Here is a 144,179-nt window from a genome sequence, read left to right as displayed (position 1 = left end):
TAATAGTGTGCAAAGAAAAAAATGAACCATAAATAGACTGTACTTATGGCAGTTCTTGCAACCTTAATAAAACACTTAAATAAAAAAAATAAGACGGCAAAATCTTAAAAATGTGAAGTAGTCCATAGCGACTCTTACTGCAGTCTTTTTTGTTTTTAATAATGTAAAAATCCCCCATTTAATAAGGTGAACAGGTGCTTTTTTCCACACTTTCCCCTACAGATGGTCATACACTTCGATGGACATCAGGAGTTGAACTGTGGTTAATCCTTTTTTATAGATAATTGTAACACAGCTGAAAAAATCTTTGTAGGTGGGTTGGGGGCAACAGAAAACTTGCCGCTATTTGACGACCCTAGATGTAAACGTTGTTATTAACATTGAGCACTTGGTGGCACAATAGCTACCATTCTGTGTAAGCCACATTAGCATTTTTGGTCATGCCATCCCATTAACCTCTAGTGTTTTTAACTGTTCAATGCGTAAGATGGAGAGCACAGCGCTGCAAGACGGTAAAGCAATCTGCTTCTGGAAGGAGCGGCGCCGGAACATGGCATGTGAGCAAACTGGCAAGCCAAGACAAACCTAGTCCTGAGCACCATGGAAACTGGAAGAGCGGATGCGCCTGCGATCCTTGGGTGGGTTAGAGGGGCCTAAATTAGAAGGTGAGTCGGGAGACTAGCAATGTCAGTCTAATGCCTGCTGCCAAGCACACAGATGGGCTGAAGAAAGCCATAGAATTGAGATGAAGTGAAACACCTCCCCTCCCTCCTGCCTTGCTACCAGTGCAGCCTTGCCAAGAGCCGGTGCTTCAGGATCAGCACTTCTTTTTTGCACTTAAAACAATCCTGCATTGCCAAGCAATCTGTTTTGGCTAGAGGGTGAAGGAGGTGGGGGATAAGATATTTTGGTTTAGAAATGCTTGAAAAAGGGACGGTTCAAATAAAATTTGGCCACGTTTCTGAGATCCACTCTCTTGTTCTCATTCTCGCTCCTGCCGTTTGGAGGTGAGCAAAACCTTTTTCGGGAGACTGAAAGGCTCACCGCTAGCTCGCTCTCGCGGTTTCTACACCTGCCACTCTCAAGGAAGACTTTATTTTTCATGCACAGTTGCACGCACGCACACAGAGGAATAAGCAGAAGAGAGCAGATTGCAGTCTCAGGCAGGAAGCTGAGTGTATGCAGCGTGGGCCGCTGGGAGCACTAGAGACCTGACACTGGCAGCTCACACTTCCTCAGCTCCCCTAGTACAGTGTCTGCGTGCATGTGTACGAGCGTGTGCATGCGTGCGTTTGCGAGCAAAAGCACCAGCAACACCTCCTCTCACTCAGCCGCCCTACTTCACACCACATGTTGAGTGAAGGAAAAGAGACATCGCTGACATCACACCAAAGCAGGTGGCAGCTCTCCGGCAAGAGGAAACCAAGATCAGGGAAGAAACAGCGCCGAACCAAGATGCTCCTCTTCATCTTTCAGCCCCCAATGAGCTGCATCACTCTGCATTGAATCTTTCTAGCATTGGAAAGCTTCTTTTAGTCTTTAAACGGCTTTAAAAGTCCCATATAACTCACTATTTTCACAGCAATAATAAAGCACTGCGTCATTTTCTGTTATGTCTGACACACAGTTCACTGCAACAATCAGCCAGAGTCTTAACTTCCAATCCATACCACGCTAACCCTATTAAGCCAAGAGCAACTCACTTGAATCTGCTGCTAGGGGAGTTGCATCTGAGTGCATGTTGGCTAGAACTGTATGCATCAGGGTGTAGAATAGGTGCTCACTATGTGCTACCATGTTTTCTATCAGTGTATAAAAGAATGGGCAAGTGCTTAACCTCTTAAACTCCTTGAGACTGCCAGTGGTTCCAAAACGCACTTGGTCATGTTCTTCATAACGATCATATTTCATAAGCTACATTCAGATCCTGGGCGTGGTATAAGGCTATAAGTCTTCTTTCCAGTCAAATAGATGATGATGTCATTTTAAACCCTTATAATAAAAGAAGCTGAACTCAGTTTGTTTTTCTACTGAAAGTCGACCCGTTTTTCCACAAATCTGGGCTATAAACTATAAACAGACGGCGTCTCTTCAGTGATCTGCTCTGTAAACATTACTTTAATAAAATAACACATAGAGCGTCTGAGATTTTTGGCTTTCAGCAGTAAATTGTAAGCATATAGTGACATGTGCAGATCATAAAACATGTTTTCTGTTAACTTGAATGGAACTTTTACAAATAAATAAATAAATAAAATAAATATTACATTTATTTCTTACAGTTACTGAATAATTTGCCTCAGAATTTGGTCACATAAACTCAGACGGACAAACCTAAACATACCCTGGAGAGTAAGAGGTTAATGGTTCAAAACAAATTTGTGACACAAATTTCTGGCATTATACATATTAATTTACATGCTTTACATAAAAAAAAAACAATGATAGCACTGGTATGCCATTTAATAATAGGAAAGAGCAAATTAAATAGCAGAAATAATCACGTTTTTGTGCCGGCCTTAAAGGATTTAGGCTCAAAATCTGAGCCAACGCAGGACTATTGTAATAAACTGGATGTTGGATACTGGCTGATCCAGCTTTTATTTTTTGTTTCTTGTTTTTTAGTGTGTTTTACCTACGCCACCATCGTAGAAGTGATGTAGGTAGATGCTATCCACAACCTGCAGAAGTGAGGTGCATTTTCAGAAGCTGACAAAAAATCTAAATGGCTGTAGCGTGTAAGTATTTTACAGCAGAAAATGAACTGTATTTTTCATTCAAGACCGGATGAAAATGAAACTATGGTGGGAACATTCTGCTTCTACATTAAGCCACCGTTAGCAGAAACCAAAAAGTTCATTAGTCGAATTAATAGTGTATTCCCAACTATTAAATGCTCATTTCACACAGGTAGTGTGAAGCAATTTCACTGCAGAATATAGAAATTGGTAGTGAAATCAGGAAGGCCAATTCAATTGGATCCTGAGCCAGTATTATACACACCATCAAATAAATACAAAACGGCCAAAAAACAAACATATCAGTCCAAAATTTGAGATTAGATTATGCACACACTAAAAATGAAGTCAATTAATCATAGTATTAATTGCCAACCTAATATATCCAAACTAATGTATGCGTTAGTAGTATCTATGAAAACAAAGACTGCATTGTTATTGGCCAAGTCTTTAGACCTCTCTATAAAAGATGTTTTTGAAACTGATTGTTGTGCATACAGTCTTCTTTTGCAAAAAAAGATAAATCATCCTTCATATATTTCAAATATGTCAAAGGCACTGGTGGACAGTAACTAAGTAAATGTAATTAGTTTCTGTACTTTAGTATTTTTTCGTGTATCTGTACTGAAGTTTTTCTGGGCGACTTTTTACTTTCACTCCACTACATTTCAAAGTCTAATATCTGACTTTTTCCTCCACTACATTTTGAGAAATCTGTCGTTCCTTTTGGTTTCTGTGTCTATAAAAATGTAACATGTCAAAATGAAAGAAGCTCAAAGCAAGAGCACCAATCAGGGCACAGCGGTCACTTTGTTTAGAGCTTGTTTTGACCTGTTGGTCATACCGACCCAGTGCAGCACACGGTTCAACATCAGCACAGCAGCGTAAAATTTTGGGAGAGTCTGTTCAACATAAATGATGAACTAACCTAACTTTGTGTAAATAGAGCACAATATAGAAATATGTCCATTTGTAAAAAGTGATTTCAGAGCCACTCAGTTCTCCCTGATGGAAACTGTTTACCTTCAGTGTTTTGTGCTTATGATCATTTTAATAGACGTCAGCGTCACTAATTAATGACGTTCTATTAAAAGACTGGTTTACCAAGAGAGACACTGGAGGATTTTCACCTAAAATGAGTTCATGAAGTGAGTCTTGTTATAAAATGATAACAGGACATCAGAGCCATAATTACTCTTTTCGTACTTTTACTTTATACTTAAGTACATTTGAAGGTAAATACTTTAGTACTTTTACTCAAAGTGGAGGTCTAAAGGGAGGAATTTCTACTTTTCCTGGAGTAATATTTTACTACTTTAACTCAAGTACATGGTTTGTGTACTTTGTCCACCACTGGTCAGAGGTCGATATAGAACGCAAATGAACCGCAAATGTGATTCGGTTACTAATTATCGGTGTCACTGCCTGATATAACTAGCAATGAAAAACCACAGTAATGGCTCTCGATTTCTAAGGATTAAACGAGGAAAATGATAAACTTAGCTCGACTGCAGGCTGTTCCCTTTCACGACAAGTGGACAAGATGGCAGTGGGAATGCAAAACTCCCCGTCTCGCAACTAAAAAGGAGCGCTAATAGAGTCAAATTGTGAAGCCGACCAGACGGATTAGAACGAGTAAACACACTCGATCGATGGCAAAACCGCTCTGGTAGCGCGGATCACTTTCATCACTCCGCTGAGAGGGAGCGGCGGCAGCCCTGGTACTGTTATTGTTTTTTTTGTTGCTGTCACTGAACGAACATCTCTGTTTCCACGCGGCTTCCTGACGCGTCGAGGCCTTGACAGTCGCGCTCTTCCGCTGCCGCAGCGACAAAACAGCCGATCACAACCTGCGGTGTTCAAACAAATACATTGTGAGGCGTCGTTACTTTGCCTTCGTACGTCTTTTCAGAATCCTTCCTCAGTTGGTGGGCCCTTAAAAGCGCTGCGTTATTTTGACACACGTCAAGATAGTGGGCTTTTTTACAAATACTGCCTCTCTTTTTTCCCACCAAGTCAGGGAGGAGTGGGGATCAAGGCGCAGAAGCAGACAGCTCGGGCTTTGAGGCGGCACGAGACTCAGACAGCATGAGCGGTTGCACTTGTCAGAGCCTCTGACACGAACAGGGCAGCTGAAAAAGCCTCTGAGCGCGGTGATCAAGGGATGCCAGCTCAAAGAAGGAGGAGAGCCCATCCTCTCCCCCTCAAGCGATGTGCATCAAACATAGAAATGCATACATTAGGAGCCATATTAGGAAAAACGGTCTAGTTAGTGGAAAAACACTCGTCGTTGGTGGATTTTTCAGTTAATGCCACTGTTGCGCGTTCGGTCACATGTGGCCCACAGAAAAATTTACTTATGCAAATAGTTGCTGGTGTTGCTGGTACAAACTCCCTGTGGCCAGTATTGACAACAAACTCGATGCCGTCCCGGATGCTCCTCTGTCAAACATGCCCATATATGATATGCAGCCTTATAGAGGAACTCAAATAGAGGGTCATACATTTTGGGCTCTGTCACGACGTTACTGACTTTGATGCACATGTACAACATTGTGCGAAGTTTTAGGCATCTATTTTTAAACAATTGAGCTCAGCAGTGAGTTTATCACAATATACATTAGAATAAAGTCATATTCATAATTCAAATAAACATAAAAACAATAAAGTAACAAGAATTTCTTTGGTCCATATTTTTCCTTGACACCTTCACAGCCGCCACAGAGACTTGTTAATATCATCAGTTACATCATGAGCACAATTTACTGAAGCACTGATTGATCAAACCAGGAGCTGCTTTTTAACTACATATAATACTGAACTTAACTAACTACATATAATACTGGACTTAACTAACTACATATAATACTGGACTTAACTAACTACATATAATACTGAACTTAACTAACTACATATAATACTGGACTTAACTAACTACATATAATACTGGACTTAACTAACTACATATAATATTGGACTTAACTAACTACATATAATACTGGACTTAACTAACTACATATAATACTGGACTTAACTAACTACATATAATACTGAACTTAACTAACTACATATAATACTGGGCTTAACTAACTACATATAATACTGGGCTTAACTAACTACATATAATACTGGGCTTAACTAACTACATATAATACTGAACTTAACTAACTACATATAATACTGGACTTAACTAACTACATATAATACTGGGCTTAACTAACTACATATAATACTGGGCTTAACTAACTACATATAATACTGGGCTTCCTTGAGGAGAGGTTTGAAAATGGTTAAACAAACACTAAACAAACACACTAACATCCAGAAAATTATGTACTATTATGTACATCATATATATATATATATATATATATATATACATTTAAAATGTATTTATTAATATTCTATCAATTTTGTTTATTCAAATATTAACACTTTTCTCAGCAAATAAACATAAACTACACAAAAAAATAGATTTTGAAAATGTGTCTTGGGAGCCTAAGACTTTCGCACAGTACTGTATACTACGCTACAAGTCTATCTGCCTAGAATTGATCATCTTTTTTGAGACCAATCTTATAATTAGTGATGCACAGACACAGGAATTTTTGGGCCAGTGTGGGTATCTGTATTTGTTATGACCATATCTGCTGATGCCAAAAGCAATGCCAATATATACACATTTAAAAAATGTACTATGGCTACCTAGATTAGCATTACAGAGAGAGAGAGAAAACATTTCGCTGGTGTCAGATCAAACCCAAAATAGTAACTTTACAGGAGAGAGAAAAAACTACTTTACTTTTTAATGTAAGTCAATGGAACCAGAATTTTATCCAAGTCATTTCAGGACCTTTCTTTTTCTTTTCTTATAATCAATTGAATACAGCAACAGAAAATCAGACTAAACAGCATAAACAGCCAGGTTTATGTGCTAAAGCCTTCAAGTAGTGCATAAAATAATGCGCTCAAACAGCATAAAAAAGTTCAAATGAAGCCCAGACACCTTGAAAAAAAGTTCTTCCAAGACTTTGATACATAAAGCCTCCGAGCACCTGTAGTCACCTTCCTCCGTTCGGAGAGAACAATGAGCTTTAATATGTGTGCCATAATTAAACCTCACCTACCATTAATCCTGGCTGTAAATTGGAGCAGGGCAAAGATTAGCCGAACCATTCGTCAACGGACTCTGTGTGGGGATGGCACTTTTAATAAAAACATTCCCTAGCAGTCTATTGAGTATTCCAAAGCAGACTTTCCTTTTCTTCCGCAGTGGAGAGGAACACCTGATTGGAATGGAACATTGTGTTCCTCTGTGTTAATGAGAGGCAGCTAACACCTCTTATAAACCTACACAAGGATCAGATTCCAATATGTCTGGGCAAGGATGAGACTCTTACTAATTGTAAAACTTTAGTAGGAAACCATCTGCTCAAGGTTTCCAGCTTGGGAGCAAGACAGCAAAATCCCTGGAATCTCCACAGCAAGGAGCCTAAAAGTACATCAAACTCTTCATTCGGCCTAACTTATCAGACCGGTTTATGTAATGATTTTATTTATTTATTTATTTCTGACTGAGACAAGTTTGTGTCCCATATGTCCTCTCGGTCGCGAGGTCTGTGTCGACCTAATGAGAGCAAACATCTGAGGGCCCCCTCATGGCCGGCTCTTCAGGCACAGAGGCCAGGCACTAATTAATCGCAAGTGTCCCTTGATTGCAGGGAGGCAGGAGTGTCATCGGCTGATAATTTGTATCAACAGAGGCGTGTCATCCAGCTCCCACATCGTTGGACTCACTGCTAACCAGCATGAAGTACGGCTCCTGAGAAACAGCGCAAGGGGCCGCTAATGATGGAGAGTTCTCATTAATGACCTGGGAGGGCCAGCTAGGAGCCTGGAATCACAGGCTCTCCGCTCACAGCAGGCATCTCAGCGGGGAGGCAATGGGGTGGCCTACCTCCTCTGTGCACTCCTCTATCGGGCCAGACTGGAAAGTAGCAATGGCATCTTCATTAACGGCAAGGAAGTGGCAAAGAAAGCATCCAGCTGAACCAGAGAACATAGTCGGCAATGCTGAGTAGGAGTGCAGGTGTACATATAGAGTTGTGTACAACAATCTGGACACAATTCCTGTATGTAGCACTTCAGTTCTGCTCATTAGACTGAAGGTTTTTCTATAATGAAAAGCTTATTTTAGAATCAACATGAATTGACCTATGAGCAACTCAGTGCAAAAAAACAGTGAAAAAGCTCTAAGTCCATAAATGTTTGTGCACACCTGGTCAAATTTTAGTGTTTTGTTGGTTTTATAAGTGAAAATAAGTTCAAACATCCTCTACAGTGAACACACCTTTGTATATTTTATGTCTTTTTGTTTCCTATATGTTGAACACAGCGAATACATAGAAATTGTGTCCAAAACTTGGCCAAAAATGCCATATTAAACTTTTTTCCCTGTAGAGGATGTGTTAAAATATTTTCTTTTAAAAAATCAATTAGAGATGTAATGTAATTTGACCTCAGTGGAAAACTTTCACATTTGACTATTATCTTAATAAATAGAGGTGATCTTAAAAATAAAAATGTAAAATTTGGGTTCTCTTAACACACCGAGGACTTCACCATGCTAAAATATCGTGTGTGTATGCTGCTGTGAGATAAACTGTAAAACGTGAAATAATAATTTCAAAGTCAGAGAATTTTGTGCCACATCATATGTCCTTACGTATTAACATTACACACACACACACTCAAAAAGAAGGTCCAGCTCAGACTCAGCTATCTAAGCCAGGGGTTGGCAACATGAGCCACATGTGACTCTTTTGCTGCCCTGTTGTGGCTCCACAGCAGAATCAGGTTTGTAGGTAATAATAAAATAATCCTGCTTTACAGTAAAATAAAGCTCTGCTGATCGTTCAACACAGTTTAACAATAAATGGTCTTAAACGCTGGAGTTAATGTAGAACTGAAGCCTGAAGGTTGAAGAACCCTGAAGGTTGGCGTACTGACTTCTGACTTCTGACCTCACCATAGCAACACAGACAACAATCTTCTCTTTCTACCAGTTAATGAAAAGGCAAAGACAGACATCAATCATTTGGAGCCAAATGGACAAATGGATTTATAATCACTCCGGCTGGATTCCTGATACATTTAATCTGCAACGAGAGACTGTTAAACACTGAATCATCAAAAGGCTGAAGTCTAGTTTACCAGCTTCTTGGTCCAATTTTTTCATTCCACCTTAAATGGTGCGGCAGTTACATTCTGGCTCTTCAGGCAGACATTTAAAGTGGAACAAGCTGGTGAGTAAGAAGCGACTTCAGTCTCATAAAAAATCAAATGTTGAGAGACATATAAAAAACTATATAAATTATAAAAAACTATTCCACTTTTGGAAAAGTTTCCTGCCAGAGATGCGGGAAAAGCAAGCTATAGCTGAGCTAAAGCTTAAAGCAGAGCAACATAAGTCTGTGTTTTTGTTTCTATTACATTTTTTGCCTACATTAGTACATCAGCACATACTGAGACCTACCGTTAAGATGGTAAAATGGACATAATATGTTGTGGCTCCAAAGGTCATTTGATTTTTGCTGAAAGGACAATATGGCTCTTCAAACATTTAGTGTTGACCCTGTCATCAGAAGATTCCTTCAAATGACTCTGAATGAAACTGAGCTATTGAGTGGAATTGAATAGAACTAAACCGGGGAGAAAAGAAGGCCTGACTTGATGTTTAGCTCTCAAATGCAAGGTCAACATTAACCTTTATGGCATTTGGCAGACACCCCTTTCCAGAGCAACTTACAATTTAATCATCTTACACAGGTAGGCGAAGGCAGTGTTGGGAGTCTTGCCCAAGGACTCTCATTGGCATACTGTAGGGTGCTGACCCAGGCAGGGATTGAACCTCAGTCTACAGCATAGAAGGCAGAAGTGTTACCCACTACACTAACTCAATCTCAATGTTAGATAACTCACCTCCATTATCAGCCTTCTTTAATAAGAACATGTGATGGACATTCTCCTCAGTCTGGCGTCATTTTAAAGCAGTTAAAAATAAGCGCGCTACCCGAAAACTCATCTCACGCTGACTGGACCTCACGTGATGTTCGCTGTCATGGTAACGTTTACACTAAGTGGTTCCCCACACATGTGCGTCATTTTGGATCTGATTACTTGTAGTGAGCATGTAAAGGAAGATTTTCATCAGATTGTTGAGTAGAGAGAGAATAAACACCTCAGTCTTAATCTGTAATCAGAATATTTTCATTAGGATTCTTCAATAGGATTGGCAAAAATCTTTGCATGTAAACACAGATAATGTCTCATCTAAAGAGATTATGTCACACTTCTGTCTTGTTAGTTGTCCTTTTCCCTGCCCTCTCTTGCACTTGTGGCGGTGAAAGCAAGGGCTGTGAGAAGCTCCTCAGAAGTGCAAGTGGTGCGTGGGCAGACAGCAGGAGAACGAGCGGCTGCTCCGTTCCACCCGCCTGCTGCAGCTGCTCCCCCGCCAGCAGCAGACCGCCACTCCACTACAGCCCCACCTACCTGCTAGGCAACTGCTGCCACCAGCCTTCGCCGGCTCAGTTCACCACCTGTTCCATCACGGAAAGGCAGAGAAGGGGAGCAAGAGAGATGACGAGAGAAACTGAGAGAAACAGATACCTCCCTCTCTCAATGCCACCTTTTCACCAGCTTTCCAACATTTCCTAGCCAAATTGATTGCTGGAAGAAGGTTAAGAGAAAGCATCAATATCATATGAACATGCAACTGATGCCTAAACTCTTAATAACTTGCCAAAAAAGGGATTTTGTGTGAAAGAAGAACCACTTCTGGTTTTGGTAAATGAATGTGAAGAACCTTTTTAAAGCTTACAGAATCTGTGCATTACGTAACAGTTCTTTCTTTAATAGTCCCACATTCTACATTTATATTGAATGTTATTTTGTCTCTGTGAGGTCCACTTAGGCTATAATGTTTGTCTGGTTTTACGTACCAAGAAGAGCCTTAATTCATTTTCACATGACCATTTTACAACCTTTCTTTTGCCTTGAAGAGAATTAAGCAGGCTTGTTACTGAGCCTTTAAGACTGGTATATGTAAATGAGCTCTGTCCCAATTGGCTTTACTATAAAAGAAAAAAAAAGTCTGTGCTGAAACACTCCTCATAACTTCAATGTGAACTGCTAGAAGCTGAGTACACCGGGGTGGCAACCCAAATGTTAATAAAAGCCATTTTGTCCTTAAAATTTATAGAATAAAAATCTAATCACCTTTGGAGCCACAGTATTTTATGTCCATTTTACCATCTTGGCTGTAAATGTGTGTCAGTAGTACTACCAGAGTAAAAATATAAGATTAATGAAAATGCAGGCTCACTTTGCTCTGCTATAAACTTTAGCTCAGCTGTAGGTGCTTTTCTCGCATCTCAAGCAGGAAACTTTTTCGTTAATCTGCAATGAAAAACTGTAAAACACAAAAAAGAGTCATGAGGCTGAATTCAGCTTCTCATTCGGCAACTGCTTCTTGTTCGAATTTTCTGGTTCCACCTTAAATGTCGCCGGAGGTGACAGAACTGCTGCACTATTTAAGTTGGAACGGTAAATATGAATAAAAAGTCCATTAATCTCCAAATTATTGATGAGCATCTTAAGTCTTTCTCTCTTTTGTTACATTAGAAACTAGCTCGGCGAGATTGTTGTCTGTGTTGCTTCGGTGACCAGCAGTCTCCAGAGTTTAAGACCATTTATTGTTAAACTGTGTTGAATGATCAGCAGAGCTTTATTTACTGTAAAGGAGGATTATTTTATTTTTATTTAAAAATCTAATTTGCATCTTAGTTTCCATACATGAACTTTGTGGAGTAGACATCTAATTCCTTTACTGCAGAAAAGCAGGAGAAATTTCGCTTTGCATGATTTGGGAGTTTTAAAAGGATCGTCACACTTTTCAAACATGGTTTAGGGAATCAAAAAGGGAACCTTCTGTAAAAAAAAAATTGGTGGTAGATGGTTCACATTTTTGCTCCATTCTGAGCCACAACACAGGAAAAATGTGGGCCTCCTGGGTGGCCTGACGCCCGGTTTGGTAAACACTTTTCTACGGCAAGGTCCAAAAGTGCCTTTACTTTTTTTTTTTTTTTAAAAATTACATTAAGTATGGCAAGGTTAAAAGAAAAAATGGGCTCTACCAAGCTAAAATACAGATGCAAAACCAGCCGGCGATCCCCCAACACCTTTTAAGAGCTGCACTCTTTGGAAGTAATAACAATGTGAGCTAATAATCTTATAATATTTTTAGTAGGCTACAACGGAATAAGAAATATCTCTGATGCTGATTAAGGTAATGGATTAGCCCCAGGGATAAGATGAGCGTCTCTTTGTCCGCCTTGAAGCCGCTTTGTAGCCAGAGTGGCTTAGAAGATGACACTAGAAAGGGAAGCCTTGCCACGTTCCTTTAAACCATGGCTGTACAATGCGACAATATTGCTGCACACGCTAAGAAAAATAACACTGTTGTCAGATTAAAACCTCATATCTCCAAAATGGTAGCTTTACAGGAGAAACAAAAAAACATACTTTACTTTTAACGTAAGTCAATGGACCCAGACGTCTTTACAAGTCTTTTTGGGTCGTTTCAGATTACGTCAAAAACTGAAAAACGACAAAAACGGAGATATGAGTTCCAACAACAGTGATATGAAAAAATATCACACGCACTGGTGTCCAGCTGCTCATGGAAGATTTCCCCACTGCCTAAGTCATCTGCTCATCATCATCGTTCCAGCTGTGACACAGTTTAAGTTCTTGCATTTCTGCAAGTTGCAGTCCATCATATGAACAATAGAGAACAAATCCAGATGTTTATAAACTAAAGGCCTCACGATGTACAAAGTGCCCAAAAGTTGTTTAGTGTAGGGCTGTAATGTCGAATGTAAAGCCAGTTAGAAGTCAAGATTTTACTGTTTGCCTCCCAAATAAAATCTCTGTACTCAGCACACTTTGCTTTGTACATTCCCCAAAATAAGCATCAAAACACAAACTTTTTATATGCTGCTTCTATTTTTATTGAGTGGGTGAATGCCAGTGTCTCAGGGAGCCTCCGTGTCTATGTTACCTTCTGGCTCTCTCCCTTTAGTTAGGCTGTCATATTCAGACCTGCCGGAGTCATTAGTCACACTCTGATAATTTTTTACATTTTCTGTTCTTCATAAATACAGTCTAAACTAATTCCTAAATCTTTCCTTCCTCCGAGTTACTGACTGTCCACCGGTCCGGCCCAATACTGATGGATGTCCCACCCTCAAGTCCCCCTGTCCCCCTGATTGACCAGACTGATGGAAGTTTCTGGAACGCAGCTTCTCCACTACAGATCACATCCAAATCTATATGAACTCTAATTGTTTCCACTGTTGATTATACACACCTGAATATATTAGAACTGCGTGGATGTAAAATTGACTTTTCAATGTTTAACTTATAAGTTGTCTGACCAGTGGTAGGATGGTCCCCCCTTTAGATGTGAGTCTTGGTCCTCCCGAGGTTTCTTCCTCCTCCAGCTCTGAGGGAGTTTTTCCTTGCCTCAGCGCTCACGGGGGTTCTGTATATTCTGTATATTATGTTCAGTGTTTTGTCTGATTCTCTGTGCTGTGATTCCCATTTTTGTAAAGCTGCTTTGTGACAACATCAGTTGTAAAAAGCGCTATATAAATAAATTTGATTTGATTTGATTTGATTTGATATTTTTCACAGTTGCAAATTGGTTTTACTGATGGAGATCTTATGTAGTTTTTAATATCTGTGCTAAACACTTGTGACTTTTATAGCACCAGAGCTACATGCTCAGAAAGTTTAAGTACAGCCCTGCCTTAATCACTGTATATACTTCATATGACACTAATTTTATTTCTATAATAAAAGGCTTGTTATTTGCCGCCGTGTCCTACCTGGTGTTTTTAGTACAGCGTACGTTTTGATTAATGTAATGTCTGCAGCTCATGAAGTGACTACAGTTAAATTCTCAGCTAAAAACTCCAGACTTGACACTTGCACCCCGGAGAATTGAGACTCGACTCAGACTTGCACCCCAGAGACCAAGACTCGAGTCTGACTTACAAGAATTGACTTGTGAACATCTCTGGAAAACTGTGCTTAAGCTCTAAATGCATTTATCTAAATATGAGCGTTTAAAAGGGCTGGATGAACATGATCATTCCAGCCCCACTCATCCTGCCCTCCACCATCAGCACCAGCTCCTCTTCTGCACACACTAGTGCAAAAAATGTGCACGCACACCCACACACACACCTCAAACATCCCCCCGCAGGAAGCACGTTAGGCTACAGCTGGGCGCTTTGGCAGCTCTTTGCCGGAGTGTCATTTGCATGGTTCAGAGAGGAGGAAATGAAAGGCGCAGAAGCCCGTGGGAGAAAAAAGGCAGGGCAGTTCCTGGTCGATTCGGCCTGCCTCGCCGTCGCCTTGCTGCTTTCCATGTGCTTTGACTATGGACACACGCCGCTCGCCGCAGCCCCTGCGCTACAGGAAGCCGCAGTTCGCAAGGCCAGCTCCCTGACCCTGCACTATTCAAATTCAAATGCAGCTGTTATCAGGAAGCCGGCACACTGAGAGAAGTGGACTGAGAGAGAGACAGAGAGAGAGTAGGTGGCTGCTCACTGTGTTGGATGGGAAAGAGAGACCTGTGGATGCATCTGGATATCTGCCTTTACCTAGATGTAAAGATGTGTGCCAATGTGACTAGTGACATATAAGCGCCACGACCCGACATCGTGGCTCCCAACCTTGATCTTGCAGCAACCACATACTATATATATCAGTGTTCTGTAGCATCACAGGGTCAGAGGTAACCTCGTAATAAGAATGCACTTCCAGGGACACTTTCAGGGACAAACCTAACCCCAAAACCTCTCTAGTGCATGTGCTTGGAACATTTAAGTAATTGTCCCCTAACCTCCAGCCCACGACTGCCCCAAACTTGATGGCATTTCTTATTATCCTGATAAATTACATCAAATTATGTCATAAAATGCTCTTCTGTGCTTATTCTGGATTTCATTCATACATCAAGAACACTGAACAACAGCACATTTCACGGCAAAGCCATTACAAAGAGAGCATAACATGGCATTGCTTGTTCTTCTACACACATTCCAACTAATCCTCTGAAAAAGTAAATATTGTTTTATATTTGTATCAAGAAAATTTCTTTAAGTGTCATGAAATTGCATTTCCCATACCGGCACCCCTTACTTGGTGGCCAACTTCTCATGGGGACTAAACAGATAAGAGTTCACCCAGATAATAATCTTTCTGTAATCTGGCCCCTGGTTCATATCTACTTGAACAAAGGGCTAACATTTTAGTCAATTATTAGGAATCACATGTATAGTCTGACAAAAATGGCTTAAGCAATTTATTCTCCACCTCAAACAGCAGAAGAATATGTACTTTTCAGGTTGGTCTAGACACTAAACAGTGACACTGTCCAGCTGGAAAGAGGTGAGGACTTCTTGGCCAGAAACATGTTATGTACTTTATTGGCCATTTTGCTGCCTAACTACATCCAATCTGGGAGCAGCACAGCGTCGCCAGCAGGACAGTGACGGGTTAAGTGCCTTGCACAAGGGCACAACCAGGTATACCTGATCAGTCATGGTATTTGAACCCACAACCTTCCCGTTTATGGCTCACTTCTCCCACCACTACCTACCGATCGCCCCTAAACATCTGTAAACCAATAAGGGCAGTGATCCTATGGCAGTACTGAGTTAAACTGAATTAATCGATAGACAAGACAAGAGGAAAGGAGGATATCACTGTTCCAGTTCAACAGCACATCTGTTTTGTGGCCCCAGAGGACCCAACGCTGATAGGCACAGGACGTCTCGCTCTTGTCCGCCATTTTCTGAAACGCTGTTCCTATGCATCCATAGCCTCACCACTCCTCGCAAGCTTTCTTCTTTCTCTCCCTTGCTCTCTTTCTCTCTTTTTCTTTCCCACTCTCTCTTCTCAGCTCCGCAAGCACAGCTCTGTTCTCCATCTGATTCTGTCAAGGACAAAGCACAGTTCCGAGAGGGTTCCCATAGTAACAGATTATGTGTTGCTACTTTAGGCGGGTTTCGTGCATTGTCTGCGCCGCAGGGCTGCACAAAAGACAGGCGCTGACCAATAACATGCAATGGCCCTTCCCTCCAGCCAATGACAGGGTTCTGGAATCCCTGTGGCGGTTCAGATGCTGTCCATCCACTCTTAGCTGGGAACTGGAGCGCCGTTCTGATTAACCCTTCTAAGTGGCAGTTACTACCAGCAATAACAAAAGCATGTTGCAATTTTATATGAATCATGCTCGTTCACAGCTCACAAAACAAGAACATATAACAATTTTCCGCTTTCAAATGAAGCTAAATTTGTGTGTGTAAGCAGAAGATATATTTTACTATCATTTAGATTTGATTTCAATCTTATTTTGCATAGCCCTGTTTAGCGTGAAGGAAAGAAATACATTTTTGTCATGGTTTGCATCCATCCACAATAAGGCTGTAAAGGCAAGTAAAATCTGATTTTCTCACCAAAATCAAATTTTTTTGTTTGGCTTTTTAAAATGTGATCTATATGTGACATCAGTCTGAACAGATCAACTCCTAAACTGACCTGCATGCTCTAAAGATCTATGCTTCATGGAGCTCATCCAAAGGTAAACAATCACAACCACCAACAAACGCCAGTTGCTCCCGGAGGATCAGCTTCAACCTCACCGGCATCACAGGAGCCACCATGAAGCTTCATTGACTAACAGCTGTGGTCATCACCCAGAATGTGTTCACCTCACCGTAAAAAGGGCGCAGTCACTTCTTTGGGTTGTGTCCTCAGATCCTTTAAACTTTGCTTTTCTTTGGCCTCCTACAGCCACACTCAGCCAGTTCTTTCAAAATCTCTTCAAACTCTGAGCAGTCGCGATAAGTGCCTTCTAATTTTTTGGTCTCAGCAGCGTGAAATTATGATGAATATTGAGTTGGATTGACGTAAAAAGTCTCATGTATTCCAATCTGGCTGTTCAGACGGAGTCACATTGCCGCGGATTGGATACATTTCGGATTTCAGGACCACATATTAAAGCGTCTCAAATCGGAATTGAAAATGTCTGATTCAGCGTGTTTATCTGTTCACAATTCGGCAGAAATCCACATGAAAAATATCCAATATCAGTATCGGACCACAATTCCCATCTCTGTGAGACACTTAGGTTTTCCACAGCAGGAGTTTGAACAGTAGCAGATGCCCCCCAAACAAGTGGTACAGGTTATGCAGTGATATCAAATGTTTCCCTATTATAGGAAAGGCGTACACATACAGACAGGCATGCACACACAATATAGCATTCCAGGCATTACTGACACACAGCACATCTTTCTTAGGAGGGCTGTGGCTGCCGTACCGGCATTTTCAACCTTTGGCCCTGGCTGGAAAATGTCGGAACTGACAGGGTTCTGCTGGCATGAGGAGTATCAGGCAGAAATATATGTGACACCTCCCTACATGCACACACAGAAGGACATCAGTGACCACGACCATTATCTCAACATCCTCTAATACATAACTATAATTCCTTCCATCGCCAACCGCACTTTATGCCTTATTTAAGACATTTATGCAAATAACTTAAAGAAAATGTACTTTACCAAGTTCATTAGGCTAAATCTATGACACAAGCACTGTCCAAAGAATTATAACTTTTCAGATGTGGTCAGTAGTTCAAGCAAAGCTGTTCTCAGTAAATATGCCGGTGACTGAACTTTTAACACTGTTACTCATGCTCCAAAAACCTGTGTTGGGTATTTCAGTGTGCTCAGCCGCTGAGTGCCAGGGTTTTCCTGACTGCCATGCTGGCAGTAAAACGGTATCAGGAATCTTTACACAGAAATATAATAATAATATAGCTAACAATTAGAAACACTAACATGCTCTTAGTAATAATACTTAGTAAATAAAGTAATATTTTAACTCCAGGGCATGACCCTGCACTGCTGGCGAGGGCGGGCAACAGCACCGAGCAGTGCTTCACTCACCACGTGACAACCAGCAGCAGAGTCACAATGCCTGCTCTGTGTTCCGGCACATCCGTTACAGCTCAAAATCAATCCAGCAGCAGCACAGCAATAAATCTAGATGTTGGGAAGAGTCTTCTGTCCTAATACATGCCAAATAGTGGTGTAATTACACTATTAAAATTCAAATCAGTGGTGCGATACGATACATTTTTTTACAATTACATTTTTATTAGCTTTCAACAGATATTTAACAAACATGAGTAGGTGCAGTCAGGCTCATGGTGTAGCGCCGTTGTCAGGAAAAAACTTGTATCTCTAAAATGGTAATTTTACAGGAGAAGGACAAATCATACTTTACTTTTAATGTAAGTCAGTGGAACCAGGCATTTTTCCAAGTACTTTCGGGCCATTTCTTTCAGTCTATTCATGATGAAATTTACACAAAATGTCAAGATGATCAGGTATTCTCAAATTATGACAAAAACTGAAAAACAACAAAAAATGGAGATACAAGGTTTTCTTCCGACAACAGTGGCATACAAGTACAAATAAAAACATTGTCACACCAGATAAGAAAATAAATATTATATAAATATAATTAGTATATAAGTATAAAAGTTTTGCAGGCCTTAATCTATTGGGCTAGGACTAAATCGTTAAGAGCTGATTTAATTGCATCCCATGCCGATATTGTAGCTGGTTTAGATTTGTTTATCATTGCAGTGGTCTGGTCAAGGGAGACAATATCCTAGTAGAATGGAGGAGTCGTGGGCTGGAGGTTAGGGAACTGGCCGGTTCGATCCCCAGCACCAACAGTACATGACTGAGGTGTACTTGAGCAAGACACCTAACTGCTCCCCGGGCACCATGGATAGGACTGCCCACTGCTCTGGGCAGGTGTGCTCACTGCCCCCTAGTGTGTGTGTGTGCTCACTGGCATGTATGTGGTGTTCACTTCACAGATGGGTTAAAATGCAGAGTTGAAATTTCCCCATTGTGGGACTAAGTGATACACCACATACACACTAGTGAATACACACACACTAGGGGGTCCAGAGGGGTGGGCATCCCTATCCATGGCGCCCGGGGAGCAATTGGGGTGTTAGGTTAGGTGTCTTGCTGAAGTCACCTCAGTCATGTGCTGTCAGCACTGGGGATTGAACCGGCAACCTTCTGGTCACAGAGCCAGTTCCCTAAACTCCAGCCTACGACAGCATATTTGGATCAAACCAATTATGTATGATAGGCATAAAATTTGCTGGACTGCTGGACATTATAATTAAATAATAATTATAATACCCCAATCTGTCATGCCTTCGACCGCATTATGACAAGGCATGTTATTCGCCCAGAAAGCGTGTTTGCATGCTCTGATATGTTGCTTTGGATGTGTAGTTGCAGACCACAGTGATCGTTACTGATTGATAAATTTGGATTTGTAATGTGATGCCGTGGAACCCGGTATCGTGAGATTTAATGTTATCATATCACTCATATTCCTGTCTCCACATCCACAAACTCCTGCACCATTACGTTAATGTGCAAATCTGTGATTTCACTGATGGAGTGTGTTTGCACTTGGATCAGGTTTGTGTGTAGCTTCGCTGATGAGTTGCTGCTGCCCTACAGTTTATTGTGCCCCACCAGGCTTTCTGTGCTAGAGACGCCACTGCTTGTACATAAAAACGCAAACATACTCTGGCACAGTGAACCAATTCCTCAATTTCTTGACTGTCACACATTTCATCCAGGAGTGCTGAAGGGCAGAGGGTTCAGCAGGCCACGGCGTACCGCATAAATCCATGTTGATAACCCCCCATCCTTCCACTTCAAGTGTGGAAGTGATTTTCCACAGGCAGGACCACATAGCAAAGATGGTTTGGAAGCTGTGCTGCCACAAAGGTAACTTGACCCGCATATGACTCTGTTGCTCTCAGAAAATCTGGTGGATGACCTCCGACCTTGTGATGCTGGACACCCTGTGTTCCCCAGGGCAAACATAGACAAGGACACACAGGCATGCAGATAGAGGAGGCCACTGGCAGCCTCAGCTGACTGCTGTACAGCTGCCTTTTCTGCTAATAGAGAGGCCAGCGTGCATCGCTCCAATTAACAAAGAGCACAATATCCAGAGGGCTCCTGTACTACACTCCTGTCATCTTCAATCAACTGACAGCAATGGCACATTGCAGCATCTCCAACCCATGAAAGAATATATATAACCATATAAAGCTCTACATGAGACTCAAACCGCAAACAAGTGCAAAAAATATGAGCTTTTATATTCCTTCTCCCAATTTAGTCATTGCTGATTCCCACCAGCTAGCTGGGTCTCCATCGCTAGCTCCAAAACTGCCCAGGTGAGGGCTAACCTGCATTTCCTCCAATGCAAATGAAGCTAGGTACCACATCGGTTTGAGCTGCCACTAACATCGTGCTATAGAACAATGGTGAATGGTCAACACTCCTGGAGATCTACCTCACTGCAGACTTTAGCTGCTACCATAACTGACCCCATCTGGCTGATCTACTGCCCTCAGAAGTCCTTTATAAATGAGATGTTAGCTATGGGTTGGCGGTGAAACCGGCAGGTAAATAGATCTCCAGGTAACATAGAAAGACCAGATTTGACTTTTGAATGTCCTTAAAATATACATATTCTTCATTTATTAAAAGTTTAAAACTTTAAAAGTCTGTAAATGGTTCAGTCACACTTTACCGCGGGGCGGCATTCATAAGGCTACATGACACCTACATAAGCCTTCTACATACAGAAGTATGGCCACATAAACATACATTCACAATTATAAAGCTTAATTCTAACAAGCATCAGGCTGCTTTAATAAATTTTAACATCATTTCATCTCAGAAAGTTACGACAGTTGAAGCTTGTTGGAATAAGTCCTTATGAATGGTTATATAACTCTATGTCAGTTGACATGAAAGTTTCATGAAGTGCCATGCAGCCTCATGAACACCACAGTAAAGTGTTACCAGCCATGGATGTCTGTGGATGACTTTGATCTCCCTACAACAAGATAAGAACTAATATTTAACTGAATTGTTGATGTAACCAACAGGGACGCACTGGTATAGGAATTGCACCGATATGGGAAATGTGGACTAATGCCGGCATCCAGTTTGTTCCATATACATATCTGCAATACCAATGCCAACAGACTGCTGTATGTAAAAGTTTGGGTGCCCCATATCAAATGACGTTTTGTTGATTTTCTAAGTGAACATATTGCTGTCGGAACAAAACCTCATATTTCTGAAATGGTAACTACAGGAGAAGGAACATATTTTACTTTTAATGTAAGTCAGTGGAACCAGACGTCTTTCCAAATCATTTTAGGACATTTCTTTTAGTCCATTCATCGTGAAATTTACATACAATGTGAAGGAAAACAGGTATTTTCAAATTATGTCAAAATGTCTACAAGGAACCAACATCTGCACATTTTGAAGCACAATTACTGTTTATTAACTGAATTTAACATATTGGGGAAAAAAACACATAAAATGTGGTGTGTGTTTTGGTAGTTACTGTATAAAAGTCACGTTACATTCTGTATGCTATATTTTATTTTTTCCAGTATTTTAAATTCAGCAAATGAATAGAAAATGTGCTCTCTGCAATTTGTAGAAAAATAGCATGTTTGGGTCTTCTCCTGTAAAGGATGTGATAACTCATTTTCCACTTATAAAACCAATAAAATATGTAATTTGACTGAGGGTGTTTCATTTTTTGATTACGGCTGTAAGCATTCTCTTCTTCTGTACTATAATGAATTCAACATCAATTATTTCTTTGAAACATCAAATTCAATCATCTGTCCAATGCTGATACCAACAGAAGATATTTAATACATCAAATCAAATCAAATCAAATTTATTTGTACAGCGCTTTTTACAACGGATGTTGTCACAAAGCAGCTTTACTGAATTTCGGAAAAGACAAAGTTTTAACAGGACTGTTACAATGTACAGAAACCAATCCAATGCTGATACCAACAGAAGATATTTAATACATCAACATACATCTCTAGTCCCCACGACTGGATTTAAGGAAACCCGTCCATGACATCAATGAACTACCAGTGAGAGCAATATCCAGGACTGTAAACTGGATTTAAGGTCCAGAGGTGAAATCCTCTGTCCTCAGCACACAGGAACCCCAAGATGCAAGCTTTAAAATATCATTTGTAAAGCAAGGTTAAGACTCTTAATCTCTCAATTACATTTCCAAGAGATCGGCAAATGTTTGCCGACTGTCAACATTAGAGGTACGACAGTATGAGGAGCCTTGCTGAGTAAACGCAAGAACAAAATGGAAAAGCTCAAATGGTTTGTTTGTTCCTCCACCTTTATGCAGCCTGTGATATTATCACCCTGTCTCCTGGCCATGGGCAGTGATAACCACCCAAGCTTCTCTGCTTTTATTTATGGTGTCAAACCACCAACTAAAAAATAAATTATTCTAAGGAGATTAGATATTAAGGGGGAAAGTGAAAGGAAAGTAAAAATAATAATAAAAAAAGAATTTCCAAAGCAGAAATTCAAAAACAATTATTAAAAAATGTAGAGAAAATGGGACTCCTAACAGCCGTGCACCAGGCCACCAACTCTGTCACCATCAGATCAACAGCACTCAAAGCTTTCAGCAGGCAATCAAGCTCCACTCTTGCTTCAGATCTGAAAAACAGGTGTTTCTGTCCATCCTTCCACTGTGCGACAACATCTCAGTGCTAAAGTTTGAAGGTATACAAAGATATTTTTGCAGATTTCTTTGAAAAAGCTGAAATCAAGTCTCCTGAAATAGAAAGCAAGCTGTGATAAAGGCAAAAAGTGGACACACTACATGCTGAAAAATTATTATACAGGGTGATTTAAAGAGATTGATCCAATTTCAAAGTGCCATATTTTTACAACCATGAGGTGTAGAGGAACCAATCACAATCCAATTGTAAGAGGGGGTCATAGAGTTTCTGACTGGCTCCCTTCAGTCTGAGAGGAGATGAGACCCCTGAGCAGAAAGCGTTCTGTGTTCTCCACTTCAATAAGAGTGAATCCATCAAAACTGTGCAGTGTGATTTTCATGGGTAGTGAAGCTCCAACAGCTCAGTGTTCATCGTTGGTTCCACAGCACTGGATGATCTGTGAAATTGCACTGAAAGAGCCGTGAGTGCAGCGACGCTCAATCCAGTATGGGACGAGTTTGACTGTGGTGTTGATGTCCGTACAGCTGGAGGAGGATCAGACTGAGACCTTGTACAATTACATAATAAACTTTATGCTCATTTAAACCATTTACAGTTCACTGCATTGATCTGTAACGATTTACAAGCGAAATAAATCATTCAAAATTTTAGAAATGGGATGAATCTTTTTGAATCACCCTGCATTATATTTAGTTTTCGAGGTGTTTGTCTCTTTTGCACAGATTTTGCACAGGATCTGTTCCTGATATTATATGTTTCCTTTATTTTTCTTTGGTCGGGACATTTTCGTATTTAAAAAATGTGCGAAAAATAAACACACGTGCTCACATGCTCAGATAAAGAACGGTAAAACACATTTCCTCTGCATGTCTCCATGCAGTGACAAGTCGTTTGCGGCTGCGTGTGCTGGGCTACACTTAGCCTCAGGGCCTGATAGCTATCAGTGTTTTTGCATGTCTATTTCTGTACATGGCTTATTCAAAGAGCAGTGGCCCGGGCCGAAAGCGCCTGTTCTCGCACTGCTCCAAAACCATCCATCACTTGTTGAGGCTGACACCAGACAAGAGAGCGAGTGAGAGACAGGGAGAGTGATACCCACTGCAAAGCCATATAGCATTAACAACAGGCCCAGTGACCTACACCTACACCACACTACCGCACAGTACACAGCATCTCCTGACTGACAAACTCTACAGGAAAACAGCAGTGCTCTGCACATCAATACTGAGCAGGGATGTTTCACTGCAAAGCTCTCATTCATTCTTCCTCTGTCTTTGCTCTCTCGTCCCCAGCAAATATGAAAATCACTAGTGATGTTTACCACCGCATTCATTCAAATGGCTGCACATTCGACAGCAGGAAGTACTTCCCTTGGCTCAGCCTGTTACCATGGTACTCATCATTCTCATTACGAATAATTACTCCAACCCGGTGATCTGGTCATGAATTATTCACTTTCATTAACAAAGCATCTTAGGCACAGCACAGCAAAGAGCCTGCATCGAATGCAGTGGTGGACAAAGTTCACAAATCCAGTATGTGACTGAAAGCTGAGCTGAAAGCTGTTTTTGCATCAAAATCGTAATTTGAAGAAGTGCAATTGTGCAAAAGCTGCATTTGTAATTAACGCCCACATTATCAACGTCATTGTCTTAAGTGGGGAAATTTAACCCAATAAAATGAAGCTTAAGAACATCCTGTAGATCAGTTAGACCAATCCGAATCAACACCCATGTGCTGTGACATCACAACCTCAATTCAACATTCAAGCCTTAAGCCCCAACAAATTCTGGTCCTCTTGGCCAAAATAACAGGCCTGTGGTGACTAGCATAAAACACTGTATGTGAATTTTGAACTTAAGCTTTCCTTTTTTGAAAAGTGGAAAGTAACATAAGGTAAACACTTAAAATGTTTTATGCATGCAGCCACTAGACCTTTAATGTGACGTCACACTGTACAGTCGCCGTCATTTTGAGGACTGAATCAGGGAGTGACTGTGCTGCGCAACGCCTTCTGTTTGCTGTGCTTTGTAAATGATTCACCTGTGAGACGTGACAGAAGCTGAGAGACAAGAGACACACAGACCTTTAAGTCAGTGTTTTCACTCCAGGTTTGGAGCCACTGCACTGTATAGTTCAGTGTTTCTCTGCTGTTCACACCTCGTTCAGCTCCAGAAGGGATTAATCAGCTGATAATCAGGAATTTTAACCAGGGAACCACAGTTATACAGTGCAGGGGTTTCAGGACTGGAGCTGAACTAACTGCACTAGCAAACTTACAGAACCACATCTGTCGAAACACGTCATTTTCCAACCCACAACATTCAGTCTGATATTTAATGTTCATGTTTCTCCATTCAAACGTTGTTTAAATCACCAGAAACAGAGAATAAAATTATCCCGGTGGTCTGCGGCTCCGTTAGGGGGATAACTGTTCATCTCTTGGCTGTTAACATCAGCTAATGCTCTCTAAAGGTCAGCATTGATCACATCTGTCTTAACTAGCTGATGTCGTTTCCCTTCTATGATCACAGAGTTTATCTTCTCTTTATGCAACACCATGGGATCCTTTAACCACCCTGATGCGAAGAGCTGGCAGGCTTCTGTGCTTTTAAATGTTCTGAGAGACTCTCCAGAACAGGGAGGGGAGCTGAGTATGAGATCAATATAAAACAGAAAAACACCAATTTAGCTTTCCAGTTTAAGTAGGGCCAGGAGTTCAGGAGGAAACTGTATAAGGATCACAGCCTATTTTACCGACTTTGTCAAGGAAACGTTTTTTCTCTTCCAAAGTCAGGAGAGCAATTTTAGACGTCTTTCATCTCTAGTTACGTTCATGTGGAGCATCAAAGCCAGAAATTTGGTCTCAAATATCGCTGCCACAACTGAAAAATCCTTTGACTGAGACCGTAGAAAATAACCGCAATTTAATTTGATCAGAAAATAACAGATCCTGAAAGTACAGATATTTTTACTCCACCAAGTACAAATGCTCTACTTATATACTTACTGGCATTAAAATATAAAAACACTTGCTTTTAAATGTGCTCAAGTATCAGAAGTAAACATTTAGCAAGGTACTCTAAGAATCCAACATTTCTCCTTGCCTCCTCAGTTAAACTTCACTCCTCACCCAAACTACTGCAGTATTGGGTGTCTGATTGAACAGCACAGCACAACATTACTATGTTCTATGATGTTCTTTCATTCAGAAACCATGCCATAGTTGCCCCGGCCTTGTTACAGTTGCTAAGCTACAGGTGGACGTTCAGCATTTAAGGGAGGAATTTAGTGGAAGTTGTGGTCCAACTGGTTTGATTTATTTGTGAAAGTGCTCACTGTGAAAGTCGCATATATTATAGAAAACTGAGTTTTTACTTCACAGCATTTTGCAGAATTTTATGCAGTGGAGTGAAAGGACAAGTCTCAAAAAATGAGTATGAACTACTGCACTTAGATACTTCAGTATTACCTTGTTACAGTTTCCAACAGATCGAACGTTCCACGTCAGATGTTCAGATGATCACATATGTTCCACATCGGATGTTCAGAAACTGCCCATGCTAAACAGCAAAACTACACATACAGTGGTATCTTATGCTCGGAAAAACCAAGGATGCCACTGTTCCCATAACTTCATCTGTGCACCAAAGCCATAACACTACACACATCAAACATGCAGGCGTTAGAATAACTTGTGAGAGAGTCAAGCGTAACCTGAGAGGACAGCGACCACACACCGCACACGCGGAACGTGGAAGATGCATGAAACATAACTTATATCGTATATATGGCAATCATAAAGAGCTCGTTACCTGTGGCTTCTTCTGTTAGCTGTCCTGGAGGTGAGCTAAACCAGGTAGATGCCTTCCTCACACAGCCTGTTTGTGTGTGAGAGAGAGAGAGAGAGAGAGAGAGAGAGAGAGAGAGGGGAAAGGGGGATGTTAAACAAATGAACATGCACACAAACACACAGATCTCACATGATCTCTGAGGCAAGTGGAACCCGAAGGCAAAATGCTTCTGTTTAGTTTCTCTGTGTTGTCAACATAGAAAAGAGGGGTGGGGGGGGGGGGGGGGGTGGGCAGAGACATAGCATAAAGGTCCTGAACAGAAACGTCAGCGTCTTCCATCCCTTGCTGTGTTCCTCAGTGCACACATCACCTCAACAAGCCCCCCAGTTCCATAGAGATCCACACAGGTCTGCCAGAACATCAATCAGCCTCTTTCTTTCTCTCTGTTATCTCTGTGTCAGGCTCTTTCCCACATCAGCTGCCCACCTGACATAGCACCCACCTCCCTCCAGCTGTGAGGGGCACTGGACAAGGAGGGGGTGCTTCTAAATGTCTGCTTTGTGGTACAGGCCCTAATTGAGCTCTGTACAGATTTCCACTGTATGCAGCCCTCGCCTCCCTTTCCATTGCTCTCTCTCTCTCTCTCTCTCTCTGGGTAATCTGATAACATCACTCACTCAAGGGAAGCAAGCAGAGCAAGAAGAGAGGCATAAACCAATCAACATTACCGGCCAGGCTCTCGCTGGCCCACTGGCCAGGGTAGGGGGCGGGATAAGGCGATGTTGTTCGCTGGGGGAAAATTAGCAGACAGGCAGTGGCTGCTGGTGAAAAAGCAGATGCTAAAGTAGGTCTCAACTGGCAGTGAGTGCTGCTACACAAAGCTGAAAGCGAAAGAAGAAAGAGTGGAGAACCGAGGGGGGGGGTGGTAGAACGAGAGACTACCTTCTTTTTCAAAGCAGGAAGGAGGGGAGGCCATGAGTGTTTCCTGTTGTGCAGCTGAGGCGAGTGAGGACGTCACAAGCAACGCTCACATTCTGGCAAGGTGTCAATAGAGACAGCGGCTCTCGACTCGACACGCTTTCTGCACTGCCTCGGGATAACAGCACTGACACAGCTTTCTCCAGCGACTCAGCCTGACTCTTTAGAGCGTTTACAGATTACAGTTAAAGTTTTCACAGACCTGGTCTAAAACGACCAAACAAAGAAAAAACAAGGAGTAAAAGCTTGACATTTTGCTCTTTTATGCCGACATAAGGTCAACAAGCACAAGCCCAAGTTTGCATTGCCATGTACAATTTCAGTGTAATCAGCCTCTTTTGTTTGACCTCTACCTTTTCTCGGTTCCACCCTGAATTCATACATGCGTCGACTTTTCTCTCCAAACAGCAAAAAGCTATTTGTGTAAGTTCAAACAAGAAGGAAGACACAAACCAAACCCAAACCCAGAGGCATCTACTTGGTGGCACTCCCATAATGAGCTGCCTCGCTTTACCAAACCGCTCATGCTCTGTATCCCTTTGTCGAGCTGCACGATTTAGCAAAGTTAACCACAACTGGTGCAGCACGGTGCACTTCTTGGTTATGTTTTGCCGCGGGGAGGACGTGGTGCAGAAATCAGCCATTGAAAACATGAGAAAAGCCTTGTGCAGCACATTGCAAGATCAACCAAGGCAAAGCAAGCCACAATGCAAACATTCAGTTTCCAGTTTATCAGGCGCACCTACACTGTAGCAACACTTATTGGCTGTTTTATTAGAAACACCACATATGGGCACTTTGCAGGTTTAGAGTTACAGACTGTAGCTCATCTGTTGGTGCACAGTGTTTGTGTATGCCTTGGAAAGGGCCCTAACACTGGCCAGGCTTTATTTTCATTGTGGAGCATGCTCAGCACAGCGGTGTCAATAACCATGCTACTGTCTGAAGAACACCTCGTAACTCCATTTTTGTAATTTTTCAGTTTTTGACATAATCTGAAAAAACCTGTTGACCTTTATATTGTTTGCAAATTTCAAGAATAATGCACCTAAGGAAATGGCTCAAAATGACTTGGAAAGATGTCTGGTTCCATTGACTTGCATGAAAACTAAAGTAGGTTTTTTCCTTCTTCTGTAAAGTTACCATTTTGGAGATACAAGGTTTTCTTGCAACAGCACCGATATGGTGGTATGGTAAAGTATGTGGTGTTTGTACAAGTGTAAAATATGTGCCTGTAACACTCTTGAGTAATAATACCTACTAATAAGTAGGTATTTATGGATCATGATGAGCACAAAACACAATCAGCTTCTAAGAACAAACTTCAGAGGTGTTTCTAATAAAACGGTTAGTGTGCTACTAGGCTATAGATAGTGCCTGCACCCAGCAGCACCCGCTGTGCCTGGAACAATCTTGATTGAAGGTTGAATAATTCACAGGATCTCTGGAGGCCCGGTCATTGTGCCATGCCCTATCAATTTTCTGCTAAAGGAGAACTAAGAGGATCCCCTCCAATCTAGACCACAGTGCGTAGCTCCCAAGGAGAGACCTTGCCCTCACTTTCAATAGAAGCACAGGCCGGCAGGTACTATTCGGGTGGTGGATCATTCTCAGCACTGCAGTAACACTGACGTGGTGGTCGTGTGTTAGTGTGTGTTGTGCTGATACGAGTGGATCAGACACAGCAGTGCTGCTGGAGTTTTTAAACACTGTGTCCACTCACTGTCCACTCTGTTAGACACTCCTACCTTGTCAGTCCACCTTGTAGATGTAAAGTCAGAGACGACAGCTCATCTGCTGCTGCAGAGTTTGTGCTGGTCATCCTCTAGTCCTTCATCAGTGGTCACAAGACGCTGGTCACAGGACACTGTTGGCTGGATATTTTTGGTTGGTGGACTGTTCTCAGTCTAGCAGTTACACTGAGGTGAGCAGCTGTGTCTGATCCACTCAGACCAGCACAACACACACTAACACACCACCACCACGTCAGTGTCTCTGTGAGGGTCCTGGGGGTCCTGACCACTGAAGAACAGGGTAAAAGGGGGCTAACAAAGTATCAGAGAAACAGATGGACTACAGTCTGTAACTGTAGAACTACAAAGTGCACCTATACAGTAAGTGGAGCTGATAAAATGGACAGTGAATGTAATGCATGTATGTAAAAGCTCAAACGTGAGGGCAGAACAGTTTGGATCGATGACATGGTGGTAAAAGAGTTTAAGGGCATCAATCATGATCACCTGTCATCTCTGTGGTCTTTTGATGGATGGAACCAAAATGATTAAAAAACAAAATGATGGTCATGTGTCAATGTCAGAGAAAACACAGCGGGTCACTATGTGGCTTTTAACAGCCAAACTAAACATGATGCCACCGAGAAGTTAACATTAATACAACACTTGGCTCCTGTCGGTTATTAATATTAACCCATCAATTTTTACTAAAAGAAAAAATGAGGTGATTTATTATTATTTCAAGCTCAGATTCTTGGTCTTTGCTCATTTTCTGTGAAGAACATATAAAATAATCCATTTTCAGTGCTTCACTCTGTTCACCCCCCCCCCATATATATATACATACATACATATATGTGTCCTCCCAACAAAAGCTGTTCCCAAATGCATCACTTACATTGTGTTATGACTGTCAAGAAGCTGTTACTGAGAAAAGGCACAAGACAATTTACACTAGAACACAAATTGGTTATCCGATATGGTTTCATAGACTGAATTTCGGGATGTTTACGAAAACATTGAGAAATATCTTGCCAGCATGTAAACTAAACTAAGAAAAAGTCTTTAATGTCAACAGATTTGTCTTTTTAGTTGGTCATAAGGCCTATAAGTCACACCACACCATTCTTTGCTGTTTTATCAAGGCCACTGCACACCGGATGCGCCGCATCATGCCATTTCCAAAAATTCCAAACCATTGTTTTTAATGAAGGTATGCATGTCTGCGGTTTATGACTCCGAGCCTTGTTCAGTTTCTCAGTGCGCCACTTAGCATTTTGCCACTACTACATTAAATTAAAGCCATATTGAGATCTACATGGCTTAAGATTACAGAGAGAAAAGCAGCCAATCTTTTAGATAAACACATAAATGCTAATGCTATTACCTCAGCTAACATTAATCTCCAGCTTTTCAGCTTGTATCCTTTAAACTGAAAAAAGCCTGCTTGTGAAGAGGTAGTTATACATATGTTGAACGCTTTATTGCGTTCTATTTACATCAGTAGTGTGTAAAACTGAACTTGAACCTAGCTTTTACCAGCTCTCCCTGCTGGCACTTCATGTTGGTGCTATGCTACGTGATGCTACATGACGTGGTGCGTTTGGTGTGGCTGGTCTTTGATCTTTTACCCGCCTCTAAAACGTTGTTTTGATTACATCATCAGGCACCAGAGGGTGGGCAAATAAATGACATGAACCAACAAAATATGATTGTTAGATTTATTATAATAAATAATATAATATTGTTTATTACATGCCCTGCGATGGACTGGCGACCTGTCCAGGCTGTATCCTGCCGTCCGCCCAATGACCACTGGGATAGGCTCTAGCACCCCTCCGCGACCCTGATGGAGATGCGTCTTAGAAAGTGTGTGTGTGTGTGTGTGTGTGTGTGTGTGTGTGTGTGTGTGTGTGTGTGTGTGTGTGTGTGTGTGTGCGTGTGTGTGTTTATAACAATAAAAATAACTATGCATAATAACATGCATTTCACTTCCCACCCCCACCCACCACCTATGATTGAGGGTAAAAGCTTAACATCAGAACTTCGGAACTGCATTACTTCTGATTCACATTGTCTGTGTTTACATGCAAAGATTTTTGCCAATCCGATTGAACATATTCCGATTACAGATTAAGACTGAGGTGTTTATTCTCACTCTACTCAACAATCTGATGAAAATCTTTGTTTACATCCTCACTACAAGTAATATGATACAAAATGACATGCATGCACGGAGAACCACTTAGTGTAGATGTTACCATGACAACAAACATCACTGAGTCCAGTCAAAGTGAGATGAGCAGCAGTGAGCAGTGATTGTGTTTTTAATTGCTTTAAAACAATGTCAGACTCACGAAAACGTCCTGCACATGTCCTTATTAAAGAAGGCAGAGAGGAAGATGTTGTGCTCTGAGACACATAAGCTGGACGTCCGTCCCACCGCCATCTTTTAAAAATCAGAACATAAACCTTCTCTGCAGACCAGTTTCTACAGTTTATTACACTGATATTATTCTTCTATTTAACAGATTATTTACATGATTACCCACCTCATTCAGTCAGATAGAAATTGTATTCCAAATGGCCTCAACTGGACTAGACTATTCCAATTGAAGTGTATACATGGATGCATTCTTTTCCAATTGAGCTATTAGTAAGATCATTAATGGAATATTAGGGTGCATGTAAACATGGTTACTGACTTTAGACTATAGTTTTTGATCTTTTACCTGCCTCTAAAACATTGTTTGATTACATCATTGTGCACCAGTGGGTGGGTAAAATGATTACATGAATCAACATAATATTGCAATATTTATTATCATAAAAAATACAATATTATTTATTACAATAAAAATCACAATGCATAATAACATGCATTTCACTTCCTACCCCACCCACCACCTACCACAGAGTTTAAAAGCTTAGCTAGCATAGGAAACATCTCTAAGACCACAGAACTTTGGAACTGCAATACTTCCGATTCACACTGACTTGAGCAAATCAGAAGGCAGAACTGACCGTGCAAAAGGGTAAATGCCACAAATGCTTGCTCACTACACAACAGAGGCTAAAGAGGAGCAAAAAAAGCCACGGTCTCAGTTTCAAAACACAACTCGTTCTGCTAGTTCAGAGGACAAGGAGTCAACCAGCAACGACAAACGCCCCTGAAGAGCCTCCCTAGAATGGGCCCCCTCACTGACGGCTAACACGTCATGGAACATTCCCGGAACGAGCCAACGTCCCACCCACCTTCTCCCTGGCGCACACACACATCCACACACACACACACTCACACACACGCACACACACAGACGCTTGTGTACATGGAGATGCACAGATCACAGCACCTTACAGTCAAAACCATAAAGCTCACCAAACCCAGCCGCGCGTAGCGAGCGCTCCGGAGCGGGCGACGGGGAAGGCGCAGGCGCGCGAGGGTTTGTCCGAGCAATTGCGCTCTCTGTCTGCATCGCCTGTGCAAATTCCTCAGGATATTACGCAACATTCCCTATCTGCATGCAAGCGGCTGGGTATTCCCCACATATCCCAATAATAAGCCCGAGCGCGCCCGAGCGCGCCCGAGCGCACCCGTCGCGGCGCTGCTGAAGCGGCACGATGACACCGTGTCAGCGGCTCTGGGGCGACACGGCGAGTCCGCTCTCTTACCGTTACGCGCTCCGTGTATCCGCGAGCGGCCACAACATCCAGGGAACGTCGGGCTTCTCTGCCGGCAGCGCTGGACGCTTCTCTTTCGCCTTCGACGAGCCCGTCGGACGGGACAGTTAGAATTACGCAGCGGCTGTGAGAGTCAGCCGAGTGATAAGAGTGGAAATGAAGCCGCTCGCGCTTTATTAGGATTATTATTATTGCTTCTGCGTCTCGCGCCTGGAACATGTGTTGTGGGGTGGGGTGGAGGAGAGGGAGAGAGAGAGAGACAGAGAGAGGGAGAGAGAGAGAGTTGTTGAGAGTAAATAGTCCAGTTCTGGTTTGCGGCTGGTTCCTGCTGGACGACGCAGAAGCAAGAGAGGAGAAGGAGCTCGCGACAGTGCAGCGAGAGAGGAGGGCGGGAGGGGAGGGAGGCGTGTGTGTGCGTGTGTGTGTGTGTGTGTGTGTGTTGGGGATGAGGACAGACGGGGTTATTCCTAGCACCGCTTCCCAGAATAGAAAAGCACGGAGAGAGAGAGAGAGAGAGAGAGAGAGAGAGAGAGTAAGGCGAGTGGATGAGAGTGTGTTTGGCCCGTGACGTCATCGGATCCCCCAGCGCGTGCCAGAGTGAGGCTGAACGGCGGAGGAGGAGAAGGAGGGTTGTTGGGGGCGGGGGGGGGGGGGGGGGGGGGGGGGGGTCGAGACAACTCGGTCTTCGGTCACATACAGCGGAGGCCGGTGGAAGGGAACTCCCTGGCCCAAGTTCACGCCAAGCCGGTCACGTGGGCAGCGAGCTCTGCTATGATTCCTAATTAACACTCTGCTATGGAGCTCCGCTGGTGACATAATGTATAAATAAAAATAATGCGTGGGCACGACTTAGTTAGGCATGGGAACGAGATAATTAAGTCGTGGCCATGAGTTAGTATGTTGTGGGAAGGAGATCCTAATGCGTGGCCGCGACTTAGTAAGGCAAGGCCGCGACCTTAATTATCTCATTCCCACGCCTTACCGAGGACTTTCTAGGATCTCGTTCCCACGCATTATGGTTATTTATGTACGGAGCCCCGCTGGTGACGTCCTGTATAAATAAAAATAATGCATGGGCACAACTTAGTAAGGCGTGGGAACAAGATAATTAAGTCGGGCCACGAGTTAGTACGTCATGGGAACGAGATTCTAATGCGTGGCCACGACTTAGTAAGGCAGGATCTCATTCCCATGCCTTAAGTCATGGCCACGACTTAATTATCTCATTCCCACGCCTTACTGACTTTCTAGCATCTTGTTCCCATGCATTACTAAGTCATGACTATGCATTAGGATCTCATTCCCATGTTTTAATAAGGCATGGCCATGGATTATTTTTATTTGTACAGTATGTCATCAACAGGGCTCTGTATTTATATGGGATGCCACCAGTAGGGCTCCACTCTCGTACCATACTTACGATATGTGTCCATTGTCCAAAAAAGTATCCAGATGCCCCTTTCAATCAGTAAATTCACCTCCTTAAAGGTGACTTACTGACACAGGTGTTCAGTCATGCTCACTCAGCCTGTATAATCTCCATAGAAAAGCAATATCAGTCAAACTGGACGCTCTGGAGTGACCTAAGGTTACCATGCCCAATGTCAAGTGTCAGTTAGCAGGGTATGAAGCCCCCCCAGCTTTGGGATTATTTGATACAGTATACTTCCGAAAGTATTCGCTCATCTGCCTTCACACACATATGAACTTGAGTGACATCCCATTCTTAATCCATAGGGTTTAATGGAAGATGATGTTAGGATCAGGAAGGGTTAGGAGTGTTTTTATGGGAATTTCTGACCGTTGTTCCAGAAGCGAATTTGTGAGGTCAGACACTGATGTTGGACGAGAAGGCCTGGCTCACAGTCTCATTCCCAAATTCATCCCAAAGGTGTTCTGTTGGGTTGAGGTCAGGACTCTGTGCAGGCCAGTCAAGTTCTTCCACACCAAACTCGCTCATCCATGTCTTTATGGACCTGCATTGTGCACTGGTACGCAGTCATGTTGGAAAAAGGAAGGGGCCGTCCCCAAACTGTTCCCACAAAGTTGGGAGCATGGAATTATCCAAAATCTCTTGGTGCTGAAGCATTAAGAGTTCCTTTCACTGAACTAAGGGGCCGAGCCCAACTCCTGAAAAACAACCTCACACCATAATCCCCCCTCCACCAAACTTTACACTTGGCACAATGCAGTCAGACAAGTACCGTTCTCCTGGCAGCCGCCAAACCCAGACTCATACATCGGATTTCCAGAGGGAGAAGCGTGATTGGTCACTCCAGAGAACTCGTTTCCACTGCTCTAGAGTCCAGTGGCTGTGCTTTACACCATTGCATTCCATGCTTTGCATTGTGCTTGGATGCAGCTGCTCAGCCATGGAAACCCATTCCATGAAGCTCTCTATGCTGTTCTTGAGCTGATCTGAAGGCCACATGAAGTTTAGAGGTCTGTAGTGACTGACTCTGCAGAAAGTTGCCAACCTCTGCACACTATGCGCCTCAGCATCCCCCCGCTCTTTCATTATACGTGGCTGACCACTTAGTGGCTGATTTGCTGTCGTTACCAATAGTTTCCACTTTGTTATAATTCCATTAACAGTTGACTGTGGAATATTTAGTAGTTTGGAAATTTCACTACTGGACTTGTTGCACAGGTGGTGTCCGATCACAGTACCATGCTGGAATTCACTGAGCTCCTGTGAGCGACCCATTCTTTCACTAATGTTTGTAGAAGCAGTCTGCAGGCCTAAGGGCTTGGTTTTATACACCTGTGGCCATGCAAGTGAATGGAACACCTGAATTCAGTGATTTGGTTAGGTGAGTGAATACTTTTGGAAATATACTGTATGTGTAAAAGTCAATGTAAAAACATGCACATGTATTTACAGACTTGTTGATCTTGTTTCGTTCCTTTAGGAACACTAGCTCATCCCACTGCCTCTGTTATAGTAGCTGATGGGCCCTCAGCTAACTAAAGGGGAGGAGGGAGAGCCTGACAATGAGGTGCCTGTGGGAGAGAAGGAACATGTTTAAATATAAGCTATTGAAAACATACTGGTAATATAAATGAATGGCCAAATGACATGTCAGTGTGTATTTTGTTGACGCTCTGTCCATTTTATCGAACTAATGTAATAAATCACCATCTTGGCTGTAAATCTGTCTCAGTATGTGCTAATGTGCTAATATAGGCAAAAAATATAATATAAATGAAAATGCAGACTTTTACTGTAAGCTTTAGCTCAGCCACTTTTTTAGCTACCCACTTTTTTCCACATCTCCGGCAGGAAACATTTCCATAAAGTAGAACAGTTCCTTGTAAAATGTCTCTCAGCGTTCGGCTTTTTACGAGGCTGAAGTCACTTCTCATTCTCCAGCTTCTTGTTCGAATTTTCCCGTTCCACCTTAAAGGGTGCCTGACAAGCCCGAATGTAACTGCTGCACCTTTTAGGGTGGAACAGGACAATTCGAACAAGAAGTTGGCGAATGAGAAGCGACTTCAGCCTCATGTTTTTTTTTTGTGTTTGTCAGTTTCTCATTGTAGATTAAATGTGTCAGGAAGCCAGGTGGAGTGATTATAAACACTAATGAGTCCATTCGTCTCCAAATTATTGATGTTCGTCTTAAATTGTTTCGGTACTTACTAGCTAGGCAAGATTTTGTCAGCATTGCTATGGTGATCAGCAGTCTGTGCTCTGCACTTCAGGGTTAAAGGGTGAATAAACCATCAGCAGAGCTTTATTTTACTGTAAAGGAGGATTCTTTTATTTCTACCTACAAATCTAATTCAGCTATGAAGCCGCGTCAGGGCAGTAAAAGACCTGAGAAAACTGTTTACTGGACTGATGTTTGTGGGCCAGAATGAGCCAACGAGTGTTCATATGTCTAGAAACTGCTTTTTATTCATTTTTCCATTTTTTACACAGTTTTCTTTTCCCTTTCCTCATGTGCACGCTACTAAATATGGACACTGAGTTGGAACTTATCTCAAAGTACTGAGCAGTCCTTACACAGCAAATCCAGGGTCTGGCAACTAGCACAGTATTCCACAGATGCCAAGAAGAAAAAACTTTATACAAGCTTAAGTATCACAGTTACATAAAATAAGTGTTCACTGCTACTGGCTATGCTAATGCGCCAAATCCAGTGTGTGTGTTTGGGGGATGTGGACAGAAGTTCGCAAGTAAGGCTATGAAGCCTTTAAATAACTTCATAGCCTCTATCTGTATGGCCGTCCAGTGTGTTTGGGATGAGCTCGAGTGATGTTTGTGATCCAGGATTAATTATCCACATCAGTAGCTCTTGTGGCTGAAAGCAATAAAATCCTCCCAGCAATGTTCCACCACCTGGTGTAAAGCCTTCCCTGAAGAGCAGAGGCTGTTAAAGCAGGGCACACTCCTTATTAATGCCATTGATTTCAGAGGAGTGGGCATCCACACACTTTTGGATATACATAATTATTTCCATTCGGTTACAAAAGTGTTAAGATCCAATTTTACACCTTAAATCAGTTTTTCCAGGTGAAAAGTTTTAAAACAGAACAGTAGAATAAAAGCCTGGAGGCGAGGCGGGGTGTGTGGAGTCAGTACAGCTTAGGACATATCATTTCAGTTGATTATGGTTCAGGTGTGTTCCCTGACTAAAGGTACTGAGATGGACCCTTGAGGGTCCAACCCCACTGACAAGAGAGGGACCGCCCCAGTGACCATTTAGTACCTTTATTTCTGAGAGTGTAACAATAGAAGAACCATTTAACTAAGCAGACCTTTTAAAAACAGTGGAATTTCCCTTTAAGGCACATTACTCAGTAGCCTATGATGAATTCACCAACTACTGCATAACCAATATGTAACTTATGCAGTCAGGAGGACGTCTGGAGCTGCTTATGGTTCCTTGCAGATTAAGAAGTTTCTTATCGCTTCAGTCCACTGAACAATGAAATAGGCTACTTATAGCAAAAGCTCAGCACAAATGGATTAAGTGCTGTTTTTAGTAACTGCTCGTAGGGGATTTATTCAAATAAACTTTGTATAACCAGACCTGATTCTGAAAAAGAAGCCAGCTTCAGGGAGGCCTTACGCATTGAGTGGGATACAGTCATGGCCAGAACTTCTCAATGAAGGCTTGTGTGTGTGTTTGCCCTGAGCTGTCTGCACCGCGTATTGTGTTAAGTGGATTATGACCCAGGCCAAACGTTCCCAATAAGAAGCCCTTGATCACATCAGCTGACCTGGGAGTCCCTCCTGCACTGGCTCTCTCTCGCTCTCGCTCTCGCTCGCTCTCTCTCTGTCTTACTCTTTACCTCACGCTAATCTTTGGCAAGGGCATTCCCAAAGAGAACCAGGCATGCGAGTGGCTAGAGCAATAATTGAGAGAGGTGCACCCACATAAATCAACCCCAGCACAAGAGACAGGTGCAGGGACAATTTCACAGCATACTGCTCCATCCCTGGAGTGCAGAACAACGTGGAAATCTCAGCTCTTGACCCAAAGGGCATGTTTCAACAGCATCCATCTTGCCGGTTATCTTCTTTCCCTGGCACGGCCTGCTGGATGAGGTCTGCCAGTACGAGTGGCAGCATGCATTTTCTCAAGGACACCTCAGGGTATTCCCATCGAGCCAAGCCACGCTCTCAATTAATCATCAGTGGAACAGACAAAAATACTGATGGTGACGATAGCTGCTATCACACCGCAGATTGTGTGGCTTTGTCGGTTTTACGAGTTGATGAGCGATCGCCACTGGAAGTATCCAGAGGTGTGAAGCCATATCACAGCACCTGTAATTGCAATTAGTCATATTTGGACTAACTGTTAGGCTGGCTTAGCTGCTTGAAATCTACATTAAATGAAATGAATCAGTGTCATAGCAGGCTACTGGGAGACCGTGGTGGTGTTTTTGGCTGGTTACTAGCCATTTTTAAGGTCCTAGCGTTTACAATTATATTACAATTGAAAATGATAGGGTTACAATTTATTTATATTTTTAAAAGAAAAAATGTTATTTTAACAATTCCACCTTCTTAATCCATCAATTTTGCAATATTGGTTTTTAAATCAATCACATAGAAGTCCAAGCACCACAGAAGAGCTCGTCCTCACAGTCACATGTGAACGCTGAGGCCACATATTGAGGTGAAAAACATTTTTCTGAAATTTTAACTGCAATGATCTAATTTAGTTAATTTGGATGATTCCAGGTTGTTTAGCTGTTCTTCTGTCACAGCTGCTGACTGTAAAGCTGCTCAGTGGTGACGACAGTTTAGGAATCTAGTCTCATCTTCAGAGTCTGACCAAATCAGCTGTTGGTCAAATGTGATCTTAAAAATGTCCGTTTTCTGTTTGTGGCAAAGTAAGAAGTAAAAACGTTTGAATGGCTTGAGCGTCTCCTACAGCTGTCAGAGTCGTTGCTTAGCAATGGCATCTCAGTGGAGTGATACGGGGTTTATGAAAAAAACTACACCATAACAGCACAGTTAGAGCACTTCTCAACCAATCAGCTTCTCAATCAGCTTACAAGGCCGGAACTAACTGCTGTTTAAAAGCCAAATATATACCAAATAACGCTAGGTAAATAGAAAAAAGACAATGTCAATGACCACCAGAAAAAAATGAGTTAAAATAGTCAATTTATTCAGAGAGATGTACCAACAAAATATGAGCGGCTCATTTGATGATCTACTTAAGTATCAAATGTGTTGTGTGTAACTTTGTTTTTAATTTGCTTTGTGTGGCTGTCATGTTGCATGGAAATTATATTGCATGGAGGCAAAGACCTGCTGCATGAAAGTTTCACCATGTAAAGCCAGTCTTACAAGTTGATACTAATCACTGACATATTGTTATACTGTTCGAACATAATTACCAATTATGTTATTCACTGCATTGTTAGTTAAATGGTTCGTTCGAGTCCAACGAAGCCTTGTGTCTGTCACGCTTGGCTCCACCCTCTCCTCCATGTGCTTTTTGTTTACTTTTGATCTTCCATGTGCATTTGTTTTGGTTCAGTCCTGCCCCCTTGTTTTCTTGATTCCACCCTTGATTCGTTTCACCTGTTTCCCACCACTCCCTCATCATCCCTGTGATGATGTAAACCCTGTGTTTGCCCCTAGTCTTTGTTGGTCATTGTTTGGGATGTTTGATGTGCTGTTTGGATTGTTTGAAGATTGAAGTTTGAGGTTCTGTGTTTTGTTACGTTATGTCTGTCCCTGGATTTGCCCTCAATAAAAGTCGCTTAACTCAACATGTGTGTCTGCCTTATTGCTCCACGTTACATAAAGACCTGCCGCCAATGGATGCGTGAGTAAGCGACATACTGGTCTGTGGCTGTTCCATTGGGACAAAACTCTGGCTGTTTCTATGCAGCCCAAGTTACCCACGTCCCAACGCCGCCAAGCCAGTGAGAGCAAATTCCCTGGTGCTGAGGGGACACGAGTATCTTGTCGGTCCTGTAGGAAGGCGAAGGATCATCCTGTCTTCAGTTTGGATGACGAGAGCTCAGGTAATTGCCTTGGGTCTGCCTGTCTTGAGCAGCGTTGCAGGGAGGAGTGACCTGCAGCACAAGACAAGGCTAGACAGAAGAAGCATACAGATAACTCTTACTGTGGTACTCGGTGCGTTCTCAAGCGTGTTTCATCCTCCGTCTGTTTGTGTTTCGTCTGTTCCTGTTTCTGGTGCCGTGTCTTCAGTTTCTGCTGTTTCTGTTGTTCCCTCTCCTGTCTCGGTGTCTGTGCCTTTGGCTTCCGCTCCCATTCCTGCTCCCGTTTCTGCATCTGTGCCCGTTGTTCCTGCAACTGTGCCCGTTGTTCCTACATCTGTGCCCGTGTTCTGTCCTCTGCTTCTCGTGTTCTGTTCTTGTTTAGTCCTGTCCTAGGTGTCTGTTTGGTTTTGTTCTGTTTTGTTTTTGGTTTTTTTGGCGCACTTCAGAGCCGCACACCTAGGTGGGGGGCTATGTCACGCTTGGCTCCTCCCACTCCTCCATGTGCTTTTTTTTTACTTTTGATCTTTCACGTGCATTTGTTTTGGTTCAATCCTGCCCCCTTGTTTTCTTGACTCCACCCCTGATTCGTTTCACCTGTTTCCCACCTGTCCCTCATCATCCCTGTGATTATTTAAGCCCTGTGTTTGCCTCTAGTTTTCGTTGGTCTAGTTTGAAGTTCTGTGTTTTGTTTTGTTATGTCTGTCCCTCCTGCTCTTTGTGTTGGATATATGAACCTGGACTGTCATGACCACAACCTTGGATTTGCCCTCAATAAAAGTCGCTTAACTCAGCACGTGCGTCTGCCTTATCACTCCATGTTACAGTACCTAAAAAATGGTAACTTTACAGGAGAAGAAAAAAACCTACTTTACTTTTAATGAAAAGCAATGAAACCAGACATTTTTACAAGTAATTTTGGTCCATTTATTTTGGTCCCTTCATCATGAAATTTACACACAATGCAAAGAGGAATGGGTATTTTCCAATTATTTCAAAAAATGATTTGATTGAGGCCATTCAGAATACAATTTCTATCCGATTGATCGAGGTGGGTAATCCTGTAAATAATCTGTTAAATAGAAGAATATCCATGTAAACACCTGTATCCAATTACATTCCCTATCGGTAAGTACATTCTGCATGTACGTTGTGTCATAGTGAGAGTTTATACCATTCAACACGGTGGAGCAGAAACTGGTCTGCAAAGGAGACCTCTGGTTTTTAAAAGATGGCGGTGGGATGGATGTTCAGATTATGTCCCAGAACACGACATTTTCCTCTCTGCCTTCTATAATGACATGAGAAGGAAGTGTTCCTGAGTTTGACGTAATTTTAAAGCATTTAAAAAGACAATCACTGCCCACTGCTGCTCATCTCACTCTGACTGGACTCACGTGATGCTCACTGTCAACCACTCAAAGTGGTACTTCCTGCACGCACATATTCTGGATCTGATAACATATAGTGGGCATGTAAACAGAGATTTTCGATCAGATTGTTGAGTAGAGTGAACATATAAACACTTTAGTCTTAATCTATTACTAGAATGTGTTCAATCGGATTGGCAAAAATCTTCGCATGTAAACACAGACAATGTAAACAAGTGACAAATTTGAGGCAAAAATGTAAAAGATTTTTTCATTACACATAACTAGACACAACAATAGCTTTTCATCACAAGAAATTTTAATAAAACATGATTTTGTGAAAAAACTTGTTGATTGTCTTTTTTAAAAGATATCACCTAGATGACATATGCATAAGCTGTATTCACTGTTCATGTACTAACATGTCATCATTCTGTGGAGATTTCGCAGTGTGTATTTAATGAGAGGTTGCAGGTTTATCTGGAATCAAAGTTTTTCCGCAGTAAGATCTCAAAGACAAGTCTAGACTTTCTGATAGGAACTGGTTTGCGCATCAAATAAAATCTGCACTGTTATTCTGAGACCAAATATCCCCAAAACATCAAAACTGAAAACTGTCATCTGGTCAACACAAGGCGCGAAATACACAGCCATACACACAAGGACACAAAGGTTTGCTCTTATACAAAGTCAAAATGTGGGGTTACACATATGGGTGTTATATACATTATATTTCCAAAAGTATTCGCTCATCTGCCTTCAGACACATATGAACTTGAGTGTCATCCTTGGTAAACCAGTGTCTCTCTTGGCAAACCAGTCTTTTAATAGAACGTCATTAATTAGTGACGCTGACGTCTATTAAAATGATCATAAGCACAAAACACTGAAGGTAAACAGTTTCCATCAGGGAGAACCGAGTGGCTCTGAAATCACTTTTTACACACAAGCAAAGTTTCAGTTTAAGATTTATTTACAACTTAGTTCCAAGTTTAAGTTTAATAAAAACTGGCTTTAAACTCAGGATCACAAATGAGTTTCCTTTACTATGTTGATCTGTAGGTCTCTGTTCATAAACATAAACCAGCCCAAACTAATTTACTATAAAATGAAATGGTGTTTGTATAAATTCAGAAAAAAGCCGCGTCAGTCACGACTGCATATGTGGACATATTTCTATATTGTGCTCTATTTACACAAAGTTAGGTTAGTTCATCATTTATGTTGAACAGACTCTCCCAAAATTTTATGCTGCTGCGCTGACGTTGAACCGTGTGCTGCACTGGGTCGGTATGACCAACAGGTCAAAACCAGCTCTAAACAAAGTGACCGCTGTGCCCTGATTGGTGCTCTTGCTTTGCACTTCTTTCATTTTGACATGTTACATTTTTATACACACAGAAACCAAAAGGAACGACAGATTTCTCAAAATGTAGTGGAGGAAAAAGTCAGATATTAGACTTTGAAATGTAGTGGAGTGAAAGTAAAAAGTCACCCAAAATGGAAAAACATCAGGTACTCCAGTTTTCCCCCACAGTCCAAAGACATGCAGTCAGGCCAATTGGATGTGCTAAATTGTCCCTAGGTGTGAGTGAATCTGTCTGTATGCCCTGCGATGGACTGGCGACCTGTCCAGGGTGTATCCTCCCTTCCACCCGATGAGGGAGAAGTGGCTTAGAAGATGGGTGTGGCGGAGGTCCTGTCCTCAGTCCAGGTCTTGGAGCAGCGAGACCCTCACTGACCCTGCTGGACAGAGGCGACAGTGGCAGAGCCTGATGGTGGAAGGGAGGAAGGAGGGAAACGTCAAAACTGAAAACAGCAGAATAAATGGGTACACATAGGTAAGTTGAGACATTTATAGACAGTGATTGGTCAGGAGTAATGAATGAATGGAGTCTTCCAGGCAGAACCTTTGCAAAAGCATTCATTTCTGATAATGAGCCACCACCCAATAATACCTGCTCTGCTTTGGTCCTATGAGGATCGTAAGCATCGATAAATAGGATAAAAGGAAACTAACAAATTATGCAGAGAAGCAGGCTATAAGTTAAGTTAAGTTAGGTTAAGTGATACTTTTTTGATCCCACAACCGGGGAAATTCCACCTCCGCATTTAACCCATCCGTGAAGTGAAACACCACATACACACACTAGTGAAGACACACGCACTAGTGGGCAGTGAGCACACTTGCCCGGAGCGGTGGGCAGCCCTATCCATGGCGCCCGGGGAGCAGTTGGGGGTTAGGTGTCTTGCTCAAGGACACCTCAGTCATGGACTATAATCTGTAACTGTATAACTAAATATATTATACTATCTTACAAGTTTAAGGCTTAGGGTTTGGGATGGACGCCTTCCAATAGAAAACACCCTATACATGTTGATGTTGTGTATATCCAGCTTATTACTAGCTCAATTAATGCCTTGGTTGTTTTGCTGTTGTTTTACTGTGGTACCGCAGCTTGAACTAATTCAGCAGGAATGGTCCACATATTAAGTAGACATAAGTATACATACAACAAGGAAATATATCTAGTAAAGTGGCCAGACGTAACAAGGATCTGAACCTCAGGCACCACAAAGGGATGCCCTTTCAGCCAAAAAAAAGTTTTTTCTTAAAAAAAAAGGCACCTGAAGCTTGTAAGTCATGTTTTTCTCATACATTGAGGACATTTTTGTCCAGAAAATGTATGAAAACAAACAAACACACACACACACACACAAGGCCCTAGGCTGTATCGGTGTTTCCAGTAGAGACAACATAATACAACGTCGACGGCGGACAGCCTGCCAGCACAGCGCTTACTCACTGAGAGCCGCTCCTTTTCTCCACACCCAGTTTTTCTACTTTTTTTTCACTCACTGTAATCCTCCACTATTGTGTGGCCGTCAGATCCCTCTGATTAACCTCGCACTCAGTGCTGCGTCATTCTCAGGAATCCCTGCCTTTCTCCTCAGCTCTCGCTTCTCTGCCAGGAAATTACATAAGAACATGTTGCACCTGACAAAGGTCGGTTTTGTCTTAGCGATAAGGCGAGTCAGTGAATCCTCGCTGAAAAATATCCTTTCATCAGCGGCGCCTTGGCTGTAAAACACACTGCTTTACAGCACTGTGAAGCAAAGCTGACTAAAAAGGACAATGAAAAAGCACGCCTCGAGTCTCAGACTATACGTTATTGCTCTGATAGAGCAATAAAAGTGAACACCGCTTGAACTATGTTATCTGATTGTAAAGGCCTGGGTGTTTCACCTTAATTCACCACATGCCTTACCTACCATGCACTTGGTAAAACTTTTCTTGGGCCAGTGGAAGAATAATAGAAGGACTGTTTGTTGCATATAGGTGAACCTGCACTGGTTCCAAGTCTTTCTCCTTGGTTTGAATGTAAAATAGCCTAAATCAATGACACCTGGTGGCTGGACAGTGACACTACAACTTTACTCTTCAGTGGTGATTCCTAGATTGGTTTGGATAATATATTATAAAGCCTTCGAATGTTGAAGTACAATTGTGTCTTTTAGTTCATTTACTTAATACACACCGATCAGGCGTAACATTCTGACCACCTCCTTGTTTCTACACTCATTGTCCATTTTATCAGCTCCACTTACTGCATAGGTGAACTTTGTAGTTCTACAGTTACAGACTGTAGTCCATCTGTTTCTCTGATACTTTGTTACCCCCTTTTACTCTGTTCTTCGTTGGTCAGGACCCCCATGGACCCTCACAGAGCAGGTACTATTTGGGTGGTGGATCATTCTCAGCACTGCAGTAACACTGACTTGGTGGTGTTGTGTTAGTGTGTATTGTGCTGGTATGAGTGGGTCAGAAACAGCAGTGCTGCTGGAGTTTTTAAACAGTGTGTCCACTCACTGTCCACTCTATTAGACACTCCTACCTTGTCAGTCCACCTTGTAGATGTAAAGTCAGAGACGATAGCTCATCTGTTTCTGCACAGTTTGTGTTGGTCATCCTGTGTCCAGTCACTCTCCACTCTATTAGACACTCCTACCTTCTACAGTCTGTAACTGTAGAACTACAAAGTCCACCTATATAGTGAGTGGAGCTGATAAAATGGACAAGGAGGTGGTCATAATGTTATGCCTGATCAGTGTATATACATATATAACTATGTTGAGGTGGGTAGAAACTGTGTCCACATTTATTACAAGTCATTTCAGTGTGCCACATGATTCCCTTTTAGCTTGGATCGCTAATAGTTTTAGATGTAGGCCTTGCGCAGCGAGTTTTGCCCTGGCGGCCTTGAACAGGACACCTATTGTGTTTTCCATGACCTTTGCACACAGAGGCCACCATGCCCAGGCAGAGTTTTCCACATTTCCACAAGATAAAAGGCTGCCGGTTGCCAGCCCACAACGTCCTGTGGGAGCACAGGGAGCCGTTTGAAGTCGAAGACTGACAGAGAGCTGTAAAACATCGACGCCTGGTAGAGCAGAGGTTTTTCCACCAAGAACTTGGCACACATGCTCTGAGCCCTCCATATTTTCCTTGTTTTTTCTCGGAGGCCTCACAGGTCAATGCATTCTCCTAATTAAAGCAGTTTGTTTTCCGCTTTTTCCTCCACAGTCAAACGTGGCGGTGGACTGGTCTCCCGCATAAAAGGTGCATTTCCAGGGACAAACAGCACCTGCTCACAAAAACATTGTCTCATGCGGTGGTCATAAATTCTCCATGCAAATCATCCAAATCACTCACACAAAAAACAGACATGTTCTATTTTTACATATTTACTCAGCGGTTCAAACTCTTGACAAGGAATATAAAAAAAATCAAGACGTCTCATCCCTCTGCTCCATCTTTCTCATTTGAAGTCTATCCACAATGCAAGCTGTGCTTAGATTTCCATATTCATGTGTAATCTTTCACATTCTTTTTATTGAGTGAAGGTTGGAGAAGGCGAGTGCTTAACTGTTGCTTTGACGTCGATGTTGCATTTTAAAAGAGCAGCACCCACAGCTCCAGATGTACGCCGAACTGGGGTCACACCGTTTTCCACCCGCTAACAAAATAAAGAAGTTTTCACCCTAGGGGTCTCAGATTTATGGACTTACTGACATCCAAATATCTACCTAACCTACTGAGATCTGGCCAAAACAAACCATTCTCTACAGCCTTCCCCTCGTAGAAATAACTGACATGGCCTGGTTACAACCCAACATGTACCTCATTCTCATTCTCTTTGAAAAATAAAACAGCTCTGGCACAAAAGAACATAATTTTCTTTTATTCATCCTTTGCATTTTAATGTTTGTTTAAAAACATCATTCTTCACTAATGTTGCATGTCTTGAGCAATATAAATGACACTTATTAACGCCTTATAATATAAGGGTCTGTATGGGCCTACAACTTATTACTCATGACATAACTATGATACAGTACATTTATAGAGTGACTAAATTATATGCCTCATGATTAAATTAAATCTTTTACACTCTTCTTGTACTACTACAATAATCCCCAGAATTAAACAAAGTGATTCTGAATGGTTAAATGTGAAAGTCTTTGTTCCAGAAACTTGTCAAGTATCAATTGCCCACAGTGGTGATAGAAACCAGACATCTGAAGTGCAAATAAATAACAAATAAAATGGCTATATTTGCATTGTACACATTGCAACTACTGATTCCCATCACCACCACTACAAAGATATCAGAGTAAGTTTTTTCTATTACTCTGAATGACTTTCTTTACATTTCAATGATTGAATTATTCAGAAATTTTGAAAAATCATGAATTTATTAACTGCATGAAATTGTCCAAAATCTCTTGGTGCTGAAGCATTAAGAGTTCCTTTCACTGGAACTAAGGGGCCGAGCCCAACTTCTGAAAAACAACCCCACACCATAATCCCCCCTCCACCAAACTTTACACTTGGCACAATGCAGTCAGACAAGTTCCGTTCTCCTGGCAGCCGCCAAACCCAGACTCATCCATCGGATTGCCAGATGGAGAAGCGTGATTGGTCACTCCAGAGAACACGTCTCCACTGCTCTAGAGCCTAGTGGCGGTGCTTTACACCACTGCGATTGACTCTACAGAAAGCTGGTGACCTCTGCACACTATGCGCCTCAGCATCCGTTGACCCTGCTGTCATTTTACGTGGCCGACCACTTCGTGGCTGAGTTGTTGTCGTTCCCAATCGCTTCCCCTTTTTCAGAATACCACTGACAGTTGACTGTGGAATATTTAGTAGTGAGGAAATTTCACGACTGGACTTGTTGCACAGGTGATGTCCGATCACGGTACCACGCTGGAATTCACTGAGCTCCTGAGAGAGACCCATTCTTTCACTAATGTTTGTAGAAGCAGTCTGCAGCCCTAAGGGCTTGGTTTTATACACCTGTGGCCATGGAACTGACTGGAACACATGCATTCATTGATTTGGATTGGTGAGTGAATACATCAAATTTACAGTGTACACATTTTTCTGCCTGTAATTCTCCCCCATTATGTTCAGCCAAGACATGCTTGGTGTCTAAAGTTTGCTTCTTTCGTGTTTCACTAGGATGGCCAGGCTGGCCCACCCTAGCATGAAGAATAGCCACCCTTCTGGCCAGTTATGGAGCCATCATCATCAGTCAGCCATCATCAATAAAGCAGTCACCAGAGAGAAGCTGTCCAGCCTGCCCTACAGAAATGCTATGCTTTCATCAGAACAGTTACCAATGAGTTATGATATGAGTCCACTTGCAACTTCACCTTGGTGCATCCTGTTCGTTTCAGTACAGAGCTCTGCCACATTGTGCAATGCAAGATGGACTGCAGGTGAGTAAACTGAATCAGTAATTTGGCCTTTAGTTTTAAGTTTTTAGGCCTCTCTCTATTCAAAGAGATAGAAAGCTAGTCTTATATATCTGGAAATAACTGCCTGGCGGTGTTGCCAAGATGAGTGAACAGAACTTCCTAGAAGGACATTGATACTGTGCTGTTTGACTAGCGTTTTATTAGGGATATATTAATAACTTTGCCGGTATCGGGTTTCAGGCCGACACAATGCTCACACTCATACTCCTAAAAAGGCATCAGTACCAACATCCGATACCTGCTGATACCATGTAAAGTAAGCCAAATGTACTCTAATGAACAAATAAATGAAGCTGGCAGTGAACAAGGGTTTGCTCACACAGAGATGTGTTACTGCCACCATGGTGATCAGACAGAAAACCATCACGGTCATTCTGCCTCGTCAAATTCACTGCAATTTAAGCTCATTTTTTAAAACCAATGCCTTGATCGGGTGGCCACTGCTCGCCAGCCTTCTGGACCAGTTTGACTTCCATGGAGGTTCTCGCTGTACAACGCTGTTCAAACCTCACCTGCATGAACTCTCCTGATGCTGCTGCATAAACCCAAACTATCTAACTACACTGCCCAAAAAATAAAGAGAACACTTAAACAACACAATATAACTCCAAGCAAATCAAACTTCTGTGAAATCAAACTGTCCACTTAGGAAGCAACACTGATTGACAATCAATTTCACAGCTGTTGTGCAAATGGAATAGACAACAGGTGGAAATTATTGACAATTAGCAAGACACACTCAATAAAGGAGTGGCTCTGCAGGTGGGGACCACAGACTACTTCTCAGTACCTTTCTGTTTTCTGGCTGATGGTTTGGTCGCTTTTGAATGTTGGTGGTGCTTTCACACTCGTGGTAGCATGAGACGGACTCTACAACCCACACAAGTGGCTCAGGTAGTGCAGCTCATCCAGGATGGCACATCAATGCGAGCTGTGGCAAGAAGGTTTGCTGTGTCTGTCAGCGTAGTGTCCAGAGGCTGGAGGCGCTACCAAGAGACAGGCCAGTACACCAGGAGACGTGGAGGAGGCCGTAGGAGGGCAACAACCCAGCAGCAGGACCGCTACCTCCGCCTTTGTGAAAGGAGGAGCAGGAGGTGCACTGCCAGTGCCCTGCAAAATGACCTCCAGCAGGCCACAAATGTGCATTTGTCTGCACAAACGGTTAGAAACCGACTCCATGAGGATGGTATGAGGGCCCGACATCCACAGATGGGGATGTGCTCACAGCCCAACACCGTGCAGGACGCTTGGCATTTGCCAGAGAACACCAGGATTGGCAAATTCGCCACTGGCGCCCTGTGCTCTTCACAGATGAAAGCAGGTTCACACTGAGCACATGAGACAGACGTGACAGAGTCTGGAGACGCCGTGGAGAGCGATCTGCTGCCTGCAACATCCTTCAGCATGACCGGTTTGGCAGTGGGTCAGTAATGGTGTGGGGTGGCATTTCTTTGGAGGGCCGCACAGCCCTCCATGTGCTTGCCAGAGGTAGCCTGACTGCCATTAGGTACCGAGATGAGATCCTCAGGCCCCTTGTGAGACCATATGCTGGTGTGGTTGGCCCTGGGTTCCTCCTAATGCAGGACAATGCTAGACCTCATGTGGCTGGAGTGTGTCAGCAGTTCCTGCAAGATGAAGGTATTGAAGCTATGGACTGGCCCACCCGTTCCCCAGACCTGAATCCGATTGAGCACATCTGGGACATCATGTCTCGCTCCATCCACCAACGCCACGTTGCACCACAGACTGTCCAGGAGTTGGCGGATGCTTTAGTCCAGTTAGTTAGAGATACCTCAGGAGACCATCCACCACCTCATCAGGAGCATGCCCAGGCATTGTAGGGAGGTCATACAGGCACGTGGAGGCCACACACAATACTGAGCCTCATTTTGACTTGTTTTAAGGACATTACATCAAAGTTGGATCAGCCTGTCATGTGTTTTTCCACTTTAATTTTGTGTGTGACTCCAAATCCAGGCCTCCATTGGTTAATAAATTTGATTTCCATTGATGTTTTTTGTGTGAATTTGTTGTCAGCATATTCAACTTTGTACAGAACAAAGTATTCAATGAGAATATTTCATTCATTCAGATCTAGGATGTGTTATTTGAGTGTTCCCTTTATTTTTTTGAGCAGTATATAAGCATTGCTTCACCTGTTTTTCCCCGTTTCTGTATTTCAACAGTTTATAACACTCTTTGCTATACAGTGTGGTCCAGAGGAGGATGGGTTCCCTTTTTGAGTCTTGGTTCCTCTCAAGCTTTCTTGCTCTTAGGGAGTTTTCCTTTACCACTGTCACCATTAAATTATCACTCATGGGGGCTCAGACCTGGATTTTTCTGTAAAGCTGCTTTGTGACAACACCTGTTGTAAAATACGGTTTTATATAAATAAATATAAGTTCATATAAATAAACTTTAACTTGACTGAAACACAATCACAACCACTTACTAATATGGGTGGAGACATGTAGGGCAGCTAAACGGAGGTGAAAAAGTCCCCATTTGCTTCCAAAGTTCATATGTACTGACTTTACTCTGTTTGAGTAGAATTGTGAGGTATAAACGTTGATTTTTTCTTAAGCTCTCTTTGTATAATAAGCTGTAGAGAGGCTTTTTTGTCCTACAGTGTGCATCACCGCCTGGTTTTAGCTTCAGTGCACAGTATTATCAGCGCTGATAAATTTCTCAGTGTGTTTGTTAAATACTCGGTGCACAATGTGTTTCTTTGAATGAAACAGTTTTGTTTGAAGCTGTTCATACACTGCTTGTAGAAGCTGTTTTTTCACACAGCATGGACTGAGCGTTTCGTACAGTGTGAGTATGTAAACCATAGACTTTGTCTGTACACAACGGTCTACTCAAATGTGCAGTGTGAGTCACCAAAAAACAAGATTTCTAAAGTCACACAATGGATGCCTGGCTTTAGAGGACATTCAGCCACAGCTCAACCAGCCATACAAAAACTCTAACAAGACATAAAACTCCTCAAGTGAGCTCCTTGGCTGCAGTAGCCTCAGATGTGATTCCTGCTGTCACTGTGCCAGAGACTATTGTTGAAAGAAACAGATGTGGATCAAAACTATGAAATGTACTTTACTTACAGCTGTACAAAAGTGCCTTTCTGAGTGCCTCACTCATCTCTGCTGTAATGCTATAACACAGCTAGCTAATGCACTTCATTTAAAATCAGAAAAATTTACACTAACAACTACTTAATTGCAAGCACGTAATTCAATATGGTATCTGGCTCTGTATTTGTGAGTACTAAAAATATGTACTCGTACTCAGTCTGAAAAAAATGGTATTTATGCACTAATTGTGCTGATGCTGTTTTATTCATGTCAAAGTGATGCACAGCTTCGACTGTATGGAGAAAAAAAAACATCACTTTTTAAGTAATTTTAATGAAGGAGCGCTGGCTTATTTGTTTCCTAGCAATGTGCAGTAAAATCTCTAGGTGTAACCTGGCCACCTCATTCATAAAGTTCTTACCACACCCCTGGCTATGAGGCTATTTGTAGCTAACCATTAACAGAAGCATGTTTTTATATACATCAGTTAGCACTGTGCAAACTGCATGCCTACATCATTACACACTTTGTATTGTACAGCATTGTATGGTAATCTCAAATAGTCTTGCTTATGTGGTTCCTGACACTGTATTATTACTGTGGCATCCAAGATGGCCACTCCGCTGTAAGGAGCTTGGGGGTGTGGCCACACAAAGTGACTCATGGAAGGCATCACACTTCCAGCACAAAAAGAGACATTTGTTGTTGTTCTTTGTCCGAGGAGGGTTTCTAGTGTGACAAAGGGTTAATAGTGTCTACCCTCCTCGTATGTCATGTCCTCCCATGTTAGATGTTGGAGTAGTGCTGGGGTGGGCTATAAAGACTCATTGTTAAAGAGTCTGTTCAATAAAGAGCATTTGTCTGTATGTGTAATGCATTCCAAATACGCTAACGCTAAAGTGGGTTGTGTCGGCTGAGTTGGAAGACTGAACAGTACATCAACAAAATTGAAGGTTGATGGTGAAGAAGACTTTGCTGCTGGACCTGTCCCCAGCCAACTGGATCCAGCCAGTTGAGAGCAAGGCAGTTGTCTGGGGTGGATGGTGGGGAAAAAGGCAGCAGAGGCCACCTGGAGCCTGGTGAGAAACAGCTTGCATCCGCTTACCACTTTCTACGGTGAAAGTGTCTGGGAGCCATACTTCACATAGGTGCATGACAGCTGAACGGTGGTGTGGCTAGCCAGGCAGTTGCTCCCTGAAGGTGGAGGCAAAAGGGAGAGTGGATACGTGTGCAGAGCTGAGAGCAATGGTCTGAGTGCAGCATAGACAGGAAATAGCTATGCCCCCATTTACATTGGCTTGTTGTTGCCACTGATACTTACAGCTAAGTGTGCTAGTTCTGGCTCATGCCTATATACAATGCATGCTTCCTCAGCTTAGACTTCCTCGCAGCAGCCAGGGCTGTTCCCTACCTCGGGAATGAAACACTTGGCTCAAAGACAGGACAAGTAAAGCTGGTTGCGGCAGTTGGCAGCAGAGCCGGAGCAGAGAGTCAAGCCTCCCTGGAAGGCTCAGGAGAATCTGAACATACAGCGTTAGAGCTTGTTGGTGAATCTTCTGGGTCATGGTGCATTGTCAGGTCGAAGGCACCAAGGCTTTTTGTGGGTAAAGCCACCAATGCTGGAGGAGTTGAACACACAGCACCAGTGCCATTGGATGGATCCCTTGGGCAGTGCACATGAGCATCACCCTTGCCAGTGTCAATGACACACTGGATGACGGAGTGGACACGTAGAACACAGAAGGGGGCTAAAAGGAAGACCGCTGCTGCTGTCAATGTCTGCAGCTGTTCCGTACTTGATGCTTTAAGCTGTAAAGAGTTCCACCAAGCCCAGGGCGAAGACACAGGGCTCAGCCTATCTGCTCCGGTACACATACAGAGAGGATGCCCACAGTGCTGGTGTTTAGCCACTAGGGGCAGAGAAGAACAGCGGGCTACGCTGAGGAGCTGCTGTGCCAAAGACATAGCCCTGAGAGAGGACTGTGGGTGCCTGCTACTGAGGAGCGTGTATCCCGTGGCACTTGTGCTGGCCAGGATGGTGGACAAGCCAGGACTTTAGGATGCCCCAAAGACTTTGTTCAGGGTGGGATGTCCGACCCCAGAGGGGGTGTTGTTTGGCATGAGGAGCTTAGAGGGTGTGACCATGTAAAATGCCTCTCAGGAGGCACAACACACCAGGCACAAAAAGAGACATTTGTCATTGTGTATTATGTTGTTATTAGTGTTTGTGTCATGTTCTGCCACCTTAGCGCCTCCCTGTGTTTCATGTTGGAGTAACGCTGGGCTTTGTAATAACTCGCTATTGAAGTGCATGTTCAGTAAAGAGCATTTGCCTGTACACTCAGAGTTTTATCTTCTTCTACAACAAAGCTACAATATTGTTTTTAGCTAGGCAGATTCCTTTGTAATGCATACAACTATGTTCTACAGTGTCAAAATCCACATAAGCAACTTGACATGGTTTAAGGGAAGTGTGCGATAATTTAGGCTTGCAGTTTGCATGACGCAAATTGATGCGGAAACAGCTTCTTTTACTTGGCTACAATACCTTCTGTAGCTCTAGTGCTGGGGTCAGCAACCAAAATGTTAAGAAGAGCCATTTGGTCTTTTAAGCAAAAACGAAACCATCTTGGGAGCCACATTTTATGCCTATTATACCATCTTGGCTGTAAATATGTCTCATTATGCGCTAACATACTAGTATAGGCTAAAAAATATGATATAAATGAAAATGCAGACTGATTTAAGCTTTACAGTCGCTTTTCTCACAATTCCAGGAGACATTTCAGCAAAACTAGAACAGTTTCATGTAAAATGTCTCTCAACTTTCGACTTTTTACGAGGCTGAAGTTGCTTCTTATTCTCCAGCATCTTGTTCATATTTTCCAGTTCCACCTTAAATGGTGCCTGAAACACTAGACTTCAGCTTCGTGACTTTTTAGTGTTTGATAGTTTCTCATTGCAGATTAATCGTATCAGGAAACCAGCTGGAGTGATTATGAATGCTAATAAGTCAATTCATCTCTGAATTATAGGCGTTCGTCTTAAGTCTTTCTCTTTGCTATTTTGTTAGCTGGTAGCTTGGTAAGATTGTTGTTGCTATGGTGCAGTCTGCATGCCAGTCTTCAGGGTTAAAGGCTGGAGAATTAGTTGATATAGCCTATTAAGACCATTTGATGTTAAACAGTGTTGAATGATCAGCGGAGCTTTATTTTACTGTAAAGGAGGATTATTTTATTTTTACCTACTAATCTAATTCAGCTGTGGAGCCACAACAGGACAGTAAAAGAGCCACGTGCACCTCTGGAGCCGTGTGTTGCCAACCCCTGTAATAGTGCAAAAATAAACTACACCAATGGTTGTTTTTTTTTACATTTGGGGACTTTATAACTTACTATAACTTATAGTAGAACCTAATAGAAACATTTATGTGTAAAGAGACAAATAATATTATTTTTTTATACCCTCACCTATAATACTGTGCAAAAGAAAGAAACTTTGAGTCAAAACGTCCATTAAGTAAGTGAATAGTTTTTCAGGAGATCAGATTTAAGATTATGCACTTACATGAGGAAGGAGAAAGCAAAAAGAAAATAAGTGGAGGAAAAAAACAGGAGTTTTTTAAAACTAGAGTTTAAAGAACTATTAAAAGATAAAGGGAAAATGGGGCTTCTGACAACTACGCAAGACCTGGTAGGCGATCATCAGACAAACGGTACTTAGTTTTCACCTTCAGGAGCGAATCGAGCTCCACACTTGATTCAAATCTGAAAAAATAAACACATCAAATCAAATCAAATCAAATCAAATCAAATCATGTTTATTGTCACATCACATGTACCACATGTACACAGGTGGAAAGTGAGTAAAAAACGTATGTGCACAGCCCCCTTATAGAATTTACAAAAAAACAAATACAAAAAAATATATAAATATCTAAGAAGAAAAATATTCTCACTCACCAGCCACTTTGTTAGCTATACCTGTTCAAATGCTTGTTATCACAAATAGCTAATCAGCCAATCACATGGCTGCAACTCAATGCATTTAGGCATGTAGAGGTGATCAAGACAACTTGCTGAAGTGCAGACCGAGCATCAGAATGGGGAGGAAAGGTGATTTCAGTGACTTTGAACGTGGCGTGGTTGTTGGTGCCAGACGGGCTGGTCTGAGTATTTCAGAATCTGCTGATCTACTGGGATTTTCACACACAACCATCTCTAGGTAGGGGTCCAACCTTTTACTAGCAACTGTACCTAATAAATTGGCAGGTGAGTGTATATACACACATGCACAGACTCTGAATACACACATATACGCAATATACACTAGTATTGCACTATTCTAATGTACAGTAAATAAAACTATGAAATGTGCTGTTGTTCACATTCCGTATGTGCAGTTAGTCTGAGAGAGATAACAAATGAGATGCAGGTTCTCAGGGATAGAACACTGATATAGAATATTCCAGATTGCACAGAATATGGATAGAAGATGAACAAGAAATCTGTCTATATGTGTAAACACAGAATATGTGTATGTCTTTCTGCTCATATTTCCACTGTGAGAACACAACTGTACACTGTGAAAATGAGAAGTCTGCTCAACTTTTTAAATTGCAAAGTAACTGATTACATGGCTTTTCTTGAGTTGACTCGAATTAAGGACACCAGAGTTCTCCAATCTCTCAGTTAGATGAAACTGAATTTGTGTGTTTTTTACTCAGTTTCCCCACTGGCTGGCGCTCCTTCTATTACACAGTCCCATCTGGCATATTTTGCTCTTGGGCTTCTGGATATGGACAGCTGTGGCACTGCTGCTAAGATTCAAACTCACAACCTCCTGATGCTGGGATGAATTATTAGACCACCAATGAATTATTATTGCACCACAAAAGTTAACACAAAAAAGTTTTTTAAACATTCATAAACACAAAATTTTAGTTTTTTCATGTGTTCCTGAGTTTTGTAGCAGACTAAGCCATCATCCCAACAGGAGGTTGTTAGTTTGAGTCCCAGCTATGCCACAGCCACCCATAAGTGCGTACCCAAGAGGAAACCTGTCTAGCAGGACTGTGGGATGGAGAGAGTCCTGGGTAGTGGGGAACCTGAGTATAAAAGACAAGCTTACTTAATTTATATAACGTGCAGAATTAAACAATTAATAGAACTTTTGACTCAAACAAGAATTTTTGGGTTGTGTGAACTCTGGTGTCCGCAAGTTGAGTCAACTCAAGAAAAGCCATGAAATCAGTTACTATATCATTTTGAGCTGAGCTGATTTCCCATTTTTAACTGTGTATAAGTCCAAAAGAATGTGTAGCTGTCGTGAAGTTGTTGCTGAGAAAAGAAAATAGGCAAAAAAGAACATTTACAAATTACAGAAACGTCGGGTTTGTTAATTATATAAATTAAGTAAGCTTGTATTTTATACTCAGGTTCCCCACTAGCCAGGACTCTCTCCATCCCACAATCCTGCTAGACAGGTTTCTCAGAACAACAGGCTGATCACTCCTCACCTCCGTATACAGCTCAATAAAGGCATAAGGTGGACATACTAAATACTAAAAAATGTGAAATTAGATTTACTTGTTGAGGGTTCTCTGTAAATATATGTTTTCTGGGTTTTTTCCTGACATTGAAAAATTAAAAGCATGTACTTTCTGACTTTGGCACAGTACTGTACATGGCCTTATAATGCTCATGAGTGCAGATGCTGGCAGGGCAGATGTTTGTGATTTCTTTTTATGTACTGATGACTCTCTTGTCACCATCTCTCCATCAGTGAAAGCTCACCTCTCCTGAGCTAGTGCTTCACACCTTTCCATTAAAAGCCAGAGCAATGGAAACACATCTTAGTCAATTTTACCTCGATCCAGCTGCAGGTGCTTGTCGGAGAGCAGACACACTAAAGACCATGCACAGCAGAACCTGCAGGAGCCGGATTTCAACAAGGATTTTCAAGAGTGTTTGGTTTCAGGGAAAGATCGTTTATCTTTTCATAAAATGATGATGACAGCAGCCACCTCAATAAACTGAACTCCACGCATGGTAATCAGGTCTGCAGGCGTAATTACGACATCACCACTCACATCACTAACAAATTAACGGATGTGAATAAGAACAGGAATTGGACTCGCATTCCTTGATATAGCAGATTCAGATGCGGTTACCTGGACAGCTTTACGGCAACGTAATCATAATCAAAGGTTTCATAACAACGAAGGAACAGCACGTACACTATACTGCCAAAAGTATTCGCTCGTTTTCCTTCACATGCACATGAACTTGAGTGACATCCCATTCTTAATCCAGAGGGTTTAATATGATGTTGGCCCACCCTTTGCAGCTATAACAGCTTCAATTCTTCTGGGAAGGCTTTCCACAAGGGTTAGGAGTGTGTTTATGGGAATTTTGACCGTTCTTCCAGAAGCGCATTTGTGAGGTCAGACACTGATGTTGGACGAGAAGGCCTGGCTCACAGTCTCCGCTCTAATTTATCCCAAAGGTGTTCTATTGGGTTGAGGGCAGGACTCTGTGCAGGCCAGTCAAGTTCTTCCACACCAAACTCGCTCATCCATGTCTTTATGGACCTTGCTTTGAGCACTGGTAGGCAGTCATATTGGAACAGGAAGGGACCGTCCCCAAAATGCTCCACAAAGTTGGGAATAGGAAATTGTCCAAAATCTCTTGGTGCTGAAGCATTAAGAGTTCCTTTCACTGGAACTAAGGGGCCGAGCCCAACTCCTGAAAAACAACCCCACACCATAATCCACCAAACTTTACACTTGGCACAATGCAGTCAGACAAGTACCATTCTCCTGGCAACCACCAAACCCAGTCTCGTCCATCAGATTGCCAGACGGAGAAGTATGATCGGTCACTCCAGAGAACATGTCTCCACTGCTCTAGAGTCCAGTGGTGGTGCGTTACACGCTTTGCATTGCGCTTGGTGATGTAAGGCTTGGATGCAGCTGCTTGCGCCTGGAAACCCATTCCATGAAGCTCTCTGCATGCTCTTGAGCTGATCTGAAGGCCACATGAAGTTTGGAGGTCTGTAGTGATTGACTCTGCAGAAAGTCGGTGACCTCTGCGCACTATGCGCCTCTGCATCCGCTGACCCCGCTCTGTCATTTTACTTCGTGGCTGAGTTATTGTCGTTCCCAGTCGCTTCCACTTTGTTATAATACCACTGACAGTAGACTGTGGAATATTTAGTAGTGAGAAAATTTCATGACTGGAATTCACTGAGCTCCTGAGTGTGACTCATTCTTTCACTAATGTTTGTAGAAGCAGTCTGCAGGCCTAGGAGCTTGGTTTTATACACCTGTGACCATGGAAGTGATTGGAACACCTGAATGCAATGATTTGGAAGGGTGAGTGAATACTTTTGGCAGTATAGTGTATTTATGAAATCAGTATAGAATGCAAAGATTTGAACATGTCTTCTCAAATGACAAGTTCTGTTGATTAAAAAAAAATAAAGTTTAGCATTTATTCTGCACTTTTCAATTTATTTGCAGAGTTTAATATATTGGAAAAAATTAGAACTTTTACGTGAGACAGATTTTATGTTTTGTTTTTCAAATATGTTAAATTCAGCAAATAAACATCAATTGTGCATCAAAATGTGTAGAAGTGCAATGCGCTGTCTCTCTTTCTCACTCACAACCAGCTCCAGGACCCCAACCAGTCTGGGTTCAAAGCGTCACAGTCAACAGAAACTGCCCTTATGGCAGTGACTGAGAAGCTCCAGGCAGCAAGATCTGCCAAAATGGCAACTGTCCTGATTCTTCTTGACCTCTCAGGAGCTTTTAACACGGTCAACCATACGATCCTGCTGGATGTCCTCACCAACCTTAGAATCAAGAGCTCTGCATGCAAGTGGGTTGAATCCTATCTGGAGGGTTGCTTTTATCAGGTAACATGGAGAAGGTCCACATCCTCTCCATGCAGGCTCCCCACTGATGTCCAACAAGGCTCGGTGCTGGGTCCTCTTCTCTTTTCACTTTACACTAGCTCTCTTGGTGATGTAACATCCTCTCATGGCTTCTCTTACCACTGCTATGCTGACGACACTCAACTATTGCTTTCTTTCCCAACTTCTGACACCCCGGCTTCCAGTCCCATCTCACCACCTCAAAGGTCATTCTTAGCAAGACTGAGCTGCTACTCATCCCTGTAACTACAGGTCATCATCATGATCTTGCCTTCTTATTCAAGAACTCTCTAATCGTTCTGTCTGAAAAGGGATGAGGTCTTGGTGTGATTCTGTATGGCCAGTTATCATTTGCAGCTCAGATTGTCAACCTAACTCGGTCATGCAGGTTTCTCTTGTTCAACGTCCAGAAGATTCCTCACTCAAGAGGCCACCCAGGTACTAGTTCAGTCTCTTGTCATCTCAAGGCTTGACTAACTCATCCAGAAGTAGCTCGACTCGTCTTCAATTTTCCTAAGTTCAGTCACTGCTGCGCTCCCTTCACTGGCTTCCTGTAGCTGCACGCACCAGATTTAAAATCCTGATGCCTACAAAGCCAAAAATGGAACTCGGCTTGACCCGCCATCCTTCAAGATGCGTGGAAGACAAGCATCAAGATGTTTTTCTGTCCTGGCACCCAGGTGGTGGAACGAACTTCCGAGCGGTCCTCAAATGCAGACTGTAGACCATCTCTTTAACCTATTTGTAACTAGCAAAGATACTTTCTCTGAATAGACAACAAAGCACTTTTTGTCAACCTCAAAAAGAGTGTCTGCTAAATGCTATAAATATAAATGTAGAAGTGTTTTCTTTGGAGAGGGTGCATTAACTTATGTCCAATTAGAACATCAACCACACGGGTAATTACACAGTTACTTCCCTGATACAGACAACATACACAGGTCTGCACTCGATGAGCGGATCTTGGAATACTTTAATCTAAATCCAATGGCAGATTTCTGGATAGTGGGTCTGGCACGTATACATGAGTGGTGAGTGAGTGGGATGTTTACAACATTTGCTCTAAAAGGTATTTTGCTCTTTATTTATTATTATTTATGTTGGAGAAGAAGGCGTTTCCATCTAGTTCCTTCTGCGCATTCTAGAAACACAGACTTACAGATAATTTGCTAGTTTATCAAATATCAAAGTTAATAATACTAACTATTAACCCTTTTTAATTGTGTTTGTGAATTAGTCTCACGTTCACAGACGCGGTTCAGTCCGCAGCTGTACTGAGATATAAGTTTATAACTGCTCTTGGCTCTTAGATCTGTGACCTACACAGTCACTCTTGAGAATAACCAAAAACAACCTACAATCAAATATACACTATATTATATACAATATAAATAATTGAATTCCAGTGTTCTAATCACTTCCATGGCCACAGGTGTATAAATCCAAGCCCCTAGGCCTGCAGACTGCTTCTATAAACATTAGTGAAAGAATGGGTCGCTCTCAGGAGCTCAGTGAATTCTAGCTTGGTACCGTGATCGGACGCCACCTGTGCAACAAGTTCAGTCATGAAATTTTCTCACTACTAAATATTCCACAGTCAACTGTCAGTGGGATTAAAAAGTGGAAGCGATTGGGAACGACAGCAACTCAGCCACGAAGTAAAATGACAGAGTCATTGACAGGGTCAGCGGATGCTGATGTGCATAGTGCACAGAGGTCACCAACTTTATGCAGAGTCAATCACTACAGACCTCCAAACTTCATGTGGCCTTCAGATCAGCTCAAGAACAGTGTAGAGAGCTTCATGGTTTCCATGGCCGAGCAGCTGCATCCAAGGTCACATCACCAAGCGCAATGCAAAGCGTGAAATGCAGTGGTGTAAAGCACCGCCACTGGACTCTAGACCAGTGGAGACATGTTCTCTGGAGTGACCAATCACGCTTCTCCATCTGGCAATCCAATGGACAAGACTGGGTCAGGGCGGTTGCCAGGAGAACAGAACTTGTCTGACTGCATTGTGCCAAGTGTAAAGTTTGGTGGGGGTGGGTTATGGTGTGGGGTTGTTTTTCAGGAGTTGAGCTCGGCCCCTTCGTTCCAGTGAAAGGAACTCTTAATGCTTCAGCACCAAGAGATTTTGGACAATTTCATGCTCCCAACTTCGTGGGAACAGTTTGGGGACGACCCCTTCCTTTTTCAACATGACTGCGCACCAGTGCACAAAGCAGGTCCATAAAGACATGGATGAGCGAGTTTGGCGAGGAAGAACTTGACTGGCCTGCACAGAGTCCTGACCTCAACACGATAGAACACCTTAGGGATGAATTAGAGTGGAGACTGCGAGCCAGACCTTCTCATCCATCATCAGTGTCAGACCTCACAAATGCGCTTCTGGAAGAACGGTCAAAAATTCCCATAGTTGAAAAGGGTGGGCCGGCATCATATTAAACCCTATGGATTAAGAATGGGATGTCACTCAAGTTCATGTGCGTGTGAAGGCAGACGAGCGAATACCTTTGGAAATATAGTGTATTTCAGAAACAGCCTTTGGTAAAGTTTCCTGAACATAAAAGATCCGAATAGGGAAGCTTTTTGAAGGAGTGTCTAAAAAGTGCTAAACTAGAACTGTGAAAGTGTACATTTTTACACACTGAAGATTGTAGTGGCTGTGGTGGTTATTTAGGGTTACTGTCAATTTACTAAACAGATGATGCTACTGTGCTGAATGTGATCTGTGGCACATGTAAGTCCTCATATAGACCACTGAGTACCTCTCTCGTTGGGCACGAATAGGAAACTTAGCAGGTATTGCATTCGGGATAGCAGAGCCATCGTATGTCATAACTGTCACTGCGCTGTACACGTTTTTATGTTTCCTCACAGTCGCTGGTCGGCTTGCACTCACCTCAGTAAAAAATGCTGGCTCCCGAAACCAATTAGCTCTTTCTTTTGGTTTATGTGAGAGATAAGCAGAGCACAGAACAGAGGTTGTCAAATGGGTTTGTAGTTTAGCAGCTAGCTGGCATCTATTGGTTTGGGCCTATTTTAATGGTGCAAACTCATATCCAGCAGAAAAAAATGTGGGACAACTCTACACATTTAAAATTTTCCTTTACCATTTATTATATTTGTACAGTTTTTCTGATTGTTTTCCATTGTTTGACTGCTCGCATCTATCCTGTACCACAATGAAAATAGTTGACATCACAAGTCCACTTTGTGCTTCATTGAAAATTTTGATGATTAACCCCAGGTTTTCCACTTGAATGCACCAACAGATGTGGGTATTATGCGATTATGATCAGATTATTGAGTGCATATAAACACACTCATCGACTGCTTGATAGCTTCTGTTCAGCTAATGTTACCTCACTTAAAAAGGAATTACATGCTGGTCTAAGCTGGTTATGCTGGTTGATCAGCGTACCAAAAAACAACATAGCGCTGCTGTTGGAAGAATCTGCATTTTTGCCGTTTTTCAGTTTTTGACATAATTTGACAGTGCTTGTTGTCCTTTCCATTGTGTGTAATTTTCATGATGAATGGACCAAAAGAAACGGCCCAAAATGACTTGGAAAAAAATCATGGTTCCATTGACTTACAATGAAAATAAAGTCTTTTCCTTCTCCTGTAAAGTTACCATTTTGGAGATAAGATGTTTTCTTCTGATAACAGCGATATGCTGGTTTTGCTTGTTACCAACAGTTAGCTGTGTTGATGTCTGCTCATGCCAACATTTTATTTGTGACAATTGATGACATCTTAGTTTCCACCAATATTTAGGCATTTGTACATAGCCTAGGTGTTTCGCTGTGAGCTTGCTATGAAGTTTAGTCCTTACATAAGCAAATCACATGGAAATGCATCCAGCAAGCAAGACAGATATTCCTGAGAATTCCTCATGACAAGGATTCCATAAACACCCGTCATCAGTAAGCACATAAGAGGGAAGCATGGTGTGTCACTGTTGTGTCCACTGCCCTGTACTAATATGTCATCTGCTTTGTCTGTGTTTTGTTTTCACCATGGGCCAGTTATGTAATCCAGTCAAAATCTGGTTGCAGTTGCCCTGAATGAAGAAATATTTCCTCATTATCTTTCTAGATAACAGTGGGGAACTGTCCGTGAGGGGACATATAATTGTGACAAAGGTAAATGGCAGGCATGCTAGCAACCAGATGTGCATACTTGCTCCTTCTTCATCAGATTGATTGAACAGACTTTGATGTTTTCCAAACAGACCCAAACCCCAGCACCCATTCCAGGGGCCTGCAAACAAATGGACGCCTTAAAGAGGCACATCAAGGCTATTTTTAGGCTGCGGCTGTGACGTGCCAGTGTGCACAACTTGCATGCTGTGGCTTGTGAGGGCACATTATCTCAACCTGAGGGGAGGGATTTGAATGCCGCTCCATCTGAGGATGCCAGTGGGGCCAAAGGATTAGCAAGGCCTTTCCCACAGTATTCAGCACATTATCCTGAGAGACAGTCATCTAACCTCGCATCTTTCCACGCAAATGTAAAGTGGTAAAAGTCAATACCAGTGTAACATTATCTCAAGATACAGATTTTGGGCAACATACATGGAACACTCCAATAAAGCCAACAGCTTAAACATTTATGCCACATACTGTCCTAGATTCCCATTGTCCCCATGAATGTGTGTTTCGTCTCCTCTGCTGTAGCCATGTGCTTTTGTTTTTTGCTCTGTGTCTCCTCCCTAAACTTGTCCCCTTGTTATCTGCTCCACCTGCCTGTAGCCCCTCATTAGTATTGAGTGTTCCTTGTCTCCCCTCAGTGCGTTTATACGCCTCTGTTTGTTCAGTCTCTTTGTCTTGCATTGTGGACGTTGCTCTGTCGCTTGTTTTTGTTGATTTCATTTGACTTTGTGTCATTATGGACTTGTCTGTTCTAGCACCCTCTGCTACTCAGTTTCTGGACTCTGTTAAATCTGATTTTAATAAAAGCAACTTGCACTTGCATCCTGCCTCCTCACCTCCATCGTTACAGAATGGAAGACCAAACAGGGATGCAGCGAGTTTGCAAGGACTTATCGAGGAGAATGAGGTCAGATTTCAGGAGGCTTACCATCTGCTTCATTGGCTTCAGCTGTTGTTCCCTGGTAAGGAGAAAAAGGCTACCTTGCTCTCGACCCAAACTGGAGCTGAGGACATTGCCTCTAAGTTCACTGACCTAGTTTTGTTTTTTGTGTTTTTTGTCCCTGTAACCATATGTACATATACACACACACACATATATATATATCTGTACCAGTCTTTGGCAGTGTTCCTGTTTCTGTGCCTGGTCTTAATGTACCCATTCCTGTCAATGTCTCTATCCCTACTCCAGCATTTCTGTCTGTCCTTGTCCCTATGTCTATGTTAATTCTGTCTCCTGTTCTGCCATTTGCCCAGCCTCCTATGCAGTCTTTTGTCTTGCCCACTGACTAGTCCCCTGTCTGTTCCTCTGTCCAGCCTCCTATCCTGTAGCCCATATCACCAGTCCAGTCTCCTGTTGTCCCTCCACTTGTCTCCTATCTGGTCTTGTGTTTTGTCTCGTACACCCCTTTGTTCCATCTCCTGTCCAGCCAGTAGTCCCATCTCATGTCCTGCCTCCTATTGTCTCCTTAGAGTTGTCTCATCTGTCTCATATTTTGTCCCATCTCCTGTCCAGTCCCATTTTCATTCTACTGTCCAGTCTCGTGTCCTGTCTTTTGATTCCTACCCGGCATCCACTTTGGATGGCCATTGGGATGCTTTGGGAGCTGCATCTTAGGAGGGGGGTTCTGTCATGGTATGGCATTGTCCCCTTGAGTTTGTTTCTGCTCCTCTGTTGTAGCAATATGCATTTTGTTTTCTTGTGCCATGTGCTTTTGTTCTGTGTCTCCCTAAACCTGCCTCTTTGTTATCTGCTCCACCTGCCTGTAGGTCCACCCCCTCATTAGTCCCAGGTGTTTCTTGTTTCCCCTCAGTGTTTTTACACCCCTGTGTTTGTTCAGTCTCTATGTCTTGCATTGTCGTCGCCTCCACCGTTACACTTACAGTGTGTATATATGCTACATTAATGATAACTTTTAATCAATTATGTTAGAATGTAGCCTTTTTGTGTGTCATGACATCATATCGTTATCATCCAGATAATGGAAAATATCATAATATACATCTACGTTTGTACTGCCTACCCTTTCTTGCATACCTGTTGAATAATACAGCTTCTAAGTACATGTACTTTACAGGCATGGTCAAACATAAAGGGCATTAATAGAACGTTTACCACTCTTTGCTGCAATAACAGCCTCTGCTCTTCTGTGAAGGACTAAATGTTGGAACATTGCTGTGAGGATCTAGTTGCATGCGGCCACAAGGGCATTAGTGAGGGTAAAGTACTGATGTTGAATTGCTAGTTCTCAATCGCAAACAGATCTTGTTTCAGAGGTATTGGATGAAGATCCATCCCTTCAGAGAATGCAGTTCCACTGCCCAACACAGCACAATTTTGGGGGGGCTTGATAGCCCTCTAACCAATGCTTTACCCTTGTGTGGTGTTGGGGTCTGTGGGACCCATTTTTAATGTTTACAAAAATAAAAATGATGCGATTTAAGTCAGTGTGAGACACTGTTGTATATATGAAGTCTGACTCTCTTACCTTGATCAACTGTAATGTGTGTGTGTGTGTGTGTGTGTGTGTGTATGTATGAGAGAGAGAGAGTGAGAGAGAGAGGCAGACAGGCAGACAAAGACACAGAGAGAGAGAGAGAGAGAGAGAGAGAGAGAGAGAGAGAGAGAGAGAGAGAGAGAGAGAGAGAGAGAAAAATTCCTGATCTAAGTATTTTCATCATTCTACATTGTGGCCAGTAGTTGAAAAAAAGTAGCACTGTAAGGTGTGTGGACCTAAGATGGACAGAACAACAGCATACATGCAAGAAACACATATGCAACACACACCCAGTAGAACTCTGACCCTCCTGAGTTCTGTAGGTTGGTGTAAGTAGACTGTGTGGTCAGTGGGGCTGGTGTCCTGTCTCAATTAATGTAGATACTGTATCTGCTGAATGGTACTGATGTTTTTCAGACCAATATAAATGTTTATTTTCTTCGCATTGCTTCATTTAGATTTCCTCAAAATAAACATGTTTTTCCACCCATATGGTAATACTGATTTTATCACAAAAAATGAACAGCACTATTGTTTATAGATACACTATATTGGCAAAAGTATTGGATGGTCTACCTTCACATGAATATGAACTTGAGTGAGATCCCATTCTTAATCCGTAGGGTGTAAAATGATGTCGGCCCATCCTTTGCAGCTACAACAGCTTTCCACAAGGGTTAAGAGAGTGTTTATGGAATTTTTGACTGCTCTTCCAAAAGCACATTTGTGAGGTCAGACACCGATGTTGGATGAGAAGGCCTGGCTCGCAGTCTCCACTCTAATTCATCTGAAAAGTGTTCTATCAGGTTGAGGTCAGGACTCTGTGCAGGCCAGTCAAGTTCTTCCATACCAAACTCACTCATCCATGTCTTTATGGACCTCTTGCTTTGTGCACTGGTGCGCAGTCATGTTGGAACAGAAAGGGGCCATCCCCAAACTGTTCCCACGAAGTTGGGGGCATGAAATTGTCCAAAATCTCTTGGTGCTGAAGCTTTGTGCTCCTTTCACTGGAACTAAGGGGCTGAGCCCAACTCCTGAAAAACAACCCCACACCATAATCCCCCCTCCACCAAACTTTACACTTGGCACAATGCAGTCAGACAAGTACCATTCCACTTTACTTTGTGGCTGAGTTGCTGTTGTTCCCAATCGCTTCCACTTTGTTATAATATTGTGGAATATTTAGTAGTGAGGACATTTCATGACTGGACTTGCACAGGTTGTGTCCGATCACTGTACGACGCTGGAATTCACTGAGCTCCTGAGAGAGACCCATTCTTTCCTTAATGTTTGTAGAAGCAGTCTGCAGGACTAGGGGCTTGGTTTTATACACCTGTGGCCATGTGATTGGAACACCTTATGGTTTTATACACCTGTGGCCAAGTGATTGGAACACCTGAATTCAATGATTTGATGGGTGAATGAATACTTTTGGCAATATAGTGTATAAACAAATGTACTATTGAAAGTTTAGAAACCACAATTTTGAAAGAATTCCTCCTCTTCAAGGGGCTACTGGTGATAACTGTGACTTCTCTGGATGAAAGAACAGGAAGCCCATTCTTGCATTATCGGTGTCAGTTTGAGGACCGAATCAAGAGCTGCACAGCTAATTCTGCAAAGCTATTCTAAATAAAATATGATATATAGATAAATGCTTTAAATAATCAGTCATTTTACATTTTATAAGATAATGAAGAAATTTAAGGACATGAAAAACTTTTAAAAAATATTTTAAAACAAGTTCTGCTCCAACAGCTTTGTTTTCTGTAATTTTCATTGTGCTGTTTTTTTGTTTTTTTGTCTTTTTGCATTGTTTGTGCGAAGAGAACACTTCAGTTGAGTCCTCAAAATCACCCTGATTTCTAGACTGTATACAAAGGATCCTTCTGTCGCTGAACTCTGAACTAACTGCACCAGCAAACTTACAGAATCACGTCTGTCGAAACATGAGGCCGTTTTCTGCCCCACCACATTCAGTCTGAGATTTAACGTTCATGTTTTTCCATTCAAACATCATTTAAATTGGAAGAAACAGAGAGTAAAGCTATGTCGGCTGTCTGCAGCTCCGTTAGGGGGACGACTGCTCATCTCTCGGCTGTTAGCATCAGCTAAAGTTTTCTAAAGGCCAGCATTGTTCACATCTGTGCTAATTAGCTGATCACAGAGTTTATCTCCTCTTTATGCAGCACCATGGGATCCTTTACCCACCCTGACGTGAAGAGCTAGTGGGCTTCCATGCTTTTAAATGCTTTGAGAGACTCTCCAGAGCAAGGATGTCAGGAAAACATAAATTTGGTAGCTTTTCTGCCAGTTCAAGTGGGACCAGGAGTTCAGGGGATACTCTCAGGTTATTTTATTGACCTTGTTGAGGTAACCATTTTTCTCTTCCAAAGAGAATCAAGTAATTTTAGTCATCTTTCACCTCTAGTTATGTTCGTGCAAAGTCATAAATTCGATCCCAAATTTCGGATCGCAAGCCAAAGAGAATCATGTGTCTTTGGCTGAAACAAGCACAGCGCCCAGGTCACAGTGGAGTCATATTGGCATCCATCACTGACTTAGCGAAGTGAAGGTCAGAACCCTGTAATCCCCATTTCTCCAGCCTCTTAATCGCATGGATAGGCAACTGTGGGTCTGACAGTGGGAAGGTATTTTCCAGAGCATAAATCTCTCTGTCAGTCTTATCATGGCACAACACTGATTATAATGAGCGGCGAAGCACCTGACATCTTCAAAAATTTGGTGAACTCAAAAAGGCAATTATACACTCACCGGCTAGTAAAATGTTGGACCCCCTTTTGCCTTCAGAACTGCCTTAATTCTTGGTGGCATATTTTCAACAAGCTGTTGGAAACATTCCTCAGAGATTTTGGTTGGTTATTTGAGTTACTGTTGCCTTTCTGTCATCTCGAACCAGTCTGCCCATTCTCCTCTAACCTCTCACATCAACAAGGCATTTTTGTCCATACAGCTGCCGCTCACTGGATATTTTCTCTTTTTCAGACCATTCTCTGTAAACTCTAGAGATGGCTGTGCGTGAAAATCCCAGGAGATCAGCAGATTCTGAAATACTCAGACCAGCCCGTCTGGCACCAACAACCACGCCACGTTCAAAGTCACTTAAATCACCTTTCTTCCCCCATTCTGATGCTCGGTCTGCACTTCAGCAAGTTGTCTTGACCACCTCTACATGCCTAAATGCATTGAGTTGTGGCCATGTGATTGGCTGATTAGCTATTTGTGTTAACAAGCAATTGAACTGTACCTGTATTGTATTACAGGTGTACCTAATAAAGTGGTTGGTGAGTGTAGATCACATTAATGCTGTGCTAGAAAATGACGAGGAAAAAAGCTGGAGAATGTCTCTGATCAGTTATGTTAGGCTATGTTTTGTGCAGCTCTGCCACCTCACAGTGTTGTAGTACTACTGAAAGCACAGTGTGTCTTTGATGCCTATGTGTCATTGTCACTCCTACCGAAGCTCTTTGATTTGTCAATTTATTTGTTAAAGGAACAATAAACGACATGGAAGAAGTTTGATCATGTCAGTAAACTCTTGCTGTATTGTGCAATTTTAGGAAATGCATGCAGGAGCTGTTTCATTGTGGAGGTCATTAAAGTGCCCCTTTCAATATTTACAGCTTTCCACCTGAAACGTTGTAGAACAGTCCAAACTGGAGGCGCTAAAAAGGAAAGTGACAAAAGACAGGTTTTAGAACGTGGAGGTGTTTGATGTAGACAGTTTCTAAACCTAACCTTAACCTTAATAAACAAAAAGGAATGATTTCGGAGAATGTTTTTATAAAGTATTAATCTAAATTGTATTTCTTAATTTTTTGCAATAAAACCTGCATTATTTAACAAAAGCCTTCAAGCAAACCAGCCAAATGTCTTTACTGTGCGTGCACACACACACACACACACACACACACACACACACACACACACACACACACAGACCTCCAAACTTCATGTGGCCTTCAGATCAGCTCAAGAACAGCGTAGAGAGCTTCATGGAATGGGTTTCCATGGCGAGCAGCTGCATCCAAGCCTCACATCATCAAGCGCAATGCAAAGCATGGAATGCAGTGGTGTAAAGCGCCACCACTGGACTCTAGAGCAGTGGAGATGGGTTCTCTGTAGTGACAAATCACGACTGGCCTGCACAGAGTCCTGACCTCAACCTGATAGAACACCTTTGGGGTGAATTAGAGCGGAGACTGTGAGCCAGGCCTACTCGTCCAACATATGTGTCTGACCTCACAAATGTGCTTCTGGAAGAACGTTCAAAAATTCCCATAAACACACTCCTAAACCTTGTGGAAAGCCTTCTTAGAAGAGTTGAAGGTGTTATTGCTGCAAAGGGTGGGCCGACATCATATTAAACTCTATGGATTAAGAATGGGATCTCACTCAAGTTCATATGCGTGTGAAGGCAGACGAGTGAATACCTTTATAGTATATATTAGGGCTGGATGATAAAATAATAAAAATAATTATTGTGATATAACTTTTCCTCGATAGAGCGCTAAGAAAGGTTCAATAAATGTTCAATATAATACACCGTTCTCACACTTCCATGCTCAGGGAAAGCCCTGGTGGCGTTTTCTTCTGCAAGGAAAGTGACACTACTCTGCTGTCAAAAGGAGAGGGCGGACAGAGTTTTTCGACATGATTAGAGAGGGAGGGGGCGAAGAGTAAAAAAGGGTCATCAAATATACTTTAGCAATGTCTGAAACATGGAGTTATACATTCCCTGTTTGAGTGGAGTGACCGGCAATCTGTTCTCCTGTGGGTCTGACTGACGAGATAAGTGGCATAGCTGTGCTGACCTACAGTGAAATCATCTCTTTTCGTACGTCATAACAAGCATGAGCAGCGTTAAATCATAATCACAATCCTCACAACCACAGCGCCATCAAAAAGTCACATTTAAGTGCATTCCCAGGCAACAAAAGTGAAAGAAAGAAGTGGATTCATCATGCGAGTTACAGCCCTGATTTAAACGAAAGTAAACTAAGGAAGCTGTGAGGCATTGGAAAGTGGGAGAGTGCTGTCTTTCCAGGTGAGCTGTTTTTAGCAGCTGGCCAACTTGAAGCAGCGCTCCATCACAGTAACACACTCCCACAGCAATGGATAGTATTGAATGGATAATACTGTAAATCAGACAAGACACAAAAGCACCGCTTTCAGTTTAAACATAGCTAAAAGGACAACTTTTGTCTGGTGTTACATATATTTCGGTTCCGCCCTCAAACACTATGATAGTATAGAGAAACCCAGTCGTCTGCTAGCTGGTGTCTGAATACTGTGATATGCTCTGACATGAATGTGGTAGAATTGATGCCAGTAAGGCGGTGTGATCCATCACTGACCTACCGAGCCAGATAAAGTTTGCTGTTCGCATTAAGTTGACGTTGTTGAGAAACTAAACAGTTTAGCTGTTGTTGGCCACTTATTTAGCATTTGTAATGGGACAGCCGAGCCTCATCACCAGACAGATAAAAATAACCAGACAGATAAAAATAACTGACTATTACAAAAACTGCATATATATATATATATATATATATATAGATAGATAGATAGATACACAGACATAAACGGATGGAAGCTGCCTACCTAAATCATTAAAAACACATAATAAAAGTAATAGATTAGTCATTACTTTCAAGGAAAATTATTAGTGTTTTTTTCGTTTGCTTGATTTTTAGTCCTGTTTTTAGTTCCAGTTGTCAGGCTCGGACAGAATTCACACTTAGGTCAAAAGGATTTAAGGGAGTATCTGTAAAAGTCAGCCAGACCAAGATCAAAAACAATGCACCAAAACAAAAAAACACGATGAGAGTCTAAAAAAAAATCCAAAAAAATGGAAACAGAATCAAACCAGAAATCCCAAAAATACTGAGAGATAGGAAATGAATGCACATTGGACTGAATTTTAATTTCAACGTGAAAAGTGTAATGTATGGGATTTTTAATGACACATTTTCCAAAAAATGTTTCTGTTTTTTGAAAATGTCTTTGAATTGAAATAATATTCCTCAATAAAGTTTGTTATAAAAAGCAAAAAGGCAGAAGAAAACAAAGCAGGATTCATACATTAAATGGCAAACAGACAAAATAAAAGGCTCAGTAAGGCTAAGTAACAGAGAAAAAAACACTTTGATCAAAATATTGTCTCACAGATACCTCAACTTGACTCATTTCACCCCAGTGTCTGCTGAATAAGATTAACAAAAGAATATAGGAGTTTATGATCTAATCATTTTCCTAAGAATTTCTCTATACAGATGTCTCAAACCAAAGCATTGCTCCTCACTAGCCTACTGAAAACAAACAGAATACAATTTCTAGCTGCTTGTGGATGACTTATCCCTGTATAACACCCCCAACACACACAATAACAACAACGACCACAACAACAACAACAATAATAACAATAATAATAATAATAAATATGCCTGTTTTGTTCATCATAAGTGGACTGGTGACCTGTCCAGGGTGTTTCCTGCCTTTCACCCAATGACTACTGGAACAGACTCCGGCATGGTGTCATCACCCTAGCATGCCTCTGATTGGAGGAAGAAGACTTTAAACCACCCTGCACCTTCCCTAAACCTCCTCTTTCCTCCAAACACTCATAAAAGACTGTAATCCTTCAATAATCCCATATTTAAATCTGCTTTTTAATCCTCCCGCGATAAAGAAAAGCTAGGCTTTTGTTTGGGTTCCCTTTTTCCAAAGCCTATTGAATGAAGGTTTCTCGCGAGATTCCAGCAGGGCACGTTCGTAGCGCAGGCAACGCCAACTGCGCCGTTACTATAGCAACATCCTCCCGCACGTCTCTTACGGTGCTAACGTTACCTTTAGCATCTCCTCCTCCTCCTCCTCCTCCCCCTCCTCCTCCTGCTCGCAGCCTCGGCGGGTCCGCAGCATTTTTCCCGGGACGGAAACGCGGCGGTGGGGGAAGATGGCGCTCATCCCTTCCCAAATCCTCCGAGTAGCGATCCTCCTGTCCTACTTCTCCATCATCTGCAATTACAAAGCCATAGACATGCCCGCGCACCAAACATACGGCGGGAGCTGGAAGTTTCTAACGTTCATAGATTTGGTAAGTGCAACCCAAACAAACGGTGCTGGCTGTTTATGTGAGGAGCTTCTCGTAGGCTGGGTGAGGAGACGGGCCGCACTGCAGCAGCTGCAGCAGCCGGACACCGTTTAGCCTTCCAGACAGTTTAACGCACGTTTACACGACCTCATCTGCCTGAATTAGACCGACCTTTTCCCTGTGAAGCGCATCTGTGGCTCGCTGGGCTCACTGTGTGGTGACGCCACAGCGCATCATCACCCTCAGCTCACACATCCAACGGCCCAGACATTAACACGGGGTCTATTTGGACGGATAACGGGGCTTATATCGTTCCTACATCAGCGTCTTTCTCATGTTTACTCAGATGTAGGTCACGTCAGGTCCCAGTGTTCCGGAAGCGCGCATGCGCGTAACCGCATGACTGGCGAGACCGATGTTTTGTCCGTCTACGAGCTAAATGACTCATGTTTTCCACATAAACGGCTCGTTTTTCTTCCCTTTTACAACGATTTTTTAATAGGAATAGCGCTGGATACGCACCAGCAATAAAGCTGTTGTGTTTCTGTGTATTCCAACAGCTCGATCAGGCATAACATTATGAGCACCTCCTTCTTTCTACGCTCATTGTCCATTTTTATCAGCTCCACTTACTGTATAGGTGAACTTTTACCCTGTTCTTCAGTGGTCAGGACACCCAGGGACCCTCACAGAGCAGGTGCTACTTGGGTGGCGGATCATTCTCAGCACTGCAGTGACGCTGATGTGGTGGTGGTGTGTTAGTATGTGTTGCGGTGGTCTGAGTGGATCAGACAGAGTTTTTAAACACCTCAGTGTCACTGCTGGACTGAGAACAGTCCACCAACCAAGATATTCAGCCAACAGTGTCCTGTGGGCAGCGTCCTGTGACCTCTGATGCAGGACTAGAAGATGACCAACACAAACTGTGCAGCAGCAGATGAGCTGTCGTCTCTGACTTTACATCTACAAGGTGGACCAACAAGGTAGGAGTGTCTAATAGAGTGGACAGTGAGTGGACACAGTGTTTAAAAACTCCAGCAGCATTGCTGTGTCTGATCCACTCGTGCCAGCGCAACACATCACTACCATGTCAGTGTCACTGCAGTGTTGAGAATGACCCACCACCCAAATAGGACCTTCTCTGTGAGGGTCCATGGGGGTCCTGACCACTGAAGAACAGGATAAAAGGGGGTAACAAAGTATCAGAGAAACAGATGGACTACAGTCTGTAACTGTAGAACTACAAAGTTCACCTATAGAGTAAGTGGAGCTGATTAAATCGACAATGAGCGTAGAAACAAGGAGGTGGTCATAACGTTATGCCTGGTCGGTGTAAGTACATATGCACATTTCAGTCCAGATGTTTGTGTGGAGAAATAGTTGACATTAGGGGCACTTCAGAGTCTGTTTACAAGCACTTAATAATCCGATAACTACAGAAAATCAGTTTTTGTCAGTAATCCGATCAACATGTTTACATGCAGTTGAGGAATCAGATCATGGGGAAACTCCAGGTCTACGTGAGTCAGACAGTAATCAGATTTGTACTTTGTAACCAGCCAATGAACTCACAGAAGAAGTCTTGACGTAAACATAATGTAAAACCCAAACTTAATGGCACTTTAAACATCATGTCTTTTTACCTGAAAATATGAACAGGCCTCATCTAGAAACTGAAGAATATTGAAATCTTTTTTTTCGTGTTTGGTTTCAACATCACTCCGAAAGTGTTTTGCAGTGTCTCACGACATCCGGCGTCTGATCTCGTGGACGCGCAGACTGAGAAATCAGAAAGAAATCAGAGTAAGAGTTTACAAGAGTTTACATGAACTGAGAAATCTGATTACTGAGCTGAAATCCAGCCGCTATATCAGATTCTTAATTAGATTTCTAGATAAGAGTGTGGTGTTTACATGACCATTTGAATAATTGGATTTAGTGCATGTACACACACTCACTGTCTCCCCCTTAAGACAAATCATTCAGATCAAAAGAGTAAATATAATAGGTTTATTTCTATAGTGTCGTTGGTGACAGTGACAGAAAAACGTCTTAAAATCATTAGGAAGATACACAGAGAGGAACTAAGGCTCAAATGTAAAGCTGCTCTGGAATTTACTGGATATTGGATTTTTGTGTTTGTGTTAAGTGTTCGTGTTTTAAGGGGAAATTAATAGAGGCACCCAAACCCAGATAAATCTGTAAGATAAATAGTGGTGGACAGTAACTAAGTAAATGTAATTAGTTTCTGTACTTTAGTATTTTTTCGTGTATCTGTACTGAAGTTTTTCTGGGCGACTTTTTACTTTCACTCCACTACATTTCAAAGTCTAATATCTGACTTTTTCCTCCACTACATTTTGAGAAATCTGTCGTTCCTTTTGGTTTCTGTGTGTATAAAAACGTAACATGTCAAAACAAAAGAAGCACAAAGCAAGAGCACCAATCAGGGCACAGCAGTCACTTTGTTTAGAGCTTGTTTTGACCTGTTGGTCATACTGACCCAGTGCAGCACACGGTTCAACGTCAGAGCAGCAGCGTAAAATTTTGGGAGAGTCTGTTCAACATAAATGATGAACTAACCTAACTTTGTGTAAATAGAGCACAATATAGAAATATGTCCACATATGCAGTCGTGACTGACGCGGCTTTTTTCTGAATTTCTACAAACACCATTTCATTTTATAGTAAATTAGTTTGGGCTGGTTTATGTTTATGAACAGAGACCTACAGATCAATATAGTAAAGGAGCTCATTTGTGATCCTGAGTTTAAAGCCAGTTTTTAAACTTAAACTTGGAACTAAGTTGTAAATAAATCTTAAACTGAAACTTTGCTTGTGTGTAAAAAGTGATTTCAGAGCCACTCGGTTCTCCCTGATGGAAACTGTTTACCTTCAGTGTTTTGTGCTTATGATCATTTTAATAGGCGTCAGCGTCACTAATTAATGACGTTCTATTAAAAGACTGGTTTACCAAGAGAGACACTGGAGGATTTTCACCTAAAATCAGTTCATGAAGTGAGTCTTGTTATAAAAATGATAACAGGACATCAGAGCCATAATTACTCTTTTAGTACTTTTACTTTATACTTAAGTACATTTGAAGGTAAATACTTTAGTACTTTTACTCAAGTGGAGGTCTAAAGGGAGGAACTTCTACTTTTACTGGAGGAATATTTTACCTTGGGTGTCTCTACTTTAACTCAACTACATGGTTTGTGTAAATCGTCCAGCACTGAAGATAAGCCAGTGACTGTTGTCATTAGTAGAAAGATTTGATGGATTACAGTTTGGCAAAATGGCAAAAATATATAACGGTACTTCAAGACATTTTCTCGATAAACAGTGCACATCACGGTGTTAAGTTTTCTGAGGTTTAACGTTGGAACTGAAAAAACAACCAGCGCTGCCACATTTAAAAACACCACCCAAAGCTATAAACACAACATTTATACAGCATTTATTTATTCAGAATATTACATACTGCCCTGCACTACATCCAGGCCTAATTATACTCTGTTCGTAATCAAACGTGGAGTCGATCAGTGGCTGTGTGGAGATTTTTGCCAATCTGATTTAATTCATTCCAATTATAGATTAAGACTGAGGTGTTTATTCTCACTCTACTCAGCAATCTAATGGAAAATCTCTACTCATATGCTCACTGCAAGTAATCAGATCCAAAATGATGCACATCCGTAGAGAATCGCTTAGCCATGACAGCCAGCATCACACGAGTCCAGTCAGAGTGAGATGAGTTTTCAGTTGGCACGCTTGTGTTTTTAATTGCTTTAAAACGATAGCAGAAAAACGTCCATCACACGTCCTTATTAAAGAAAGCCGAGAGGAAGGCGTTGTGTTTTGAGACACATAAGCTGGACGTCCGTCCCTCCGCCGTCTTTTAAAGATCAGAGCATAAACTTCGTCTCCTCTGCAGACCAGTTTCTGCTCCACTGTGTTGAATGGTATAAACTCTCACTATGACACAACGCACATGCAGAACGTACTTGTTCTGATTGGGGATGTAATCACATGCAGATATACATTGGGTCCAGTCAGGCACGTCAACGGCGCCGCCGTTTTAGGGAGGTCAGCATCGCTGCTGGACTGCGTTCAGTACCATTTCAGAGCTGCAGTTTAAAGATACTGTCCAAAATTCCACTGTTTCAGGAATATTGCTCTCAGAAAATGGGATAGGATTATATAACTGAGGGAACGCAGTGATCTACGCTCATGTCTGTGTGATGCGTATTGTTTGTGTGGTGTTTATGTGTAGATATGATCATGTGGTTGGTGAAGCTCAGAGAACCTGTTGATGTGATTGTTTTTCCTCTGGTTTTATATTAAGCTTAATTCATTTAATGGTCTATTCAGGGGGTCTTAACTTTATGTAGTGTTTATTTATTTACAATGATGGTTAAAGCTTTGTAGCTCGATAAGTTATAGCATTCCTTGATCTGTGTAAATATTCATAATAGATCAACACTAAGCACCTTACACGAAGGTAAAGTTGAAGTCAGCTTCTTATTTGCCAGAAACTTGTTCAAATTTTCACATTCCACCTTAAATGGTGCACTAGCCAGCTTCTTGTTTGAATTTTCCTGTTCCATCTTAAATGGTGCAGGTCCAGGCACCAGAAAGAAGCTGGCGAACAGGAAGCCACTATTGGCTTCGTCTTTCTTCCTGTGTTTTGGTGGTTTGTTTTATTTTTTTGTCTATTAAGATCAGAAGTGATTCACTCATTGCTGGATTGGCTGATGTGTGTGTTTGTGTTTCTCGTGCTAAACTTGGTTTTTAACATCAGGTGGAGACTGAATACTCTCCTGCTGGTCTGGGCGGCTAATTAGCACAGTTATTAAAGAAAATGGGTTCAGTAATAAAGTAAGTTGTGGCTGATTTAATCCTGAGACTCTTTGTCTCTCAATACAAGTGAATCTGTTCACAAGCAGATCTTGACCCTCCAACCTCTGGAGGACGTGCCGACGTATCACCTCAGATAGAGAACAACAGACAATGTGGTATCTAGGTATGGATATCTATGGAATCGGATACAGGCGTTTACATGGATACTATTCACGGATATAAAATGGATTATTTACAGGATTATCCACCTCGTTCAGTTGGATAGAAATTGTATTCCAAATGGCCTCAATCAGACTAGACCATTCGGATTGAGGTGTTTACATGGACACTTTACATTCCAATTGACCTACCAAATCAAATCAAATCACATTTATTGTCACATCACATTTACACAGGTGGAAAGTGAGTGAAAATCTTAGGTGTGTAGCCCCCTTATAGAATTTAAATACAAAAAAAGTTCCCCAGGAGTCGTGTCACTGGTGTTACCACATAACAAAAAATCTCTTATTTTGAAGTAAAAGTCACACTGATGATGTCACTCGACTTCCTTTTACCTGGTTTCTGAGGATCTTTATGAAGAAAAGCACATGGTGAGTCCACTGTGTCTTTCAGTTCTCAGAGATTTTCTCATTCAGCTCATGATCTCATATGAAGCTTTGAGCTGACGTCACTGGTGTGACCGACTTTATTCTGAGGTCATTGTGAAAAAGTAGAACACAAATGGATTAAATTCTATATTTTAGTGGATGTTACATGATTGACAGCATGTGGTTTGATGCTCTGTAGCAGTTATTTTGTAAAATGCATTGTTCATTAAAACTGTTTCTTGTGTTTCCTTTATTATGTGTAACACCAATGACAATCTGTAACACCAGTGACTCCTATGGAGAGACAGAAAAGTGGACGTTTCTGTAGAATGACCCATCTACAAGAGGTTAGATGTGAGAACATAGCTGGTAAGTTCAGTAGAAGTTCAGAGGCAGGTTAAGAGTTCATGCAGGGATTGGCAGACATGAAGCTGAACACAAATCATTTCAAATTCTAGAGGAGTCTGATGATAGACTATCACTCACAATCCAACAACATAATTATGCTAATTACAACACTTGCTTGAGCCTTGAGCTGCATAACATGATGATATCTGTCTGCAGAGCCACAGTTTCACCCCAGTAGGTTCGAGCCAGTGGCATTCAGCGCATGCGCCAACACTTGTTTTGGTTTTTTCTCAGTGACTTTTAGGCTAATCAACATATCAGTTGTTTTCTGTGAGTTTCCAACACATTTGTGCTGAATTTGCATTGGGCTATCATTGTATTTTAAGCTTAAGCCAAAAACAAACACAGAGATTCACAGGCTTACACCGATCAAGCATAACATTATGACCACCTCCTTGTTTCTACGCTCATTGTCCATTTTATCAGCTCCACTTACTCTATAGGTCACTTTGTAGTTCTACAATTATAGACTGTAGTCCATCTGTTTCTCTGATACTTTGTTAGCCCCCTTTTACCCTGTTCTTCAGTGGTCAGGACCCCCATGGACCCTCACAGATCAGACACAGCAGTGCTGCTGGAGTTTATAAATACTGTGTCCACTCACTGTCCATTCTATTAGACACTCCTACCTTGTCGGTCCACCTTGTAGATTTAAAGTCAGAGTACGTGGTACGTGGCCAGTGATTGTGGGAAGCTATAGAAATGTTGCTGTGATGGTGACATTACTGCAATAAGAGTTTGATGTGTGGTGCATTTGTGTTGGCGAAGTTTTGTTGTACATGAACTGGTAGGCTTGGACGCCTGCAAGCGTTCAGCATCCATTTGTTCGAATTTTCCATCCCTCCTCCATTGAAAGATATAGAACATCTGGTTTGGTGTAATGTAAACATGACATAAAAATTGTTTACCATTGTTCTCTGGGGGAGACTTACATTTTATATTTGAAATATGCTTGAAATAATTGGGTCACCTTCTCGTAAGGGAAGGAGAAACACAGTAAGTGTGATTTATTAAACCCGTATATTTGCATAATGTTTTGATAATTCACCATGACACCAGTAAGGGACCTCTGACAAGCGTCTTTGTTTGCTCTGTGTTCTGTGGATCCTGCCCACTTTGTAGTGGCTTTTGCATAAACTTCTATTATTAGAACAGACAATAAAAGGCATGTTAGCACAGATTGTCTTCGCTTGGCATGTGATAAAGTCGCTTCTATGACAAACAGACACTGTCCCAGGGGAAGCGAGGCGCATCCATCCGCAGCATCTAGGGATGCACAGTTCCTCAGTACGAATGTCATATTCATCCAGGCTCTTACTTACTCTGGACTCGGCTCACTTGCTTCACTATGATTTCAGCTGTTTGTGTTTTCATCGGGCCTCATTCATTATTCACTGTGAAGTTCAGATCTGGTTTTCCATGATCACAATCGGACACTTGAGGAGTAAAGCATTGAGCTGAGCCATAAAGTGACCGCTCGCGTGTGCCCAGATCTTTCAACAAAGAGATTAAGACTGCCATTGTTTCATTCGCTGTGCAAGACCTCTCAGTGATCTATTATGGCATAAAGAAAAGATGAGGTTGCGTAGCTTACTTCACAGCATACAGCGTCTTTGGAAATTGGCGCAGTTATTCTGTTGCAGATTCCCGAAACTTACGAGCATGAGTGACATTTGAGACTTACATTGGGGGGCAAGCCATTTCAGACAACTATAGACATGTGTTTACATCAGTAAAATATAATAACCTACACTATATTACCAAAAGTATTCACTCACCCATCCAAATCATTGAATTCAGGTGTTCCAATCACTTCCATGGCAACGGGTGTATAAAACCAAGCCCCTAGGCCTGAAGACCGCTTCTACAAACATTAAAGAAAGAATGGGTCACTCTCAGGAGCTCAGTGTATTCCAGCGTCGGTGCACAAGTCCAGTCGCGAAATTTCCTCATTACTAAATAGTCCTCAGTTAACTGAACTGTCAGTCGTATCATAACAAAGTGGAAGCGATTAGGAACGACAGCAACTCAGCCACAAAGAGGTCGGGCACGTAAAAAATGACAGTGCGGGGTCAGCGGACGCTGAGGGGCATAGTGCGCAGAGGTCACCAACTTTCTGCAGTCAACTGCTACCTCCAAACTTCAAGAACAGCATAGAGAGCTTCATAGAATGGGTTTCCATGGCAACTGCATCCAAGCCTTACATCTCTAAGCGCAATGCAAAGCATTGAATGCAGTGTTGGAAAGTGCCACCACTGGACTCTGGAATGACCAATCACACTTCTCTGTCTGGAAATCCAATGGACGAGTCTGGGTTTGGCGGTTGCCAGGAGAACGGTACTTGTCTGACTGCATTGTGCCAAATGTAAAGTTTGGTGGAGGGGGGATTATGGTGTGGGGTTGTTTTTCAGGAGTTGGGCTCGACCCCTTAGTTCCAGTGAAAGGAACTCTTAATGCTTCAGCACCAAGAGATTTTGGACAATTTCATGCTCCCAACTTTGTGGGAACAGTTTGGGGACGGCCCCTACCTGTTCCAACATGACTGCGCACCAGTGCACAAAACAAGGTCCATAAAGACATGGATGAGTGAGTTTGTTGTGGAAGAACTTGACTGGCCTGCACAGAGTCCTGACCTCAACCTGATAGAACACCTTTAGGATGAATTAGAGCGGAGACTGTGAGCCAGGTCTTCTTGTCCAACATCAGTGTCTGACCTCACAAATGTGCTTCTGGAAGAATGGTCAAAAATTCCCATAAACACACTCCTAATCCTTGTGGAAAGCCTTCCCAGAAGAGTTGCAGCTGTTATAGCTACAAAGGGTGGGCCGACATCATATTAAAGCCTATGGATTAAGAATGGGATGTCACTCAAGTTCATATGAGTTCAATGAGCCAGATGAGCGAATACTTTTGGCAATATAGTGTATAACAAAGTATGTAGCCTATTTTTCGGTTCAGGTGCTTCATCGTAAGCATGTTACAACAGAATATTTGGGGCCTCTTTCGAGTGAATCTCCCTGTACTCTTACTTGAGTATAGGTTTAGGCTGCTCTACACAGCCCTGAGATGAACTCATGGAAAATCTCTTTGTTGCTCTACAAACAGCAGCTTTTAGTGGCTCAATGGTTTTGTTTTATTAGGTTACAAATGCTTAATGCAAGCCATTTCACAGAAGCTCGTGTCTCAGTCCACAAAATAATTGTTGCTGTTGCTAAAGACTAAATAGTCACTGTTCAGCTGGTAAACTGTTTCATGCTTGTTACAGAGAAGCTGCTGCTTAAACCACTGAGTTGTTGGAAAAGTGGAAAAACTGAAGGGGAATCCATTTTAAGCTTAAACTAAAGTCAAAAGAGCAAAAGAAAGGTGTGAAGAATCTACTGGGTTTTTTTCAGTCGTGCAAATGAGCAATACTCTGTCTGTGTGCGTGTGTGCGTGCGTGTGTGTGTGCATGTGTAGGTGTGTAGTAGCACTGTGACAGGACACTCCTCACTTCAGCCCTCCAAAGGCAATTTGCCAACTGGGAAGATAATGAGGAATAAAAAATTAAACAGTGAATTAATGGGAATAAAAGACACACTTTTTTGTGTATTGCGTTTCTTCGGCTGAGAGAAAAGAACGTGAATAATGTACTCCCCTCCTAAATTAATGCTGAGGTAATCGCTCGGTGCTGATACCACCGGTGGCAGGCGGAAGCTTATAGAGAATGGCTTATTCTCACTCGGAAAGCCGCAAGTACCACAGACCCTGGATAATTTTTTTTACCATATTTAAATATATGGGTGTTTGATCTTCATTTAAACAGGGCCGGACGTAATATAACTAAAAATATAACAAATAAAACTGAAAAAAAATCATTTTTGAGGAAAAAGTTAGGACACTTCCACATTTATTACTTAAAATGACTACTGTTAGGCCCAGTCCCGTTTCACCCCTCACCCTACCACTGAGCCCTTAGCCCTCTGTTTTGTGTGTTCGCGTCTAGGGGTAGGGTGTCCCGATTCTTGTTGAAATAGAGGGGAGATGGAGCACAGGAGACCAAAGAATCTCATAAATGTGAGAATTTTCTCAGTTAAAAAATGACGATAATCACTGTTTTATCTTAGTTTAATATTATTTCAGTGTATTTTGGTCATTTTTCTTCATAACAAGTATAAAAGTCGCTAATAGTATGCTAATGTCTCAGTAGCTAGCTAACTTTCCCATTCCACCTTAAATAGTCCAGCAGTTCTGACGCCTGATGCGCCAGAATGTAACTGCTGTACCATTTAAGGTAGAACGGGAAAATTCAAACAAGAATCTGGAGAATGTCTGACTTCAGCTTCATATCACTGAAGAATTAGGGGTGGGGGATAATAAATAATTGCCCCCCTCTTTGAAGGTGTATGATTCCCTAAATGTAACTAAAGCCCAGCAGTGAGGAGCTGAACTGAAACGTAGGCCAAGATTTCAACCACTACCCCTTGTAACTCAGTTCCGAGGGGTTAGGGTGACACTCGAAAACAAGGGGTAGGGGTAAAAAGAAGAAATGGGAATGGGCCTTCGAATCAAGTGCACCACATCAGCTGTCAATGAATACAACATCATTAGAGAGGATTTCGGAGGATTCTGTCTTATTTAACCCTCAGACATTTAGTTTGGTTTGCTCTTGATTGTTGAAGTAAGCGGTATCCCATGCTGAGTTCCAAGGAGCTTTCTGAGGCCTTAACCCTTGAGTGGTGTTAATATGTGTCAGTCAGTCAGTCACTCAGTGGTCTGGTGGACCCACCACATTATTGTTTATTTAAATCAATACAGCCGTAACAATTAATGTAAAAATACCAGATGTTTAAAATATCACAAGTGTCCAGTGTAGGGTTCTCCTTTAGCAGCTGTAGCCAGTCAGCAGCCTGTCCATGTTGTCCACCCTCATACACTCACACACACACACACACACACACACACACACACCGATTGGGCATAACATTATGACCACTCTCTTGTTTCTCTTGCTTTTCAAGCTTGCAAAAAAGGAGAAAACAAGGCACAGCTCTCCAGTTCACAAACATAGCAATTCACATATGATAGAAGTACAATCAGAACAGCGAGCATAGAGCACCCTTTTGAAGTCACAGCTAACAAGAATGATATGGGTTTATATCACTGAGAGTTACAGATAAAATCCACTGTAGCTAATGGACTGTATACAAACTGTACTATAGAAATCATCATCATCATCATCATCATCAATAACCACTTAGTCCAGAGAGAGTTGCAGTAGCATTTGGGAGAGCAGAGAGTCCCAGACAACTCTGTCATCCACAACTTCCTCCAGCTCATTCCAGGGGACCCCAAGTTGCTCCCAGGCCAACTTGGAGATGTAATCCCTCCAGCAGGTCTGGGATGACCCCGGGGTCTTGTCAATGTAGGCCGTGCGCCTCACTCCTCACCCTCACTGACAGGGTGTAGCTGCCACACTGTGAAAAGGCTCACTTCCTCTGCTTGTATTCACAATCTCATTCTTTCGATCATTATGCACAGCTCGTGACCACAGGTGAGGGTCGGGATGTAGACTGACCAGTAAACAGAGAGCTTCGCCTTATTGCTCAGCTCCCTCTTCACCATACAGTCCGGTACAGTGTCCGCATTACTCCTGCCGCCTGTTCCAGCCTGCAGAACATCGCTCTTCCCATCACTCGTGAACAAGACCCCAAGATACTTAAACCCCTCCACCTGGGCTGGTCCTGTCACCCTACCTGGAGTGGACATGCCATCATTTTCTGGGCTCTAAGTGTCAGACATGTTTCCCCCACTGCCTGTATGTCTTGCTAACATGCACTGAAATGCTGCTGTTTCAGTTGTTAATGTCATCCAGGCTTATGACTTGGACACATTTATACTGTCTATGTCTTCAGATTATTCTAGCAGCTGTGGTAATGTCTGCTATGATGAGAGAGACGTTGTTACCTGAGACATTTGGTAATTCAGTCCTGTCCCCCAACAGTCTAGGCAATAGTGAGATAATACAACCAGCCTATTTACCTACCATTCCTAGAATTTCTTTCACAAGAGGGCAACTCCAAAGTGCACATACATGTGTGTCCTTCTGCCAGCAGCCTTTCCAGCATTTATCACTCCTACTCAGACCCATTCTACACATCTTAAGAGGGGTGAGGTACCACGTATGTAACATCTTGTACAGAGTAAATTTCCTCTTTGCTTCCCTTTCATGTCATCTGGCATTTGAGTCAACTCTGTTCTACTTCTTGTCATCCCTGAGTTTGTTTACTTTCCCTTAATAATCCAATAACTCCAGGTCTCCATGAGTCAGACAGTAATCAGATTTCTGCTAATAAACTCACCAGCCAATAAACTCACAGAAGAAGACGTGATGTAAATGTAACGTAAAACTCGAACTTCATGCCGCAGCTTTTTTTAAAATATCTCGCCGCTTGACCTGAAAATATGAACAGGCATCATCTAGAAGATGAAGAACATTCAAATCGTTTATTTCGTGGTTGGTTTCAACGTCGCTCCAACAGTGTTTTGCTGCATCTCGCGACATCCGGCATCTGATCTTGCGTATGCACAGACTGAGAAATCTGAAAGAAATCAGAGTAAGAGTTCACATGAACTGAGAAATTTGATTACCGAGCTAAAACCCAGCCTCTATATCAGATTTCTAGATTGGAGTATGGTGTTTACATGACCATTTGAATAACCGGATAACTGCAGAAATCTGATTATGATCAGATTATTGAGTGCATGTAATGTCACTCAATGTCACAATGAAGGTCCCTCTGCCATACAAATCTTTTTAAGATTTAGGATTGTTGATAGGGTTATTAAATGCTCCATTAAAGATCCTATAAAATACCACTGCTTTATGGCATTTGTATGATAATTTATAATATTTACAAAACTCATTATTCGTATTAAAATTTACAACTTTTCTTTGTAGGGGCTTTTATTTGAAGATATTTCCAAAAATTTTCTCTGCTCTTCAAATGGTACTTTTTAACAATTTCTTCAAAGGACGTAAAATCCCTCACAAGTTTCCTCTTTTTTGAGCTGTTAAACGAATCTTGTTTTGCAGAAATTACTGAAGGTAAATTATATGTACATATTATATATTATACACATGATGTATTCTTTAAAGATTACATATCTTAAGTATACTCAGTACATCTTAAGGCCAGAATGGAAAGTACTGAATCCCCTAATTTTAGTTAACTATTTTGGGATAATAAAAGACACGATGAGAGAATGCTTTCAGAAAATGAGTGCGTTATCCCGAGTATGTCCAGAATTAGCATTTGTTTGTTTATTAAAGGTTGTTTCTCTTATGCATGAGAACAAATACATCTCTGTGATCTCTGTATAAAACAATCTATTAACCCATTTCCAAAAAAGTTGGGATGCTGTACAGAATGTAAATAAAAATAGAATGCAACAATATACAAAGTGTGAATTGCATGCTAGCAACACGGTCCAAAATGTTTGGACCAAGGGCCTGTTTACCACTGTGTTTCATCATTTCTTATTTCAGCAGCACTCTGTAAGCATTTGGGAACTGACACTGCTGTAGTTTTGAAAGTGAAATGTTTTCCTGGTCTGGTTTAATACAGGATTTCAGCTACTCATCAGTTCAGGGTCTCCTTTGTCCTATTTTTCATTTAATGCAAAACTCTTTTAATACGGAGCAATGCTGCTGTAATACATGCAGAATGTGGTTTGGCATTGTCTTGCTGAAATAATCAAGGTTCTCAATGAAAAAGACGTCGTCTGGACGGCAGCACATGTTGCCAAAACATGTATATATCATTCAGCATTAATACAGCCTTCACAGATTAGCATGTCACCCATGCCATGTGTCCTAATGCTCCCCTAAACCATCATGAAAACTGGCTTTTGACCTGTGCACTGATAACAAGCTGAGTGGTCTTCAGCCCAGAAGACACAGTGTCCATGATTTCCAAGAAGAATTTAAAATTTTGATTCGTAAGACAACAGAACTCTTTTCCACTCCTCTCAGTCCATTTTAAATGAGCTCAGGCCCAGAGAAGGTGGCAGTGTTTCTGGACCCCTTTTTATATTTGGTTTCTTCTTTGGGTTTTAGAGTTTTAACAGCATTTTTGGATGCAGTGATGAACTGTGTTCACAGACAGTGGTTTTCAGAAGTGTTTCTGAGCCCATGCAGTGATTTCCACTACAGAATCATGCCTGTTTTTAATGCAGTGCTGCCTGAGGGCCCAAAGATCACGACCAGCAAATACTGTTTTTTTGTGTCGTCCCTTACATACAGAGATTTCTGCAGATTCTTGGAATCTTTTAATGTCATTATGTACCGTAGACGATGAAAAGCAGAAGTTCTTTGCTATTTTACATTGAGAAACATTATTCCTGAATTGTTGCACTGTGTGATGGTGCAGTCTTTCACAGAGTGGTGAACCCTCGTCATCTTTACTTCTGAAAGACTCCGCCTCTCTGAGATGCTCTTTTATACCCAATCATGTTACTGACATGCTGCCAATCAACCACCAGGTGTTTTTTTTTTTTTAGCATTGCACAACTTTTGCAGCCTCCTGTTGCCCCGTCCCAACTTTTTTGGAACCTGTTGTTGGCATCAAATTCAAAATGGGCAAATATTTTTCAATAAATTCCATTTCAATGTTTGATATGTTGTCTTTGTACTGTTTTCAATTAAATATAGGGTTTAAATGATTTCCACAGCAGACAACCCAGAGAAGAGTCATATAAACACCACATTGACTAGATTACTGGCTTGTTAAAATCACTGTACTTAATGAATACTGAGCTGATTTGAGTAAAATTAATTAAGGCTACACTGCATAACCTAACTATTGTTCCTTGTTTCCAGGTCATACAAGCAGTGTTCTTTGGTGTGTGTGTCCTGACGGACCTCTCTAGCCTTTTGACGAAGGGCACGGCCAGCATGGAGCAGGAAAGACAGCTCCGGAAGCTGATCAGCTTGCGAGACTGGATGATGGCTGTGCTGGCCTTTCCTGTGGGAGTTGTAAGTATCATGCATCCATTCATTCAACTCTGACTTACTTATTTTTCTAAAATCATGCATTGTGTTTTATGAAAAAATGAGGGCCTTATTCACCAACTGCTCTTGAAGAGTAACTAGACCCTTTTCATTAACAGCTTAAATGCACTCCTAACAATGTCATTTAAAATAAGAGTATGAAGGGCATGTCATATTTTGGATGAGATAAGGTTCTATTACTTGGTAGTAACATTAGTCACGTAGCTCTAGTGCAAAATTAATGAGGCAAAATTTGGCATACAACAATTTTTTTGTTGATGACAATGTAATTTTATGGTTTTTGCATATTAAAGTTCACACTATGATACTTAGCAGTCTTATCCCATACTCGGGGCTAAAATCTCATTTATTTATCTACCTCAGACTCAATAATTAAACCTTTGGAAATGTGTACAACAGTACATGTCATAGTTTTATATATATATATATATATATATATATATATATATACACATAAATATATATATATATATATATATATATATATATATAGAGAGAGAGAGAGAGAGAGAGAGAAAGCGAGAGACCTGTGTACATGTGAAGTGGCAATAAACGTGATTTGATTTGATTTGACTTTGCCATGATGGGTAAATTAGAAGTGACAGTTACTTGGGTCTTAGTCTCACCTAAGCAGTCTTTAGCACCCTTATATTGGGAAAAGGAGTGCTTAGAGTGGATTGCTTGCCTCCAGTCTACACCACATGGGGAATATATTGGAGGCAAATGAGTAACTTATCCATGATGCTGTCCAACAAGTTGAAAATAAAGGAAATGCTCATCACCAATGATGTACTGTGAAGAGAAGCTGTCAGCTCGCTTGATTTTCTAGAGCCAAATTGCAGTTAATCAGGATATTATGCATTTATTGAAGATGGTACATTAGTAGTAATTCATCCCTGCATGATAAAATAAAGGAGAAGAAAAACTTAAAACTTGAATTATGTGGCAAATTGGAGAGCTTTCAGATGCAGTGAGGACTGCAAGGGAGTTTACTTGAAGTGAATACCAGAACACAAGACTTCAGGTGGACCAAAGATTCATTTTCTGGCTGGACTTGGGTTTGACAAAAAGCTTTTACTCATGACAAATGTAGTGAACTCTCAGTCCAAATGGCCTCAAAATGGACTCAGTCCAGTGGTCTCAAAAAATGCAACCAGTTGCATTGATAATGTTTTGGACCACTAACATTTAGATACAGTACCTAATGAATATAGAGAAAGTTATGTTGACGGTTATGACTGCTGTATGATACCACCACACATGCTATCATTACTGGTATCAAGTTCCTTTGTTAACAAAGAAGAGTCCACTGTAATACTACAGTAAAGGCAGTACACTGACAAAGAATTGCCCTTTCATTCCCATTTATACCACCGACATTGGGATGCAAGAAACCACACAGATCTGCCGAGGCAACTATTCAGATCTTATTTTAGGCCATTGTTCAATATCTAAAAAAAAGAAGACTCTGTAAAGCACGCAGTGGACATTTTCAACCTGACCACACAGTTGTCTTTGATTCATGTCCTCCCAGATCTCTTTAAATTGTTATTCCAGCCGCTCAGTGAAGGCATAATTGCACTGAAGGGGGGATAATTGAAAAGGAAAAGTGTTTTTGGTCACATGTGAATAGATACCCTGTGTGCCCTGGGGTCTATTTTTAGATCACCCAAAGCTTGAGTTGTGTAACACATATGTAAAATGGGGGTTTTTTGGGGGTGGGGCTGTAGATGGAAAAGTCCCACGCTGATCATGAAATCAGACCTTTGCTGCATTCTTTCAGCTGGTACCGCTATATCTGGAGCTCGGCCTCAACACTGATTTGCATACGGCGAGTAGGGACACCAACATGCATTGTCTTTAATGTACAGAGCCATTTGCTTTGCAAATGCCCTGTCGTCTATCTGCACTGGACGGCATGACGCAGCACCAGAGCAGCTGTCATGAAGAAGTGTGTTTGTGCTCTGGGCGAGAGGCGGAAGCTCAGCGTGTTTTTCTTGCTTTTATGCGCACAGTGTCCGTAAAATCCATCAGATAATTGTACGGAAAATATTTGAATGGAAACTGCAGATGTCCTGCTTTGCTGTGCCTGAGCGGAGATGTTTTAGTGTTGTGTAGCTCTATGGAGATTGGGGAGATCTAAGATGATGGGTGATAGAGAGTATAAGAGTCTTTTTTTGGAACATGCTGACTTAGGGTTGGACTAGTGGTGTGGAATAAATCCACTGACCACAGTAGGAGACATTTATTTCAATTATTTCATACCCAACATTGGTATCTAACTGATACCACAGAAAAATGATGGATGTTGTAGGAACAAAGAGTAAATTCTGATTGAATATCTGATTATGTGAAGTGTTTCTATAGCCTGATTTCGATTCTGGTTCCTGTTAAATGTTATATTCATAGAAAGACATGAAATGGGCCAAATTAGAGAAAATTCTCATCTTTTTGTCTTAAGATTTTTTCATAAATTTGTATTACAAAAGCAAAACTGATCTTAAATTAAGAATCTTGCCTTATCTTACAGCATCTTCACTCATCTCAAGTTAAGAAAACTTTGAAGTAAATAATCAACTGTCATATCTGTTACCTAGCAACCAACCATACGCACACAACTGAAACTTAAACACGTAATCAAGATAGTTAGCCAGACAGCTAAAGCTAGCTGCCATTACTGGTGTAAAGAAACTGGAAAACTGAGAGTGAAGAATATGGTGTGAGTGCTGTTTATCAGAGTCGCCACTCCACAGTTTCAGTCTCCATTTCCCAAAAGCTTCAGCCAAGCCCGCTAACGTTATTCCTCCTAATAAACAGACACATGTTCAGCTCTTTGTCTCATTACTCACCACCATCGCTGTAATATTTCATCATCAACATTAACACACAAAGGGAATAAGAGGGATGGTGGAGATTGAGACTGGGGCTATTAAATGCTAAAACAACTCACCAGTCAAAGCTCAGTTTTCAGCGTAGATGTAATGTCATTATGCTGGTTATAGTGAACTGAGCTGCCGGGCACTGCACAAAACAATAGAAGCAGACAATTAAAACAGAAGTGAAGTCGCTCAGGGTTTATCTTAAAGTTAAGAAAATATTTAGGAAATTTTGGCAACTTAGGATATTTCTGTAAAACCGTTTTCTCATTTGGAAATAAGATAAGATTACAGACTTAAGACTCCTAAATTCAGTCCTAATTGAAGTTCCCATGACAACAAAGCAGATCTCAGACTTAAGAACTTTCTGTAATATGGCCCCTGATCATCACACCTAAATGAGCTTTTTGGACATCCTGTTCCAGAACCATGAGTGTTAATGTGGAGTCGTCCCCTCCCCTTTTTGTGGCTATTACAGCCCCTACTCTTCTAAGGCTTTCTACATTTGCGTGTTTTTTGGAATGTGTGCCCTGATATTACAATTAATCCCAATGGTATTCAGTGGGGTACAGGTCAGAACTCTGTGCAGGACACTGAAGTTCCTCCACACCAAACTTGTCTTTATGGGGCTCACAGTGACGCAGTCATGCAGGAACAGGAAAGTGCCTTCTCCAAACTGTTGCCGCAAAACTGGAAGTATATGATTTTCTAAAATAGCAGTAGCATTGATATTAGCCTTCACTGGAACTACGGGCTAAGCCAAGTACTAAAAAACAGCCAGAGCCCATTATCCCTCCTCCACCAAACTTTACTGTGGGTGCTTTACATTGTGAGCCTGAGGCTCAGCTTATCTCTGTACAAAGGTATTATTAGCCCTGTTGCCAATGTGGGGACACAAGCCGTATGTTAATAGGTTTATGGGTAATTGTAGTCTTGGTACCTTCTGTTACTATGGCACCATTTACACTCTTCCACACTTTTGCAGAATGTGGCAGGTATTTTAAATGGTCAGGAGTGTTCGGTTCTGGTCCTGAAGGGCCAGCATCCAGCACAGTTTGGTGATTTTCCTCCTCAAGTCTGTGAAGCAGTGCTATAGAAGAACCAGTTTTGCTTTCCTAAAGAACCTTTCAGTAAATGGTTGTTTAAAAGGTTCTTATTTGAATGCTTTTTAGGAATCCAAAATTGGTTCTTTTATGAAATGGCTTCAAAGAACCTCTTTTGGCAAAAAGGTTATTTGGAGCAGTGTCATAAAATATAGTAGTATTCTCACGTTTCGCATGACGTCACAGAATAACAGCCTCCACTCTTCTGACAAGGCTCTCCACATGGATTTGGAGTGTCTTTTGGAATGTGTGCCCCTTCAGTCAAAAGAGTATTTGTGAGGTCGTGCACTGATATTCCAATTAATGCCAAAGGTGTTCAATGGTTTACAGGTCAGAACTCTGTGCAGGTCACTGAAGTTCCTCCACACCAAACTTGTCAAACCATGTGTTAACAGGAAAGGGCCTTCTCCCAACTGTTGCCACAAAGTTGGAAGTACATAATTTTCTAAAAATTCTTTAAACTTTGCTTCCAGACATTCTCCTACGGCCGTGGACATTTCTTTCACAAAATCACTTCAAACTCAGAGGTGTTTTATATAAGTCTCTTCTAATTTTTGTACAGATAAATCACCACAAATGTTTATTAGGTCTCAGCAGTGCAAAATTATGATGAATGTCGAGGTGGATTGGCATAGAAAAGCATGAATTCTTATTGAATGAATTCTCATTTACATGAAGATACACTATATTTCCAAAAGTATTCACTCACCCATCCAAATCATTGAATTCAGGTGTTCCAGTCACTTCCATGGCCACAGGTGTATAAAACCAAGCCCCTAGGCCTGCAGACTGCTTCTACAAACATTAGTGAAAGAATGGGTCGCTCTCAGGAGCTCAGTGAATTCCAGTGTGGTACCGTGATCGGACGCCACCTGTGCAAGTCCAGTCCTGAAATTTCCTCACTACTAAATATTCCACAGTAAACTGTCAGTGGTATTATAACAAAGTGGAAGTGATTGGGAACGACAGCAGCTCAGCCACGAAGTGGTCGGACACGTAAAATGACAGAGCGGGGTCAGAAGATGCTGAGGTGCATAGTGTGCAGAGGTCACCAACTTTCTGCAGAGTCAATCGCTACAGACCTCCAAACTTCATGTGGCCTTCAGATCAGCTCAAGAACAGCATAGAGAGCTTCATGGAATGGGTTTCCATGGCCAAGCAGCTGCATCCAAGCCTTACATCACCAAGCGCAATGCAAAGTATGGAATGCAGTGGTGTAAAGCGCCGCCACTGGACTCTAGAGCAGTGGAGACGTGTTCTCTGGAGTGACCAATCATGCTTCTCTATCTGGAAATCTGATGGATGAGTCTGTGTTTGGTGGTTGCCAGGAGAACGGTACTTGTCTGACTGCATTGTGCCAAGTGTAAAGTTTGGTGGAGGGGGGATTATGGTGTGGGGTTGTTTTTCAGTAGTTGGGCTTGGCCCCTTAGTTCCAGTGAAAGGAACTCTTAATGCTTCAGCACCAAGACATTTTGGACAATTTCATGCTTTGGGGATGGCCCCTTTCTGTTCCGACATGACTGCGCACCAATGCACAAAGCAAGTTCCATAAAGACATGGATGAGAGAGTTTGGTGTGGAAGAACTTGACTGGCCTGCACAGAGTCCTGACCTCAACCTGATAGAACACCTTTGGGATGAATTAGCCTGGAGACTTCTTGTCCAACATCAGTGTCTGACCTCACAAATGCGCTTCTGGAAGAACGGTCAAAAATTCCCATAAACACACTCCTAACCCTTGTGGAAAGCCTTCCCAGAAGAGCTGAGGCTGTTATAGCTGCAAAGGGTGGGCCACCATCATATTAAAGCCTATGGATTAAGAATGGGATGTTACTCAAGTTCATATGCGTGTGAAGGCAGACGAGCCAAGACTTTTGGAAATACAGTGTATGCGGAACATATTTACAGTACAAACCTTGTCAGTAAACAAGGTAAACTTGGGCAGAAAACAAATGTAATAAAATAAGGTAAAACATTCAGTTATTCATGATATTGATTTGTAGCACTATCAAAACAACTTGTGTTCTTGCTTTCAATGAAAAACCCACTTTTTCAAATATCAGTTGTTTATCTGCAGCTGAATTTTTAACTGAATGCAGTATTTATTTAATATCCGGTAATCAGTTAATCATTAACATCACTAGTATCATGATGTTTTATGTGTAAATACCCATTAAAGTTTTAATTTTATAACTAATACATTATTTCTTAGACAAGGGCATAACTATTCAAATATATGGATATAAACTTTTTACAGAATTTGCATAGATTCAGCTATCTAAAAAGACATCTGCAGTCTAAAATACAGGCAGTCTGATTTTACATGTGATGTTGAATGTTTTTGAAACATTGATGAGGCTTTCAGATTTAGTTTTCTATAAGTTTGTAAGTACTTGATACAGTAAATAAATACAAGCTGTGATTTTGTATAAGTTATGTTGTTGGTTAAAAGCTTAGTACTTGTTTTAAAGCTTAGTACTTTCTTAAAACAACCATAAAAATAAATGCATATTGATGATTTGATGCTCAAGGTTTTGGTATTGGTATCGCATCATGCCATCTGTAGTATCAATTATTAGCACATTGATAATACTTTTGGGGAAAGTCCCAGGACAGCCAGAGTGATGCTTTGGTTAAGACACAGCCGGCGTAGGATTCCACACTTATTCTTTGGGTCATAACAAAAATCCCCCACCACACGGGTACATTACCTGCGACAACTTATGTGTCACTTAGCACTGCCCCTCAGCCTGAGGGTCAGCTTACCTCTGTACAATAGGTATTATTAGCCCTGTTGCCAATGTGGGGACACAAGCCATATGTCAATAGTAGCCTTGGTAGCTTCTGTTACTCTGTGGCACCATTCAGGTATATGACTTTTGGTACACTCTTCCACACTTTTGCAGAATGTATCAAATATTTTTAATGGTCAGGAGTGTCCAGTTCTGGTCCTGAAGGGCCAGTGTCCAGCACAGTTTTGTGATTTTTCTCCTCAAACACATCAAGTCTGTGAAGGATTCCTAGTAGCAATACTATAGATGAACCAGTTTTGCTTTCCTAATGAATCTTGCAGTAAATAGTTGTTTAAAAAGTTCATGATCGAAAGTTATTTATTCCAAAACTGGTTCTTTTATGAAATGGCTTCAAAGAACCTCTTTTGGCAAACAAGTTATTTGGAGCAATGTCATAAAATATAGTAGTATTCTCACGTTTCATGTGATGTCATACTGTATATGTGCCGTCATTGCGTAGTGTTTGCTGTGCTTTGTGAATGATTCACCTATGAGATGCGACAGAAGTTGAGAAACGAGAGACACTCAGACCTTTAATTCAGTGTTTTCACTCCAGGTTCGGAGCCACTGCAGTGTATAGTTCAGTGTTTCTCTGCTGTTCACGCCTCATTCAGTTCAAGAAGGGATTGATTAGCTAATAATATCAGGTATTTTAACCAGGCAACCACAGTTATGCAGGGCAGGGGTTTCAGGACTGGAGCTGAACTCTGAACTTACTGCACCAGCAAACTTACAGAACCACATCTGTCGAAACACGACGTTGTTTTCCATCCCACAACATTCAGTCTGATATTTAATGCTCATGTTCCTTCATTCAAACGTCATTTAAATCTTCACAAACAGAGAGTAAAATTATACCAGTGGTCCGCAGCTCCATTAGGGGGATGACTGTTCATCTCTCGGCTGTTAACATCAGCCAAATTTCTCTAAAGGCCAGCATTGTTCACATCTGTGTTAATAGCTGATGTCGTTTCCCTCCTATGATCACAGAGTTGATCTCCTCTTTATGCAGCACCATGGGATCCTTTACCCCTCCTGACGTGACAAGCTGGTGGGCTTCTGTGCTTTCAAATGCTGTGAGAGACTCTCCAGATTGGGGGGGGGGGGGGGGGGGGGGGTTACCCAATATTCTCCCCAGTTTAGTCATCTCCAATTCCACCCACTAGTTAGAACTCCATTGACATCCACAATTATAATGACTATATATTTTATGCAGCTGTCATCATATTTTATATTGAATTATGTTTTTTCATCCTAGGATTGTTTTCATTATAGTCATATAAATAAAAAAAGCCTAAACAAAAAGTTTGGTAATATTATCAAGTTTATAATTTTTTGCCATCTTTGTAATGTGTGGGAGTGATGATGAGGCGGTTGCACGTGCTGAGAGAAGCCAGATTTATTAGGGGCAAATCCAATATCAGGGTCTAGACAGTCCAGGGTCAAGGAGCCAACACGGAGAGATTGGGGTACAGACATGACAAAAGGAACACAGGATAAACATAACAAGAGAGAACAGGAAATATCACAGAGGCCAGAATACAATACAAAAATACACTACAAAGATGAAACAGCGCAATCCAAACAATACAAAGACCAGCAAACTCACAAGGGAAAACACAGGTCTTAAATGCAGGGAAACAACAAGGGTTAACAAGATACAGGTGGACAACACAGGTGAGAACAATCATGGGCGGAGTGGGAGGGGCCAATCGTGGCAATCTTCACTTGTACTAGCCATTAACAACGTACATTCTATGACATGTATGGGACCACATCAAGACTTTATTAAAACTAATTATATAAAAATATGTTTATAATAGTAATGTAGTGTTTTTTTGTGTAGTTCAGCAGTTAGGCTACTACCTTCCCTTTGCAAACAATACATGACCTGGGATCAGTCCATGACCATGATTGGGAAACTCCAGCTTAAACAATGATAGCATGCCAGGCATTGCTGTAAAGCAGGTAAGCGCATAAAAGTATAGATTAATTCATGTTTTGCCACAAATCTGAAACATGATATTTTATGTCTTACATTGCATGCATTATGCAAAATGATAAATGTTTGAAGTTTTTATTTTTGGAAATGGATCTAATTAATACAGCGGCCGCAGAGCATGTTCTGTAGCAGGTTTTGAAAGCGGTCATGGAGGTCATTTCACCCAGAAGCTGCAGATGGCTTTGGCTTGGTTGGGTAAGCAACGAGGCCTCATTGCCCTCACTGTGGTTTTATGCAAAGGGGGCCTGATGACATGAATAACGTGTTGAGAGTGAGGGTGCGGTATGAGCAAATAAACCACCTGTCTGGCGGTGAGTTCATTTGACTGACCCACTCTGCAGCTCCAGAGGCCGCCTGGCTGGCCATCCGTTCTCGAGGTGCTCGAGGAAACCACTCACTCCACATCAATGGCCCCCATTCACCTCTCCCATCCCTCCAATGCGGCCCTGTTTATTTGCCCACCATGGTCATCACCAAACCCTTACTGGAAACAGGGATCTTGCAGGATCGTCTTGAACAACCAATCCAAACATGATTCTGTCACATCCATAAACGAGGCCCATTAATGCAAAAGAAGGGGTTTTGAGTAGTTCAGGAGCGGTTAAGACTGTGCGGATCAAAGGGATTACAGAGGGGAAAGCTGGAATTCCTTACTCGCGAAGCTGCTTCTCGGCAAGAGACGGGGACTTCAAACGCCCCCTCTGCCTTCTCCGAGGCCTGTGTGCTCGACAGTAATGTGCTTGTTTTTGCGGTGCGTTTGATCTCACCGTAAGCTCACCACTGTCCTTCTTACAGAAGGCATCCATAGCTCCAAGAAAGTGCCGGATAAGAGCGGCATGGCGAGAGTTGGCTCTCAGGGATTAATTATGGTATGCTGATATGAAAACACAAGCTGCAGAAATGTCGATCCGCTTTGCTCATGACTGGCTTTCAGGCTCGTCATAGTTTTGCATGGAGCACGTTTTTTTGTTGGGATGGAGCCGGGGGGAAGGGGTGGGTGGTATTAAGACAGGTAAGTGCTTGACATTTTGCAGGTCAGTGCATGAAAGGAAGAAAACCTTGTATCTCCTTTTTTGTCATTTTTCTGTTTTTGGCATAATTTGAAAGTGTCTGTTACCCTTTACATTGATTGTGAGTTTCATGATGATTGGACCAAAGGAAACGGCACAAAACGACTTGGAAAGACGTCTGGTTCCATTGACTTACATTAAAATGAAAGTTTCTTTTTTCTTTTCCTGTAAAGTTACCATCTGGTGAAATCCAAAACAAAGATACATCCCTTCTGAACAACACACCTCTAGTCTGTGCTCTTTAAATGTCTAGATTAAGTTTTTAGCTATGTTCACATTGCAAGTAATTGCTCAAATCCAATCTCTCTGACATGACGGTTCAGACTCGTTTAAGTAAGAGACTCTAATATATCATTAATGTGATGAAGTGGCCTCCTGAAATTACCCTCATGAGTTAATCCTACTCAGTAGCATCACATGACTGAATCACTGCATCATCAGCACAAACTAACGAGCAGAACGAGCTTCGCTGAGAAGATCATTAACTCTGATCAGCTCTCAGCTTCATTATTAGAGACAGACAGAGTAGAAAAAGGTGAGATGAGCTGCTTTTCCACTGTTTACAGGCTTTAATGTCTGTTCGGCGCTGCTGCCATGGTAACGCTGAATGATGTTTCCAGTTTCTTCCCAACCTAAATACACGTATGCTCATTTGTAACAAGACTTCAGTTATTGTGAGACTATTGCAGTCATTACAACCAGACAGCTGATATCTGATTTGATTTTAAGCCCTGTGTGGTGTGTATTATTGAGTGGTCTGCTGGGCCCACCACATTATTGTTCATCTAAATCAATAAAGCCACAACAATTTATGTAAAAATACCGGATGTTTAAAATACAAGTGTCCAGCGTAGGGTTCTACTTTAGCAGCTGTAGCCAGTCAGCAGCCTGTCCATATTGTCCACTCACACACACACACACACACACACACACACACACACACACACACACACACACACAGCAGGCCATGTACCTGACCACTGAAGAACAGGGTAAAAGGGGGCTAACAAAGTATCAGAGAAACAGATGGACTACAGTCTGTAACTGTAGAACTACAAAGTGCACCTATACAGTAAGTAGAGCTGATAAAATGGACTATGAGCGTAGAAACAAGGAGGTCATAATGTTATGCCTGATCGATGTGCTATACCATGCTGTAAGTTATAGTACACTAGAGTATAATGCACCATGGAACAGCCCCTCAAATTTTAATGCACTTTATCAATTTAAAATACCTACAGTCATAAACCTGGATCGTTGGTAAAAAAAAAAAATACATTTTCTAATAAAAACCTTTCTTTTGCAGTTTGTGGTGACCATGTTCTGGACCTTATATCTGTACGACAGAGACCTAGTGTATCCAAGACTCTTGGACAACTTTATACCTCAATGGCTGAACCATGGAATGGTGAGTGCTTAATCCATTGTGGCTTAATACTATATGAACACAGTAATACATTAATACAGTAAATTCGTAAGGCTCTTTTTTTGTGCAGAAACAAGTATTTTTAACTCAAAATCCAAAATTTACCATTACTTGAGAGCCATTGTTAGCACTAGTGTTTGGTGGTATGATACTCATAACATATACTGCATTATTTAAAAACACTGACAGTATTTTAAAATGTTGTGAAAAATTTCTGTCCCACATCTAAACAGCCAAAAAAACATTCCATCCATTTACATTTTGTAGAGGCTCACTGATTGGTGATGTGGGAGCTCACAGATAGAAAGTGCTGATAGAAAGAGGGGAAAATCATAGCCAGGTAAAAAAAAAAAAAAAAAACGCAGGAAAACTAAGCATGAAAGTGGCTCCATGAAGGCTAAGAGCTGCATACACCACAGAACAGGTTCGATTTCAGCTTTCAATTTACAGCAGTCACTCAACTTCAATATCTTTTTAAAGGGTGTCATTTCAGCATCAGGTAGCTGGTATAAAGCCTGTGATGTGGGGTATGGCCTGCTTGGCCTGCTAACTAAGCTCTTATTACTAGAGATGGGACTGGTTCTGCATAGCCAACGAATATCGGACAGACAGGGACGATCGACTTACCAATCCATATTACCAATTCATATTCCATTGCGCTGGACCATGAATCCGCTGTAACATAACATAACATAACATAACATAACATAACATAACATAACATAACATAACATAACATAGAGACATCACCAATCTAGACTCCAGTCCACATCTTACCATGAACCAGCAGCAACTTCAGTCTGTTAACCGAGTGAGTAAATAACATTAGCTGTTGGTTTGACCAACAAATGTTGTTTGTGTGGAGATATTTTAGTTTGGAAACACTGAAAAGCAAGCTAACTGTAATGTGTGTAAAGCCAGCGTGCCGAGTTGTGGAAGTGCAGCCACGTCGTACATTACACCCAATTTAATCACATGCAGAGGTTTCACGTGAAAGAGTACCAGCAATTCATGCTGGTTAACAGATGGGAAGGTGTGACCCAGCAGTGAATCTCACTGATGCTTTCTAGAAACACGATAAATATCCAGCACACAACCCAAAGGCTAAAGGGGTCACAGAGAAGTTGCTCAACTTCATCATACTTGATGACCAACTGCTGTCTGCAGTGGAAAATGTTGGAATTTGCAGCCTGTTGGAGAACTTAGACCCTGGGAATAACCTGCCATCCCGAAAATATCCTTCAGGGATTCAGATACGGCTGTAACAAAGTGTACAAATCATAGCTGTTAGTGGAGCAGTTAGATGTTAAAGCCATGATCTTCATAACTGATATTTGGGTCTCAGATGTGAGTCCAGTGTCTCTCATAAGGTCTCACTGTGCACTGGGTGCAGGGATCACTCACCGGCAGTCCAGCTGCAGCCTCCGTTACAGACATGCTTAGAGATTTGAAGATTAAACACTTTAAATACAACCTTAAACACAACACCAACAATGGTAATGATAATATTCAAATAAAAAAGAACCCTTGTATCCGAATCGGATCAGAAAAGATAAAATGTGGATCGGCCCATCAGAACTTAATACCTTCGCCAAACCGCTACAGTTTCAAACACCGCAGAACAGGTCCGATTTTGGTCTTCTGTCACTCCAACAACGGTAACTTAGCTTCTGCTCTCAGACTTGAGTTTTGATCATCTATACTTGTTTCAGCAGGGCACCCGTTGGTTAGAATCAAACTGTGGTGTGTGGTGCGGTCAGGGTCCGCAGCCTGCTTACTAGACTAACAGTAAATTACTGTTTGCTTATTTGGTGACCATGTAAGCGAACCAAACTTTTTAAGCAACAATAATTTTTTTTGTTAATGTCCCAAGCCATCCTAGTAATAATGTATGCCGCCATAATATCTGGAGATGGTTTGAAGGTATGGAACAAGAGGATACCACCCAAACCTATTTGGTGCACATGTGAAACCAATTGAATAGTTGCCTGATTTCATACAAGCCCTGTCTCATACTTTATAACCTCCTTTTAATTTTTTTTACATCACTCCATTTTAATACAAATAACATATTTTACTGAACCGTTAACTAAATACAACTGCTTATTATCATGAGTCAGCTGGGTACAGTGTATTCTATCAGGTAAAAGGTGTGTGTGTGTGTGTTGGGGGTGTTGGGTTGTGCTATATGCTCAAACACACACTTTTGTTCTGAAGTCATTCATTTTGAAAATCTAATCAGAATAAAAAGGTCCCATTTTATATTAAGTGTCTGTTATAACTGTGTAGTTACACATGAATACCATATGCAACAACACTGTAACTACGGATGATTTAGGCAATGTTACAGAAGTACAGCCTTTGTAATTACATGTGTATCTTCTACACAGGAACTTTCCCGTAGTGTACTGTTATAATAAGGGACAGTTCCTGTATAGCTGTTATGTCTTCACTGTGTAATAATGCAGTAATATAGACATTTAATTAATGTTATAACAGTTCCATGTTGATATGAGGGGCGTCTGCTGTTCTGTCACATTACAGACTGGTTTAAAGCTGAAACTGGTTACAGTGTCACAGCAGTAGCATCATAAGTGCTGGCTAAATGTTAGGAAAGCTGGCAGATCCAGTGTAAGTAATGTCTTAATGTAAGTTAATACAAACTTCCGTTTACTGCTGGAAAAACTGCTGTTCCAGCCTGATTGTGAATGTAATTACATTTGTTATTACCGTTGTGTAATTACATGAGCAAGAATAGGCTATTACCACTATTAAGATGGACTAATTACATGAGGCAAAACTGAAGTTGATACCCACATGTAATTACATAAGCTGTACTTCTGTAATCCACTTGTAACAGTGACTAAATCATTAGTAGTAACATTGTTGTTGCATATGTTGTTCACGTGCAACTACACAGTTATTAGAGACACTTAATATAAAGTGGGACAGACTAAAAAATTGCCCTGAAGCAGAAATGTGATGTATTGTGTCTGGGCACATCATCATCTATATTCCCCAGAATTTGGAAAATGTCACCACACTGGATCACTGGTGCACCAGAGTAGAGACAAGGTTCTCACAAACTCATTGTTCAGTAACGTTGCCATGCAGTATTATGACCACTTGTTGATGACTTAACAAAACTCCATTCCAACAGAGTTCCATGGAAAACATAAGGGAACCTGTGAGGGTTCTAGGAGGTTGTAAGAATGTACTGACAATGCTGTGAAAGTGTAGTGGATAACTTTATCACAACTTTTCGAGGAATTACATTTCAATGTTGTCACAATGTTGTAGGCACCAAAACAATGGGTTGTCACAATATTGTAACAACGTAACTGTGTTTCAAGGGGTGCTGAAATGCAAAACATCTGTGTAGAATTTATCCATCTATATGCACCAACACCCCTTTCTAGCACCTTACAAAACCATTAAAACAGCCCTCACCACAAAATTACCCTCAAGCAGAAAGACCAATGATGTTTTTGAGGTCACAGAGTTCTGCAGTATAGATCCTTCTTCAACATCTGCCTTGGACAAAAGTCTTCTTCTTTCAGCTGCTCGCTTTAGGGGTCGCCACAGCAGATCATCTGCCTCCATCTTGCCCTATCCACCGCCGATCACTACATCCATAAACCTTCTCTGAGGTCTACCTCTTCTCCTTCTACCCAGCAGCTCCATCTCCAACATTCTTTGCCCAATATATCCACTATTCCTCCTCAACACATGTCCAAACCATCTCAACCTGGCCTCTCTGGCTTTATCTCCAAACTGCTCCACCTTCACTGTTCCTCTGATCTGCTCATTTCTAATCTTGTCCATCCTTGTCACTCCCAACGAAAATCTCAGCATCTTCATCTCCGCCACCTCCAGCAGACAGAGCCACAGTCTCCAAACCATACATCATAGCAGGACACACAACTGTCTTGTAACAGTTCTTCTGCCTTCGACAAAAGTGAAAGCATATATTGTTCCTTTTAATCTCTTGTACTATAATGATGTCAATTATTGCATGCAATCAAGAATGAGACATTAATTTCAGGTGGAATACAAAGCCTTGGGCAGCTTTAGTTTTATGATAGGTCAGTCTAATAAATGATGGTTGTGATCAGTATCGTGCATGTTTGTGCGGTTGAGTGGCAGGACTGTTTTATAGGTGCACTTTGTAGTTCTACAGTTACAGACTGTAGTCCATCTGTTTCTCTGATACTTTGCTACCCCTTTTTACCCTGTTCTTCAGTGGTCAGGACCCCCAGGACCCTCACAGAGCAGGTACTATTTGGGTGGTGGATCATTCTCAGCACTGCAGTGACACTGATGTGGTGGTGGTGTGTTAGTGTGTGTTGTGCTGGTCTGAGTCACCTTAGTGTCAGTGCTGGACTGAGAATAGTCCACCAACCAAAAATATATAGCCAACAGCGTCCTGTGGGCAGTGTCCTGTGACCACTGATGAAGGTCTAGAGGATGACCAGCACAAACTGTGCAGCAGTGGATGAGCTATCATCTCTGACTTTACATCTACAAGGTGGTCCGACAAGGTAGAAGTGTCTAATAGAGTGGACAGTGAGTGGACACAGTGTTTAAAAACTTCAGCAGCACTGCTGTGTCTGATCCACTCGTACCAGCACAACACACATTAACACACCACTACCACGTCAGTGTTACTGCAGAATGAGCCACCATCCAAATAGTACCTGCTCTGTGAGGGTCCATGGGGGTCCTGAAAATTGAAGAACATTGTAAAAGGGGGTAACAAAGTATCAGAGAAACAGATGGACTACAGTCTGTAACTGTAGAACTACAAAGTGCCCCTATACAGTAAGTGGAGCTGATAAAATGGACAATGAGCGTAGAAACAAGGAGGTGGTCAGAATGTTACGCCTGATCTTTGTGTATCAGTCACTTATTTCTGTAGTTCAGTGGCTGCAAGAGCTGTTTTAAGATCTCTGGAAAAAAGTGAAAGCTTGGATTGAGACAATGTTTGGAAATATTTTATTCTTGGTTAAGACGAGCTGTGCAGCATATAGTACAGTATGAGTCACATGTAAAACAGTTTCTAGGGAAGCATGCCTCTCTTGTTTAATCAACAATAAAAAGGCCAAAATCAGTTCTTAACAAAAAGATGTATTTATTAAATCATATGAAGTACTTTGGAGTTTGGAGTTTTGGTTACCCCTGTCGTGAAAACACAAGACACATCAGGCCCACATTAGATAATGCTTGGTGGATTACAGCCATGTGTTTGAAAAGTAGGTCTCATTTCCCAGAGGCTGTTACCTCAGATTTATATCTGCTGCATTTGCAAGCCGGGTTTTTGTCGGGAGAATTTTGCATATGCGTTGCTATGGTCAATTCAACACTGATTTATGTGTATCAGCCAAATTGCTGGGTGCATTAAACAATGTGGAATTGTATAAATCAAAGCATTTCCTAGCGTCGTAATACAAATGGATTGCCACCGACTGCTTGCCAGGTTTGGATGAGGGAAGACAGAAAGGAATGTATCGGGGTCTAAACTGGAGTAGGTTGCTAAGGGCAAACCCAGCGGAGGCAAGCAAAGCATCTTACAGCTGAGAACAATTCATGATATGTGAAGTTTCCAGCTTGGCCAGCATGACTGTGCGACGCCGGCGGGAGGGCTACTCCATCGTAAATATTTTGCTACATTCCATGGTACCGCATTTGTTTGTTTATCTGCGCTTCCACGGCAACCGTTCTCCGCTCCCCTCGCCTGCTCAGAGGAGGAAATAGTGACCAAGCCCTGTTACTGTTTGGCAGATGGCAGTGGCTACAATTAAACGCACCGGCCCTGCAATTCGGTCTGGCTGTGGTTTTCTTATCAGGTTTTTTGAAGTAAACTGCACAGCAGGGCGATTGCCAGTGTTTTACACCTTGCCCCTGAGTAGAGGAGCCTGGCTGAACTTTGCAGGAGGCCAATGTGTTGATTGAATGCTGTTGTCATAACATACATGTACTGAGGAGTACTGTAACACTGCCCAACAGCTCATACCTTTAAAAAATCTTGTTTGAAAATGCAAGGCACCATTTTTGAGCTTATGAAGGGAATTTTGATGCACATGGGTGGAGAGGACATCACAGCGAATCCTTTTCAAACTTTCCAGATGCTTCAAAATCTATGATCTATGAAGACATGTAAATATGCATGAATATTAATTAGGCTGGCGGAGTTGCTTGAAAACTGTCACGGAAAATATGAGCTTGACATCAAGAGATATGCTAGAGTGGAAACAAAGAAAAAGAAGATATTATTCCGAGTATTGTTCTCCCAGGTGACAAGGGATGGGACAGTTTTCTTCAACGGACCGTTTCAGTGCTGTCAAAGTGGGCGCGGTGTATTTGGCAAAACTTAATAGGACTCCCTTAATGTGGCATTGACAATTAGGGCAGAGACACTTCATCAGCACTTAAAGAGGCCTCCACCAGGCTTTCATGGCAATGCTGGGAGGCAGTTTACCTGCGTCGAGCTCGCTTTGACAAAAATCCCGTCTCCACTGTGTAATTACTCCGCTGCCAAGAGAGGCTTGTCAGGAGAGGCTTGCGCTACTGTAATGTCAATGCCAGTAGCCTCCTGCTGCGCAACTCCTGGGTTCAAAGCACTTCTCTCGCAGCACACACCACGAATAAACTTCTTACATCTCCCCTGAGAGCTTGAGCCTTTCAAAAGTCCCAACTCGCCACAACTGCGCCATGCGTCGTGCATCAGATCAATCCTGAAAGAAGAGGACAGATTGAAATTGGAACTTCTGGAGTTCTTGCATGAACATTACCATTTAGAGCCAGTACCGTTGAGCTTTTCTCCCAGTGAGAGCATGGTCCGCCTTCGTCATATTTAATTCAGCAGGTAGGTTCAGGGGAGCTTTAAATGACACAAGGCCCCGGAATGGAGCTCATTATGTACGGGGGCTTTTATGACTGATTACCCACGGTAAACAACCCCTACATCTCCACCAGGCCTTTGTTGGGTGGCGAACTGGAAAGAGGAGAGACTAATGTGATACACCGCAGTAGGCTTTCCGTCAGAGCCGGCCTCCCAGCCCTCTTTCCCATCAACTATTCATGGGCCTCTTTCAGACTTACAGTAGCCTGTTCGTCCTCTCCGTGACTTAAAGTTGGCACCGGTCACTTACATGTAGGCTTTTTTTTTCCATCCTTTTGAGGTGACCAAGTTGGAGCCTGGCTTGCAAAAGTGGTTTGTCAGTTTTCATTGTGTAAGTCAATAAGAATGGGAGCTGACAAGTTTTCCAGTGTTACCTTGGTTCTGCAGGACGAAATGATTTTGACACGAATGCTTCATGTTACCAGATGCTCCGGGAGTTTGTAACAAGGTTCCACGCTTAACAACCTAATAGCTTCCTAGCTTCCTTTGGCCTGTAGCAATCCCCGTCCCTTTCCTCATGCCAGTAAAGAAAATCTCACACTGAGCCCAACCAAGGTTCATAGGCCTGCTTTTAAACTGTCTCTGAACTGTTTGTGGCATTCCCCTGCAGTTCGTTCTGTTGAGTTTGCAGGCTGTTGTTTAGAGTGGAAAATAGCTGTACCCACAGGCCAATTTGGAGGGGACGCTCTTCAGAAAATTGTCTCTAACTATACACTCCCGCTGCGATTACCAGTATGTTTTGACTTGCGGGGGTAAGCGTCTCACCATTTACAGTAAGAAGAAGCCATGCTCCAAGTGAGAGGTAAAATAGCTCTGAGCGACTGACTGAAATTGATCAACACCCCCAACACCCCCTCCCCAAACCTACAACCACTGCGCTGTTAAATTGATCCTGGCCTTCAGAGCACTCTAGTGGTGTTGTCTCTATGGCTAATAACACGTTTGGTTCACCACTGTCAGAAGAACCTCATTGTAGCTAGACAGACCCAGTGGTACAACCTCGGGCTGCCTTTAAGACACTGATGAGATGAGATCCAGATGTGCATTTCAGTTGTTATGCAATGGTTTGGTCTTCATGAGCAGATGCAAATATTTCATTCATTATGAACAAGCACAGTCTGCTTACTCACAGTGGTGTACGAAGTAACTTGAGTTAAAGTAGTAAAATATTACTCAGTAAAAGTAGAAGTTCCTCCCTTTAGACCTCCACTTGAGTAAAAGTACTAAACTATTTGCCTTCAAATGTACTTAAGTATAAAGTAAAAGTACTAAAAGAGTAATTATGGCTCTGATGTCCTGTTATCATTTTATAACAAGACTCGCTTCATGAACTCATTTTAGGTGAAAATCCTCCAGTGTCTCTCTTGGTAAACCAGTCTTTTAATAGAACGTCATTAATTAGTGACGCTGACGTCTATTAAAATGATCATAAGCACAAAACACTGAAGGTAAACAGTTTCCATCAGGGAGAACCGAGTGGCTCTGAAATCACTTTTTACACACAAGCAAAGTTTCAGTTTAAGATTTATTTACAACTTAGTTCCAAGTTTCAGTTTAATAAAAACTGGCTTTAAACTCAGGATCACAAATGAGTTTCCTTTACTATATTGATCTGTAGGTCTCTGTTCATAAACATAAACCAGCCCAAACTAATTCACTATAAAATGAAATGGTGTTTGTAGAAATTCAGAAAAAAGCCGCGTCAGTCACGACTGCATATGTGGACATATTTCTATATTGTGCTCTATTTACACAAAGTTAGGTTAGTTCATCATTTATGTTGAACAGACTCTCCCAAAATTTTATGCTGCTGCTCTGACGTTGAACCGTGTGCTGCACTGGGTCGGTATGACCAACAGGTCAAAACAAGCTCTAAACAAAGTGACCGCTGTGCCCTGATTGGTGCTCTTGCTTTGCGCTTCTTTCGTTTTGACGTTACATTTTTATACACACAGAAACCAAAAGGAACGACAGATTTCTCAAAATGTAGTGGAGGAAAAAATCAGATATTAGACTTTGAAATGTAGTGGAGTGAAAGTAAAAAGTCGCCCAGAATGGAAAAACTTCAGTACAGATACACAAAAAAATACTTAAGTACACAAACTAATTACATTTGTTTAGTTACTGCCCACCACTGCTTACTGATATACAAAATCGGATGGCAAGGAGAGCCATTTGTGCACCCCAGTGGGCACAGCCAGTGTGCACTGTTGAGGGCATCAGTGTGATTTATACACCCTTGAGGAAAAATGAAATGCCTGGGCAGAACCAATTCAGAGGTTTTCAGCTTGTTCCAGTGAACCTCCCGTCTCCCACTATGGGCAAATCTGACTGTTGACAGATTGCCACCTAGTGGTAATTGCTATCTTGGGTATTGGGTCCAAGCAAACCCAGACTGTAATTCCCCAGACTGCTGCAAGATGCAGAATCATTTTAATGACATGTTAAAACAGGCCTCTCCTCCATTATGCCCATTGAGGTTTCCCCATACATTTTGCTGGTTAACAGCTTGGCATTCCTTGTGTTCAGTGAGGTAAAAAGAGACTAAATAAATCATTCTTTCTGTGGTAGCAGTGTAATAGATTATATCCATACTGTGTATGACTCCACACTGCGGCAAAGGCTGCATCAGATTTGGAGAACATGGAGCTGGTATGGACTGTAGCGGCTGTGCTTGATCATCTAAGCACTTGTACCTGCCAAAAACATAGAGGCATTCAGCGGTGCACAGTGCATGGTACTGCTGGCACACTGTTCATGTACAGTCAGTGCTATCATCACTCAGGTATACATGTAGGAACACTATCTTAGCATTGTCCTGATGTAAATACATGTTTGTAACATTTTGCATGTACACATTATCACCGTGACTGCTATAAATGAATAAAAATAAAATGAATTGTTTATTGCGACAGAGTATTAGCCTTAGAATGACCTTTTTTTCAAGGCAACTGCACCACTCTCTAAAGCTCCCGGTTGACAGATGGCACCTTGTAGTTGTTGGCAAGTAACCAGCCACTCAATAAGGACATACTGTACCATAAAGGCTTACGTAATGCTCTATTTTGGTATGTCTGCTATTGCAAAACTTCAGAAGCTTTGTACATCTGCAAACCTGTTTTCAGGTAAGTTTCTTGCTCATAATGATCTATGGAGATCGATCAGGCATAACATTATGACCTCATTGTTCATTTTATCAGCTCCACTTACTGTATAGGTGCACTTTGTAGTTCTACAGTTACAGACTGTAGTCCATCTGTTTCTCTGATACTTTGTTACCCCCTTTTACCCTGTACTTCAGTGGTCAGGACCCCCATGGACCCTGACAGAGCAGGTACTATTTGGGTGGTGGGTCATTCTCAGCACTGCAGTAACACTGACGTGGTGGTGGTGTGTTAGTGTGTGCTGTGCTGGTCTGAGTGGATCAGACACAGCAGTGCTGCTGAAATTTTTAAACACTCTGTCCACTCACTGTCCACTCTATTAGACACTCCTACCTTGTCAGTCCACCTTGTAGCTGTAAAGTCAGGGACGACAGCTCATCTGCTGCTGCACAGTTTGTGTTGGTCATCCTCTAGTCCATCAGTGGTCACAGGATGCTGCCCACAGGACGCTGTTGGTTGGATATTTTGGTTGGTGGACTATTCTCAGTCCAGCAGCGACACTAAGGTGTTTAAAAACTCCAGCAGCACTGCTGTGTCTGATCCACTCAGACCAGCACAACACACACTAACACACCACCACCACATCAGTGTCACTGCAGTACTGAGAATGATCCACCACCCCAATAGAACACAGCTTTGTGAGGGTCCATGGGGGTCCTGACCACTGAAGAACAGGGTGAAATGGGGCTAACAAAGTATCAGAGAAACAGATGGACTACAGTCTGTAACTGTAGAACTACAAAATTCACCTATACAGTAAGTGGAGCTGATTAAATGGACAGTGAGCGTAGAAACAAAGAAGTGGTCATAATGTTATGCCTGATCGATGAGTAAAGGCCCGGAATGGAAATGGTTTGTCAGTAAATGATCTAGCTTTCCAATTTTTTCTCCAGGATTTAGTTTCAACCACTAGTTAGGTCTTCTCTATCACACAATGCTTCCAGGTGAGCATGTGCATCCACCAAAACGTGTAACCAGACACTGCATCTTTTTGAACTGCTGCCAGCGTAATGTCAATGGGCAGCTCAACGTGCTTGGATGATAACATGGTCCTACTTTATATTGTCTCTAATAACTGTGTAGTTACATGTCAACATATGCAACAACAGTGTAACTATTAATGACTTAGTAACTGTTACATATGGATTATTGATGGACACCTTGTATAATTACACATGTGTATCTACTTTAGATTGGCCTCATGTAATTACACAACTGCTACTTGATAGTGGTAATAGCCTGTTCTCTCTCATTTAATTACACAAGTGTAATAACAAATGTAATTACATTCGTAATCAGGCTGGAACAGCAGTTTTTCCAGCAGTAAACGGAAGGTTGTAATAACTTACATTAAGACATTACTTACACTGGATCTGCCAGCTTTCCTAACATATAGCCAGCACTTATGATGCTACTGCTGTGACACTGTAACCAGTTTCAGCTTTAAACCAGTCTGTAATGTGATAGAACAGCAGACGCCCCTCATATTAACATGGAATTGTTATAATATTGATGAATTGTGCTGCATTAAACCCAAAGCAGTGTCGATATTAATGCATTATTACACAGTACCTACATAACAGCTACACAGGAACTGTCCACTTATTATAAGTGTAACGTTAACACTGCACTACAGGAAAGTTCCTGTGTAGTTGTTACAGAGGTACTGTGGAATTACAAAAGGGTATTAATCAATGAAATGTGATTGTCTTCTTACAACACAGTTATTCCACAGTAATTATGTAAACCATGTATCTAATATTATGTAAACATACACTATATATCGAAGAGTATTGGCTCATCTGCCTTCACACACAAATGAACTTGAGTCACATCCCATTCTTAATCCATAGGGTTTACTATGATGTCGGCCCACCCTTTGCAGCTATAACAGCTTCAACTCTTCTGGGAAGGCTTTCCACAAGGGTTAGGAGTGTGTTTATGGGAATTTTTGACCATTCTTCCAGAAGCACATTTGTGAGGTCAGACACTGATGTTGGACGAGAAGGCCTGGCTCACAGTCTCTGCTCTAATTCATCCCAAAGGTGTTCTATCGGGTTGAGGTCAGGACTCTGTGCAGGCCAGTCAAGTTCTTCCACACCAAACTTGCTCATCCATGTCTTTATGGACGAAATTGTCCAAAATCTCTTGGTGCTGAAGCATTAAGAGTTCCTTTCACTGGAACTAAGGGGCCGATCCCAACTCCTGAAAAACAACCCCACCATAATCTCCCCTCCACCAAACTTTACACTTGGCACAATGCAGTCAAACAAGTACCGTTCTCCTGGCAACTGCCAAACCCAGACTCGTCCATCGGATTGCCAGACGGAGAAGCGTGATTGGTCACTCCAGAGAACACATCTCCACTGCTCTAGAGTCCAGTGGCGGTGCTTTACACCACTGCATTCCACACTTTGCATTGCGCTTGGTGATGTAAGTTTTGGATGCAGCTGCTCGGCCATGGAAACCCATTCCATGAAGCTCTCTACGCTGTTCTTGAGCTGATCTGAAGGCCTCCGAAGGCCTAAGTTGCTGTCGTTCCCAATCGCTTCCACTTTGTTATAATACCACTGACAGTTGACTGTGGACTATTTTGTAGTTTGGAAATTTCACGACTGGACTTGTTGCACAAGTGGCGTCCGATCACGGTACCACGCTGGAATTCACTGAGCTCCTGAGAGCGACCCATTCATTCACTAATGTTTGTAGAAGCAGTCTGCAGGCCTAGGGGCTTGGTTTTATACACCTGTGGCCATGGAAGTGATTGGAGCACCTGAATTTAATGATTTGGATGGGCGACTGAATACTTTTGGCAATATAATGTACTTTCTTTAACTGCTGGAAAAGACTTCTGATCTGTAGTGTATCCAAAAAATACACTTGTGTAATTACATAAGGCAAGTTGTTACACGTGTAATGACATAGGCTGTGCTTCTGTGATCCATCTGTAACATAGCCTAAATCATCTTTAGTTACACTGTTGTTTCATATGTTGTTCATGGGTAATTACATAGTTATTAAAGACACTTAATATAAAGTGGAACTGAAAACATTGTCTACTTATTCAGTTATGTCAACTAACAGACCATGCCACCCACCAAGAAAGAGTAAGGCCAATTGGACTTTCTTATACTGCCCCTCTGTGGCCAGGAGTCCAGGAAAGTGTTTAGAGCCGGTGATATTAAGCCTTAATATTAAGATTTTAAATCATTTTAAATTTAGGCCATTTGACAGAAAATACATTTGGTTTTTAGTATGTCTTTTAAAATAAGGCAATAGTAAGAGCTCATGACAGGTCAGAGTACAGGGCTTAGCTCGGCTGTTGCACAGACAGACTTTATGGTTTTCATTTTGTCGCGCAACCAGCAGAATGTCTGAGCCTGTCGGAAAGTGGCCCAGCACCAGGGCTGGATGCAACCAGCCAAACGCTGTCAAGTGGATGAAGACCTGGGGGGAAAAAAGTCTGGCACCATTAGTTGCACAGCAGTGCTCGTCTTACTGTAAACCCTAGCCCTAGTCATTTGCTTTAAACCCTGCTGGCAGCAGCTCAAACAATTTTACATCTGTAAATTTATTCAGATCATAGCTTCAGCAACTTACCCCAGTGCAGATGAGCCTGAAAACCACTCATCCAGCTGAGCCCCATATTAATGTATTGAGTGTCTGTAGTTAGCCAGCACATCATAGGAGGCAGGTGCTCCCACTGTCATCAGAGCAGCTTTCATCACTACATTGCAGCTTCAGCCATACATTGCCAGGGCACCTGATGTACTAGTGATGAATTTGAGTTTTCCATCACTCAAACTGGGGGGTGCCCCTGTGATAGGCTACTCAAAACCTAGTGTAGGACACACAAACCATGTACTTGAGTTAAAGTAGAGACACTCAAGGTAAAATATTACTCCAGTAAAAGTAGAAATTCCTCCCTTTAGACCTCCACGAGTAAAAGTACTAAAGTATTTACCTTCAAATGTACTTGAGTATCAAAGGTAAAAGTACTAAAAAAGTAATTATGGCTGTGGTTGGTTGGTTAGTGTAGTGGTTAACACCTCTGTCTTCTACGCTGTAGACAGGGGTTCAATCCCCACCAGGTTAAACACCCTACACTATACCAATAAGGGTCTTTGGGCAAGACTCCTAACACCACCTTGGCCTCCCTGTGTAAAATGACCAAACTGTAAGTTACTCTGGATAAGAGTGCCAGCCAAATGCCATAAATGTTATCATTTTTATAACAAGACTCGCTTCATGAACTCATTTTAGGTGAAATCCTCCAGTGTCTCTCTTGGTAAACCAGTCTTTATTCCAGTCAATAACCAGTCTATTAAAATGATCATAAGCACAAAAAACTGAAGGTAAACAGTTTCCATCAGGGAGAACCGAGCGGCTCTGAAATCACTTTTTACACACAAGCAAAGTTTCAGTTTCAGATTTATTTACAACTTAGTTCCAAGTTTCAGTTGAATAAAAACTGGCTTTAAACTCAGGATCACAAATGAGTTTCCCAGGGGCGTTGCCTGGGTGTGTAAAGATCCGGGGCTCTGCCCAATTAATTATATATATATACAATCCCAAATTATTAAACACAATTTGAAAATGAAATAGTTATTAGCTTATCAGGTACATCAGGGCATGTTGAACATACTAACTATAACTATAACTAGCTATAACATAACTAGCTATATAAGTTTTTTTTTTCTCAAACCTTCACTACCTAAGCTATCTAGGTTAACTAGCTAGATAGGTTAACTAACTAGGTTAGCTAACTAATTCCGAAGCTGACTAGTGACAAGCTGCATTTTATTAAGCACACAGTGGGTTTGATCTGTGTGTTTTGATTCGGAGACGTGTGTTTTTAACCAGCTATCAGAGCTCCACAAACAATGTCATCACAGTTTACATAGTTAACTACCGTTACCTTTCTCCTTGAAAAAACGCCGTATATCCATTTTCTTTCACCGTCAGCGACCTGCAACCTGCTGCCAAAAATGGCTAGAGCACATGTGCGCTCCCCCACGGGGGTGGGGGTGGGGGTGGGCTCTCCTCCGCGCCCGCAAAACCAGCAAGCTGATTGGCTGTTTCTCCTGAAAGGCGGAACTTTATCCTTGAAGCGGCACTATGATTGGCGTTAAGAGATTTCCTATTCTCACAGCAGCATTGGCCTCCTCATTAATAGTACAGCTGAGCGAAAAGGTTCGGGGCTACTGGATAATCATTCGGGGCTGAAGCCCCGGAAGCCCACCCCAGGCGACGCCCCTGGAATTTCCTTTACTATATTGATCTGTAGGTCTCTGTTAATAAACATAAACCGGCCCAAACTAATTTACTATAAAATGAAATGGTGTTTGTATAAATTCAGAAAAAAGCCGCGTCAGTCACGACTGCATATGTGGACATATTTCTATATTGTGCTCTATTTACACAAAGTTAGGTTAGTTCATCATTTATGTTGAACAGACTCTCCCAAAATTTTATGCTGCTGCGCTGACGTTGAACCGTGTGCTGCACTGGGTCGGTATGACCAACAGGTCAAAACAAGCTCTAAACAAAGTGACCGCTGTGCCCTGATTGGTGCTCTTGCTTTGTGCTTCTTTCGTTTTGACATGTTACGTTTTTATACACACAGAAACCAAAAGGAACGACAGATTTCTCAAAATGTAGCGGAGGAAAAAGTCAGATATTAGACTTTGAAATGTAGTGGAGTGAAAGTAAAAAGTCGCCCAGAATGAAAAAACTTCAGTACAGATACACGAAAAAATACTTAATACAGAAACTAATTACATTTACTTAGTTACTGTCCAACACTGGCAAAGCTGCACCATTGCGGAGCGCTGGCAGAAATCCAGCTAACAGAAAATAGAAAGTGTGACTCTTACCTGTTTGGAGCCAGTTGTATGTGAGGAGGAGGAAGCAGATGTGTCTTTTTGCAGAGAGCAGGAGACAGATTTGGTTAGCAGATAAGAATAAACCTCGGTGCAAAGAAAAACAGCTCTGTTCAATGATATTCATTCCCCTCAGGAAAACAATCCCTTTCCCCATTTGAAGTACTCTCTGCTCAGCTATTTCCTTTGGTTTTGTGTGAGCGCTGGGGGATTACTTAAATAGGATCAATAATTGCAGCTCAGTTTTTTGCGACACTAATATTTCACTGGCGTTCGGGCCTTGGCGGTGTATAATATCATCCTCGCGCTCATGATTGAGTTGCTGTGCTGGGCCTGGAAAAGTTACTAGGTTAAATTGCTCCTTCCAAGCCCCGTCATTAGAACGGACTCATGGCTGGCTCAACAGCTCATCCTTGACAACTGGGAAAATATTTACTCATCGCACCCTGATGAAAGATGGCTGTTTCAGTCTGGGTTTTTCTGCCCATTGTTCCCAAAGTTTTTGACTCGGGGGAGTTGCAAAATGATTTGCTCCAATGCTTGCACTCCTGTGAGCATCTTCAACAGTGGAGAAGCTACTCGTTTCACTGTGCATGTGGAAAAATCTGTGTTCACGCCACTGCTGGTGTGGCTGGCAGCTTGTGATGTGTGATGCACGGTGCAGAGCATGTTTGTGAAATCACAACACGTGTTTCACACCAAAATAGACTTGTAGTCTAGACCGAACATGGGCGAACTAAATTTGAGGTATTGGAGACTGTCACCAAAACTGAATGTTGTTTCTCTTTTGAACAGCTGTTTTATTCATCGTTGCGGACCAAGCGGCTCTCCAAGAGGTCAGTTTGGCCCTGTCATTGTTGTAGGACTGAATGTATGTAAGCATTTAACATGGCCTGTTCTGGTTACAGTTCAGGGTCCTCTGAGTGAGTTTTTGTAGGAGGGGATTTTCCACAGACTGTCCTGACATGCCAGCCAAAGCCACGAGATTCCGAAAGCTTCGCTGCCTCGTGGTCAGAGAGAGAGCTGCCGCTTTAAATTAAGATGGGGGCCCACAAAAGCCTGCTAAAATAAAACATGGCTGGGTCATGCACAAGTGGAAAAACTGCATTGTTAGTCATGCCAAGTTAGTTCAGTGACCAGGCTGTCCTTGGGGCAGTGGCCGCTTGAGGTACGAGGGGAATGCACACAAACCTTGGCCCACTCCCTGCCAAAGCCGGAGGTATTTAGCTGAGATTTTATTGCCGATGGGGCCAGTGGGCTGCTGGGTCATGTGAGCCCCCTGTTGACTACGGGAGTGTGTCAGGGACAGCCTGGGAGACCAGGCAGGGAAACACAACTCCTGACCTTGGGAGTACTTTCCCTGACACCCTATACCCTCTGGGAGCCTTCCACTGGCCAGACGAGTGCACACTTAGCCCACATATCTACGGTTCAGATTCCACTGTGCCTCGCAGTCAGCCATGGCTCTGACAGGTTAAGGCAGGCAGGAGGTTGATAAGGGAATATGGGCCAGCTAAATCAGGGACTCCAGACTGTGACCAGCTCCCATAGATAATCACTTGATTTGTGATGTGATTGCATGAATATAACTTACCTTTAAGAAGTAAGTTGCAGTTTGCAATGTGGAGATGTGTTAGTTTTCAAACTGTTACCCTGCAGGGTTACGTTAGCATATCACTGTTGTCGGAAGAAATTATACCTTTTCAGGTGAAGGAAAAACCTACTTTACTTTTAATGTAAGTCAATGGAACCAGACGTCTTTCCAAGTCATTTTGGGTCATTTCTTTTGGTCCGTTCATCATGAAATTTACACTCAATATAAAGGGCAACAGATATTTTCAAATTATGTCACAAACTGAAAAACGACAAAAACTGAGATATCAGGTTTTCTTCTGACTGCAGCGATACGTTTTCTTTAACCTCTTACTCTCCAGGTGTATTTTGGTTTATCCATCTTTACACAACCAATTAATAAATTATTCAGTAACTGCAAGAAATAAATGTACATTTTTATTTATTTATTTATTCATTTATTTATTTTAAAAGCTCCCCTCAGGTTAACAGAACATGCGTTTTATGATCTACTCATATCACTACATGCTTACAATTTACTGCTGAAAACCAAAAATCTCAGACACTCTGTGTTATTTTATAAAAGTAATGTTTACAGAGCAGATCACTGAAGAGACGCTGTCTGTTTATAGTTTATAGCCCAGATTTGGGGGAAAACAGCTCGACTTTCAGTAGAAAAACAAGCTTTTATTATAAGGGTTTAAAATGACATCACCATCTATTTGACTGGAAAGAAGAGTTACAGCCTCCTATGATGCCCAGCTTCTGAATGTAGCTTATGAAATATGACAGTTATGAAGAATATGACGATGTGCATTTCGGAACCACCTGTGGTTCCAAGGAGATTAAGAGGCTACATAAAGTTTAACAGGTAAAACACTGCGCTATCCCTCAAAAACCCTGAAATCCAGAAAGAGATTTGAAGATCAGAACAGATAATGCTACTGAACGAAGAAATCAGTGTAATATAATATACCATTGTACTGCTAGTATGACAGTCAGAAAAGTTTGTGTTGTGTTTGTATTGTGTTTGCATTCGGTGGTGGCACTACACTTGTACACCTCTCTGTCCGTAAACATTAGCTTTCAGTTAAAAGGGTACTGTAAGTTGCAGACAATCACCATAGCATCCCGAACCACTGTGATTACAGTGGCACCAGGTGAAGCCTTCTGCAGCTTCATGAAAGGATCTTGGCCCCCTGCTTGATTATTCCCTTTATTTTCCACCCGTTGGTCCTGATTGTATAACTCCAATTGCAAAAAAAGTTGGGATGCAGTGTAAAACATAAATATATGTGAATAAAAATTATCCACAAAATTTATTCACAATAGAACATAGAACACATATCAGATGTTAAAAGTGAGACATTTTACCATTTCATGAAAACATTAACTCATTTAGAGCTTAATGTCAGCAACACATCTCAAAAAAGTTGGGACAGGACCGTGTCTATCATTATAGGCTCCCCTTTTCTTGGATTGCCGGATTGTCCGTCTCCTCTTGAGTCCACAGGACACAGTGTCCATGGTTTCCAAAAAGAATTTGAAATTTTGATTAATCTGACCTCAGAACAGTTTTCCAGTTTGCCTCAGTCCAGTGTAAATGAGTTTTGGCCCAGAGAAGACAGCAGCGTTTCTGGATCTTGTTGATATGTGACTTCTTCTTTGCCAGATACAGCTTTACCTTGCATTTTTGGATGGCACAGTGAACTGTGTTCACAGACAATGATTTGTTTAACACTAGCCTGACTGAGATTTCATGACATCACCCCTCCTTCTTGCCAGCAATTAGCAGGACCATAAGTCAACTTTTATTATGTTAATTCACAGAGAAGCACTGAGGCAGCAGCTCTGTGGTGCATCCAGAAAGCCTACTAGTACTACTAGTAACATCTGTCTTTCTCTCCCTATGTCTGTAAATATATAAATATATAATATACTGATTGTTGTTAGTGTAATATCTCCATATCATTATCAACAGTATATTTGATTTTCTACAGTAAATTAAAAATAAAATGTTTTGCACCGCATGTATTTGTTTTATCATTATATATATATATATAATCATGAATACCGTTTTTGGATACAGTTATACAGTACTTCTAAATTTGCCAAAATCAGGTCGACAATATTCAATATTAGCATTGTCTGCCATCGTGTGAACCTTGCTAGCGGGCTAGTTCACTCCGACCTAGCCAACAGTGTGAACGACTGACTGAACGAACTAACGAAACCAAATTAAACTATAACAAGGTATAAACAAAATTATGAAACAAGGGAATGCTATGAGTGTGTTTTATTTACACAATGAACAGTGGAAATGCACAAGTAATTACACCAAGCAAACCCCAAGTAATGGGTTGCAGTTTGCCTTTTGACGTAAAGAGGTCAAAATAGCTGTCAATCAAAACGGGATTCAGCCTTTCGACTTATCCTCCAATCCTCTTCCAGACCCGGCCACCCACAGCTCCATTCACCCCCAGAGACGCTCAGCGCCCGGGGGCGGGACAAAATCGTGGCATTTATCCGATGACCGGCGAGTTTCGAAGCAATGAAAAAAAAATGTCCCATGCAGTCCCGTTGAAGTGAATAGACGCTCAGCTTCTACGGGCAAATGCATTGACGCTACGTGATAAGTAGCTGATTCTGAACTAACTCGTCTTCGAGATTAACGTGTTCTGACACTTTTGTAGTCAATGAAATGTTAACACAACTGAACATATTTGGCAATTTAATGTTTGACATTTTAGCGGAAGCTGAGCTTCCCTTGCAGTCTTAGAGAAATCGCCACTGCTCTGTCCGTCGCTACTACGCGCCCTTGAATTAGAACTTTTGAAACACGATTCTACAAACTCTCCGTCGTGCAGTCGGATCGGTAACATATACACTCGGGTTGTAACTTCAAGTTCACCTTCAAGTTGTGTCACGTTAGGTGCTTTGGGAGCTGTAGGAGCTTTCTGGGGGCATGGGATGGTTGGTGCTTCCAGCGCATTCCTTACCATTACCAAGACAATAGGCATTAATCGCTTCACAGCAGGGGAGTGGGCTACAGGGAGGCTGCTTTCCCTTATGAAAATTTTCATAGCTTCAGTCATTCTAGTGTTAAGTGTCTCTGAGCCCATGCAGTGATTTCCAGTACAGGATTATGCCTGTTTTTTACGCAGTGCCACCGGAGGGCGTTTTTTTTTTTTCTTTTTTCCAGAAAAGTAATGCCCCTGTCCCAGCTTTTTTGAGATGTGTTGCTGCCATCAAGTTCTAAATAAGTTAGTTTTCATGAAATAATAAAATGTCTCACTTTCAACATCTGATACAACATCTGATCTGTGTTCTGTTGTAAATAAAATGTGGGTCTGTGAGATTTGCACATCATTGCATTCTGTTTATTTACAATTACTTACACTTTACACAGCATCCCAATTTTTTTTGGAATTGGGGTGTATTTTGTTTTCTCTTTTTTTACTAAAATGCACACAAACTGTGACCATATAGGATCAGAATTTCATTTCCTATGTTAAAAAAAGGAATTTATTTTACTTCTGTTTATTTTTTCACCTGGTACCATATGGATAGTAACCCAGACAAGAGTGCAAGAAGGCACCTGGCTTGTGGATAGCTCCACCCTTGTGTATTCTTCATTTTCTTCTTTCTTAATGGTAGTCAGCAGATCCATTTCCACCTACATAAGTTTATGCAGATATATGCATATTGTTGCTGTTGGAAGAAAACCTTGTTTCTCCATTTTTGTCGTTTTTAAATTTTTTTCTGTAATTTGAAAAAACTTGTTACCCTTTACATTGTATGTAAATTTCATGAAGAATGGACCAAAAGAAATGACCCAAAATGACTTGGGGAAAAGGTCTGGTTCCATTGACTTACATTAAAAGTAAAGCAGGTTTTTTCCTTCTCCTGTAAAATTACCATTTTGGAGATATGATGTTTTCTTCTGATAACAGCGATAAATACATGTATACATTGCATTTACACTATTGTTAAAGATACATCTCTGACCACTGTGGAATGTGGTTTGAGTGACCGTAATCCGATTACAATGTGTCCTGGGTGGGTTCACACTTGGCTTTTCATGTTTACATCAAGTGAAATCCGAACATGATTTGATAACCAAAAATACATGTTGATGCGTTTCGGTTTAAAACAGCCTTTCGGTTTATCTTTGGACCCATTCTTCTTCATTATGGCAAATTATAGAACATGTCACATATAGACATGTTTGACTGAGTAAATATCACTGAAGATTAATTTCACTTTTGTTTGAGAAATATATCTTTTATAGACTGTAGTAGTTTTTCACCCCTGATGCAATAAAACCTGTGCTTAGAGGTGGATTTAGAAATCTGGATCCTACTGTAATGAGCTGCACTCTGTGTCCAAAGGTTTTATCACCCGATGTTTGTTCAAGACTAAAATCAAGAGCATTAATAGGGATTTTATCCCTTCTTTGATGCAGTCACAGCCTCTACTCTTTGGGGAGCCGTTTACACTAGATGTTGAAACATTTTTGTGAGCGTTTGATTCCATTCAGCCACAAGAGCATTAGTGTGGTCGGTTGCTGATGTTGGATGATTAGTTTTGGAACACAACTAATCCCAAAGGTAATCAGTGGTGCTCTATCACTTCAGCTCCAGTTCTCCATGGCTAAGGGCTATAAAAACAGCCCATTTAGAATGTATTGTTTTTGTGAAGTCACCAAAACCAGTCCATTAACATACACTATATAGACAAAACTATTGGGATACACCTCCTGATTACTGAGTTCAGGTGCTTCAGCCACACTCATTGCTAACAGGTGAATAAAATTCAGCACATAGCACTGCAGTCTTGATAGATAAACACTGTCAGTAGAACAGGGGTGTAAAGACTCTGGAACAGTGGAAATGTATTCTGTGGAGTAATGAATCAGCTTCTCTATCTGTCAGTCTGATAGACGAGTCTGGGTTTGGTGAATGTCAGGAGAACGTTACCTGCCTGACTGCACTGTGCCAGGTGTAACGTTTGGTGGAGGAGACTGCAAGCCACCTTTTAAAGCTACACTATATTGTCAAAAGTATTCGCTCGAATGACATTGCATTCTAAATAAATAGGGTTTAATATGATGTCGCCCACCCTTTGCAGCTATAACAGCTTCAACTCTTCTGGGAAGGCTTTCCACAAGGGTTAGGAGTGTGTTTATGGGATTTTTTGACCGTTCTTCCAGAAGCACATTTGTGAGGTCAGACACTGATGTTGGACCAGAAGGCCTGGCTCACAGTCTCCACTCTAATCCATCCCAAAGGTGTTCTATCAGGCTGAGGTCAGAATTCTGTGCAGGACAGTCATGTTCTTCCACACCAAACTGGCTCATCCATGTCTTTATGGACCTTGCTTAGTGCACTGGTGCGCAGTCATGTTGGAACAGGAAGGGGCCGTCCCCAAACTGTTCCCACAAAGTTGAGAGCATGAAATCGTCCAAAGTCTCTTGGTGCTGAAACATTAAGAGTTCCTTTCACTGGAACTAAGGGGCCGAGCCCAACTACTGAAAAACAACCCCACACCATAATCCCCCCTCCACCAAACTTTAAACTCGGCACAGTGCAGTCAGACAAGTATCGTTCTCCTGGCAACCACCAAACCCAGACTCGTCCATTGGCTTCCCAGATAGAGAAGCATGATTTGTCACTCCAGAGAACACGTTTCCACTGCTCTAGAGTCCAGTGGCAGCGCTTTACACCACTGCATTCTATGCTTTGTATTGCACTTGGTGATGTAAGGCTTGGTTGCAGCTGCTTGGCCATGGAAACCCATTCCATGAAGCTCTCTATACTGTTCTTGAGCTGATCTGAAGGCCACATGAAGTTTGGAGGTCTGTAGCAATTGACTCTGCAGAAAGTTGGTGACCTCTGCACACTATGCACCTCAGCATCTGCTGACCCAGCGCTGCCATTTTACGTGGCCGACCACTTTGTGGCTGATTTGCTGTCGTTCCCAATCACTTCAACTTTGTTATAATCCCACTGACAGCTGAGGAAATTTCACTACTGGACTTGTTGCACAGCTTGTTGTCTGATCACGGCACCACGCTGGAATTCACTGAGCTCCTGAGAGCGACCCATTCTTTCACTAATGTTTGTAGAAGCAGTCTGCAGGCCTAGGGGCTTGGTTTTATACACATGTGGCCATGGAAGTGACTGGAACACCTGAATTCAATGATTTGGATGGGTGAGTGAATACTTTTGGCAATATATTGTATCTGATATGTGTAGGGCTTCTTCAAGTACACAGTAAATGCTATGTAAGCTGTAACTCTCCCTCCTTAAAGCGTCTCAGCTACTATACTGACCAGCAAACAGTATGTAAACATGTGCTCATTTTCCAGCTTTGAGTTCGGCACATGTTGAATCACAAGCTCTGTGTGGTTTGAGACGAAGAACAGAGCACTGTGGTCTTTTAATTTTAGCATGAGACTATAGAGGTCACTTAAGGGGATGAGAAGAACAAGAGCTGAAATCTCAGTGTGGTAACATGTTAGAGGCCATATTAAAATATCAGCATGTCATGTAATTTCAAGCAGACTCATGCATCTCCCTTGGCAACCAATTCCACCACATTCACAGGGTCAACTGAGGCAATCAGTTGTAGGAGAGGAGTTGTTGCCATCAGACTCTGTAAATAGGTTGCCATCTGGTGGCTGTTGGCAGAATCACATTGATCAAGGCATGTTGCTGAGTGTTAGATGAGCTGGATTGTGTACACTCACCAGCCACTTTATTAGGTATACCTGTTCAGTTGCTTGTTAACACAAATAGCGAATCAGCCAATCACATGACCACAACTCAATGCATTTAGGCATGTAGAGGTGGTCAAGAAAACTTGCTGAATTGCAGACTGAGCATCAGAATGGGGGAAGAAAGGTGATTTAAGCGACTTTGAACGTGGCGTGGTGGTGGTGCCAGTCCATCGCAGGGCAGACAGACAGACACAGACACAGACAGTCACTCACACACTCACACCCAGGGGCAATTTAGCATGTCTAATTGGCCTGACTGCATGTCTTTGGACTGTGGGAATAAACCGGAGAACCCGGAGGAAACCCACACAGACACGGGGAGAACATGCAAACTCCACACAGAGAGGACCCCGGTCACCTGGCAGGGGAATCAAACCCAGGCCCTCCTTGCTGTGAGGCGACAGCGCTACCCACCACGCCACTGTGCCGCCCTTCTACTGCTTTAATACACCAATTAAATAAATACAGTAAGAAATTAATAAACTGGGCCGTCAACGTGGCATTTAGTATGTTTTCAGTTCCTTCCTCCAAATCGTAGTTCCTTAACGAGCAGCTTGTCGCTATGTCAGCGCAGGGAAGGAGGAGTAGCAACAATTTGGCTACAGGCTTCAGTCAATCCGAGAAAACCTGAACCATAGAACGTGGTCGTTCACTGGGCTGGTGGCGACTGTGCAGTACTGACTGAGTCGTGGACAGTTTGAGCAGATGGGCACGTGCTGATCACCCCTTACTAGTAGGCTTAACTCAGGGGTCGCAACCAAAATGTTAAGAGCTGTTTTGTCCTTTCAGCAAAAATCAAACCACCTTGGGAGGCACGACATTTTATGTCCATTTTACCCTCTTGGCAGTAAGTATGTCTCAGTATGTGCTGATGTTGTGATAGAGACTAGAAATATAAACCCAAACTCAGACTCACTTTGCTCTGCTTTAACCTTCAGCTCAGCTGTAGCTACATTTCTCACATCTCAGGAAACTTTTCTGCGAGTTTCTTGTAAAATGTCTCTCAATGTTTGACTTTTTATGAGGTTGAAGTCGCTTCTTATCCTCCAGCTTCTTTTTTAAATTGTCCCATTCCGCCCTAAATGGTGCATGAGGCGCCAGATTGTCCTGCTGCGCCATTTAAGGTGGAACAGAATTCGAATGAGAAGCAGGAGAAAGAAGCGACTTAATTTTCGTGAGTTGCTGCAGATTAAACGTATCAGCAAACCAGAGTGATTTATGAAGGAAAATAAGTCTGTCTGTCTCCAAATTATCGATTATCTCTCTTTTCCATTTTGTTCTCTGCGTTGCTGTGTGACCAGCAGTCTGCGCTGATCTTCAGGGTTAATGGGTGAATTAGCAGTTCTACATTATCTCCAGTGTTTAAGACCATTTGTTGTTCAACTGTGTTAGAACTGTGTGTTATAACGGTTTTACAGTAAAGGAGGATTATTATGATATTTTACCTAGAAATCTAGTTCTGCTGAGCCGCAGACAGAGTCAGAATCACTGATGAGGATTTTGAGGCTAAAGTGTTGCTGAAATTTAATAAAGACTCTGAATGTGAATGTCTGTACTCATGTTGATCAGGCATTCTGACCACCTCCTTGTTTCTACACTCATTGTCCATTTTATCAGCTCCACTTACTGTATAGCTGCACTTTGTAGTTCTACAGTTACAGACTGTAGTCCATCTGTTTCTCTGATACTTTGTCAGCCCCCTTTTACTCTGTTCTTCACTGGTCAGGACCCCCATGGACCCTCACAGAGCAGGTACTAGGGTGGTGGGTCATTCTCAGCACTGCAGTAACACTGATGTGGTGGTGGTTTTTAGTGTCTTGCGCTGGTATGTGTGGATCAGACACAGTAGTAATCCCAATTATAAATGTAGATACAATGTAGATACATCACATCCATAAAACCTTACCCCGCATCTCAGATGTGCAGCTTTGATGTTCTGATGCAAATATTATCTTTTCAGAAATGGGTTCTTAACAGAAGCACATCCATTCAGACCCATTGAGTTGTCCCCCCACACTGAAACACCTGAAACACCTGTGGATGTTCTCAGATCTGAGCCAAGAGTGGACCATGATATCTCTCAAAGATAAAAGCATTTAGCGCTGTTTAAGAATGGTGACAGTTTTGGTGGCCTACCAGGTCTTGTTAGGAGTCCAGTTTTCTTGATATCTTTAATTGTTTTCCTTTCTTTTCCCTTCTTTATGCAGGCAGATTATCTTCTCTAATCTCCTGAGAAATATCTTGACACCAGCACTAATTGAAGGTTACAGTCATCATCTGTGTTTACATGCGAAAGCTTGTTTGACCAACATTAGGTTTCAGTTCACACTCTTTCATTCTGTGCCCATTCTGTCTTTATCCACTCTTAATCAGCCAAGGACTCTGGGTTGTGTAAGTGCTCTGTTCGTTACGCTTCTGCAGGTGCTCTGTTGAGCGGCAAGGCAAGTGAGTCATGAATGCTGGTGATAAAAAAGCTGTTTGACGCCTGTGCTGGAAGAAGAACAGTGCAAGCACAGCTGAGAGAAATGGGATGAAGACAACATGGAAATATTAAAGATATAGTTCAACCAGACAGCATATCCCATTTCCCCCTCACCCTACCACTGAGCCCTTAGCCCTCTGTTTTGCGCGCTCACGTCTAGGGGTAGAGTGTCCCGATTCTTGTTGAGATAGAGGGGTGGGGTGAAGTGTTGGGGCTACATGGACCTCCAAAGGGAGGTTTTTCAGAGACTCCAAACAGAGTGTTATGGGAAGTACTGGTGAGATGGAGCACAAGAGACCAAAGAAACCCACAAATGTGAGGATTTCCTCTGTTAATAAATGACAATAATCACTGTTTTATCTTAGTTTAATGTAGTTTCAGTGTATTTTGGTCCTTTTTCTTCATAACAAGCATAAAAAATCACTAATAGCATGCTAATGTCTTGGTAGCTAGCTAGCTAACTTTCCCATTCCACCTTAAATTGTCCAGCAGTTCTGACGCCTGAAGCGCCAGAATGTAACTGCTGCACCAGTTGAGGTAGAACGGGAAAATTCGGACAAGAATCTGGTGAATATCTGACTTCAGCTTCACATCACTGAAGAATTAAAGGGTGGGTGATAATAAATAATTGCCCCCTACAGAGCAGCGCCAGAAGCTGTTAATGAAGTGATGCTCATTTTATTTGAGGTTTGTCCCATTTCAGAGGGAAGATGTCAACCACTGCCCTGTAGCTCAGTTCCAAGGGGTTAGGGTGACACTCAAAAACAAGGGAAAAAAAGGGATTGAGCCTCAATGTTGACTGAAAGCTGTCTAATCTACACTCATTCAGGCTGAAGTGAGCCTGATGTTATGTTTAAAGGAATTAATATCCAGTTCAAAAATATTTGCTTTGGCAGGAATAGCAGCAAAAAAGAAAATACTTGTTGAAGGACACAGGTGTCTCGGTTATTAGAACCCCCCCACCCCCTGGCTTCCAGTAACATCCGACAAATGTGACTAACAGGAAGGACGAATGGAGTCAATCAGTCTGCAGCTGTAGAGGGATAAAAGAAGATGTAAACGAAAACACGTTCATCCGTACGAGCATTCAGGCGCAAAAGTGATTCGGCGACACACTTTCCCTCCACATGAAGCTGTTACACAACAACCTTGTAATAATGTGGTGCTTCGTTTTGCGAGGATGCCTGTGCAAAACTAATTGCCTTCTTTCTCTGCTCTCCAGCATACGACGGTGCTCCCTTTCATCATAATTGAGATGAGAACAACACATCATCAATATCCCAGCAGGTTGTGTGGACTGTTGGCCGTGTGCAGCTTTGCTGTGGGATATGTTCTATGGTAATTGCCTTCACTCTCTATCACTGTGGCCTAATATCTAATCGACACCCTGATGGTACTGAGATCAGTGCCGCCGGTGGATGGCTGTGCATGCAGTCGCATGGAGTCAGCTTTTCTAGGCTTGTACAGTATAATTATTATGTCAATTAATTTTCACTAGAGCATAATAACACTTTCTGTACTGATAAGGAAACTTGACTGAGCTCTGAAATAAGCTATTTATAACTGAAGCACTTATTTAAGATTTAAGTCAATTGGGGTACTTTTACCCCAAGTTCAGTAATAAAGTTCAGGTAAAGTTCAGGCTTTGCATTGTTAACACATGCAGCCCTTAAAGGCCACCAATTCCACCAATTTCTCAACGCTTCTGCATAATGGGATGTAAACAAAGTCATTCAGAGTGGCTTCATGTAAAATGGTGTCTTGTAAAGAAACCTGCTGACTCAGATTTGCTTACAGTGGTGGTGTTTGGAATCAGGGGTCGCAATGTCTATAGCCTTTTATTAGCCATCTGAAGTGCCCAGTGAACGTATTAGAGTTTGTACCATTTAGACCGTTCTCCCAAACTAGTTCAGTCTTTTGTGTGGTCTCAGAACAAAAAATAATTATTAAAAACCAATGAAGTATTGGGACCTTGGATACAAGGTTTATGTTATGGGTTTATTTTATGATTTATTTAAAGTCAAGGCATCATCGTTTGTAGGGTACTTTCTTTTGGGAGGAAGCCGTCCGCTTAACAGGTTAAGTGCAACTGAAAGATTGCATTTAATAATGAGTTTAAGTTTTTTTATAAAAAAAAAAACTTTATTGAAAAACCTATTTAACCCCTGCACTGTAGAACAGTGAAGCTGAATCCCTGTCCCTCATGGTCACATGGTAAGCAGTTAGATCCTGTTTTAAAGTAAATATGTCCCAAAGTCTGAAAAACTGAGTAACATTTAGAATTGTCGCTACAGAAACAGATTTTCTGCAAATTGGTTCATTTTTTGCGTGTTTTTAAATAAAATATTCTGATTTTGTTTGTGTGCAAATGTTCGAAGCTGTGTTTGCTTGTCATGTACTGGCTAGTATTTTTGAGTTCTGCTCAAAATTGGCTGAAACTGTCAGAACTGAAAGATTTTGTGAAGGTTTAGTTAGTAGTGGGTACAAATTTATCACACACAAAAAATGTTTCAGTGTATTACATGGTCTGGAGTGCACACACATCTTCTAAGCCGCTTCTCCTTCTGGGTCATGGGGGGTGCTCAAGCCTATCCCAGCGGTCATCAGGCGGAAGGCAGAATACACTCTGGATAGGTTGCCAGTCCACTCCAAGGCAGGTAGACACATTCACTTACACTCAGGGGCAATTTGGACTGTGAAAGGAAACCAGGGAACCCAGAGGAGAACATGCAAACTCCGCACAGAAAGGACCCTGGTCACCCGGCCTGGGAATCAAACCCAGGCCCTTCTTGCTGTGAGGTGACAGCACTACCCACCATACCACTGTGCTGCCCACCGGTCTGGAGTATTTATGTATATTTTTTCAGATAAAACCAGTTTGGATGCTTAAGTAAACCTTTTTTTGTTGATTAGCAATGTCTGCTTTCACAGAAAAGCTTCCTGCCAGAGATGTGAGAAAACTGGTTATAGCTGAGCTAAAGCTTAAAGCAGACTGAGACATATTTAAGGACAAGGTAGAAAAATGGACATACAATGTAGAGACTCCCAAGGTGGTTTGATTTTTGTTGAAAGGACAAAATGACTGTTTCTAACATTTGGGTTGCGCCTCCTGCGCTAGTAACTCAGTTGGCCCAGTTTTGGAAGAAAGTCATTGAGGATTGAACATTCAACTTTCACACCACTAATACAGTCATATTAGTACTGAAACCTTACCAGTTGTTTCTGTGGTGACAAAGTCAACTAATTTTAAACAGAACTCAAAAACTCTGGCCAGTACATAACAAACAAACACAGCTTTGAACAGTTTTACACACACACACAAAATCAGAATATGTTTAATTAAGACGTGAGGAGTTGTAAAAAGTGACAGTTCTTAATGAACAGTTTCTACCCACAGGCTGTCAGGCTTCTGAACAAGCTGTGAAGCTGTGGGTCCGTCCCCAGTTACAGTTTCACTCAGTCACTCTGTCAGCATTATTATTATTATTATATCAGATCATCTCTGCTATGGATAATAACACCTTAACACTAAGCCACTTTAAAGAACAATAACACTGAGTCACTTAAGCCACTTTAAAATCTATATTGTCTCTGTATTTTGTGTATATTTCTCTATATTTCAAATTTTTTCTTATATTTTACTTTTACTTATTTACTATCTGTAAACTGACTATCTGAGCCTCACCACAAGCATTTCAATGCATAAATGTCCTGACATGTTGTGCAAATGACAGATAAACTTGAAACTTGAAACTAATATTACACACTCATTTTCAGACTTTGGGACCCATTTACTCTAAAGCAAGGGATCTAACTGTTAGCATTCTCACGTTCTGCTCTAAAATTAAGAGGTGTGGCTGAAATAAGGCTCTGCCTATGACAGTGACAAGAAAATGTGGGACAGCATTTTTTTTTTAAAAAGTAGATTTTTTTTCATTTAAAAATTAACTTGATAATGAATCTAAATCTTTCAGCTTTAACTTCTTAAAAGAAATTTTAAAAAAGAAAAATGTAAGTATTATTTTCACGAGTTGAAATGTAGGGCTTTAGGGTTTGAAAGAGCCACCTCCCAATAGAAAGTTATATATATATATATATATATATATATATATATATATATATATATATATATCAGTTTTTGACAATTGTCTGTTGTCCTTTACATTGCAAAAAGTAGGTAAAGTAGGTTTTACCTTCTACTGTAAAGTTACAATTTTGGAGATATGAGGTCTTCTTCCGACAACAGCGATATCAATAATGATTTTTTTTTTTTATACTATTACTATCTCAGTGCTTTGGGTGTAAATAGATCATAACATAATCATTGTAAATATCTAAGGTCTGAATGTTTTGTTGTTTTCTCTCTTTTTTTAACTATGGGACTACATTTTGAACTAATTTGGTAGAATGGTCCATATAGGTGTTTGTTTGTGGTAATGAAATGCTTATGTAGATGATATCAGAACTGTGGGGACCAAAATTCAAGCTGAGGGTGCTCCACAGTGACCAGCACCATACACATTGAACTAATTCTTTGGCATCTGTTTTGCATATCAGTTGCTTTAGCATCTCTTTATGTAAGAATGTCTTCAGAGAAACAATAAGAGCAGTGTGTGAAGGGCTGGGATGGGACTGGTAGACACATTGACACTCCACTGACTGCTTCTGCAGCCTTTCATATGGCTGGTTGGACAGACTCAGGAACAGAATTGGTCATAGACAGACCGTGGGCGCAACTGTGACTTTTTAACGGCCTCCTTTTTTCCCCCTTTGTCTCCCTCAGGATGTGTTGGGTGCATAATGTGACGGGGGTCTGGGTGTATCCACTGCTGGAGCACATTGGACCCATGGCCAGAGTTCTTTTCTTCGTCTGCCTCACAGGACTCATCAGCCTCTACTATGTACTGGGAGAGATCCTCAACAGCTACATCTGGGACTCCTCAAGGAGTAAGTGTGTGTGTGTGTGTGTGTGTGTGTGTGTGTGTGTGTTGTGTGTGTGTGTGTGTGTGTGTGGGTGTGTGTGTGTGTGTGTGTGAGAGCTTGAAATATTTGTCCAAACTATTCACACTGGGTCAGGTTCGGATATCATCTCTCACAGATTTGTCACGCTTGGGTCAAGTTCAGATCTCATGTTTGCGTTTCTCACAGTCTGTCTCCCAACTTGAACCTGCATTAACCCTGTTTTTCCTTTTCTCCACACTTTATTCTTACGCCCTACTTTTATTACCTTAAACCAATGGTCGCCAAAGCTGGTCCTGGAGATTTACTGTCTTGCATGGTTTAGTTCCAGCCTCAGTCTGCAGAAAGCCCAGACTGGCTTGATCAGATGCATTAGGAGGGGCAGCATGTTAGATGCTGGTTATGGCTAAACTCTATAGGACAAGAGATCTTCAGGAGGAGGGGTGGTGAACACTGGGTTAAATAGTTTTTACTTAGGCAGGCTGGAGTCACAGCGAGGCCCACAAAACCACAAGTCCCATTTGGCGCATTTGCGGTTGTCATTTGCACATGCCTGCGAGGACTGTGAGACTTAAAACCCCAATTCCAATGTTGGGATGTTGTGTAAAACATAAATAAAGACAGAATATGATGATTTGCAAATCCTTTTCAACCTATATTCAGTTGAGTTTTTTATAAATATTTACTCATTTTGAATTTAATGCCTGCAACATGTTCCAAAGAAGTTGGGACAGGGGCAACAAAAGACTGGGAAAGTTGAGTAATGCTCAAAAACACCTGTTTGGAACATTCAACAAGTGAACAGGTTAATTGGAAACAGGTGAGTATCATGAATGGGTATAAAGGGAGCATCCCTGAAAGGCTCAGTCGTTCACAAGCAAGGATGGGGCGAGGTTCACCACTTTGTGAACAACTGCATGAGCAAATAGTCCAGCAGTTTAAGAACAACATTTCTCAAGTGCAATTGCAAGGAATTTAGAGATTTCATCATCTACAGTCCATAATAGCATCAAAAGATTCAGAGAATCTGGAGAAATCTCTCCAAGTAAATCGGCAAGACAGAAAACCAACATTGAATTCAACATTTAATGCAGTGACCTTTGATCCCTCAGGTGGCACTGCATTAAAAACCGACATCATTCTGTAACGGATATTACCACATGGGCTCCAGAACACTTCAGAAAACCACTGTCAGTGAACACAGTTCGTCGCTCCATCTAAAAGTGCAAGTTAAAACTCTGCCATGCAAAGTGAAAGCCATATATCAACAACACCCAGAAACGCCGCCAGCTTCTCTGGGCCTGAGCTCATCTGAGATGGACTGACGCGAAGTGGAAAAGTGTCCTGTGGTCTGACGAGTCCACATTTCAGATTGTTTTTGGAAATCATGGACGTCGTGTCCTCCGGGCCAAAGAGGAAAAGGGCTGTCTGGATTGTTATCAGCGCAAAGTTCAAAAGCCAGCATCTCTGATGGTCTGGGGGGCTGTTAGTGCCCATGGCATGGGTAACTTGCACATCTGTGAAGGCACCATTGATGCTGAAAGGAACATACAGGATTTGGAGCAACATATGCTGCCATCCAAGCAACGTCTTTTTCAGGGACGTCCTGCTTATTTCAGCAAGATAATGGCAAGCCACATTCTGCCATTGTTACAACAGCGTGGCTTCGTAGTAAAAGAGTGCGGGTACTAGACTGGCCTGCCTGCAGTCCAGACCTGTCTCCCATTGAAAATGTGTGGCGCATTATGAAGCACAAAATACGACAATGGAGACCCCGGACTGCTGAGCAACTGAAGTTGTACATCAAGCAAGAATGGGAAAGAATTCCACATACAAAGCTTCAACAATTAGTGTCCTCAGTTCCCAAACGCTTATTGAGTGTTGTTAAAAGGAAAGGTGATGTAACACAGTGGTAAACATGCCCCTGTCCCAACTTCTTTGGAACGTGTTGCAGGCATCAAATTCAAAATGAGTGAATATTTGAAAAAAAAACAATAAAGTTTATCCATTTGAACATTAAATATCTTGTCTTTGTAGTGTATTCAATTGAATATAGGATGAAAAGGATTTGCAAATCATCGTATTCTGTTTTTATTTATGTTTTACACAACATCCCAACTTCACTGGAATTGTGGTTGTAAGATTATATTAAGTGACCCTTATTAGTTCCACAATGGGGAAATTTCACCTCTGCATTTGAACCATCCGTGCAGTGAAACACCACATACACACTAGGGGGCACACTTGCCCGGAGCGGTGGGCAGCCCTATCCGCAGCACCTGGGGAGCAGTTAAAGGTTGGGTGTCTTGCTCAATGTCACCTCAGTCACATACTGTTGGCTCAGGGGATCAAACTGGCGACCTTCCGCTCACAGAGCCAGTTCCCTAACCTCCAGCCCACAACTGCCCCTCCAATTTCTAATTTTGCTGCCCTTTCTGTGGCCTTTGGTGTGGCATCAGTGTGCTGTACTACATTGTAGCATATCGTTACCAGGTTTTATAACTCCAACAGTCTATAACTCTATGTTCCTATTCAGAAATGCTAATGCGTCAACGTGCTCCAGGTTGGGGTAAAGAATGAAGCGGTTGAGGACAAGCCCTGCCACAGAAAACACCGTCCCTGATGACATGGATGTAGCTAGCATGCACAAGTAGACTCTTTTTAGCTGCTGTTGTTTGTTCTCATTGCTTTCCACCTGTTCAATGCAGCATCATTGTGAAGTGGCATAGACCTGTCCTTGCAGTAATGGTGAAGTTTTGTTTGAGTCGTTTTTTGTGGTGTAATCGCTACAGCTCAGACGCGCTGGCCTTCATACATACAGCTTTTGAGATAGTTATACAGACATTCCTGTTTCCAGACAGATGAATGAAAAACCACATGAAGTTTGGAGGTCTGTATCGATTGACTCTGCAGAAAGTTGGCGACCTCTGCGCACTATGCGCCTCAGCATCCGATGACCCCGCTCTGTCATTTTATGTGGCCGACCACTTCGTGGCTGAGTTGCTGTCGTTCCCAATACCTTCCACTTTTTTACAATACCACTGACAGTTGACTGTGGAATATTTAGTAGTGAGGAAATTTCACGACTGGACTTGGTGGCGTCTGATCACGGTACCACGCTGGAATTCACTGAGCTCCTGAGAGTGATCTATTCTTTCACTAATGTTTGTAGAAGCAGTCTGCAGGCCCAGGGGCTTGGTTTTATATACCTGTGGCCATGAAAGTGATTGGAACTATTTTTGGAATTATAGTTTATTTCACATTCCATCCTGCCTTTTATTGGAATTATGTTTGTAAATCATTCTCTGTGAGTTTCATAAACGAGTCCTATTCTGTTTTTATGTTGTAAGTGAGAGCTTTATCCAAAAGTTGTCCCCGATCTAATTAGGTCTTTAACAAAGAAAACATTTTTATTATAGCAAAAAAGTCAAGGATGTCACTTGAGATGGGGGGATGAGTGCTGCAGAGCAGTAACCAAATTCATTGTTAACAGTGATTATAGCCATTTTTAACTGTTTAAGCTCCCTGGTTTAAAGAGGCTAACTTGCATAACTATACATTACATGCTTTATTTAGATGGTCCCCTATAGATTATCTACAGCTGCTTGAATTATAAACAAACTTTCTGGTGAAACGTGGTTGATTATCAACAATGTTAAGGTTAGGCTTATTAGTTGGTGTAGGTTTTGCCTTGAGGTTGAGGATAAGTTTAGGATTAGAAACAGATTTAATAGAATCTTTCACACGCAACTTCAAGTTGTATGTAGTAGATATTTAGTTGAATCTTAGTTAAAGATATACCGAACATCTACAAAGCATCTACAGTGGACCATCCAAAGTGTTACCATGCTTTGTTGAGTCCAAACCACCGTTGAGCTTAGACAGTGCCAGAAACAGAAGTCACTGCTGACACCTGGAATGAAAGACAGACAACACGCAATTAAGTCACAGCGTAAGTGCAATACAAAGTATATCCATAAGTACTTGATTAATGGTAATTGAAGTGCTTCACAGAGAGATGGGTCTTCACTCGGTGTTTGATAGCGTGGGACTCTGCCGTTTGGACAGCAAGTGGAAGTTTGCGCCAGGACAGAGAAAAGTCAATGCTTGTCTTCTATGCGTCTTGTAGGATGGTGGGTCATATCAGGCTGTACTTGATGCTAGCTAGCTAGCTAGGTAGCTAGCTAGCTAGCTAGCTAGATAGATAGATAGATAGATAGATAGATAGATAGATAGATAGATAGATCCATGAATAGAAGCAGTGGTGCAGGTTGTGTCTCGTGGGTGAACCGAGTGATTAAACACTGTACAGATGCCCATCGTGGTGCAGGGGAATGGACTGGATCATGTTGGGTCAGTTTAAGGCAGGTTGTTTTTTCAGGCTATGTTCAGGTTTGGATGAACCTTTCAGGACCAATAACAGATTTAGTGTGAATGTGTTCACTCACTTTCACCTGCAGACAGCAGACACATTCAACAGCCAGGTAGATAAATCTCTCTCTCTCTGTGTCTCTCTCTCTCTCTCTCTCTCTCTCTCTCTCTCTCTCTCTCTCTCTCTCTCTCTCACACACTCTCTCACTCCCCCACACACACAGCAAACAGAGGTTCTACACACACTGACCTCCAGGTTGCTATACATCCCTCTGTGGTCTCCTTGTGCACCCACACTCCTTACTCCTCTGCCCAATAGCATCATTAGAGCTTAGCAGTGTGGAGCGTAACAAAGCTTGTGGGCGTCACGTCGCTACAGGCAGTGCAGAACACATGGGAACAGCCCTGCGAGCAGTGATAACAGCACACAGAGAAGCCTTCGCTGCCTCCCACCTGATTGACACTGACCCACAAATCACTGAGGGCGCTTGAAGTATCTGCACACACTCCACTATTATACACTCCACTACAGCTGAAATGGCCCTGCTAGTTCACTTACAGGCTTAATACACATCGTCTCTTTTTCATCCCAGAATCATACTACCTCGACTAGGCCATGCTCGCAACAAGCCATTAAACACACTCCTTACCCAGAGATGTTGATATGACTGCATCTGATTAAAAGTCCAGTCCAGGCCAGTTGCAAACAAACTGGCCCAATAATAAAAGACTGGGAAATTTGAGGAATGCTCAAAAAACACCTATTTGGAACATTCCACAGCTGAACAGGTTAATTGGAAACAGGTGAGTGTCATGATTGGTTATACAGGGAGCATCCCTGAAAGGCTCAGTCGATCACAAGCAAGGATGGGATGAGGTTCACTACTTTGTGAACAACTGGTGAGCAAATAGTCCAACAATTTAAGAACAACGTTTCTCAACATGCAATTGCAAGGAATTTAGAGATTTCATCATCTACAGTCCATAATATCATCAAAAGATTCAGAGAATCTGGAGAAATCTCTGCATGTAAGCAGCAAGGCAGAAAACTAACATTGAATGCCCTTGACCTTCGATCCCTCAGGCGGCTCTGCATTAAAAACCGACATCATTCTGTAACGGATTTTACCACATGGGCACAGGAACACTTCAGAAAACCACTGTCAGTGAACACAGTTCGTCGCTCCATCTACAAGCGCAAGTTAAAACTCTGCCATGCAAAGTGAAAGCCATATATCAACAACACCCAGAAATGCTGCCAGCTTCTCCGGGCCTGAGCTCATCTGAGATGGACTGACACAAAGTGGAAAAGTGTCCTGTGGTCTGATGAGTCAACATTTAAAATTGTTTTTGGAAATCATGGACGTCGTGTCCTCTGGGCCAAAGAGGAAAAGGACTGTCTGGTTTGTTATCAGTGCAAAGTTCAAAAGCCAGCATCTCTGATGGTCTGGGGGTGTGTTAGTGCCCATGGCATGCGTAACTTGCACATCTGTGAAGGCACCATTAATGCTGAAAGGTACATACAGGATTTGAAGCAACATATGCTGCCATCCAAGCAACGTCTTTTTCAGTGACGTCCCTGCTTATTACAGCAAGACAATGCCAAGCCACATTCTGCACGTGTTACAACAGCGTGGCTTCGTAGTAAAAGAGTGCCCAGACCTGTCTCCCACTGAAAATGTGTGGCGCATTGTGAAGCGCAAAATACGACAACGGAGACCCCGGACTGTTGAACAACTGAAGTTGTACATCAAGCAAGAATGGGAAAGAATTCCACCTACAAAGCTTCAACAATTAGTGTCCTCAGTTCCCAAACACTTATTGAGTGTTGTTAAAAGGAAAGTGTAACACAGTGGTAAACATGCCCCTGTCCCAACTTCTTTAGAACGTGTTCCAGGCATCAAATTCAAAAAGGGTGAATATTTGCAAAAAACAATAAAGTTTATCCATTTGCACTTTAAATATCTTGTCTTTGCAGTGTATTCAATTGAATATAGGTTAAAAAGGATTTGCAAATCATTGTATTCTGTTTTATTTATGTTTTACACAACGTCCCAACTTCATTGGAATTGGGGTTGTAGACCGACTGGTAAACCTTATGGCCTTATGGCTCAGCCCCCTCTTCACCTCTACAGTCCGGTACAGTGACCGCATTACTGCTGCCACCTGTCCCAGCCTGCAGCCGATCTCAACATCCCTCTTCCCATCAGTCGTGAACAAGACCCCAAGATACTTAAACTCCTCCACCTGAGGCAAGTCCTTTCCCCTTACCTGGAGTGGGCATGCCATCATTTTCCACCAATCCAAAAACCCTCCATGAAAAATGGACACAGACATGTACCCTGCTCGGGAGAGGGTCACTGGGCCCTACCCATGAAGCCAGGCCTGGTGGTAGCGTCCCTCAGTGAGCGCCTAGTGGCTGAGCAGCCCAAGTAACCTGGCCGGGCTGAGCCCGAAGAGGCAGCGTGGGGAGACCATGTGGGCCCGCCACCTGCAAGGTCCAGAGCAGTGCAGCGCCATATAGGTAGTGGGAGGTTGCAGGGGGGGCCTTTGGTGGCCTAGGCCCTGCAGAAGAAACTGGCTCTTGGTACAAGATATTCAGTGTGTCCCAAATCAGGGGCAGGATCCTTAACCTGCGTAGAGGTTATGGAGGCTGAACCTAAATGAGACGGTGTGCTCTACAGTGGATCGGATTTCCTGTTTGTGGCAGAGCACCGCTGTTCCCGTGCATCATGGAACGCTGCTCCTGTCAAGTTATTTTTAGTTCTATAAAGATGAAGCAAGAAACTTTGATTTCAATTGTTTATTTTTTCATTTAGTAGAGCTGGAGATGTTTCCCAGATGGCTACTGATGAGATTGTTTTATTTTGCTTTTTTTTTACATTTGTTAGTTATTATTATTATTATTAGCTATTCGACTCAGTTTAAACCCAGTATTTATATTTAAAAGTGTCTTTTCGATGTGAAGGAGGCTTCGAAACAGAACAGCGTAGTGGCGCCACGGTGACGCAGTTGGCCTTCAAATGCAGCCTCCTAAGGATGCAGCCCCTGAATTGGGACACAGTGGTAGTGTTAATAGAGTGCAGCAGTGAATCTGGCATGTTTATTGTGTTAAAATAAATAACTGAACATTCCAGTTTAGATTAGATCAACTATGCAAATTCACACTGTTCTCCTCCTACATGGCTTGCTGTTAGTGTGTGTGTGTGTGTGAGGGTGGACAACATGGACAGGCTGCTGAATGGCTACAGCTGCTACAGCAGAACCCTACACTGGACACTTGTGATATTTTAAACATCTGGTATTTTTAGATAAATTGTTATGCTGGGTCCACCAGATGACTGAGTAACATAGACATCAACACCACACATGGGTTATTTGGGTTTATATTTATTTATTTATTTTTAGTGTGGGAGCGTAATTTGAAATAATCCAGTAGAATGATACTCAAGTATAAATTTAAATTTACCTTTAGATTTTTACCCAAGTTTATTTTTCTGCATTCTCCCCGTTTAGATCAGGTTTTGAGATCGGGTGCTAACATGATCTGCTTCATGTCGTCTTATCTGCAGGTGCTGTAGAGTCTAACAAGGATAAAACTGACTGAGTCCTCCGCCTGTGAGGTGCAGCAGCCATCTAAAGATCACTCTCCTATTACTACAACCACTCTGCTGGGACTCTGGGCAGTGAATATGACTCAGAAATGATCAATAATCAGCGTAACAATGAAATATGTTACTGACCTTATCCTGATGGTTTTCTCCTCTTTCTCCAGTTCAGCTCTTGAGACATCACCCTCATCCTGGCTGTTCTCCTTTAGGGAAGGAAAGCACAGACATTTTATAATTATATTACTGTGGTGACTCTGGGGGGCAGCGTTTTTCAGAATACCTCAAATATTAAATTAAACAGAATAACTGTCTTACTGTACATGTTTAAGGCCAGTATTGCTACTTTACTGTGTGTTATGTTGTATTTCATGTCTCTCATCATAAGGGATGCTCCATGTTCACTTGCATAAGTATATGATTACTTAAACCGAGCACAATTTATTGCCTATAAATCATCTAGTGAGGATGTTTTTGGAAAAATAACTACTCTTTATGTCTGTGAGGTGTGAGAAAGCTTAGTGAAAAGTCAAAAAATCTTAAAGAAGCAATAAATAGCATTTTGTTTCTTGTCGGAAACATATTACTGGTTTGCTGCCAGTCACACGACTTACCTTGGCACTAGAATTGGAAGTAACCTGCATATTTATCCTGACTGTAAATAAGTAAGCCATTTCTCTGGTGCATGAACTGCTATTACATTACATTTCATTACATTACATTTAGCAGATGCTTTTATCCAAAGCGACTTACAAATAATGAGGTACATAGAACAAACATAGTCAGGCCTTAAAGGAGGCCAAAGGGTAACAGCGGGGTAGAGAAGGGAAGGAGGGCAAGAAGGAGCTATGAGAATTTACTTCTTACCCTGTCACTTTCCATGGTTACAACCAACAAATATTGTTTTCTTTTTGTTGTACTGTTATTTTCTATAATATATATAAAAAGATCTAATTTACACAGTTTTCCACTTTCCCTAGATGTAGTCAATCGTCAAAAACATGTTTGGAGTCCAGTATTTGCTTCTTTAGTTTAGAACTGGCGCTGCGAGGCTAATGTTGCTAACAAACACCAGAACTCAATAGTCACCCAAATAGCCCAAATGTGTTTGCATAAAAATACACCAATAAAATTACTTCTTGTCCCCTCAAACCACATCCAGGTGTTTATTAAGGTTACAAAGACTTGTCAGTGTGTTTTTTGAACAGTATTATCTACTGTGAGCTATAAAAAAGAAACAAAACTTTATTTATGCACAGCTATTTCAGACAACAGTAGGGCTGGTATTAACAAACCAGTCGTAAAATCACAAAAACTGTTTCTAGAACAGGCCTCCTACCCCTGAGGAGGTTTGTAAACACAGGCCTGTTGGCTAAAAAGGCTGCTTGCAATGTTCAGCTGTCATAAAACAGCAGTGCTGGATGAAGTACACAATCCATGTACTTGAGTTAAAGTAGAGACACGCAAGGTAAAATATTACTCCAGTAAAAGTAGAAGTTCCTCCCTTTAGACCTCCACTTGAGTAAAAGTACTAAACTATTTACCTTCAAATGTACTTAAGTATAAAGTAAAAGTACTAAAAGAGTAATTATGGCTCTGATGTCCTGTTATCATTTTATAACAAGACTCGCTTCTTGAACTCATTTTAGGTGAAAGTCCTCCAGTGTCTCTCTTGGTAAACCAGTCTTTTAATAGAACGTCATTAATTAGTGACGCTGACGTCTATTAAAATGATCATAAGCACAAAACACTGAAGGTAAACAGTTTCCATCAGGGAGAACCGAGTGGCTCTGAAATCACTTTTTACACACAAGCAAAGTTTCAGTTTAAGATTTATTTACAACTTAGTTCCAAGTTTAAGTTTAATAAAAACTGGCTTTAAACTCAGGATCACAAATGAGCTCCTTTACTATATTGATCTGTAGGTCTCTGTTCATAAACATAAACCAGCCCAAACTAATTTACTATAAAATGAAATGGTGTTTGTAGAAATTCAGAAAAAAGCTGCGTCAGTCTCGACTGCATATGTGGACATATTTCTATATTGTGCTCTATTTACACAAAGTTAGGTTAGTTCATCATTTATGTTGAACAGACTCTCCCAAAATTTTACGCTGCTGCGCTGACGTTGAACCGTGTGCTGCACTGGGTCGGTATGACCAACAGGTCAAAACAAGCCCTCAACAAAGTGACCGCTGTGCCCTGATTGGTGTTCCTGCTTTGCGCTTCTTTCGTTTTGACATGTTACGTTTTTATACACACAGAAACCAAAAGTAACGCCAGATTTCTCAAAATGTAGTGGAGGAAAAAATCAGATATTAGACTTTGAAATGTAGTGAAGTGAAAGTAAAAAGTCTTTACAGACTTAAAAACTTCAGTACAGATACACGAAAAAATACTAAAGTACAGAAACTAATTACATTTACTTAGTTACCGTCCACCACTGCTAAACAGCTACAAATTTAGTTCATTTTTATAGTTTACAGTAAGCTGTACTGTGTCCTAAGCCACATCTAGGAGGCTGCACAAGACCTGTATGCAGTCAGAGCAGTTTTGTTAGTGTATTTTTACAGAAATTATTTGGGTGACTATTGAGTCCTGTTGTTAGCAATGTTAGCTTTGTTAGCAATGTTAGCAGCACCAATTCTAAAATAAAGAGCAAACTTTGGCCTCCAAAAATATCTTGGCCAATTGAGAACATAGAGATTAAGTGGAAAAAGGTGTAAATGTGACTTTTTCGCCAAGCTGTTACTTTGAAGTGCCCAACAGAAATTCTGTTTATTGTTTCTTTCTCAAGTACTGTAGAGGAACAATTAACAGACATACCAGAGAAATGTTCCTGTAGTCTCTTTCTGCATCTCCCCAAAGGCATCTCAAACGAAAGGTGATGACTGTAACCTTGTGTGTCTGTGCTTTTTTTATTTATTAATAAAAAACAGGATGGAAAAACACAGCTGACTCATCGACTCATGCTTTGCCAGCAGAAGGTGTGAAGTTATCGAGAGCATGGAAGTGTTTCTACAAGTCAGTGTGAATTCAGCTTAAACCATGCTTTATCCTCTCTCTCTCTCTCTCTCTCTCTCTCTCTCTCTCTATCTCTCCTCTCTTTCTCTTTCTCTCCCTTTCTCTCTCTCTCTGTCTCTCTCTCCTCTCTCTCTCTCTCCCTTTCTCTCTCTCTCTGTCTCTCCTCTCCCTCTCTCTCTGTCTCTCTATCTCTCCTCTCTCTCTTTCTCTCTCCCTTTCTCTCTCTCTCTCTACCTTTCTCTCTCTCTCTATCTCTCTCCTCTCTCTCTCTCTCTCTATCTCTCTCCTCTCTCTCTCTCCCTTTCTCTCTCTCTCCCTTTCTCTCTCTCTATCTCTCTCCTCTCTCTCTCTCTCTCTCTCTCTCTATCTCTCCTCTCTCTCTTTCTCTCTCCCTCTCTACCTTTCTCTCTCTCTCTCTCTCTCTATCTCTCCTCTCTCTCTTTCTCTCTCTCTCCCTTTCTCTCTCTCTCTATCTCTCTCCTCTCTCTCTCTCTCTCTCTCTCTCTCTCTATCTCTCCCCTCTCTCTCTCTCCCTTTCTCTCTCTCTCTCTCCCTTTCTCTCTCTCTATCTCTCTCCTCTCTCTCTCTATCTCTCCTCTCTTTCTCTCTCCCTCTCTACCTTTCTCTCTCTCTCTCTCTCTCTCTATCTCTCCTCTCTCTCTTTCTCTCTCTCTCCCTTTCTCTCTCTCTCTGTCTCTCTCTCCTCTCTCTCTATCTCTCCTCTCTCTCTCTCTCTCTCTCTCCCTTTCTCTCTTTCTCTGTCTCTCTCTCTCTCCCTTTCTCTCTCTCTCTGTCTCTCCTCTCTCTCTCTCTCTCTCTCTCTCTCTCTATCTCTCCTCTCTCTCTTTCTCTCTCCCTTTCTCTCTCTCTCTCTACCTTTCTCTCTCTCTCTCTCTCTCTCTCTGCTCTCTCTCTCTCTATCTCTCCTCTCTCTCTCCTTTCTCTCTCTCTCTCTCCCTTTCTCTCTCTCTATCTCTCTCCTCTCTCTCTCTCTCTATCTCTCCTCTCTCTCTTTCTCTCTCCCTCTCTACCTTTCTCTCTCTCTCTCTCTATCTCTCCTCTCTCTTTCTCTCTCTCTCCCTTTCTCTCTCTCTCTCTCTCTATCTCTCCTCTCTCTCTCTCTCTCTCTCTCTCTCTCTATCTCTCCCCTCTCTCTCTCTCCCTTTCTCTCTCTCTCTCCCTTTCTCTCTCTATCTCTCTCTCCTCTCTCTCTCTCTCTCTCTCTCTCTCTATCTCTCCTCTCTCTCTTTCTCTCTCCCTCTCTACCTTTCTCTCTCTCTATCTCTCCTCTCTCTCTTTCTCTCTCTCTCTCCCTTTCTCTCTCTCTCTATCTCTCTCCTCTCTCTCTCTCTCTCTCTCTCTATCTCTCCTCTCTTTCTTTCTCTCTCCCTCTCTACCTTTCTCTCTCTCTCTATCTCTCCTCTCTCTCTTTCTCTCTCTCTCCCTTTCTCTCTCTCTCTGTCTCTCTCTCCTCTCTCTCTATCTCTCCTCTCTCTCTTTCTCTCTCTCTCCCTTTCTCTCTTTCTCTGTCTCTCTCTCTCTCTCCCTTTCTCTCTCTCTCTCTCTCTCTCTCTCTCTCTCTCTCTCTCTCTCTCTCTCTCTCTCTGTAATTGTTTGGGTCAAGTTTGTCTCCAGCTTTAAATATGAGGGTGATGAGCCCCTCATTCCTCATTGTGGGGAAATGGCCTACATTTAAGATTCAAGAGTTTTAGAATAGTCCATTTGAATTTAGGCTCAGTGTTTTTTAGCATTTCATTTAAGATGCCATCTGTACCAGAGGATTTCCTGGGTTGGAGGCCTCTGAGTTTTTCCTCAAATTCCTCTATTGTGATTGAGAAGTCCAGTGGATTTTGATAGTCCTTAATTGTTTTATCAAGAATTTGTCATTTTTCAGATATTTTTTGTTGCTCTACATTTACCGATGGACTTTTGTATAATTTTTCAAAATGGTTTCTCCATATATCCCCATCTCTAACTGCTGTATCATCTTGTTTTTTTTTTCTGTTTAGCGATTTCCAGTGGTCCCAGAATGAATTGGAGTTGAGTGATTTCTCCAAGTCATTTATTTGATTTTGCGTGTATTTGTAGTTTTTTGTTT

General features: G+C 41.9%; 2 protein-coding genes across 3 annotated transcripts in view; one reads left to right on the top strand and one right to left on the bottom strand.

The window, feature by feature from the left end:
- The window catches only part of hivep2a (HIVEP zinc finger 2a), a 130,510-nt gene extending 97,417 nt beyond the window's left edge, over window positions 1-33,093 (bottom strand). The window contains exons 1-2 of one of the 2 annotated variants that reach the window (XM_017701077.2): window positions 32,708-33,093; window positions 26,346-26,411 (exon numbers count right to left, since the gene is read on the bottom strand). The gene's annotated coding sequence lies outside the window, so the exon portion shown is untranslated. The remainder of the gene's footprint in view (window positions 1-26,345; window positions 26,412-32,707) is intronic. The other variant, XM_017701079.2, reaches the window with a different exon arrangement.
- A 39,824-nt stretch (window positions 33,094-72,917) lies between these two features.
- On the top strand, window positions 72,918-140,588 carry aig1 (androgen-induced 1 (H. sapiens)). Its single transcript, XM_017701003.2, has 6 exons — window positions 72,918-73,165; window positions 87,878-88,033; window positions 99,218-99,319; window positions 127,342-127,457; window positions 130,903-131,066; window positions 139,022-140,588. Exons 1-6 carry the CDS (start codon window positions 73,025-73,027, stop codon window positions 139,054-139,056), a joined length of 714 nt encoding a protein of 237 aa, XP_017556492.1. The 5' UTR covers window positions 72,918-73,024; the 3' UTR covers window positions 139,057-140,588.
- Window positions 140,589-144,179: the final 3,591 nt, after the last annotated feature.

The sequence above is a fragment of the Pygocentrus nattereri genome, chromosome 4 (assembly GCF_015220715.1).
Source record: "Pygocentrus nattereri isolate fPygNat1 chromosome 4, fPygNat1.pri, whole genome shotgun sequence".
Lineage (NCBI taxonomy): Eukaryota > Metazoa > Chordata > Actinopteri > Characiformes > Serrasalmidae > Pygocentrus > Pygocentrus nattereri.
The sequence above is the reverse complement of the archived record's forward strand: the minus strand, read 5'-3'. Positions and strand labels throughout refer to the sequence as shown.

What these genes read in the sequence shown, in the direction of transcription:
- aig1 (XM_017701003.2), top strand. Translation starts at nt 73,025, where the DNA reads ATGGCGCTCATCCCTTCCCAAATCCTCCGAGTAGCGATCCTCCTGTCC. An exon ending in TGGCCTTTCCTGTGGGAGTT is followed by an intron (nt 88,034 to 99,217) that starts GTAAGTATCATG and finishes TTTCTTTTGCAG; the next exon opens with TTTGTGGTGACCATGTTCTG. An exon ending in AATGGCTGAACCATGGAATG is followed by an intron (nt 99,320 to 127,341) that starts GTGAGTGCTTAA and finishes TCTGCTCTCCAG; the next exon opens with CATACGACGGTGCTCCCTTT.